General features: G+C 42.1%; 2 protein-coding genes and 1 long non-coding RNA gene across 3 annotated transcripts; 1 reads left to right on the top strand and 2 right to left on the bottom strand.

Annotated features, from left to right (window-relative positions):
• Positions 1-50,757: 50,757 nt before the first annotated feature.
• NID2 (nidogen 2) lies at positions 50,758-126,220 on the top strand. Its single transcript, XM_047767331.1, has 21 exons — positions 50,758-51,064; positions 51,699-52,007; positions 60,713-60,945; positions 67,257-67,972; positions 80,827-80,976; positions 81,395-81,640; positions 82,890-83,090; positions 84,634-84,864; positions 102,545-102,688; positions 103,796-103,924; positions 104,642-104,785; positions 112,099-112,218; positions 113,071-113,301; positions 117,128-117,349; positions 118,278-118,447; positions 120,997-121,126; positions 121,623-121,794; positions 122,670-122,827; positions 124,089-124,212; positions 125,124-125,236; positions 125,517-126,220. Exons 1-21 carry the CDS (start codon positions 50,843-50,845, stop codon positions 125,525-125,527), a joined length of 4,176 nt encoding a protein of 1,391 aa, XP_047623287.1. The 5' UTR covers positions 50,758-50,842; the 3' UTR covers positions 125,528-126,220.
• Positions 60,808-67,329, bottom strand: LOC125119825 (uncharacterized). Its single transcript, XR_007133185.1, has 4 exons — positions 67,197-67,329; positions 62,780-62,882; positions 61,426-61,667; positions 60,808-60,880 (listed from the first exon to the last, which is right to left on the bottom strand). It is a non-coding gene; the product is annotated as an uncharacterized LOC125119825 (long non-coding RNA).
• Positions 126,221-126,338: 118 nt separating the features above from the next.
• On the bottom strand, positions 126,339-143,644 carry RTRAF (RNA transcription, translation and transport factor). The gene is given in 10 exon segments (XM_047767332.1): positions 126,339-126,661; positions 126,771-126,819; positions 129,318-129,386; positions 132,600-132,688; positions 133,564-133,650; positions 138,272-138,292; positions 138,295-138,343; positions 138,345-138,371; positions 141,203-141,327; positions 143,469-143,644. Coding segments are annotated over 10 exon segments (732 nt in total). The 5' UTR covers positions 143,530-143,644; the 3' UTR covers positions 126,339-126,506.
• Between the last annotated feature and the right edge of the window lie 535 nt (positions 143,645-144,179).

The raw sequence follows: 144,179 nt of genomic DNA, 5'->3' as shown, positions 1-144,179 counted from the left end.
CATCTCTTGTTCTTTCCTTAACCATTCTAACTATCCAAGCACTGAATTCTGCACTTTCAATCTTTTTTTTTTTTGTCTTTTTGTCTGTTTTTTTAGGGCCACACCTGATGCACATGGAGCTTCCCAGGGTAGGGGTCGAATTGGAGCTGTAACCACTGGTCTATTCCACAGTCACAGAACACAGGATCCAAGCCGTGTCTGTGGCCTACACCATAGCTCACGGCAATGCCAGATCCTTTACCCACTGAACGAGGCCAGGGATTGAACCTGCGTCCTAATGGATACTAGTCAGATTTGTTTCCTCTGTGCCATGATGGGAACTCCTCAGTCTTTTTTTCTTAAATGGAAGTATAGTTGATATACAATGTTGTGTTTATTTCTGCTGCACAGCAAGGTGATTCAGTTATAATTTATACATTCTTATTCATATTCTTTTCCTTTATGGTTTATTACAGGATATTGAATATAGTTCCCTGTGCTATACAGTAGGACCTTGTTGTTTATCCAATCATCCTAGTTTGCATCTGCTAATCCTAAATTCCCAAATTCTTCTCTTCCCCATTGTCCCCTCCTTGGCAACCACAAGTGTGTTTTCTGTCTGTAAGTCTGTTTCTGTTTTGTAGATAGGTTCATTTGTATCATATTTTCAATTCAATATGGACTTTCAACCTTCTCTGGGGAGTTCCCTGGCTGCCTAATGGGTTAAGGATATGGAATTGTCACAACAGCCATTCAGGTCACTTCTATGGCGAGGGTTTGACCCTTGGCCCAGGAAGTTCTGCATGCTGTGGATGCAGCCAAAAAAATTTAAAAATTAGAAAAATAAAACAAACCTTCTCTGTAGGAACCCTCATCCTCAGATAGGCATTCGAAACTTTCATAATTATTTCCACCTGATCTGTCCAAGATTCTGTCCATGTAGAATCACTTCCTCTTGCCTCTATACATACAATTTCATCTCCTGTCCAAATCTTTCTTTGCAGTTTCATTCCCACTTAGGATGCCACACTCCTTTCTCTTCACCTGTCTATGACCTATCCAGTCTCCAAGTCCATATGGAAACCCTCTCCCTTCAGAAGGGATTTATGGATGAAATGATTGGACTGCTTCAAAGTAATCCAGTGGGCAGTGAAAAAGTGTATATACAGCATAAATGAGACAACGTGGCCAGTTGTTGATGTGTTAGGTACACAGGGTTTTGTTATCCCATTCTCTCTGCTTTTGCGTATGTTTGAAATCTTCCATGGTAAAATGTTTAAAAAGAAAAATGAAATAGAAACTAGAAGGATAATTATAAAACATGGTGTCCTAAACCAAAAGACTCATGAGTAGTCAGGGAAGATTCCAGCAAGATGCCATGTTGGTCTTGGGGAGGTCTGGTGGGGAAGAGGAGGCTGGTGGCCGTGTGATATTCCCATAACATCAAACTTCACAAGGCTATGGATTTGTGTTGTTCTGCTTATTGCTGTATCTAGCATATAGAATATTCCTGGTCCTCCCAAGTGTTCACTGCATGATTTTATTGAATGAATAGATGATTTAGGAATCATAATGAGTCTGAGAACAGCCTCCAAATCCATTCTGTAAAAGAAGAAGAAAGTGGCCATGCTTCTCTTGGGCTCTAATTTGTTCACAGTGTGAAATTGCATAACTCAGATGTGGGGCTTGAATCTAGCCAAAATTCAAACTGGGACTTGAACTCACAAGCTGGAACTTGAACCCACTGTTTTTTTAATTAAAATGGTCAGGACTTACTGAAGCTCAGATTCTTTATGTCTCAGCACAGAAAGAATTCAGTGAGAGGCAAAGTGACAGGCAAGAAGTAGATTTATTAATATAGGACACTCGTGAGGGATACAAGTTGATCAGGCAAGGGGGCTCTACCCTGAGAATTAAGCAGGCTTAGCAGGTTTATTTAGGGAGATACACATTCCATAGGCAGAGTGTGAACCATTTGAAAAGTCCTGAGAGCTCCCCTGAGGGGTGGGGGTGGTTAGTTTTTATAGGTTGAGTAATTTCATAGGCTAGTGAGTGGGAGGATTTTATAACTACTTGGGGGAGAGATGGGGATTTCCAGGAACTGGGCCTCTGCCTACTTTTTGACCTTTTACCATTGGCCCCGGAACTGTCATGGTGCCTGTGGGTGTGTCATTCAGCTAACGTGTTACAATGAGTGTATAATAAAGTTCAAGATCCACTGGAAGTTGAATATTCCACCATCTTGGTAGGTTGTGCCCTACCCCCTTCTCTTCTGTCTCAAGTGCACCACATAAGCACAGATATAGGTATCAAACAGCATCAAACATCAGCTATTCAAAAAGTTGTGATTGTGTGCGTCCCATGCTTCATGTGTGGATAAAACATAAGAGAAGAAGTCTCTACCCCATAGTTTTGTGTGGTGGAGGAAGTACAGACAAGAAAGCCCACAGTTCAGAGAGAGAAATGCAGAGTAAGGCACATCATGCTGTGGGAGTACAGGAGAGGGACCACTGACTCTGGGGCTCCAGGAAGCCCTCCCACAACTAAACCCAGGATAAATAAAAGTTGGCTTTGTGAAAAGGGAAGGGAAAGCTATTTCTAGCACAGGAAACAGCCTGTAGAAGAGAGGAACAAATGAAAGAAGTTTGCTCTGGGTGGGTCATTGAGCAAAGGGGATCAGGGGGAGTGGTTGTGAAGGGTCAAGAGATAAGACTGGACCAAAAGCAGGAGCCAGATTCTACAGGGTCTTGGAGGACATTTTAAGGAATGTGAATTTGAGACAAAGAGCCAACGTTTGGTGTTGATAGATGCAAACGATTACATTTAGCAATGAGGTCCTGCTGTAGAGCACAAGGAACTATATTCCATCACTTGTGATAGAACACGATGGAAGATAATGTGAGAAGAGGAGTGTGTATAAATGTATAACTGGGTCACTTTGCTGTACAGTGGACATTGACAGAACACTGGAAATCAACTATAATAAATAATTTTAAAAAGAAAAAATGATAAAAAAAATGAAAGACATTGAAAAGTTTTGGAGCAGTCAGAAGGATTGTAATCAGATTTTGCCTTTTAGAAAGTTCAGTCTAGCTGAAATGCAGAGAATGGACAAAAGGTGAGGCTGGAGACAGCAGGTAGCATTAAAAACCTGTTGCAATCATTTTAGAGAGAAATGATGGGGACCTCACCTATGGATGGAGTAGAGATTCAGACATTCTGGGTGGCTGGTGAGACACCTTCAAAATAGGAAGTGAGGAAATGAATAGGTATCTGTGTGTGTGGACATTTCCTCATTTGAATGAAATTGTTTCCTCCAAATAGCTTTTATTTGAGAGAATAAAGAAATGTCTTTAAAATGCTCCTCCTATATAGGTGTGCCCGCTTTTGGAATGGATTGCAATTTTGTGGCTTGAGAAGGAGGAACCTGGGCTCTAGTCTGTAAGTGCAGGTTTGATTATTCCATTAACCTTGTTTCATCACATATAAGTTTTTCCATTGTTTTAGTTCATTGTCACCATGCATGGAGGTTGATTTTCTGGTTCCTTCATTGTGGGTTTAGCTTTGTGGTTGAGATTCCCTGTTAGATTCTCTGCCATATCTGTTGGCATGGTCTGCAAGAGAGACATCAATGATTTAATGATAAGGGAAACTTACACGTCTGAAGCAAGGTCCTGGAGTGACATTCCACCTTGTGCAGTGGAAGGTGGGCAGGACATGGTCGTCAGTCTTCATTTCCCTGGGGAGGGGAGGGAGATTGCCAGTTATGGGGGGAATTGACAGTAGGTTGGCTCATGGGTTACCAGGAAAACCAGCAGAGAGAGGGTCAGGCCCCTTACCACTCCTTTGATGAGAACAGACAACTAGCTGGGGCCTGGGGCAGGTATATAGGAAGGTCAGTCCTGTGAGTAGGTGCAGGCGAAGCAGCCGCTGGTGGAGCAGGGGATGGACAGAGAGCAAGAGGACAGCCACCTTGAGTGGCGTGGCCACACAGGAAAGACAGGGTGTGTCATCTGGCAGGGCACCTTAGTGATTGATCTGTTAGATGTTGGTACTCATCACTTCCTCCTAAGATTGTCAGCTGCCTGCTGCCCTATCTCTGACCTGATGGAGCCTGGAGGCAGACACTCCATCATTGCTACCTAGCTGCTGTTTCTGTGGTAGCTACACCTTGTCTGTTGCCTTGGCTACTTTCTGCTGCAAGTTTGTGTAGCCTCCAAGTGTACACCCTCCGTAGTCTGCACCTGCCTTTCTTAGTGGTCTCAGATGAGTCTGGTCTGCAGATTTCCTTTTCAATACAATTCTCTCAACATTTATTCTTTGAATTATTATGACCAAATTCTTAATGTAATTTTTAAACACAATTATTTCAGTTTGGGCTAACCTAGCCAGGCATCTCCAAAGCCATCCCTCTGTTTATGCAGGCATCCCTGCCAAAAGTGAGATAAGAAGAGGGCATGACTGGTTAGGAAGCAGGAACAATTAATTTTCTTAAAGCTGATTTCTTATGAATATCAGAGTGGGAAGTTAGAAGTCTGCATCCACAAGAATATTTTTAAGTCTTTGTGGAATGGGCCAAAGTCAGAAACACAGAAAAACATCTCCACGTATTTGCCTGTTGGAGTTTGAAATTGTGTAATCCCCAAAGGAGTGAATTTCAGGCCCCTACATCTGGCAGGGCTCCTCCTCTAGGCAGAGCAGCAGTTTGGGTCCAGGCAGCCGGAGAATTTATGGACACCTGTGTCCAATCCAGCTGAGCAGGGGAGAGGCTTGTGCGGGAGCTGCCAGGTGCAGGACGTGCTTAGGGCTATAGCTGGGGAGAGGGGAGTCCACGTGGGTGAGGGTCAGCCCAAGGGCTGAGTCATCAGAGCAGAGAGGATTTGGAAGGCTCTGGAATTCTCGTTAGGCCTTGGTGGTGAGATGAAACTGGGGCTTTGATCCTCTGGGCAGGGTCAGACCCTGGTGAGAGAGAGATTCCAGAGGCTGTTCTCTGTTTCATGGAGAAGGGGGAAAAATTGCAAAGGCCTGAGCAAGTAAAGAAACCTTTCAAAGCTCTTTTTTTTTTTTTTTAAATTAAAGGGGAAGTGTGTCGGTTTATTCAGGTACAAGGTAAACAGGATTTAATAACTTAGTTAAGAAATCCTGGCTTTTTTTCTCTTCAAGAAGCTGTATGAAAAGATTCAGGTCCACTTGGCCACTTCCTAAAATTTAAATGTGTGTGGCCTACACAGGAGTCGCTGTGGGGTAGTGGGTTAGGTGATTGGGCATGAAAGGATAGTCTAGGGCTCTAATGATGTGTTCACTTGGTCACATGGTTTTGTAAAATTTGCAAGAGTAAAATCAATGTCTCTTTCCATGCTGACTTCCCTCCATCACCACCCCTTCATATCACATGGCAGCTGAGGGTGTTCTGGGATCCGGCATTTAAAAGGATGTTAAATTAAAGACATACATTGCCTTTGGGTTCAGTGTGATAGCTGTATGCAGTTTGCAAGCACTCTGGATACAGTTATTTCTGGCTGTTTGAATGTGGGCCTGGCTTTCAGCAATGCTGTTTTCAAGTTTTTAAAATTGAGGTGTAACTCATATACCGTCACACTGACCCTTTAAAAGGATACAATTCGGTGATTTTAATATCTTCATAAGGTTGTACAACTATCACAACTATCTAATCCCAGAACATTTTCAGCACTCCCCCAAAGAAACCACATTAGTAGTCACTACCTATTCTCTCCCTCCCCATGACCAGCCAATTCCTAATCTCTAAATCCCTTCCTAATCTACTTTCTGTCTCTGAATTTGCTTGTTCTGGACATTTCATATAAATGGAATCATACAGTATGTGTGCCTTTTGTGTCTGGCTTTTTTCACTTAGCACAGTGTTTTCAGGGCTCATCCATACTGTAGCACGAATCAGTATGTTATTCCTTTTCATGTCTGAATAATACTCCATTTTGTCCATCCATTTGTTGGACATAGACATTTGGGTTGTTTCCAGGAATGCTCTTCCTAACCAGTGTGTTAACTCATCCAGCCTGATGGTCCAGGGTCAGTGGTGGTATCATACTATGAACATGGCCCAGGATGCCTGAGGCCAGAAGTGTGAGGGTTGTAGAGGGAAAAATGTTTGAAATAGAGTCAGTACTTTCATGCTAGAAAAAATGACTAAATCTCTGTTCTCTCAACAGAAGTGATTTTACAAAATTCTTGTCAGAGACTATCAAAATAATTGCAGCCAAAAGATCTAGGCAAACCTCTTCTAGATGTATGTCAGGTAGTTAGTTAAAATATTTTTCTGGATTGGGGAATATTTTTGGTAATGACCATTTTCTTTGAAAAATGTGTCATTTGTGGTTTGTTTTCTAATTTTAAATAAAAACTTTAGAATTAATTTTATATTTGTAATTATATATTTCTTTTCTTAACAAAGCCCCCCTCCCCAAGTCATATATACAAGCTGCAACCCCCTCAAAATCAGGATCTATGGTGCATGAGGGCAACATTTTCGACCTACCTTTTCTCATCCTGCACCTAGAGGTGGTCTGGAGCTTGTGTGAGGGATTTCCTCCCAGGGAATTCTACAGAAAGCTGCTCGTTTTGTGATTGTTCCAGAGTTTTATTGGCTACCCTTTTCTTCCACAGCTCTGGAGCACTTTCAGGAGAAACTCCCTCATGCAACACCTTCATTAAATGTGCAGTGCCTTCAAGAGTTGCTGTAATTGATTGGATATTGTTCAGCAAATATTTCCCTCCCAGCCCCCCTTCCCAGTGGGTAGAGTCTACTTTTGCATGGAAAGTAGGCTTGGCCACGTGACTTGCTTTGACCAATGGGATGTGGACAGAGAAGCCCACGAGGCAGTTCCAAGCACCAGCTTCAGAGGCTTTGCGAATTACCCATTAGATGAAGTGTTAGTAGCTTATGGTTGTTCAGCATATGTCCTGGAAGAAGGACATACCTGCATCCTAAAATCTGTATTCTGCCTAAAGAGGAGCAGCTATTGCTGACCTGCAAGACTGTGAGTAAGAAACATTCATTATTCTAAGCTATTCAGAGGGGACATTTCTGAAACATAGCAGAAGTGCAGCGGAAGCTGACTCATACATTTACACATTCCCAATCTGAACAGCAGAGCTAATATCATTTATCTCTTGGGAGGCAGCTAAGCTTAATCCCAGAGCTCAGACTTCCAAAATCTTAGCAGCAGATCCCAATACCCTACCTTTCAGGTTCCCACTTTAGCGTGTTTCCACCTTTCAAGAAAATTCATTTCTGAGTTAAGGTCACGTCTCCACCCTTAAGGTATAATTTTACGTATGAATTATTTTACGGTTTACACTTTCTGTAATAGTATTTTTGTCACTTAAACTTTCAGATACAGCCCACTGCACTTCCCCAATGCTCTAATCAATAGCTTCACTTTGGCAAGCCAACAAGAAGTCTAAAAAAATACTGGGACTCTCTGATCAAGCAGTTACACTTTCAGAAATTTAGTCAAGAGTATTTATACAAATATATAAAAATGGGAGTTCCTATTGTGGCTCAGCAGTTTACCAACCCAACTGGTATCCATGAGGATACGGGGTGGGGGGGTGGGGTAGGGGGAGTTCCATCCCTGGCCTCGCTTCTTAGATCCAGCATTGCTGTGAGCTGTGGTGTAGGTCGCAGCCACAGCTGGGATCTGGCATTGCTGTGGCTGTGGCTGGCAGGCCGGCAACTGTAGCTTGGACTTGACCCCTAGCCTGGTAACTTCCTTAGGACACAAGTGCGGCCCTGAAAAGCAAAAAAAAAAAAAAAAAGCATTACAAAGATTAAAAATATAAGAAGCAACTTTTTTTTTCTTTTTTCTTTTTTTGGTATAGCTAAGTAGTATTCTATTGTGTGTGTACACACACCACATCTTCTTTATCCATTAATCTATTGATGGACCCTTAGGTTTCTCCCACATCTTGGCAATTGTAAATAATGCTGCTATAAACATTGGGGTGCATGTATCTTTTCAAATTAGTGTTTTGGGGTTTTTTGGATATATACCTAGGAGTGAAATTGCTGGGTCATATGGTAGTTCTATTTTTAGGTTTTTGAGAAACTTCTATACTATTTTCCATAGTGGCTGCACCAGTTTACATTCCCCCAACAGTGTACATGGGTTCCATTTTCTCCACCAACATTTGCGATTTGTGCTCTTTTTGATGATAACCATTCTGACAGATATAAGATGATATCTAATTATGGTTTTAATTTGCATTTCCCTGATGATTAACAATGTTGAGCATCTTTTTATGTGCCTGTTGGTCATTTGCATTTCCTCTTTGGAAAAATATCTACTCATTTCTTCTGCCTATTTTTTTTTTTTGTCTTTCTGTCTTTTCTAGGGCTGCGCCTGCGGCATGTGGAGGTTCCCAGGATAGGGGTCTAATCAGAGCTGTAGCCACCGGCCTATGCCAGAGCCACAGCAATGCCAGATCCGAGCCGCGTCTGCGACCTACACCACAGCTCAGGACAATGCTAGATCGTTAACCCATTGAGCAAGGCCAGGGATCAAACCTGCAACTTCATGGTTCCTGGTTGGATTTGTTAACCACTGAGCCATGATGGAAATTCCTGCCCATTTTTTAATTTTTAAAAAAATTTTTTTTGGTGTTGAGTTGTATGAGCTATTTATATATATTGAATATTAACCCCTCATTTGTCATATAAGTTGTAAATATCTTCTGTTCAATAGGCTTTATTTTTTTCCATTTTGTCATTGGTTTCCCTAGCTGTGCAAGAGCTTTTATGTTTAATTAGGTCCCAGGTCCTATTTTTTTATTTCTGCTTTTTATTTTTTATTTTTTTTTTTTACTTTAGGAGATGGATCTAAAAAATATGCTATAATTTATGTCAAAAGTGTTCTATGTTTTTCTCCTCTAGCAGTTTTATAGTATCTGGTATTACATTTAGATCTCTAATCCATTTTAAGCTTATTTTTGAATATAGTGTTAGAGAATGTTCTAATTTCATTCTTTTGTAAGTAACTCTCCAGTTCTCCCAGCATGACTTATTGAAGAGACTATATTTTTTCCCATGGTATATTCTTGCCTCCTTTGTGTGTGGGTTTATTTATGGCCTGTCTATCCTGTTCCATTGATCTATGTGTTTTGTTTTGTGCCAGTGCCATATTGTTTTGATGAGTGTAGCTTTGTAGTATAGTCTTAAGTCAGGGAGCATGATTCCTCCAGTTATGTTCTTCTTTATCAAGATTGTTTTGACTATTCAAGGTCTTTTGTATTTCCTTATAAATTTAAAAATTTTTTTGTTTTAGTTCTGTGAAAAATGCCATTGGTATTTTGATAGAGATTGCATTGAATTTGTAGATTGCCTTGAGTTGTACTGTCATTTTAGCATTATTTATTCTTCCAATCCAACAATGAAATTTTGCCATTTGCAGCAACATAGATGGACTTGGAGAGCATTATGCTAAGTGGAATAAGTTGGACAGAGAAAGACAAATACTGTAAGATATCACTTATATGTGAAATCTAGAAAGATACAACAAGGAGTTCCCACTGTGGCTCAGTGGGTTAAGAACCCAACATAGTGTCCGTGAGAATGCAGGTTCGATTTCTGGCTTCACTCAGTGGGTGAAGGATCTGTGACCTATGCAAGCTGTGGCATAGGTCACAGATGCAGTTTGGATCTGGTGTTGCTGTGGCTATGGTGTAGGCTGGCAGTTGCAGCTCCCATTCAACCTCTAGACTGGGAACTTCCATATGCCTCAGGTGTAGCCATAAAAAGAAAAACAACAACAACAAACTAGTGAATATAACAAAAAAGAAGCAGATTCACAGGTATAGAGAACAACCTAGGGATTACCAGTGGGGAGAGGGAAGGGGGAGGGGCAGCCTAAGAATTGGGGATTAAAAAGTACAAACTATTAGGTATAGAATAAGCTATAAGGATATATTGTACAACACAAGGCATATAGCCAATATTTTATAATAACTAAGTGGAGTATAGCCTTGAAAAATTGTGAATCACTATACTCTACACCTGTAATGTATATAATACTGTACACCAAATATGTCAATAAAAAATTTTAAAATTAAATAAAAACAAAACAAAAAAGAAACAACTTAATTGCCAACTATAAGAGATCGGTTAAGTAAGGTATATTAATAGAATGGAGAACTCACACTAAAAGTGACACAGTAAAAATCTGCTTATTCAGATAGAAAGGAGAGGGTTACAAAACAGAATGAACAGTATAAACTCACTTTGTGAGCACAAAATATACGTACATGCCTAGAAAGATATATGCTAGTTATTTATGGTAGTTATACCTGGTTATTAGAATTATGGGTGATTTTTACCTATTTTATTTTACTTATATTTTTTGTCATTTGCTAACCATATTTCTTAATGTTCTGCAAAAAACATGTTTTACTTTCATAGTAAAAGTTAAATGAATGTATTGTTATTTTGACCCTTACAACTGTTTTAGATGGATTAAGAGGGCCTCTTTTCTTTTTAATTTTTAAATTTCATTTCATATATACTCAGGGGTTTGGAATAAATGATGGAGTTTCACACAAAGAAACCCTGGGCAAGAATGATGATGGAGGTCGTTCTGTTCACAAGGAAGACAGCAAAGGCCCAGGCGTGCACATTTATGGGAAGGGCATGAAATACAAGGTTAGCAAGATAATGTAGGCATCACAGGTAAGATGGATTTCCTTCTGTGCCCTTCCTATAAAAACTGAGCAGATACTGGAGTTCCCTGATGGCTCAGTGGGTCAAGGATCTGGTGTCATCATTGCAGCGGCTTGGGTCACTGGTGTGGTGTGGGTTCAATTCCTCACCTTGGAACTTCTGTGTGCTTTGGGCACAGCACCACCTACCCCCTACCCCTCAAAATTTAGCAGATACTGATGAGCTTGGGATTTGCATTTCCTGATGGAGTCAAATCAAAACAATACAACACAAGGTGATCCCTTCCCACCCCTAAAGGCCTGTAGGTTCTTTCACTATAGAGTGGCCGGGGAGGAGGGGACAGGATCACCTGAGAGAGAATTTTCAATTCATTCTATTTTCCCCATGAGTCAGAAATGAGCAGCCTTCTGTTGCTTGAGGATCAATTTAGAAAAAACAAAATTCCTGAGGGGCTTAAGTGACATGTAGCAGGTCACACAGGAAGCTAATGGTGAAGTTAGACTGACTTTCAGCCCCATACATATTCCACCCATGTCATCTCAGCAATTTCTGGGAAAACATGATGGCCGCAGTGGTGACAAATTCAGACTTAGAGAAACAACCTATCTCCAGCCTAAGCATCTGTCTGAGTCATCTGGCACCACCATATAGATAGTCTGTAGAAAAAATATGGGACACTTCACGAATTGTGTGTCATCCCTGTGCAATAGCTGTGCTAATTGCCATATCTGCTAATCTCTGTTCCAATACACGCCCTGCCAAAGTGAGTATAAGAGAACCGCTTATTCTTGACCATGACCTGAACTCTCTGCCTTTTTCAGAGAGGAGACAATTCCAGATTCAGTGTTCCCCTTCTGAGATAAACAAGGGCACAGAAATAAAATCAATAAAATGCAAAAGATAACATTCAGGAAGAGAGAAATAACAGTAACTCGTATTGAGATAAAATTGTTAAGCCATCTGATCAGCTAAAAAAAGATCACAGAGTAGGACCATGTCTAAACAAAGGAAGTTAAAGTAGCAGCAGAAGAGAGAGCTGGTCTTCTTCATGGCAGGCACTTCTTTCTGGCTAAGCATCCCTATGGAAAAACCATAGATGCTTTGCCTTGATGATGATGGAGCCAAAGAGACAAACTACTGGTGAGCCGGAGGGGCCCACAGTGTGCCTTTCTTCCTGGCTCTGCATTCAGTGAATTCAACTACAGTGGTGGTAGCATTCACACCACAAAAAGCAGCAAAAGCTATAAATCTGGGCTCTTTTCTTCAGAGTCATTAGAACATTTACCATCCTTGCAACAAACCGTAATAACCTTTCAGAGGAAATTCAGGGACTATCTCGCAGTCCTGGCAGAAGTTCAAAAGCATGCAGACCTTTCCCCAAGCACTTCATCTCACTACCTGCTGCCCACTGCAGGGCCCTAGACTCCCCGAAAACCCACCTCCCCAAAGGCCTTCTTGTTTTGCCCAGCAGGAAGCTTCCCAGGGGGTCTTAGAGCAGACCTGAAAACAGTGCATTCTCAAGGAAAAGTAAAAGAATGAACGAAAATAATGACTCCTGCCACGCACCAGGCATGCCACCTTTGAGCACAAAGTGAAACTTAACTATCCCTTTGAACTTATGTGGAACATATAAAGGAAATGAAAAGGACCCTTAATGGCACTTGAATTTGTAGAAGAGCAAATCTAACTTCCTTTATACTTTTTCTCCAACATCTGCAGCTCTGTCTTGAGTCGAATTACAGATGGTTTTTCATTACCTTTTTTTAAATGTCTGGAGAAACAGCTCAACTTTCCAAGTGGAATTATTGAAACAATTCAGGGTAAGAAGTAAAATCTTCCACTTTTTCCAAGCCATCAATTCTTCATGCATTACTATAAGTTCTCATAAGTTAAGTTATTGCTCTCCTGTTCCCTCCCTTCCTGGCCTGAATTTTTTTTTTCCTTTTTTAGCCTCACTGGCAGCATATAGAAGTCCCTGGGCCAGGGATTGAATCTGAGTCGTGCTAGGCCACAGCTGGGGCAATGCCAGATTCTTAACCCACTGCCCTGAGCCAGAGGAGATCGAACCTGTGCCTTCACAGACAGGACCCAGATCATTAACCCACAGTGGGAACTCTTGCACTTTTGTGATTAAGAAGGCTCAAGAGACACCATTCCTTCCTCTGATTGGGTCGTGGTAGGCCAAAGGCAAGGGGGTGGGGAAAGGAGAGAGGACTAGGCAGTCGCGTTGAAATGACATCTGATTTTACTGTCCGCTTTACATAGTTGTCATTTTTCATGCTGGTGTCTTTAATTCCTATATCTAACTCTGATGGTGCTTTCTGTAATATCGCTCTAAGAAACACGAAATCTTAATTTTTTTTTTTTTCTTTTTAGGGCCATACCTGTGGCATATGGAAGTTCCCAGGCTAGGGGTTGAATTCGAACCGCAGCTGCTGGCCTACACCACAGCCACAGCAACGCAGGATCCAAGCCAAGTCTGTGAGCTATACCACAGCTCACAGCAACCCTAGATCCTTAATCCACTGAGCAGGGCTGGGATAGAACCTGCATCCTCATGGATACTAGTTGGGTTCATTACCACTGAGCCACAATGGGAACTCCATGAAAAATTTAATTTAAGATTTCTAGAGAAATATTACAAAAAAAAAAACCTCTTTACTTTTGTGAAAAATTAATGTTTAATGCTTTAATGTTTTCATTATAAAAGCACCCATGCAAATTAAAGAAAACTTAGAAAAGATGGAAGCAGGAGTTCCCATCGTGGCGCAGTGGTTAACGAATCCGACTAGGAACCAAGAGGTTGCAGGTTCGGTCCCTGCCCTTGCTTAGTGGGTTGACGATCCGGCGTTGCCGTGAGCTGTGGTGTAGGATGCAGACTCGGCTCGGATCTCACGTTGCTGTAGCTCTGGCGTAGGCCGGAGGCTACAGCTCCGATCTGACCCCTAATCTGGGAATCTCCATATGCCGCGGGAGCGGCCCAAGAAATAGCAAAAAGACAAAAAAAAAAAAAAAAGAAAAGATGGAAGCAAATCCCAAAATAGCTAAATCCACAGGATATAGATTTGTTATTTTCTACCATGTAGTGTTTTCAGGTCTATTTTTGTTGTATTGTTACTAATGTCTATTTATATGTGCACATTTGTATTTATTCAAATGTAGAGCAGAGGATGCAGATGGGCAGCTTTGGGGCCAAATAAGTATCTGGCATTTTTTATTTGGGCCATGCAATATATTTATAATTTGAATTCAGTTTTGACATGAAGAGAGTTCACATTAAATCCAATTTAGGATTTTTGTTGAAAAGTTGAAATGCATTCCTAAATATCAGGAGCTGAGAAGAGGCAGTCACCCTCAGAAGGTGCTTGCCAGTGTGAAAACTGTCCCAGTGCAGCTTCTGTTATTTTTTTATGCTGCCTGTTTGGATCCTGTAGGTATTTAAGTTTGATGCTCTTGATGCAGAGGTGGGTTTTTTGGTTTCTTTAACAATGCACTCATTTTTCCTGTGCAATTTTACATTCAGCTCCTTTCTTGAAGCAATATCTCACTAGCATTTCCTTATTTTTTTTTCTGATTGTACTAGTGTATGTGCAGGAGTACAGTCAAGTGCATAATAGTACGAAGAGCAAGGTAATTTTGTTTGTAACATTTTCTTCCTGTGTTTCCTATGCAAATGTCTTTTTTAATAGTGGATATCATACTGCATATATAATTCCATATCCAACTTTTTTCATTTCTCCTTATAAATACACTACTCATCAACTACATGCAGCTTAGTTAATTTAGTCTTCCCCCCTTGGTTACCTATTTAGGGTTTTCTTTTTCTGTCATAATTATGTTATAATAAATATCTTTGTGCTTGAAAACCTTTTTTCTATATTGAGGATTCTTCTGCTAGGCTATATTCCTAGAAATGGGCTTCAAAAAAGGAAGGTTTAGGTGACACTTTATGATCCCGATGTCAAAGCCAAAGCCCAAAATAGCTATGTCCACAGGATACAAGTTTTTCTTTTTCTAGCATGTAGTATTTTCAGGTCCAAAGTCCTAATGAGGCCAGGATCCTGGGAAGCCACTCTAAATTTTCTGCCACAGGTAATTTCTCATTTCTTTATCCTTCTCCCCAGTTCATTTTCCACCTTGAAATGCCTCTTGAAAAAGATTTGTCCAGAGCCTACTGTCCTAAATCTGAAACATTTATTTAACTCACAAAAGCCTGTAACCAAACTAGAAGCCAGGTACCACGAACCTGAACTGTGGGGCTGAATTAAAATCACCCAAGACAGGAAGGAGAAGCGACGTGGCCACTCAGACTGCCAAGCCAAGGGCAACATGGGGAGGTGCCAGTGCTCACTGCCTGGAGCTATTTACTAGTAATGTGGAGTCAAACATCTTTTCACGTGTTTCTTTCTGTGAACACTTAATGAAGCCAAAGTTTGAAGGAGAAGGGAAAGCTAAAAATCTGAAACCCCATTTGAAGAATATACTTAGCTAGAGCTATCTGTTTTTTGTTTGTTTGTTTGTTTGTTTCCCTTTGGCTGCACCCACACCATGTAGAAGTTCCAGGGTCAGGGATCAAACCCATGCCACAGCTGCGACTAGAGCCATAGAAGTGATAATGCCAGATTCTTATTCCACTGCACCTCCAAATGAGAGCTGTCTGTAATGAAACTCAAACGGAGCAGGGTTTCTAGCTTGTATCTTAAATTTATTCATTAAATGTATTTGTATTGGTTTCTACCTGTGGGCTTTAGCAATTTGATTTTAGTGACTTTACTACCCCAGAAACAGATGGGGATCCTGAAAGTTATAGTTGTCCCCAGCTCACAGTGTCTTAATGTCAGTATTGATTTTTGCATCAGGGCTAGCAAACCTTGCCAAATCCTAGCCTGCTTTAGTACAGAGCAAAGAAAATGTCTTAGTTTGTTTGCTTAATTTTTTTAAAATTTTTATTTATTTTTTAAAAAATAGATGAGCAGAACTTTTAATTAAAAGGAATGAAAAGAAATACTAACATTTGGATTTAAATGCATCTAAACCATTCAAGCTTAACCAATTTAATAAGTTTCTTCCACCAAAGTGTTAACTCCTTAAGGGTAGTGAACGCATCTTTCTTTTTCATGTGTTTTTCACCTGAGTTCACAGCAAGCACTTAGCAAATACTTCTTTAATAAGAGATGACTATATATGTAATATTTATCAGTGTAGAAATAATACTGTTTAGAGTAGGCTCAATTACCATGGGCATCTAAAATTTATAAAATATTGTTATTTAGTTATATTTTAATGGATTTTCATCAGAATATATCATCTAGAACACATACCTGTGTGTAAAATTAATAGAGTATACGAGGAAGATAGTTGATTTTTTCTTTTTTTCTTTTCCCAGTTTTATTGAAATATGGCAGAGTTCCCATTGTGGCTCAGTGGGTTAAGGACACAGTGTTGTCTATGGGAGGATGCAGGTTTGATCCCTGGCCTTGCTCAGTGGGTTAAGTATCCAGCTTTGCTGCAAGCTGTGGTGTAGGTTGTAGATGCAGCTCAGATCCGGTATGGCTGTGGCTGTGTCTGTGGCGTAGGCTGGCAGCTGAAGCTCCAATTCAACCCCTAGCTTGGGAACTTTCATATGCCAAGGGTATAGCCAAGTATGATTGGCATATAACACTGTATTAGTTTTAGGTATATGACATGATGATTTGATGTATGTACATATCGCAAAATGATCTCCATAATAAGTTTAGTTAACATCCTCACATGGTTACACATTTTTTTTGTTGTGATGAGAACTTTTAAGATCTATTCTCTTAGCACTTTTCAAATATGATTCTATATTGTTAACTTTAGTCACCATGCTGTACTTTATATCTCAGAATTTATTTACCTTTTATCTGAAAGTTTGTATCTTTTGACCACCTTCACCCATTTCCCCCAACCCCCACCCTATCCCCAGCCTCTGGCAACCACCAATCTATTCTCTGTTTCTATGAGTTGGCTTTTTCAGATTCCATATGTAAGTGAGATCATAAAATATTTGTCTTTTTCTGTATAAATTGTTTCACTTAGCATAATGGCCTCAAGTTCCCTCCATGTTGTTGCAAATGACAGAATTTCCTTCTTTTTCATGACTAAGTAATATTCTATTGTATATGTGTGTGTGTGTGTGTGTGTGTGTGTGTGTGTGTAAATATACCATATTTTCCTTATCCATTAATTTTTCTCTTTTTCTTTTTAATGCTGCACTTGCGGCATATGGAGGCTCCCAGGCTAGGGGTCAAATTGCAGCTGCAGCTGCTGGCTTATGCCATAGCCACAGCAACGCAGAATCCAAGCCATGTCTTTGACCTACACAACAGCTCACGGCAATGTTGGATCCTTAACCCACTGAGCAAGGCCAGGGATTGAACCCATATTCTCATGGATACAAGTTGGGTTCCTTACCACTGAGCCACAACGGGAACTCCCTAATTTTTCAATAGACACTTATTTTTTTCCATGTCTTGGCTGTTGTAAATAATGCTGTGGTGACCATAGGGGTGCGGATATCTGTTAGACATGGTGATTTCATTACCATCAGATAAATACCCAGAAGTTGAATTGCTAGTTCATATGGTAGTTTCTTCCTTCCTTCCTTCCTTCCTTCCTTCCTTCCTTCCTTTTTTTCTAGGGCCACACATGTGGCATGTGGAAGTTCCCAGGCTAGGGGTCAAATTGGAGGTACAACTACTGGCTTACACCACAGCCACAGCAACACAGGATCTGAGCCACGTCTGTGACCTACACCACAGCTCACAGCAACACTGGATCCTTAACCCACTGAGCAAGGCCAGAGATCAAACCTGCAACCTCATGGTTCTTAGTTGGATTTGTTAACCACTGAGCCACAATGGGAGCTCCCTAATTTTTAAGTTTTTTGAGGAACCTCCATATTGTTTTCCACAGTGGCCATACCAATTTACATTCCCATCAACAGAGCACAAGGGTTCCCTTTTCTCCACATCCTTGACAACACTTACTATCACTTTTTTATTTATTTATTTATTTATTTATTTATTTATTTATTTATTTATTTGTCTTTCTGACTTTTCTAGGGCCGCTCTCTCAGCATATGGAGGTTCCCAGGCTAGGGGTCTAATCAGAGGTGTTGCTACAGCCCTTCACCACAGCCACGGCAATGTGGGATCCAAGCCACGTCTGCGACCCACACCACAGCTCACGGCAATGCCAGATCCTTAACCCACTGAGCAAGGCCAGGGATCGAACCTGCAACCTCATGGTTCTTAGACGGATTTGTTAACCACTGAGCCACGATGGAAACTCCTACCACTTGTTCTTTTGACGATAGCCATTCTACTGGTGTAAAGGTGATAACTCAATGTGGTTTTGGTTTGCATTTCTCTGATGATTAGCTGTGTTGTGCACCTTTTTGTGTGCCTGTTGGCTATCTGTTTTAAAAAAATGTCTGTTTGGTTTCTCTGCCCATTTTTTTTTTTTTTTTTGGCTTTTTGCCGTTTCTTGGGCCGCTCCTGCGGCATATGGAGGTTCCCAGGCTAGGAGTCGAAACGGAGCTGTAGCCGCCGTCCTACGCCAGAGCCACAGCAACGCGGGATCCGAGCCGCGTCTGCAACCTACACCACCGCTCACGGCAATGCTGGATCCTTAAACCACTGAGCAAGGCCAGGGATCAAACCCGCAACTTCATGGTCCCTAGTCAGATTCGTTAACCACTGCACCATGACAGGAACTCCTCTCTGCCCATTTTTTAAATGGATTGTTTTTGCTATAAATTGCATGAGTTTTTTTAAATATATATTGGATCTTAACCCCTTATCAGATATATAGCTAGCTCACAATATGTTAATATAAGTATAGATATCTATATCAGGGCTAGCAAACCTCAACAAGTCTGAGCCTGCTTTTGTACAGTATGTGAGCTAAGAATAGTTCTTACATGTTTAAATTTTCAGAAAAAAATCAAAAGGAAGGTATTTTGTGATGTGGAAATTATATGAAATTCAGACCTAGTGTCCATAAATCAAGCTGTACTGGGACGTAGCACGCCTCTTTGCTTATATATTTTATTGTCAGTGGCTACTTTTGTGCTATGATGGCAGAATTGAATCCTTGTGACAGAGACCACATGGCCTGCAAGACCTAAATCATTTACTCTCTGGCCCTTTACAGAAAAATTTGCTGTCATAGAGACATAGCCTGACAAACTTAGTGCTTTACTGGGGGGTTCTGTCAACAAATAGAAGGTATAAGAAATATGTCCTATGTGACTTGAAATCAAGTATGGAACCCAAGTTGGCTAAATTTGTAGATGCCTCTAAATCAGATAGGATGAGAAGAAAGTTGTTCGTCAAATGTCAGAAAAGGAATTAAAAATGAATGCAATGAAGGATTACATTGAAGTGGGCATTTCGAATCTACAATGAAATGCTACAGGTACAAAATGAGCAAAGCCTTGAGGGATAACATTCTGATGAATGACGTCAAATCAAATCATAGTGTTAAATAGTAGCTCACATTCTCCACAGAAACAAACACAGACAAGCTTTAGTAACAATGACACTCCTATCAGCTTGAAAACAATGTGACACTCAAGCTCAGGGGCTGCGTTTTTGGTTCTTTGGATCCCCTCACCGTGGGTGGGTTTCGTAGAGGCTGTTGACTCATGAGCTGATATATGTGATGGTGTCTGGATTTTGAAGCTCTCAGGTTTTGAAAAGACAAGGAATGGAGGGTTCTACAAAGATAATTGTAAATGAGGGGAAATATATGGATAAAAAATGGCACCCAAATCTGGTATGTTTAAACTGGGGAAATAAAGCAGGAGCAGCTTTGATGATGTAGAGCATGGACTTGATGTGAAACGGAAGGCTTGGTCTTTAATGCCTGGCGTTGTCACCTGTTAGTCAAGTACTCAACCTATATCAGCTTCTTTATCTATGTTTCCCTATCTATGAAGTAGAAATATCTCCTTAAGGGATTCTTGAAGGAATTAAATGAGATAATGTCAAAAGAGCTTTGTAAATTCAAACAGATGAGGGACACTGTTATTGATAGAAAGCAGGGCTGGACAATGATTTGATTATCTTAGAGTACTGAGGAATTATTCCATACAGTTGTTAGATTTGTGCACTGCACAAAGGGTTGCAGCCAAAAAGGTCAGTGGAGGCTCACCAAGTTGCTTTGGCTCAGACTGAATTCATCAGGAAGATGAGAACCTTTTTCTCAAACCAAGTCATCTTCTGCTTGCCAGAATGCACACCCACCCTGAAGAAGCGTCTTTCTCCATTCATTCTTGTGAAGATACTATGCAGATTTTGCATGTTTCTATGCAAATATATAGCAGCATCGCACATTTAATCAGTCCCCACAAGCAACCAGCACTGCATAGTCAAGGGGATAATATTGAAAGGTTTTTTTCCATCTCCTCATTGGAGATGGGATATTTGCTGAACCTGAAGCAAAGGAACTCAGGCAAAGAGAAGCACTCTGTTGATCTAAGAGAGCTCAAACATTAGACCACTTGAGTAAGAATAGAATATCCATCTTTACAAAAAGTTTTAAGACAAAATAGAAAACCTGCTAAGTGTCTGCCACCTAAACATCTACCTGACACTCCTTCTGGTTTTCCGATTCTGGCATTATCTTGAGATTAAAAGACATGAAGTGGAATTCCCATTGTAGCTCAGTGGTAAGGAACCCAGCTAGTATCCATGAGGATGCAGGTTTGATCCTTGGCCTTTCTTGGTGGGTTAAGGATCACATGTTGCCATGAGCTGTGGTGTAGGTCACAGATGTGGCTTGGATCCCATGTTGCTGTGGCTGTGGTGAAGTCCTGTAGCAACACCTCCGATTCAACCCCTAGGCTGGGAGCTTCCATATGCCGTGTGTGTGGCCCTAAAAAGACAAAAAAAAAAAAAAAAAAAAAGACATGAAGCCTGTCATGTGGCTTCTCTTGCTTCATTTACCAGGAAAAAAATTTATTTCTTTTTCTTAGTTAGATTAGTGCTTATCAAATACCGAACTATAGTAATAACAAATAAAAAACAGAGGAAATATTTGAAACTTTGGGACATCTTTATAAATGTCTTAAAAGGCCCTGTGCATAGAACTTCTTTACAAATTTTTTTCTGACATTTATTACTTAATCCATTCAACTTTTTGACCTAGTCTGTAAAAATTGCTTCCCATATGGTGATGCTTCCTCTGCATTAGCAAGTAGCTGAGGTTAGCTGTGAGCAATATAGCCTATAGGCATCAACAGGGAAACTGCTGCCTGCTCTGAGCCAGGAGCTAAAATAGAAGTGAAGAGGTAAGCTGTTGGCCTGAGCGAGATGTACCTGCCAATGATCCCAGCATGCTAATTGCCCTTCCGCTTTTGGAAATCCTGCAGAAGTTGTAGCTGAACATTTCTGGGCTAAAATCATAGTTTCACTCTCAGGACTACTTTATGCAGAGGACTCTTTGCTTTCAATATATTTTTGCAAAGCAGTGACCTTTTTACCTGTCTAACTCTGCCCTATAGAGGACCACGTGTCCTTTCCAGGGATAACAAATGGCCCACAACGTGAAAATTGTTTAAAATGCATCCAGTGCCTGAAGGAGTGCTCAAACACTTCTATTTCAGAATAGTTTACATTATAAATGCCTTTCTATGTTTTATAATTTTTAATCACAACTTTGGGAGACACCAGTAAATATGATCCTTGTTTAATAGATGAGGAAATATAGTTGGAAAGAAGTTAAATGTCAGAATCAGAATCACACAGCCGTCGGTAGCTAAATTAAGTTCATTTCATTACTCTGGGCCAGATTCTGTCTGGGCAACTCTCTTTGAATAACAAGCAGTAAAAAGAAGCTCATTTTTGACTATTCTGAAAGGTAAATAAGGAGACACCACCACCTGATCATATTGGATATATAATCATATTAATTCAGTTCACCATCTTATCGCTGAATTTTCTAATATCACATGGTTTAAAAAACTATTTTCATGGACCTTATGGGTAGAGCATAGGATATGAGAGGAAGATCTTGATCTACTTTTAATTTTTCTTCATTTCTCTAGATTTAAACCTCTAGGGGTTATTTTTCTTTCCATCATCAACCAATAAAACTCCCCATTCATAATGAATACTTGCCCTGGTACGGTAAGGGCAAGAAGGCTGTTTCATTGGTCAAGAATAGATTCAAGAAAAGCCACTGAGGAGTTCCTGTTGTGGCTCGGTGAGATAAGAACCTGACATGGTATCTGTGAGGATGTGGGTTCGATCCCTGGTCTTGCTCAGTGGGTTAAGAACCTTGGCTATGGTGTAGGCTGGCAGCTGCAGCTCTGTTTCCCTAGCCTGGGAACTTTCATGTGCCACAGTTGTGGCCTTTAAAAAAAAAAAAAAAAAAGCCGTTGAGGTTCTGTTTAATGGAAATAGGTACTAATAACAATTTGATCTTAGTTGGTCTAATTGTGAAGGATGAAAATATCCGGGAGAGTTTAAAAAAACATGCAATGATTCTGCATAGTTTTTCAGGAAAATAATTGGACCAGTTTGCATAATTAGTCGCATGTTTCCTTGTTCTCTGATATAGTTGGATCCCTTTAAGTTTCTGAAAAATATCAATAACAGCAGCTAATTGGTAGGGACCTAGAATCCCATTAAAGAATGTAGATGTGTCAAAGTTAAAAATAGGTATATTTTTAGTGAGTTTGCATATCAACATTAACATTTAGAAAGTTTGGTGGTCACTGCAATTCTTCGAGGAAGGGAAATTTAGTTCAGAGAGTTTCACAGGAAAGGAAGAAGTTAAGAGAGCAGATGAGATGAACACAAAAGGATAGGAAGGAAACAATAAATTTTAGGTTCAATGATAAGGCCTTTGACCCAACTATAAATGTTTATCCAAAGGTATTAAAAGGAAACTATCTACACTTAATGTCACATTTGCCACCCATTAAGGGTTGGAAGGGAACCTGATAACTTACAGCAACTGCCTGCTTCTGGAGGCCTTTTAGTGAACCTTGGGTCAGATATACAGTGGTTTGGATTGGAGGATTCAGATGGAGATCCTAAGTATATTACTGGCAGATGTCTATAACGTATGTCTTGGAACTTAAGAACAAAATGGTATTTGTGGTCAAGATCATCTGAAATGGCCCTAAATCTGTGTAGTTTTTAGGCTGGCTTTCATTGTAGTCTGTTTGAATGGATTTGGTCTCCTGAATCTGTGACATGTGGTAACGCATTCAGCCAAGTACCCTTTAGAATTGCAGCTCACATCTGTTGACCTATGACTATATGTCACTCTGATCATATCTGACAAGACCAAATGGAATTTTTCAGAGGAAGAGTCAAGTTAGGTCTCAGAGGGCTTTCTGTAATAATTTCATACAGTGAGAATTTATGGGGATTTTGACAGATCCTATTAGAATGGAAAACTGGGACCGTTTTCATTATAAAATACCATAACTCATTTTATGTTTCAGGAATGATGTGTCAGTAACATTCTTCCTTAAATATTATAACTGTAGAGTGAGTTTTTTTTAAAAATCATCCAGTTTTTCCTGGATTATGATCATTATGGATAGGGAAAAATGTGATCACCTGTTCATTCTCTCAGGTAAATTTTTTACCACCCATGGTTTTGTGAAGTCTGAACCAATTTGACTCTGTATTGTCACTTGGGTTACTTTTTGGGTGCTTAAGTACAAAGACTTGGAGATGTGGTTTGGAAAGACATCAAGGGATGTGGGGAAATTTTGAAATCGTCAATATCTTTCTTTTTTCTAGTTGAGTAAATGGTTATATTTGAGTTAGTCCATTTTTTTTCAGAAGTCAGATTTGAACAACTCTCTTTTCCCATAGGGCTGCTTGTTTTTGTATAATAGGTGTGTTTTCTTTTAGGATAGACTTCAGAATGAATAACTGAGATTTTCTCTGGATGTGAGATTGTTTGAAATAAGTAAATATGAGTTTCTTTTTAAATTTTTTGATGGGCGAGTCCAAAGAAGTTAGAAAAGCCTTTTTGAAAAAAAATGCCAAATGTACACTGTTAACTTTGACCTGTCTTAATTGTGGCATACTCATGTCAGGGCTCTCTGGGGAGAATAACCTATTGGTAACAGAAAATTGAGACTCTGTTATTCACATGGCACTAAGTGTACACTGGTTATTCTTAAGATGCAGCAACCACCGAATAATAGCATGTTAGTATTGTCATCAGGGTCAAACACCAGTCAAATCAGAACAGGCCAGGCTTAGAGTAGCTCTTAGCTGTCATGAGATTCCCATATATTGGGAAGGGAAGGTAGGGTTTAGATCAGAGCAACATTTAACCACTGTGTAGGAAGCAGACAACACAAGAATTTTATAGGTGATAATCAAATGGCTTAAAGAGCTGGTTGTTGTTTAATTGCCTGTAGTAAGTAAACAGGTGGATAAGCCTTCGATGAGGGGTGGAGAAAAACATAAGCAACAGGCTCATGATAAACTCCTAGTTTTGAATAAGTACCCTTAAAATATAACCTTGTCCTTTTGCACAGTGCGTGAGAAGGGGTTGGCGTAAGTTGAAATGGACAAAGTAGGGGGTTAGTCTAGTTCTTTGTTTGTTTGCTTTGCCTTTTTAGGGCCGTATCTGTGGCATGTGGAAGCTCCCAGGTTAGGGCTTGAATCAGAGCTGCAGCTGCCAGCCTACACCACAGCCACAGCAACAGAGGATCTGAGCCTTGTCTGTGACATACACTGCAGCTCAAGCCAACACCGGATCCTTAACCCACTGAGTGAGGCCAGGGATCCAACCCTCATCCTCATGGATACTAGCTGGGTTCATAACCTGCTGAGCCGCAATAGGAACTCCCTAGTTTTTGCTTAAGAAAGGAAAAAGCTCACTGGATATCTGGATTCAGAAAGGGATCATTGACACAACAGTTCCAGTCACTTGTGTAGCTGACAGAGATAATCAAAATATGAAGAGCATGAAACATACCTTATTATTTTAGTATTGCTCCTTTTATAAGGTGAAAGGACAAATCTTTGTGGTTACCCAGAGGCAATCTGGAAAACCTCAAGAGAGTTTAGATGTAAAAGAATCTTAACTGTTGTTTTTTTTAATAAATTTTGAATTTGGGGTTTAAATTTAGGAAAGACACACAAAGGAGTGTATATGCATCTGGTGGTGCATTTAGGAATAAAGACGCAGCAACTGTAGGATGGTTTGGAGAGAAGAGGGTTTGCGGCAGAAGTGAGTTATGAAAATACCACAGTGGGCTAGTCATGAAGTGATGAGGGCCCAAGCGAGAATCTGTCATGGAGACTGAAAAAGAAGGAATAGACATGCAGCAGCAAATGCAGTGAGTAGCAGCAGAACTTACTGTCTGCCAGGGGAGGCACAGGAGAAGGCCAAGGTGATGTCTAACTTTTGATCCTGGGTCACTGGGAAAGAGAAGGGAACCTAGGACAGAAACAGCGTTGTAATACAGTGGAGCCCAGATTAAAAGGCAAGGGATTTTTTTTTCCCATATCTTTTATTTTGTACCTAGGTGAGATGATGGGTGTTTACTAAACTTATTGTGATAATCATTTCATTATATGTGTCAGTCAAATCATTATGCTCTGTTTCTTAAATGTATACAGTTCTATCAGTTATATCTCAATAAAGCTGGAAGAAAAAAAAAAACCTTAAAATTTCCTAGGTGAAAAAAAATTAAATAAAATATCAGATTTTCAAATTAGAAAAAAATAGGCAAGGGAAAAGGCAACTATAACTTTTTTTTTTTTTTAAGTAGACTGTATTGTGGGAGTTCCCATCGTGGCTCAGTGCTAACGAATATGACTAGTATCCATGACAATGTGGATTTGATCCCTGGCCTTGCTCAGTGGGTTAAGGATCTTGCATTGCCTAGAGCTGTGGTGTAGGTCATAGACAAAGCTCAGATTTTGTGTTGCTGTGGTTGTAGTGTAGGCTGGCAGGTACAGCTCTGATTTGACTCCTAGCCTGGGAACCTCCATATGGTGTTGCCCTGAAAAGACACACACAAGATAAATAAATAAATAAAGTAAACTGTATTTTTTTCATTACAGTATGATTTTCTTTTTTTTAACTCAATGAATTTTATTACATTTATAGTTGTACAACGATCATCACATCTTCCTTTTAAAGGAAGAAATAGGAGAGATATATGCAGTCCCATTCATTGATTCATTCATTACATCACTTCTTTCCATAGTAGATCTGAAACAATTTATAGAATTACATGGAGTAGGAGGTCCATTGTGGTGCCTCAGGTTAAAGATCCATTTCTACTACTGCAGTGGTTCAGGTTGCAGCTCTGGTTCAGGTTTGATTCCTGGCCTGGGAATTTCCATATGACACAAGCACAGCCCCCCCAAATTACATCGAATATAAATAGATGAGGGAATTGGTAGGTGAGAGAATAACCATAGGTGCCGTCAAGCCCAGATGTGATAGTAGCTTCTAAGTTCACATACTATAGACACAGCACTGCATGTTACTAGGGTTATAGTATAAAGTTAGCTCTAGACTTAATAATTTCTCAGGTACAGAAGCACCACCAGCAGAGGAATCCCAGTGTCCATGAAAGTGAATCTAGTGTTGAGCAGGAATAAAGCTTTTCATGACATTGACCCGTGAATGTTTTCCTGTTGTTCACAGAAAGAGGACACAATGATGTAACAGATGGTGTGTTGTCCTGCCTGACCCCTGTGAGGGTTTGTGATGGAGCAAATGCATTGATATGTGAATGCTGCCGGACTTTCCTTCTGCCTTGCTCCTTAAGGAGTATTTTGGCTTTGCTCACCCGGTTCCCCTTCCTCATCCACCATGGAAAGACAATTCTGCTTTTGTAGACTTCCGCCCACCCAACCCTGGATTTTGTGGTTGACTAATTGAGAGGAAAGGGAGAGGGATGGGAGGCCAAGATAAAAGTGTGACAAAGTTTGGGGGAGGGACCCTTTAAGGGGCTTTTGGAGGAGAGGTTGGCTTGGAGGAGCCATGAGACATGAAAGAAGCACAAAGAAAAAAACATGATTTTAAGAAATGTTGCTGTTGATGATGTATCCCCTTCCTAATGTTTGAGAGATACTAATCAGGGGTTGTTTTGTTTTGAAATCTTAGTTGGTTGTTGGAGTTTTATCCATGGGTGCTGGCACCACTCTGGGACTGGAGGACATGGGTCCTTGTTTCATCATGGAGGTGTGGGGGCCTGCCTGGGCGGGATGGTGAACCTGCACTGTGCTCCAGCTGTGTGCCAGACTGACACTGTCACTGCAGATCCAAGCTGAGGGCTCAGCTTCTCTCTGGTGCTTAGACCACGAGCACAGGTGGCCTTGAAACATTAGAACAGGGGCCACACTTAAGACTCGATCCACTTGGAGTTGCACACTCAGGAGTGAGGTACTGGTGTATGTTCACTAAATAGAGGTTGCCTCATCAGAAACAAAACAAAACCAGAAGGCTCAGGAAATGGAATCTTGTTGGTTTCCCAGTTAATATAGATGAATGCCAATTTTTAAAATTTATTTTATTTTATTTTGCTTTTTAGGGCCACTCCCACGGCCTATGGAGGTTCCCAGACTAGGAGTCTAATCTGAGCTACAGATGCAGGCCTCTGCCACAGCCACAGCAACACAGGATCCGAGCCACATTTATGACCTACACCACAGCTCACAACAACTCCAGATCTTTAACCTGCTGAGTGAGGCCAGGGATGGAACCCACAACCTCATGGTTCCTAGTCAGATTCCTTTCTGCTGCGCCACGAAGGGAACTCATATATATATATATATATATATTTTTTTTTTTTTTTTGGCTGCACCAGCAGCATGAGGAAGTTCCTAGACCAGGGATAGAACGTGCTCCACAGCAGTAACAATGCCACATCTTTAACCCACTGAGCCACAAGGGAACTCTAATGTCTACTTTCTCAAGGCAACTCCAAGAAGTTGCCAAGGTTTAGGCCAGATCCGCGCTCTGCATGGTTGGGATTGTCCCAGTAGTACATTTGGCTATAGGACATTTCTCTGTAAGGGCTGAAAAAATGAGTATTCCTGGCCTCTCCTTACCCTAATTCCACCCCTTCCCAAAGAAGATTCTGGCTTTGGCTGATTTACTTTTTCTTCCTCCCCTGTTTTTGAAGCAAGGTCCCGCCTCTGGGAGACCAGTTCTTCTGAGGTGAGAATTGATAGGGAGGGGAGTAGGATGGTGAAGGACTAGGGGTAGGCTGGGCAGGACAAGTCAGGAATTTTCTAGGGGGTTAGGATTTGAGAGACTTTGTAGGAACTGTGGATATGATAGTTGAACACAGGTGGCATTTTTTTCTGGTAGCTTTACTTATTACTTGTTACAACTTTATTGAGGTAGAGCTGACCTATAGTAAACCACACATCATTAAACTATATTATTTGATGCTTTGATATATGTAGATGCCCACGAAATTATCACCACAATCAAGATAGTGAACTTGGGAGTTCCCTTCGTGGCTGAGGTGTGGCCTTAAAAAGCAAAAAAAGAAAAAAAATTTTTTTTAATTAAAAAAATTTAAAAAGATAGTGAACGTACAGATGAGTTTTAAAGAAATATTCTATGAATTGTATATTGCCTTTGCTCTGTTTAAGAAACACATGTTAAGAGTTTGCATTATTTTGAAGTTACTTTTTGGTTACCAGACTTTTTTTTTTTTTCCTTCTAAAAAAATTTTTTTTTTTTTTGTCTTTTTAGGGCCACATCTGCGGCATATGGAAGTTCCCAGGCTAGGGGTTGAATCGGAGCTACAGCTTCTGGCCTACACTACAGCTCATAGCAATGCTGGATCTTTAACCCACTGAGCAAGGCCAGAGATCAAACCTGCATCCTCATGGATACTAGTCAGGTTTGTTACTTCTGAGCTGCAGTGGGAACTCCCCAGACTATGTTTCTTTTACTAGGACTCCACTCAGATTCTGGGCCATTGCTTCAGTAGGGTTATGTATAATACAGAAGCTAGATGGCTGTTTCTTTAACATTCTTCAGTTGAAAATATAGCTTCAAAAAGTAATGTGATGGTTGATGGGTGATCTGGGAGAAATACAGCCATGGTTACTGGACAGTCTGTTTGAGCCAAGGGCAAAAATTCTAATCTCTGGTAGAATGATAGATTATGTACTTTTTGCCAAGCTCTATTCTTGTAGCTGAGCTTTGGATAAGTCCTGGTCCACAGAGAGTTTAAAGTTGGAATATTTAGCAAAACCTTAGAGTAGTGATATTCTAGATTGCTAATTAAAACCAAATCCAAATGCCTTGGCAATCAGTAGAGCCGAGGGTCAAATTATGATCTTCTTATTGAAATTAGGAAGCCTGACCAGGATAGTTGTCTGAACAGAACCATGGCAGAACCAAAATCATCCCCAGGAAACAAGTTTGGGCAACTCTGACTTAAAGATGAATAATAAAGATTCTAGGAATGCTTAGTTTTACAGGATGGAACAAATCATTGTAGATTAGAAAAATTTTAAAGAAGTTAATATTAACTTCCTACAAAAGTCATATAAAAATTTAAATAAAGTCTTCGTAGAACTTCTGATTTTAAACTGTATACCTTTCTGATTTGCCCTTCAGTATAAATTAATTATATGCTGAATCCCCAGCTAAACCATTTAATTTGACTTACTGCATCAGGATGTCAGGGTTCTTCCTTTTTTCCTTCTTTCTTTCTTTCTTTCTTTCTTTCTTTCTTCTTTCTTTCTTTCTTTCTTTCTTTCTTTCTTTCCTTCTTTCTTTCTTTCTTTCTGGTCTCATCCACAGCATATGGAAGTTCTCAGGCTAGAACTGGAGCTTTTCTTTCTTTTCTTTTCTTTTCTTTCTTTTCTTTTCTTTCTTTCTTTCTTTCTTTCTTTCTTTCTTTCTTTCTTTCTTTCTTTCTTTCTTTCTTTCTCCTTTCTTTCTTTCTTTCTTTCTTTCTTTCTTTCTTTCTTTCTTTCTTTCTTTCTTTCTTTCTTTCTTTCTTTCTTTCTTTCTTTCTGGTCTCATCCACAGCATATGGAAGTTCTCAGGCTAGAACTGGAGCTGCAGCTGCGCCTATGCCATAGCCACAGGAACGTGGGATCCAAGCTGCTTCTGTGACCTACACCACAGCTCATGTCAACACCAGATCCTTAACCCATTGATCGAAGCCAGGGATTGAACCCGAGTCTTCATGGATACTGGTCGGGTTCCTTACTGCTGAACCACAATGGGATACTTTCAAGTGCAAGTGAGAGAGACCCTGGCTCAATTGGAGCAAACAATAAAGGATTTATTATCCCATTTAAAAAATCCACCGGTTGAGCAGCTCCACTGTTGGTTAATTTAGTGACTAAAAGACACCATCAAAAATCTAGGGTCTTGGAGGTCCCCCCATTGTTCAGTGGAAACGAATCTGACGAGTATCCATGAGGATGCAAGTTCCAACCCTGGCCTTGCTCAGTGGGTTAAGGATCTGGCATTGCCGTGAGCTGTGGTGTAGGTCCAAAGATGTGGCTCAGATCCTGTGTTGCTGTGGCTGTGGCATTAGCTGGCAGCTACAGCTCCGACTCAACCCTTAGCCTGGGAACCTCCATATGCCGCAGGTGTGGCCCTAAAAAGACCAAAAAAAAAAAAAAAAAGAATCCAAGGTCTTTTTAGCTCTCCTCTCTGCCTCATCTTCAGGCTTTCCTCCTACCAAGAGATAGCTGCAGAAGCTCCAAGCATCCCATTCCTATTCAGTAACATTCAGTGGCAATAAAGTCATTCTTTGTCTTTGCTGGCTTTTTAAGATCATGTAGAATGTACCCCCAAAGCCCCTTAGCTACCTCCCCTTCATATTTCACTGGACCAAATGGTGGCATGTGTCCACACCCAGATGAATTACTGGAAAACTGAATGGGACCAGCTGGACAGATGTTGACCATTCAGAACCTAACACTGGGCTGCTAGGGGAGAGACAGCTACTGAAACAAAATCAGGGTTCTGCTATCAAGGAAGAAGGAGGAGCAACCACATCTCTCATTAGAATTATGGGTAGATTCCAAATAAAATTGGAAACAAATGCCAAAGTTAATTATTTTTATTGTTTCATTCTTAAGCATTATTTCTGGTACAAATTGACTAGCAAGATTAATAGTCTATAAAGACCACTCCTAATAGATTGTAGTAAAGCCATATCCTTTGCATAGAGAATGTGTTTTAATTCTTTTTCGATTTTTTTTTTTACACTAAAGTATAGTTGATTTACAATGTCATGCCAATTTCTGCTGTACGGCAATGTGACCCAGTCATACATACATACACTTTTTTTTTCTCTTGGCAGACATTTAATCATTAAAATTCAAGCTAAAAAGGAGACACAGAACATCTCTCTTTTGTGGTGCTACAAGTGGTTATCTGATCACTTAGAAGATTAGTCCTATCAACCCTGACCCTCAGAATCTATCAAGATAGGAGTTTGTGTGAGTATGGTTACCGGGAAGTTCAGTCCTGAGCTCGTTTGACCTAGCACTTTCAGGCTCATGACAGTGGAATCTTGGGCTAAAGAACAGTCAAAACAACTGCAAACAACTTTTGTCATTCCTGTCTTTGTACAGAAACAGAGAGCAAGATCAGTGCCAATATCGGTCGTGTCAAACATGTCTGTCAGGCTTTACGTGGTTTTGTTCAAGGCCCCCTGTGGGAGCCAGCACTGCTGGGGTCTCAGAAAGACTTGGTGCAATGCACCCTGACCAGGCACCCCTCATCTCCATGTTGTACTCCTGTGTCTCCAGCCCCATACCTTCCCTACCGATGCTGGCATGTGGGATAGACCCTGTTCGGTACTCACACAAGTGTACCTGGAAGTGCAGAAGGCTTTAATGCTCCATGAGGCAAACCTTTGACCAGTAGGAGAAGGGAACTGATGGGTAAATTCTTCCTTCTTTATCCCTTCTCCACATGCAGCTTATATCATGGCTTTTTAAAGGGCAATCTCTACAGTATCAAGGCACAAGTTGAATTTAATAGCACAAAACTCTATCAAGTATCCTTATGTTGGCTTGCCGTCCTTCCCTAGCTCACTCTCCTAGTCTCTGAGGCCTGTGACCTGAGCGTGCACTCCATAAAGAAGTAGGAACATAGAAAGCAGCTTTGGGTTCTGTTTTCTGGGAAACCCAGGTTAAGCCGATAGAGTAGCTAAACTTAAAATATATGTGCTCCTTATATAAAATATGGGGTTGAAAAGCCCAGGCTCATAATTAATAATTGATAAAATGGACACAGAGTTTAGAGGTTTTATTTAATAAATGTATTTAACACATTTTAATAAAAAATCGTAATTTGGGAGGATGAGAAAACATCCATATTGAAAATAGGTTAAGCTAACCTCTGGATTCTTCTACAAGGAGATACAGATTTAGGAAGATAGGCTGTGTTCCCCTAGCTTTTGCACCTCCTTTATGTTAACTCTATAGTAGATGCTCACTTGACACTTGCTGAATGGAAGGAGGAGGGAAAGCAACAGATATATTTTAAAGTGGTGAAGAGGAGGTCTAGTTAAAGGCAACTGGAAGGTGGGGAGTCAAGAGGAAGAGGGTGTTTCTCTAAAACCTGCCTGGCTGTCCCTACCATCTAAGGAAATCCCAATATATCTCTGAATCTAATGCCTCATCTCTACTGTGGATGTAGTGTTTTACCTACCTGTTAGGACTTGAGGTACTCATTAATTTCTTTTTTAAAAATTCTATTGAAGTATAGTTGATTTATAATGTTGTTTTGATTTCTGCTATACATCAAAATGATTCAGTTATACACATACACAAATCCATACCCAGGTAGGTTATTGCAGAAAATTGAGTAGATATCCCTGTGCTGTATATCAGGTCCCCATGGACCCTGCATTCCATGTACCACAGAGTGCTATACCATCCCAAGCTCCCAATCTTTTCCCCCGAGCCACCCTTCCCCTTTGGTAACCGTAAATTAGGTTCTCAAAGTCTGTGAGACTGTTTTGTAAATAAATTCATTTGTGTCATTTTTTAAGATTCCACATATAAGTTATAGCATGTGATATTTGTCTTTCTCTGACTTCACTTAGTATGACAATCTTTAGGTTTATCCATGTTGCTGCAAATGACATTTATTTTGTTCTTATTGATACCTGGGTAATATTCCATTGTATACACATACCACATCTTCTTTATCTGTTCCTCTGTTGATGGACACTTAGGTTGCCTCCATGTTTTGGCTATTGAAAATAGTGCTGCAGGAGTTCCTGCCATGGCTCAGAGGTAATGAACCGAACTAGTATCCACGAGGATGTGGGTTCGATCCCTGGCCTCGCTCAGTGGATGTAAGAATTTGGCATTGCTGTGAGCTGTGGTGTAGGTTGCAGACACAGCTTGGCTCCTGGGTTGCTGTGGTTGTGGTGTAGGCTGCTCTGATTCAGCCCCTAACCCAGGAACTTTCATATGCCATAGGTGCAGCCCTAAAAAGACAAAAAGAAAAGAAAATATTGCTGCAGTGAATATTGGGGTGCATGTATCTCTCTTTTTGCCTTCAAAGAAATAGACTTTATTTCTTCGAGCAGTTCTAGGTTCAGAGACAAGGAGAGCAGAAAATACAGAGAGTTTCCATATACTCCCTTCCCTAGTACATGCCTAACCTCTCCCATTACCAGCATCCCAGCATCCCAGCATACCAGAAGTCCACCAGAGTGGCACATACATTACATCAATGAACCCCTGTTGACACACCATTGTCATCCAAAGTCCATAGTTTATATGTTTTACATAGCATTTGTTTTTGGTGGTGGACTTCTGTGGGTTTGGACAAATGTATCATTATATGTCTACCATTATAATATCATACAAAATAGTTTTGCTGTCCTAAAAATCCTCTGTGCTCTGTCTATTCATCCCTTCCTTTCCCCAACTCCAGCAACCATGGATCTTTTTACAGTCTCCGTAGTTCTGTCTTTTCCGAAAATGTTACATAGTTGGAAACATACATATCATAGCTGGATCTTGTAGTTGGCTTTTCTTCCCACAGCATAATTCTCAGGAGACTCACCCAGGTTGTTGTATGTATGCATAGTTTCTTTTTTTATCGCTGGCAGTATCCCATGATTTACTTAACTATCTTTTTGAATTATGATTTGCTCTGGATATGTGTCCAGGAGTGGAATTGCTGGATTATATGGTAGTTCTATTTTTAGTTTTTTTAAGTAAGATCCATACTTCTTTCCATAGTGGTTGTACCAATTTATATTCCTACCAACACTGTAGGAGGGTTCCCTTTTCTTTACACCTCTCCAGCATTTGTTACTTTTAGACTTTTTGAGGATGGTTATTCTGACTGGTGTGAGCATCAATGATCTTGATTCCTTCTCTGTAGAATGAGAGCACTGAGCTAACCTTTAATGGGTCACTCACTCTTATTTTCTTTTTTTGGCCATGCCTGGGGCATGTGGAAATTCCCAGGCCATGGGACCTATGCCACAGCTTCAACACAAGCCAAGCCACTGAATTGACAATGTCAGATCCTTAACCTGCTGCACCACAAGGGAACTCCTGGATCTACTCATTCTGTGAGTCACCTCTCTAGGCTTTTCAGAGATGTGAGGGGCAGGCAGGAGGACTGGGCAGTGGGAAAAAGTTGTTGGTGGTGAATGTTGAAGTAAGCACACAAAAGATGAGCAGGAGAGTTTGAAGCAGCAATTAGGACCCAGCTGAGGTTGTATGAACCCAGTCAGGCTGGTGGCCTGCAATTGCGAATGGGGAAAGTCAAGGGTTGGAGAGACCCAGAGAAGGCCTGATTCCATTACAACACCTATGGAGCCAGACCCTGGGGTCCAGCCTCTGCCTAGGGAGACGTGAATCCAGAGGGAGGTTGGTGTTCCTAAAAAATGAGAAGGGAGGGGTGTTACCATGTGGGAATTTGGTTCGAGGTTATCCTGGAGGACAGAATTCTAAAAGTCAGTTCAGAGAAGGAGATTTGAGGTTTAAGATCTTGGAAAAATTGCAGAATGGGGAAACTGCACTTGGAAGGAAGTTTAAAAAAAATATATCAGTCAGTTAATGAATTATGCAACCAGAAAAAAAGAATTTCACCCCTTGGAGTCCTGTCCGTGGAACAAAGTGCAGTTGTAAGATTCTCTTTGTCTTTCAGCTTCCATGGTAATGGGGCAGTGGTGGTACAGCTCATAGTTCTGCTGTGCCAGGGAAATTATGTGTAAGAATGAAGGAGCAGCTGTCCATAGAAAATCTGGATTTTACCCTGCTATAGGGGACATCAGAGGCATTATATGTTCCTGATGGCCCCTCTAGCAGAAGCAGGAGGCAGATGGTGGCGATAGAGGGAAAGTGAGAACATTGGTGGACCTGCAGGACCTTCCTTTCTACATCCTTCCTTCCCCAGCTCACAGGGTGTGGCTTCCAGGGCTCCACCAATGCCTTTAAGTCATGTCTGAGCTCTCCTTTTCCCGCCCCACCTGTGTTGCCTGCCCTGGCAACAGAGAGAAATGAAAGACCCATCTCTCAACTGCCTGAAACCACAGCAACGGGCCTCCACCAAAGGCATCAATAGGAGGGTGACCAGCTACTCCCTTAATGAGGAGGGACCTGGGGGAAAGGCTTGGAAGTGGAAAGGGACTCCAGCCCTGTGGGTGTGTGGGCCCTTCCTGCAGTATGACAAAGGGGACCTCAGGGCCAGGCCTTGGATTGACATGCCTCTGAGCCACAGATTTTTCTAGTTTTAATATTCTTTCCTTTGGCCACTGCACTTTTGTATATTTTGAAGCCTGTTACATCCCAAGTTTTTGTTTTTTGGTGGGTTTGTTTGTTTTTTTTAGTTTTTAATTTTTTTCCTTTTTAGAAATTTCCCAAGCTAGGGGTTGAATCAGAGCTACAGCTGCCAGCCTACGCCACAGCCACAGCAACGCCAGATCCAAGCTGTGTCTGCGACCTGCACCGCAGCTCATGGCAATGCCAGATCCTTAACCCACTGATCGGGGCAAGGGATTGAGCCCACATCCTCATGGATACTATGTCGAGTTTTTCTTAACCCACTGAGCCACAGTGGGAACTCCTATTTTTTTTTTTTTTTAACAAAAAAAGGATGAAAGCCTTAAGATAGCCTAAGGAGGAAGATTCTTTTGGCGTTGTACCAAATTCTTTTCTCTGGGGAAGGCCTGCTGTTGAGGCAGGGTGGGGTGGGTTCAAAAAGGTTGTAACATGTCCTGGCTTTGGGCCCAACATTGTTGAAAATGCTCAGAGACTCAAAGCACTTAGATTTTTGGCTTTAAAAGTGTCTTTGTTTAGATGTTCAAATTTGTTTAAATATTTTCTCAGAGACGATAAAAGAATAGACATTTTTTTTTCCATGAAACCCATTCTTTCCTAACTGAAGTTCACAATTGACTCTAAAATCACCTTCGTGTTTTATGAAGTATCACGCAAAAGATGTGAAATAAATATAGGACTACAGTCTTTTTTACAACAGTAATAATGGTAATAACAACCATTCTTGTCTCCTGTTTCATGTTACTATTTGTTAGGTCTTGGGTCCTGTTCTAAGTGTTTTGTATACCTAATCTCATTTCATTTTTTCAGCAATCTTCTAATTTAGTACTATTATCCCCATCTTAAAGGTGAGGAACCAGAGACTTAGACGGGTCAGGTCTACGATATGCTAAGGCTTACTAGCAAGGGTCAGAGTTTAGGTTTGGATACAAACCCGGATTTGTTTGACTTCAAAGCCTGGTCTCTATCACTGGTGTGCTGGCCAGTGTCCAACAGCCCACCCTCTGGGAGCAGGAGGGGAGGGGAGGTCTGCTTTATAGTGTTTGCCAGTTTCCTGCAGTGTAAATACCCCCAACCGTGGCTGATTTCAAGCTACCAACTTGACCTCACTGAACACAGAGTTAGGAAGAAATGCACAGAATCAACTCTTGCTGGTGTCGTCTGCCTCCAACACACCGCAGCTTATCTTGTATGTTATATTATCATCAAATACATTTTGGAGCCTGGAGCAAACTTGTGTCACCCACCATTTAGTGACAAGGTCCCCAATTTTTATATTCCCTACCTTTATTCTTGGAGGGTGCCTTCTTGAGACTTTGGACTAAGTACTTATCAGGCACTGGCCTAAAGTCTTTTCTCACCCAATTTTCCCTATAGCCATTTTGAGGAGACTTCTGTTTTCCTGATTTCACAAAATGAGTAACCAGAGGCTCAGAGTGCTCAAGTTATTTGGTGAAGGTCACACAGCTCCTAAGTGAGTGAGGTATGACTAGACTAGCGCTAGGCTTGAATCTGTGAATGAACTTTTCAGGTGCAACTGGGAAATAAATAAGAGACTGGAATGCTTGCCAAGCAAGGTTGGACATAGATGAAATTTTATCTATATGACCCCCTCCCCAAAAAAAGCTATCATCAGAATGATTGGCTCTATTTTAATTTGTATAATCCAGATAATCTGGGGAAAGCACTTGTGGTCCAGCAAAAGTATGTGCAGGAATCGAAGGGTCTGGAATGAGTCCACCTTCAGCCAGATCAGCTACACGATCTTGGCTATGTCCCTTGACCTTGCCTCATTTCTAAAATGGTTGAACAACCATCAGTGTAAGTGACTGACATTTATAAGCCAAATATTTACATAATAATAAGTTTGGGGATTGAAAAGACATAGCTGGACAGAAGGAACTTTTATGCACAGCCTTCGCACTTTCTGGAGAAATATTAGAAGTGGAGATTTAGCCCAATTGTTGTGTCATTTAGGGTTTGGTGATAAAAAATGATATGTAATTATAAAAGATCTTCAAGGGCTTTAAATATATGTCCAGGAGTTCCCGTCGTGGTGGAGCAGAAACGAATCCGTCTAGGATCTATGAGGTTGCGGGTTCGATCCCTGGCCTTGCTCAGAGGGTTAAGGGTCTGGTGTTGTGGTGAGCTGTTGTGTAGGTGGCAGATGCGGCTTGGATGCAATGTTGCTGTGGCTCTGGCGTAGGCCAGCAGCTGTAGCTCTGATTAGACCCCTATCCTGGGAACTTCCATATGCTACGGGTGCGGCCCTAAAAAAGCAAAAAAATAAACATACGTAAATAAAAAAAAGTCCAAAAGAAGTGTATTTTTCATGGAATTAAAAAGTTGTGAACTTGTGGATGAATATCTGGAAGCAGTCTTTTCCAGGAGAACTTGGTCAAGTTGCTTTATTCTCTCTCAAACTTTTGGGGTTTTGTTGATTTTCAGATCAGGCTAGAAAACTACCTGAACTCCAGATGGACTGAACAGTTGCTCCTGGTCCCTTCTTAGAGCTGTCAGCCTCATTTCACTTTTCATGGAAATGGCAGGCAAATGTAGCCAAAGGCTTCTCAGAGTTTTCTCAGGCATTGATACATGAGGGTCACAAGCAATCTTGGGTTAAGACTTGATGCTTAAGGAATTAAATCCTGTACATTCTCCTTTGACCAGAAGGAATGTGGAGAGGGAAAAGTATGGCTCTGTTTCCCCAAGGATGTGATAAAGTTTGAGACTTGCAAAAGAGCTTAAGTAGTACAACTTGTGTAAGAAGAATTCTTTGGGTGCAGTTAGTATAAACAAAGGGTCCTTGGCACGAAGAGAGAACTAAGCAGCTGCAAGAGATTTGCTTAGAAAAACCAAAAGATTAAATACTTTTAGGGGAGAGAGAGAGGGAGAGGAAATACCCACTAAGGTCTCTGATATTTCCTTTTTCTTTCCTACTTCTCAGTAACCCTCTAAGATTAAACATGCCTTTCTGTGGCTACAAAAATCCCCTAAAACCAAAACCAAAAAACCTCTTCTGCTTAAGAATAACCATATTGGCAGCATTTTCCTTTTATTTCCTTAAACTTAAACAAGCATGGGGGTCTAAGATTAAGTCACAAGAAATAAATCATTTACATTCCCTTGTCTGCATATCTATTCTCTATAAAATGATTCATAAAAGTACAGGAATAGAATTTAACCCCCATAAGAATAGTAGGAGTTAATAAGAATGATTGATGCATAAAGGAATTGCCTTTAAATGAAATAATGAAAATTACATACCAAAATCCGTCTATTTATTACGGAAAATTTGGGGGAGCAATAATACAGTGTAATAAATTTCTTTGTAATCTTGCTATTTTTCATGATAGAGCAACTATCCATATGCCAAGTTTCTTAAGACACAAACCTGAAATTAACTGGTTGTTTTATATTTCCACATGGTCCAACTGGTTACATCCTTCCAAAGTAGTAGTTATTGCTGCAACATAATTTTCAGTTCACAGCTGGGAAATGTACAATGCATAATTTCATCAGGATATTTACACAGGAGTTCCCTTGTGGCATAGCATGTTAAAGATATTGCAGTTGTCACTGCGTTGTCTCAGGTTGCTGCTGTTGGCTCCAGTTCCATCCCTGGCCTGGGAACTTCCATGTGCCATGGGTGCAGCCAAGAAAATTAAATTAACTTTTTCTGGGGCGGGGGGGGGGGGGTGGCACGCCCATGGCATGCTAGTGTTCTTGGGCCAGGGATTGAACCTGTGCCACAGCAGCAACCTGAGCCACTGCAGTGAAAACACCAGATCTTTGACATAATGTGTCACCAAGGGAACTCCAAAAATAACTTTTGAAAAAGAAAAATGTTACTGAAAAAAAAATCTAATGTTTTATTAAAAAAAATTACATCTCTCTCTAGAAGTCTTTGTTTCCTGTACATTTTCTGAGTAGGGTTAAGAGAGATTGCCTTTACATCACTCAACAAAGGTGGTTGCCATGTGTAAATGAACTCTGATGTTCTTGGTACTTGAGATATTAAGAGTGCAGAGCCATGTCTTGCAAACTGTCTATATAAATGCAAACTGTGTGATGGTGTAGGTCAATGCCCAGAGGTAGAGGATAACAGATGGTGGGTGATGTATGGCTGTAACAGCTTTAACCCCCTTCACACCTGAGGGTTGCATTTTCCTACTCACCAATTAGATACAAAAGGTTGTTTGATCTTATTTACTATGCTTCTTCTTCATTGTATTAAAACCATGAGTCTAGAAGGCTCTTGAGAGCCACAGTAACCAAGATTCTCTCTACTCTTGACAGTTTTGCGAACCCTAACAGCATATCAGCCTGGGCTCCGCAATGTACAACAGAATGCTTTAGTGGGCGGTGTAAGAATAATCTCTTTAGTTAGCATGGTATTTGCCAAATAAAAGCAGTGTTTTCAGTTCTCTTTTTTTCCTTTAAGTTTATGTGTATTATGGAAGGACAATTTTTAAAAAAGAGAGAGAGAAGGAGAAAAAAGGTCTGCTGGCCCTGAGGTTGGAAAGCTGAATTTTTTTTGGTCGTGTTCATGTCCCAGCTCAGCCTAGAGAGAGGAGGCCTGTCCTATTTACGTGGCTTATTAATGAGTCAGGCTTGACAAATCTGGGTTGTAAATGGAAGAGGCCAAACGAGATTGTTCCGTGTAAATAAGTCTTTAAAATGGCACCCGAAGTAATGTTCTTGGTAAAGTGACCACTTCACAGGACAGCTTACCCAGGTGTCTAAGCTGAAGGAAGCGCCTTTCTCAGGACGCCTATCATTTTATTTCCCTTTTCCCTCCCGTCAGAAAATAACAAGCTGGAAGCCAGCTTGCTGCTTATGTGATTCTGTTTACTGTGGCTGCCAGATGCTTCAATTAAGGGCCAACGGGGGGTCTTTTCAACCCAAACTATCAAGTGAATGCTTCTACATTGAAGTCAAGTGAACAGGGGTCTATTAAGCCCTTCCTGTGTACTTTGTCTTTGAAGGGATGATAGCCAGCAAACTCAGCAAAGCGCACACAGGAGGTGCTTTGAACTGACCTGAGAGAGGGTGCTTTTCGCCATCATCTCTGTTTATTGCTGGCGTGGCATGGAGCAGAAAGGGCTGGAGCTTTGGCTCCGAGTTTGCTAGCCGGGGAACTTGGAGACTTGATTCTGTTCCTGCTGCGAAAAGTGAATGAGAGACCTTTAGTTTTGTCACACTAACACCAGGAAATTCGGGTATAGGATTTCTTGGGCCCCCTCCAGTTCTAAAAGGCTATATGAGTCCATGAAAGAAGAAGGGAAAAGCACATGAAACACAATGAGATCAAATCAGTAACAGAGTTCAAGGGTACGTAATGCTCAGGACTCTTCCCCGAATCATTAGCTTATCTGTTTATTAGGGTATTGCTCATTCAATATACAGAATAAGAATTAAAGAAGTGGCAAGGGGAGATAAGGGACACTATTAAAGGAGGACAATTGAGAAAGATGGAGATGTTTAAAGTTCTAGGGCACATGGCATAATGATATTAAATGCTCAGGTTTTTTGTGTCCACCTGCCCAGGTTCGAATTTCAGCCTCACTTCTTGGTAGCTGTCTATCCTTAGCCACATTGCTTTTCTGGGCTTCAGTTCATCAGGTGTGAAAAGAGATCATCATACTACTTTCCTCAAAGAGTTGCCATAGGAGTCAGTGAAATGTTGCATATGCTTGCCTGGATCACAAAGTATTTGAAGTAGATTGCCAGTATGACTTCTGCTGCTGCTACTGTGAGCATGTCACAGTACAGAGTGAATGAGAACTCTCCAGAACTACAGAGAGCCACAGCTGGTGGTGGCGAGAGGGGACAGCTCTGCTGGAGTGACTTAGGTCCCAGACTTGGCAGCCAATGTCTAGGGGTTTAGTTCAAGATAATACAGAGACAAAGAATGTAGTCACAGATAAACTCTACAGTGGAAATGACATCGGGCACATACTGCCATTTACTAGCTGGGTGACTCTTGGCTGTGTCACCCAACCTTTCCCAGCCATAGTCTCCCCATGAAGATACTAAAGCTTGTCTCTCTTGGGATGTGGGAATGAGCTGCAGGAGATAATGCCTGTGAAATCACTCACTGTAAACCATAAACTCCTCTGCTGATGTAAGGATCAATATGCCCTAGTAAAATTATGCATGAAAGCCTATGACAGAAGTCTTTCTAAAATGATACATTCATTTCTCTGACATGTCCTTGCATTTTTTTTTTGGGTGATGGCTCAGGTTTATCTTCAGAAATATATATTACTGACAGATAAAACACACCTGTCTGTGGCACTTTACCATTTTCATCTGCTTTTATATATATATATATATATATATATATATATATATATATATACATATATATATCCTCCTTTGATTCTCATAACCTTAAAGATGCATAAGCTGTCTGTCCCCACCTTGATCCTGGGCTTGGTTCTAACCAGTGTCTTCCTTTCCAGCTACATGAGCTGGCCTCTTCTCCCGCTCTTCTTCACTCCTACCACGTAGCTATTACTGGAAGCAGATGGAAGAATAATATCAAACGCTTATCTTGAATGCTAGGCCAAGGGGAGCCTTTGGAAAAAGAAAGCGCATAGCATATTTAGGTATTTTAGGAAGCTTACTTAACAGCAGCTGAACTCTGATAGACTGGAATTTGTGAGTTAAGATTGGATTGTGGGTAGGTTGGAGTGTTGTTGAAGGACAAGGAAGAGTGCTAAGTGCCTGGACTTGAGTGACGGCAGAGAGGGTTGGAAGGGGCAAAAGACTGAAGACCAGGAGGCAGGAGGTAAATTAATAGAACTTTATTCGATCAATAAATAATTGATTGAACATTCACTGTGTGTCAAGTAGTACATTAGGGGCGGGGAATATATCAGTGAGCAAAACAGACAAAATCTTGATCTCTGTGAGTTTGTGGTCTGTGGCATTTGTCAAGTAGTTAGATGTAACTGAAAAAGGAAAGTGAGAAGGCACACCGAGGGGACTGAGGTTTCCAGTTTGAGTGTCTGGAGCATGGTGGCGCAGCTGACAGCAGGGGAGGGCTGGGTTAGTGTGAAAGGTGACACATTCAGTATTCAACACAATGAACTTGGAGAATGGCGATCTAATTAAAATGCTTTCCTAGATGGAAATGAGCTCAGGATGAATCTGGGGTTTTGTGACTGGCGCCACGTGATCTATGTGGAGTTGTACAGTTTAATTAGTGTTTGAGTCAAGAGACACCCAGATTGGACTGGAGACACGTACTTATTCCTGGTCCCAACATTTAGGGAGCATTTTTCTTGGAAACCTTATATGAGAAAATTCATTGAAATACACAATAGCTTTACATATAGTTTTATAAAAAGATAATGAAATGTTTGTGAAGTTAACTTTTCTCATAAAGACCTTCCATAAAATTTGAAAGCACAAAATTAAATCTGAACTCAGTCAGGGTATTTTTTGGAAACAGTATAATAATACAACTCTGGAGCATTGTTTTCTGATGACATAGCTTAATATGGGGATAAAATATAGAGAATATATGTCCTGTAGGCTGTATTTCAAATATCACATGTTTCCAGGAAACTGGTGCTGAGGGAAGATTTTGGTTAATTTCCTATCCAGTTCTCTGCCCGGTATCTGACACATCAGTATTCTGTGTGGCAAATCAAAACAAGCTCTGAAGGCCACAGATATGCACTAACAGAGTTGGACTGCCTGGGTTTGAATTCTACATCTTTGATCAAGTTGCATCATCTGTCTCACCTCAGTTTATCTGCAAACTGGACATGGTCAGTAGATTCATGAAATAATGCATATCCAGCCCTTAACTAGAACCCAGTACATTATAAATGTTCAATTAAGCCTTGCTTTTGTTATTTTTGGCTTTATTAACATTGTTCTGACTCATGCGCTAACTTCTAGAGGAAGTGACAATGGCCAGCAGATCACATGCAGCAGAAACAAGGTGACTCAAGTTGGTAAGAAGCACAGGATGTCTAGGAAAGCAGCACAGATGAAGCCAAGGACAACAGCCTCTGGAAACTCAGCCACAGCCATGGCCCAATGGAGACGGCGCACACTGAGCTCACTCCTGGGCAGTCACTCAACTCTTTAGAGGTTGACCAGCCTTTATTTATTTAGCATTGTGTTAGATAGCCATGGGAGTCTTAAAGGAAGTGAAAAGTAGGACCTTTGAGGAACTTGCAGTCTGGGTAGGGAGGGAAGTCTTTGTGAAGGAGCTGGAGGCTGATGTTAGAGTCATTCAATGCTAACCTGGGCGATTCAGCCTGCGCTTATCGTTAGAAGATGCAGGAGGCGAGAGATCGGTACTAGGTTTTCTGTGCCAACCTTTCTATAGGCATCTAATGCTATTAACACCTTCAGATAGAATCAGCAGTGGGGATCTTGTCTACCAACATAAAAGCCATACCGTCTAATTCTTTTTTTTTTCTTTTTCCTCCCCCCCTCCCTTTTTCTTCCTCCCTCCCCTCTTCCTTCCTTCTCTCCTTCCTTTCTTTATTTCCTGCACCTGTGGCATGTGGGAGTTCTCAGGCTAGGGGGAGACTCAAAGCTGTAGCTGCCAGCCTACACCACAGCCAGAGCAACCGGGATCCAAGCCACATCTGCAACCTACCCTACAGCTCACATCAACACTGGATCCTTAACCCACTGAGCAAGGCCAGGGATCAAATCCTCATCCTCATGTCTAATTCCTGTTTTCCCCACAACAATCCAGAATATAACTCACATGAAGAATCAGGGAGTGGATTATTCAGGAGAAAGTTCAGGAGTTAAGAAAGCTTTTGTTATAGCAACTTTTCCCCATTCACATCAACAGCAGTTTACTAAACAGCTCAGAGGGTTGCAGCAGATACTGTGCTAGAGCCATGGGATTGAGAATCTGAGGAAGATGTGCTCCTGCCCTTGAGGGCTGGCTCACATTCTGGTGGCCATGCGGGAGTGTCAAGGCCTGCCTATTTTTCTTTGCTCCAGCTCATGGTACAAACAATCTGAAATAGACATACTGAGTAGATAAGAGTACTTAAGAGAAGAAGACGGAAGTGTGACATCAGAGGAGAACTACCCCCAGGGCCCTTTTGACCAGGTAAAGGAACAGATGTAAATAGGCCACTTCAGTATTTTCAATGAGGAGCTAAGACACAAGTGTGATACAAGTGTGCACAGGTGTCACAGCCTCAGGGAGGCTGCCAAGGTGATGCCTGAACTGCATCCTGAAGGGCAGGAGAGATCCTCAGCAGATGGGCAGGGTGTTTCAGGCAAGGATCAGCATAACCAGAAGAACACCGGAATCATGAATGGGGAACTATAAACAGTTGGGTGTTGCTAAAGGTATGAGAAGGAAAGGGCAAGAGATGACAGACAGGGGCCAAGCCCTGAGGGCCCTTCCAGCTTAAGATTTACTCCAAAGGTGAGGGAGATCCACCAAAGAGTCTTAGACAGGAATATGTGATGGTCAGATCTGTGTTTTAGACATATGTAGAAGAAGTATTTGGCAAAGGATCCATTAGGATTGGGTACTGCTGCATGGCTTAAGCCAACAGGTTTTTTTCCCTCCCATAAGAAGTCTGGAGGTAGGCAGTTCCTCACTGGCTAAGACACTCATATCCTTGCTGTCTTTTCGCTTTGCCATGCTCTTGTTCTCACAGTTGCCACCTCATTGTCAGAAGCTGGCTGTATGGGCTCAAAACAACATACCCATGTTTAAGAAAGCACAAATAAGGAGTTCCCATCGTGGCTCAGTGGTTAACGAATCCAACTAGGAACCACAAGTTTGTGGGTTCGATCCCTGGCCTCGCTCAGTGGGTTAAGGATCCGGCATTGCCGTGAGCTGTGGTGTAGGTTGCAGACTCGGCTCAGATCCCGCGTTGCTAGGGCTCTGGCTGTGGTGTAGGCCTGTGGCTACAGCTCTGATTAGACTCCTAGCCTGGGAACCTCCGTGTGCTGCGGAAGCGCCCCTAGAAAAGACAAAAAGACAAAACAAAAACAAAAACAAATAAAGAATGGTGCAACTCTTTAATTGCCAATGTACAAGCCTGCCTGGAAAACCACCAGGCTTTGAGCAAACTGCTGGCAGTCAGGTCAGGACCATACTAGCTGGCCACCTCTGGCTGCAAGAGAAGCAGAGAAAGCAATGAGCTTCTTACTTCTGTAGCAGATTTGGGCAAGGGAAGATGTTGGGAATAAGCAGTGGGTAGCTAACCTCTAATTTCTGCCACAGAAGCCAGCAGGGGGAGAGGTAATGAGGACCCGAAACAGGGCAATGGTGATAAAGGAGTGGATATTGTTGCCAATAACCAAAACTGAAAACTCAGAAATTCTGGGGAGTGGATCTTATTCTCTTAGATGTGGGTTTGAGGTGTCAGCCTGAGGTGATGTTCAGTAGGGAATTGGATATAAAGGAAAAACTCAAGTGCATTTAGTAGATCATTAGAATGTGGGCCATCCCACCTCCATTGTAATGACCTTCAAATATATCCCGAGCACTAGGAATTTCTAAGTAGCGAATGGTTTTTCTTAGGCTTTATTTCAGTCAAGCCTGAGTCTGTGGAGACATGCTAATTTGCCCAACTCTATTTTCCCTACATGCTAGCACACCCACCCAGCCTGGGATTTAGTAGAAGAGTAAAGTTATGCAAGGAATCACTATGTGCAGCAAGTACCAGAACATTTTCCATCAAGGCCAGCTCCAGTACAAACATGTACACACACTAGTTGATGCCATACATAGAATTTGCTCCTGAATACTAAAATCTGTTTGCCACCCTGTGGAGCAAATGTGTTTTCATTCTCTTGATTAAAGTAACAGGAAGTGGCATCATTCTTGAAGTCCTGGTATTTATAACAGAAATATAACCACTGTGTGTGTGTGTGTGTGTGTGTGTGTGTGTGTGTGTATGTACATGTGTAGCTGTGGAGACTTGCCCAGGTTTCTTGGCAAGGCATCTGGTACCATCCCTGGGTTGGGATAAAACCTCTTGCCTGACAATCTTACCTGAACACCCATCCCAAGGAGACTAAAAATGTCTAGAGAAGAAGTCCTCTATAACTTCCAGCCTGAAAGGGGCCTCTGCCTCTTTAGCTAGTCTGGCAGATCACGGAAATTCTATGCTGGAGCTGAGGCTACAAGAGAAATATTTCTTCAGTATTTACTTTAACCAGTGAAATAGCTATGACAGATTTTTTTTTTTCCCCTCAAGACACACAGTGACATTTTAAAGGAGAAACCACTCTTTTGGTGCCATAGAGTCTTTAAAAAATAATATTAGAATAAGAGCTCAAAGGAATGTCTGCTCAAGCACAGCTGTCCAAAGCCTCATATTTAAAAAAAAAATTTGACCACTTTAATGCAGACGGGAATCAGGACTGCTCATTTCAGCCTCTTTCCTGTTGGATCTATTTCTTTGTTCTCAGATAACATCAGATTCAAAACTAGTAACATCCTTTCAGTTTGAGGGTGTTTTTTGCCCATTTTGCTGCTAAGTACATGCTGCATTTGAAGAATTGCTCCTTTTTTTTTCATATTTATGTTTTCCCAACTGATTGTGAGATCCTTAAGGTCAAGAGTCACATCTTGCACTCCGTTATTTCTTATAGCATTGTTTGTCATGGTACCCTCCCAGGAAATAGTTGTTGAGTGGATGAATGAATGAAAGAACAACAAAAACTGGAGAGCAGGGGTCGATGAGTCACTAGGCAGACTGGTAAAGAGGATTACAAAACTCAAGTCAGGTTAACAGGAAAGGTGGTGTAGGGACAAGAATGTTTCGTTGGAGCCGCAGACATGGATCCTAGCCCCAGGTTGCCTTGCTTGGCTTCACTCATTCAACAAACATTTCTTTAAGCATCCCCGAATGAGCCAGGCAAGCCTTGCTGCAGGCCCTGAATGAGGCAAAGTCCCTGCCCTCCAACTGTGGTGGTGGTGGTGACATGCAGAGACCAGAGATGAGAGGAGATTTGATAATGACAAACACTGGGCATGTGGAACAGAGAGGGGGCTTCCATGTTAGGCCAGCTTCCAGGAACACTTCCTGAAGAGAAGGGTTTTGATTCAAGTCTTGAAGAATGAGTCAGTTTTGGCTAGATGAGATTGATTCTGAAAAGCATTATAGGCGGAAGGACTGCTAGCATGTGAGGATGTTCCAAACTATAAAATAGGAGGTTGCATTTGAGAATTAAAGTCTCAGCTAAAAGGATAGCAGTTGCCAGAACTGAAATTAGAAAAGGACGCTTGAGCTATCTTGCAGAGGGCCTTGTGTTTTTTGTGGAAGTTCCTGGGGCAGGGATTGAACTCACGCCATAGCAGCAACCTGGGCTGCTGCAGTGACAATGCTGGATCCTTACTCTACTGAGCCATGCAGGAACTCTATCTAAGTAGAGGTTTACAACTCAAACAGAACTGAGTTCAAATCACAGCTCTTGTACTTCCTAGCCATGTAGCAGTAAACTTCTTCTTACCCAAGTCTTAATTTCTTTTTTAAGGTATTTTATTTTATTGAAGTGTTGATTTATAGTGTTATGTTAATTTCTGTGACACAGCAAAGTGACTCAGTTACACACACTCATATTCTTTTTTGCATTCTTTTCCATTATGGTTTATCACTGGATATTGAATATACTTCCCTATGCTACACAGTAGGACGTTGTTGTTTCTCCATCCTGTATGTAATAGTTTGCATCTGCTAAGCACAAATGATAAATCCATCCCCCTCACCCCTCTTAGCAACTTGGTGTCTTTGAGTCTTTCTCTATCATAGGTAAGTTCATTTTTGTCATATTTTAGATTGCAAATATAAGCAATATCATATGATATTTGTCTTTGTAGGACAAAGACATATACTTCACTTAGTATGATAATCTCTAGGTCCATCCATGTTGCTATGAAGGCATTATTTCATTCTTTTTATGGCTGAGTAGTATACACAGGTTTAATTTCTTTAGCCCAGTGTCTAACTGTATCACTTACCTACTGCTGCATAAAAAATTATCCTAGAGAGTTGCCATTGTGGCTCAGCAGGTTAAGAACTCCACTGGTATCTAAGGATGCAGGTTTGATCCCTGGCCCCACTCAGTGGGTTAAGGATCTGGCATTGCCATGAGATGTGGTGTAGGCCCCAGAAGCATCTCAGATCCCACATTGCTGTGGCTGTGGCTGTGGCGGCAGCTGCAACTCCAATTAGACCCCTAGCCTGGGAATCTCCATATGCAGTGTGTGCAGCCCTAGGGGGAAAAAAAAAAATTCTAAGCCATAACAGCTTAAAACAACACAGCTTTATTAAATTCTCACAGTATCCATGGGTCCAGAATCTGAGCCCTGCTTAGTGGGGCTCCTCTGCTTCAGGTCTCCCACAAGGCTGCCATCAAAGTGTCAGCCAGAGCTAAGATGTCATCTCATGACATGTCTGGGGAAGGATCCACTTCCAAGCTCACATACATGGTTGTTGGCAGAATTCAGTGCCTTGCTGGATATTGGCCAAAGGCTGCCCTCAGCTCCTTGCCACTTGGACCTTCCCAATATAATGGCTTTCTTCATCAAACCCAGTGAGAGAGTCTGCTAGCAAGACGATTTAGCCTAATCATTGAAATATTTCTTACTGTTATTGCCACATTCTATGGTTTGGAAGTCACTAGGCCAGCCTACACTCCAGGGTTGGGGATTACAAGGGAATGAACAAGAGGAAATGGATGATCCCACAGGAGGGGATCTAAGGGTCTGCCTGACCCACTAACCTATGGCTCATTACCACTACATACATGTTAGCAATTATTATTCTCAGTTGAGAGGTTTACAAAAGCTACAGAAAGTCGGTGAATGATTTCATAGCAAGGAGTAACTCTAGGTGATCTTGGGCAAATCAAGCCACTTAATGATTTTGAGCTTCCATTTCCTCCTCATTACAATGAAAATATCTCTAAATGAGAACATATATGCAAAAACAAATACATTTTTGGAACACCAAATGTGCAGGTCTCCACAGCCCGAGGAAGCAAACTGCTTTGGGCCAGTTTTCCGTTTTTTGTTGATTTCATGAATCTCACAGTCTGATCTTTACAAGATTTTAGAGGTTGGCCCTGTGGGCTGGTAAGGATTTGTATAACTAGAATAAACACCCACAAAAAAAAAAATCTGTCTTTTGAGAGTCCCTTAAGGCATTTCCAAGGGTTTGCCTTTCCCTTCTTTTAAATACATTTGCTTCCTAGGACCCTATGTGGGGCCTGAGTGAGAAAACAGACTATCTGGGAAATTTCAATCTCTTGATAATAAAATTGGTAATAAAATCTAGTCGGGCTTCTGGCTCTTGGCAATGAGGATGTTTATGGTGCATGGGGTTCCCCCACACCGTGGCATCTGGTTTGGAGGTTGTGTGGTTTCCAGTCCCGCAGAGAGCTCGGATTACCACCTCTGTGGCTGCGGTCACGGGCCGCTCAGATGTCCACAGACAGTGGGCTAGAGACCCAGCGTCCCTCCACCGTGGCGCCACGGCCCATTTCTGCTTGGTGTCCAAACCGGATGCCTCATTCCACGCCCCAAACAGCCCATCACATAGTCGTGTTTCATTGCTTCTCCGGGCGCGGTTTTCCCCGGGGAAGGTAAATAACTCTCTTGACTGGGACTGGCAGGCATTTTGGCCCAGTGGCCCAGTCCTCCTTGGAGGCGGCCTTCGGGAGGGGTATAGAATTTCGGAGTCAGCTACCCTCCCCCCACCCACCCCACTCCCCGACTCCCCACTCCCGGCTCCATACAAACGTGCTTCTCCGCATGGCGTCTCTGAGTGGAGCGGGCGAGGAAGCTGAGGCTGCGACATTGACTTTTGCTTCTCGGCCAGGGACCCCAGGGCAGGGCTCAAACCGTAAAGCTCGCCAGCTTCGCCCTGTTCGCCTGCGCGGGACACATCGTGCCAGCTAGCAGCTGTACACACTGCCGCGAGGTGCCCCTTCACACTGAGGTCATCTGCAGCGCTGCTGCCTTCGGACAGTGCGGGCCACTTGGTCCGGGGAAGGGTCTCGGCGGGACCCCTGGGCGGCTTCCACTGGTGGGGTGAAGGTGACCCCTTGAGCTTTTGGGGAGCGGAAGCGGAGGAGAAGGCGTAGTTCCAAGCACGGGCCAGGGGCTTTCACCTCTGCAGTCCAGCCACTCGGTTGACCGCTGCCTTAGAAAACTTTTAACGAGAACCAGATGTGGCGGCTGCTGTCGAACTTTCTCAGAGCCGGCAATTGGTCCCAGGCTCAGGGACGAGGCCAATCAGGCTAGGGCGGGCTTAAAGTCCCGCCCCGCCCTGGCGCCCGCGGGGATCCAGGTTGGAGGCCGGCGCGGCTCAACTAGTGGGCTGGCAGGCCAGGCAGGGAAGCGCTGTGCCGCCGGGCAGCCCAGGGCCGAACGAGCATGCGGGGGTACCGGGGGGCCAGGCGGCCAGCTCTGCGGGCGCCGCCGCTGCTGCTGCTACTGCTGCTGTCCCGGGCCGTGGCGCTGCAGCCGGACGAACTCTTCCCTTACGGGCAGTCGCTGGGGGACCAACTCCTGCAGGAAGGCGACGACGAAAGCTCAGCCGCCGTGAAGCTGGCTCTTCCCTTGCGCTTCTACGATGCCCAATTTAGCGACCTCTATGTAAGTTTAGCTTCATCCTGGTAAGGGACGCGGCATATTTCTTGCAGCTTCTGCTCAGGGGTCAGTGTAGCGTGGATCTCACCGAACCCCTGCCTTCTGAAGGGAGGAAATAGTCCGCAAGGCCGTCGGTCTTGGAGCGTCCTTAGGGTGGGACCTGGCTTTGCATCGATGCTTTTCAGGATCCGCTGTTTCTTGCCTCAAGAGGAGAGGAAGAATTGTTCGCAGCGGCATTAGCGTCCCAGGTGGAGCTGCTAAAGAGGCCAGTAGGGTTTCCAATTAGGGCAGCAAGAAAGCTGTGCACATCTGCCGAGCTGGGTGTTCCCTCCTCGGACCTGGAGCTTTTTTCCAGGGTTGTGCGGGAAGAGAGAAGATAGGTGATCCGGTTTTAGGGCTCCTGGACCTATTGCCATGCGCTTATGGGGTAGGGGTGGTGGGTGGGACGATGGCTGAAGTTGCGCTGGTCGCTCTGAACCAGGAGAAGAGTTTCCAGCCGATGGGGAAGAGGGCGCTTCATGCCCGGGGCGGTTCCCTTCCCTCCTTGCGGAGGCCGGGTGTACCGACCTGTGGTGGCCGCCTTTGGGCTTCCTACAACATACGCGACCGTCACCTTTTTGTCCCCCTCATCATCCCCTAGGTGGGCACCAACGGCATCATCTCCACCCAGGACTTCCCTAGGGAGACCCAGTATGTGGACGACGATTTCCCCACAGACTTCCCAGCCATCGCCCCCTTCCTGGCCGACATCGACACAAGTCACGGCAGGGGCCGGGTGCTGTACCGCGAGGACACCTCTCCAGAGGTGCTGAGCCTGGCTGCTCGCTACGTGCGCACTGGCTTCCCGCGTTCGGCAGCGCACTTCGTCCCCACCCACGCCTTTCTGGCCACCTGGGAGCGGGTGGGCGCCTATGAGGAGCCCAAGCGCGGGGCCCCGCCCTCGGGAGAGGTAAGTGACCAGAGATGTTTGAGCTCCAAGCCAGCTGAAGGATGGGTTTGAATTTTGTACTGGAAACCAGGGACTGGCTTGAAGTTTTTCCTGAGTCTGCTCGCCCGCTGAACCTGATGTATGCTTTGGTGGCACCAGGGCTAAGTAGCTTGGAGGCGAAGAAGACTCTTTTCTCCAGGCTTTTTCTGAGGTTCTGAGTGGTGGTCACTCTTGCGAGAAATGCTTAGGGGGTATGAGTGCCTCAATGCACATGCAGAAGGCCCTTAGAACACAAGGGGGTTTACTGTTAGATTGTTTATTTTTTGAATCACCTCAGAATACCAGAACTATTTCTAATTATATGTTCGTTGAAGGAAAAAAAATCAGAAAATACAGGCAATTTAAAAAAGAACAACCTCTTATTTTCCTACCACTCAAAGATAACCATTGTTAAAGTCTCATGCACATCTGCCAGAGCTTTTTTCTGTCCACATCTGCATTTATCACTGTCTGTTAATGATGGGTTCACACTGCACATACTGTCTTGTAACTTTTTTTCACTCAATAGTAAATTGTGAATATGTTTATAAATATATCTATAACATCAATAAATGTAAATATATTCCTACAACGTTTTTAGCATATGCAAACTCCATCCAGTGGTCAGCAAGGTTATTTCCAATTTTTCATTATTATAAGTTTGGGAAGGATTTTTTAAAGCTAAATCTTTTTACCATGTCACTAGTTGACATTCCAGGAAGTGGAATTGGTGGACCAGAGAGATGCATTTTTTTATACGGTGTTTTGATAGCTTTTACCAAATTGCCCTACAGGTATGGGTTAACATGCTTCCTACTTTGCAGGAAACTGTCCTTGATTCCTTGTATAGTCACTATCTGAGACTATACCAGTCTTTAGGCTTGGCAGCAACATTTGAGGTACTCTAAATGGACATCAGGCTGGGCCAGGGTGGCTTGGCAAAAGGTGACTGCCTCACTCCTGGACAAATAAAGGCTTCCTCCTTTGAAGTTAGATCTGAATCTAAAATATCATACTCCAGGGACTGAAACTTTTTGAATTTATCTCTGTTTTAATTCATCAAAATGATTCTTAGCTTCGGAAAGATGGCATCTACGTTCCCTGAGGTTCAGAGAGATTAAATAGCTTGCCCACTCCCACTGAGTCATTCAAGATGGTAACCATTCTTGTTCAGTGTGCTGTAAAAGGACCATTTCCTAAAGGCACTACTAAGCAAAGAAGATCTAGAAATAAAAACCATTGGAACTGATTTTTTTTTTTTTTTTTTGTCTTTTTAGGGTCGCACCACATGAATATGGAAGTTTCCAGGCTAGGGACCAAATTGGAGCTATAGCTGCCGGCCTACACCACAGCCACAGCAATGCCAGATCCGAGCCTTGTCTGTGACCTACACCACAGTTCATGTGATAGCTGGATCCTTAATCCACTCAGCGAGGCCAGGGGTCAAACCTGCATCCTCATGGATACTAGTCAGATTCATTACCGCTGAGCCACAAGGGGAATTCCATTTGAACCGATTTTTGCCATCCTTTTTTTTCCTGGTCAGGCAATACGTGATTTAGTTTACTGAATTTTTGTTAATGCATAGATTTGACATTTCAGTTATTAAGTTCAACAGAATACATTCAGTTCAAACAAATATATTGGGCACCCTGTTTGTATAGGGCATTGGGCTAGGTGGGGGTTTGGAGCAAGATGAATAAGGTAAGTATGTTGCATTCATTCATTTTTTGTTTTTAAGTTTGAAAAACATTTAAAATTGAGTTTAACATGCCTATAATACAAAGTTTAGAAGATAGACATTATTTATAATTCTACTAACCAGCAGTCACCACTGCTAATGCTTTATTATGTTTCTTCTAGTCTTCTTTTCTAAACATTTATCTTATTTGTGGCATATTCATATTTGTGTGTATAAGTAATTTATACTTAAATTATAAATTTAAAGTAATTTGTAGTTGAGATGTATTTATCCAGCAAACCTTTTTTGCACACTTAGAGTAGTTCAGGACTGGTATACACATTCTGAAAGGAAACATTCTCTACTCCCAAGGATCTCATCATTTAATATGGACATTGACTATTTTTCAATGTAAGTGTAGTAACATATTGACTTAAAGAGACTAACTCTACCCATCCCTGGTTAAAGGACCATATCTGGGAAGGTTTCAGTGTGAATTGTCTTCAAATTTGTATTAAGCAGAATGGAACATTCCCAATAGAGAGGAGAACACATGACATGTCACCCATTTACTACAATGTGTACTGTGTTTAGGGCATCACATGTGGTTCTTATTACTGAAGAGGAAGGGTGGTGGGACATGAGCCTGGGAAGGCTGTGGGGTGGGGGCAGATTGTGCTCTAATAGGAGTTTGGACTTGATTCTTTGGTGTCTGGCAGCTTTTGAAGGAAGTTGGTTGGTGTTTGAGAGCTCTTTTTGATTGTATTGAGAAGGTAAGGGCTTAAAGGACAGACAGACTACCTAGACAATTATTACATATATATATTTTTTTCAGCTTATCTTGTTAATTCTTCCAATAACATTTTATCATGCTGTCTCCCCACAACAATGCTGCCTTCCCACAACAATGCTGCCAGATAAGTATGGCAAGACTTATTGTTTGCTGTTAGGGTGATTGTCCAGAATTCTGCACTGAGTAAGGCAAAGTTGGGTTGAGGATACAATTTTCTTGATTCTTAGGTTTTTGTTGTTGTTGCTTTTAACCAGACTTTTCATGCAAGACCCATTTCCTTGGCACAAGTGATGTAGATAGACACAATGATAGTTGTGCCTTTCCCAAGACTTCCAATAAATGAGGCTTGAGTTTTATTGTCATGATGTGATGTTAGTACCAGAAGAGTACTTGGAGCCATATTTCATTCAAAGGAAGAATGAACTTGAAACAAAATCTGCCAAGACCCTATTGATGCCTTCTTTCTTCCAAATGTGTATTCCAGTGCTCTGAAAGGAATTCAGGTGCATCTGTCTTACTTTTTCAGCAGAGAAAAGAAAGACAGTGTTAAGCTGAGTGAGATGAATGGGAGAGATGAGCAGTTGTACACAATCTCTGGGTGATGAGATCACACTAGAGCTTTAGGATTCCAACTTTATCAGGACTTATTTGAAATTGAAAATTATAAAAAAAAAAAAAAAAGGAGTTCCCGTCGTGGTGCAGTGGTTAACGAATCCGACTAGGAACCATGAGGTTGCGGGTTCGGTCCCTGCCCTTGCTCAGTGGGTTAAGGATCCGGCGTTGCCGTGAGCTGTGGTGTAGGTTGCAGACACGGCTCGGCGGCTCGGATCCTGCGTTGCTGTGGCTCTGGCGTAGGCCGGTGGCTACAGCTCCGATTTGACCCCTAGCCTGGGAACCTCCATATGCCGCAGGAACGGCCCAAGAAATAGCTAAAAAGACAAAAAAAAAAAATTGAAAATTATCATACAGACTAGGTGACTTTGTTACTTTTCTCAATTTCATCTGTAGCGTGGGAATAATGTTTCTCTTGGGCAACCTTTAGGGCAGATGTGAAGATAATGACAATCAAATACACTTTGAAAGAAATGGTTCACGAAGGTTGTCCAGTGATTTTGGAAGCAATGCTCTAGCCTCAGTCTTAGTTTGCTAACCTGTAAAATGAGGGAGCTATACCTACCTCACAAGACTGTTGTGAGAATTCACTAAGGTGACATTTTCAAGTAGCCATTGTGGTCTCTTAGCCCTAGTGGTAAAGATGCTCAGCCTATCTGTTTTCCTCCATATTGGCCTGATGGGACCAGATTCTGGTTCTTTTATTTCTCTATCTTGTAAGCGAACTGTGATGTACATGCTTTACATAAGGACTCTTTAAATACAAGGTTTTCTAAATTGCAACTTCTGTCTGGGCTTTGTTTTTTTGAGGGGGCGGCGAAGAAGGGGGAGAGTTGTAGAATCCACCTCTTTTACTTTTCTAATTAAAATCAGTCTTCAGACATGGCCAAGTGCTGAGTTGGTTTCAGAATTTCATTTAGAAAAGAGATAAAGATTGTGTTTGGAGAGAGGATGTTTCTTTAATTACCCACATCGAAGGTTCTTCTGCATACTTTGAAGAGCCCTGGGGACACGAGTTCTTGTTTTCATAGTTCTTTGGAGATAGATTTTAGCCAACAGTAATATACTTCGCATGAAGGACTGTGTGAGTTCTACAAGGCCCTTCTTAAACTGTGGCCTACTAACCTCATGTTGCAGAGTTCCTGGAAACCTGAAGATATCAGAGGAATGGCATCTTTACCACCTAACACTATTTCAGTTGTTGCCTTTTCTCACCATGAATATTCATGGTGGGTGTGACAGGATGTGTGGTACCTGATATTGCAGGAATGTCAAGGTGTAACTGCCTCTAAAAACATATGAACAAATGTGTATATCAGTTCTCTCAATCTAAGACTCCTTGAACTGTCATAGGTATTCCAGAGAGCAAAGAAGTCATGGTGTTGACATTCAAAGAACTTTTAACAGGAAACATAAAGAGGACTAAAAGTGTTTACTTTAGCTGTGTTTTTTGGGGGGTGGGGGAGTAGGGCACATATTATGTTGTTGTTTGAGGAATGAGGGGGATGGAGAACTGGGCTACACAGATCTGTGTGGTACAGGGAGTTGTCTGGATTTAAGTTGGGCTGAAAGAATGGATATTGAGAATGAGTCAGCAGGAGAGATTGTTCTGGCCTGTGGTGTATCCTGGGAGAAGGCTAATAGAGCTGCAGCTGGAGAAATGGAAGGCAGGTGTGGGGCAGTAACATAAAATGAGCAGGAGGAGAGTTCCCATTGTGGCTCAGTGGGTTAAGGACCTAACTAGTATCCATGAAGACTCAGGTTCAATCCCTGGCCTTGATCAGTGGATTATAGGTCTGGTGTTGCCATGAGCTGTGGTGTAGGTTGCAGATGCGGCTCGGATCCCACATTGCTGTGGCTGTGGCCTAGGCCAGCAGCTGCAGCTATCTAGCCTAGGAACTTCCATATGCTGCAGTTATGGCCCTAAAAAGGCCAAAAAGTAAAATAAAATGATTGCAAAATCTAGGAACTCGTTGAAGAGCATGCTTGTATCCACCAGCCTGGCTCTGCAGAGCATCGAGGCAACAATGATTAGCGGTGTCCTTCACCTGGGAGGGAGAGCCTGGCCCTGCCCGGCTTCTGCCGAGGGCTCTGGCTTTTCTCGCTGATAACAGGATGGCAGATGTTGAAGCTCTCAGCACTGGCCCTGCGCATGTCTTCCCATGGTGGCCCCGGGATCCTGGGGGAGTTGGGAACTGGTGACCCTTTTGTGGGGCTTGGCAGCTCATCTGAGGCTTTCCCTTCAGGGCTGGAGCATGTGGGGTTTCTCGTGAAGGCTTTTCTCTAGGAAGGCGAAGACCTTTCCGGTCTGGAAGCCAGTCAAGGAGTGTGCTGGGGGGAGGAGGCCTGCAGGACATCATGCAATGGGCTTTTTAGAGGTTAGATGTAGAAAGTTGTGGAACCAAGAGAGAGCTTTAAAAGTGGTCACTGAGCGGGCAGGTGGTTTGTAAACAGACAAACTTTTTTTGGCCCCCATCTGGGATCTATTTAAAATTCTTCTATTTGCCTATTTCAGCGGAGACAAGTAGATTCAATAACCGCTTGCCACCTGTAATAAGGGCTTATCTCAGGGATGGCATATGAAAGACACTGAATAAATTTTCATTGAAATGAATTTATTGACTGGCCGAAAGAATGAATAAAATAAAGTGCTAAATACCCAGACCCCCAGTAAAAAGCCAGCCTCTCCCCTTCGCAGCTGTTTACTCCCTGCCCAATCCCTTTCAATTCCTTCACCATCTATGGGACTTCCTTATCTTATAGAATTTCTCTAGACTTAGAACCAGGATTCCTCCTATCTGTCGTTTATTGTGGGCAATCAATACCAGGAGCTTTAAGAGCTTAGTGTTTAAAACAGTCTTTCTCCTTCCTTGGGTACCTTTCTTTCCTTAATTGAACTTTATTCCAACTGAAGTAAAACTCTGAAGCTATTGAGTCACCACTCATTGATGGTGTAGTATGTATTCTGTACAGACATGATACAGAACAGCCTTTGTTAACATTTGGCAGAAGTTATAGCTTCCGAGCTTTCAGAAATTCTAGAAAACATCCCTTGCCTTTTGTTTTTGGAAAAGTCAAGCTTTCAGGATGAAACAATCAACAACGACAACAATAGCAAATATACTAGGCCCCCTGTCTTTAAGTTTCTGAGCTCAAAAAAAAAGAAGGAAACACAAAAAGCCAAGCCAAGCAAAGTGACCTTTTCTCTGTTGGAGAACTAAGAGAGGATGGATAGCATTTTGGTTTTTTTGTGGAAATGCATTTTTTTTTTTTTGGCTTTTTGTCTTTTCCAGGGCTGCACCTGAGGGCCACACCAGGCTAGGGGTTTAATCAGAGCTACAGCCGCCGGCCCATGCCACAGCCATAGCAACGCAGGACCCGAGCCTTGTCTTCGACCTACACCACAGCTCACAGCAACGCCAGATCCTTACCCACTGAGTGAGGCCAGGGATCAAACCTGCAACCTTATGGTTCCTAGTCGGATTCATTTCCGCTGCGCCGTGACGGGAACTCCTGGAAAAGCATTTTAACACCTGAGTTTCTTTGTCCTGTAAGCAAATCCTCCAAGCTACACTTTGAAATGAAACATGGAAAAGTAGAATTAACTTTAGAAAGAGCTTGAGTACCATGTAGGAAGGACCCAGGACAGACTAGAATGCAGGTTCAGGCCTCTTGTTTGCTGTTTTATTTAGTAAAATGTGATGTGCTTCTCTCTGCCTAATTTTGTCTGTCTAGAAAAATGGGGAAACAATACTACTTAGCAGTAAATAAGGTTTTAAGCCACATTATTTAGGAAGTAGTGGTATTTATAAATACCTCCCCTGTTCCCTGCTGAATTGTAAAAAGAGTGGGCTTTAGTAGGGAGGTATTTCCAGAGGCCTTCTTTTTAAGGGTGGGAATAGCATGTAGGCATTTACTGTATAATTTACTGTATGAAATCAGTGATTAACAAGAATCTACTGTGTATCACAGGAAAATCTACTCAATAGTATGTAATAATCTATATGGGAAAAAAGGGATTTATTTATACGTATCACTAGCCACTTTGCTGTACACCTGAAACTAATACAACATTGTTAAGTCACCTATACTCCGAGAAAAATCAAATAAAAAAAAAAATTTCCCTCTAACAACCAAAGAAGAAAAAAATAAAAAGATAAAGATAATCAAGCACCATTAACTGACCCTTTGGGTTGGGGGAGGTAGCTGGATGCAGGAAAAGGCAAAAAAAAAAGTATCTTGTTGAAAATTGGGGAGTAGATTGAACTTTAAGGAGTGATTCTATAAGGACATGGGTGTTGAGTTTGTGGCTATTTCAGGCTCCTGGCTGCTCTGTCTGGTCTTCGTTGGCTCCTACAGTGTTTATCAACATTCACGGCAGCCTCTGCGACGCCTCCCACCCCAACCCTGAGGTCTCAGGCCCACACCCTCCTCTCTGGCCTCTGCTACCTTCTCCAGCAACTCTCCTAGAATTCCAGCCGTGGCTGTTTTCCTCTCCTAAGCTGTGAGACTATCCTGGGCAGAGCCTCCCATCCTTTGCTCCTTTGCACCAGACTTAATGTCCAGTGTTTAGTAGGGCTCTGGCTGCTGGAATTAATGTATAAATGAATTAATGAATGGAGTTTACAAACACATAAGCAGAGACCAGGCAATCCAAGATGCACGCTCTCTAGAAACACTCTCAAAGATGTTAGGAAAGGTCAGAGAACAGGGATAAATCTACCGGGTATTGTAAAACCCCTCAGAGGGGCTGCCTTAGAAGGTCAGGAGGGTTTCTAGGCACAGGGAAGCATAAGCAGTTGTGCAGAGGCGTCCAAGTACATGGGGCAGATGGGCAATCTCAAATAATCTGATGAAGATGCGGTGGATCTGAGCCTGGGAAGAGAGTTTGAGGCAGCTTACAAATCCTCTGTGATACCAGGTGGAGGAGTGGTTAGGATGGCCCAGTGGTGCAGGGGTGCAGGGCAGGGACTCTGGAGCTGGCCAGCCTGCCATTGCATACTAGCTACTTGACCTTATCCTCTGTCTGTTAGCCTCTATGTCTTTGTTTCCTCATCTGAGAAATGAGGGTGGGGTAACTCTGGTGCTGGTGTGAAAAGGTAGATGGAAGAGAATAAAAAGTGAGACTGTGAGAATAATAAGGAGGCCTTTTGATGGGCCAGTGCTTCACACCATCCCTGCCCATGATGGTCATTCAATAAATAAGTGTATGAAGGAAGGAAGGAATGATCTAGATGAATGTCCAGGGCAGTGGCTGTGGGAATGTACAAGTTAATTTTGCTGCTTGCTCTCAGCTCTGAAAAAAGTTTGGATGAAAGAAGTTTGTAACCTTAAAAAAATTTCTTTAACCTTTTTTTACCTATGCAGATTTCAGCTATTAATCTACATCCATAAAACATGATTATAATCATATAGCTTATAAAATGTCATTTAGTACTTGGAGAGGAAATTTAAAAGAATATTATGTATAAAAACAATTTAGAGAAATCCAGGCAGGGGGACAGCCCTTTGCATTTCATGATGCTTTGCTTGCATCATTTTGGATTTGTTTGTTAGATTAAGAATATTTCCTTCTTCTTCTTCTTTTTTTTTTTCCCGCAGCTGAATACTTTCCAGGCAGTTCTGGCATCTGATGAGTCTGATACCTACGCCCTCTTTCTTTATCCTGCCAATGGCCTTCAGTTCTTTGGAACCCGCCCCAAAGAATCTTACAATGTCCAGCTCGAACTTCCAGCCCGGGTGGGCTTCAGCCGAGGGGAGGTCGATGACCTGAAGAGAGAGGGACAGTATTTCAGCTTGACTAGCACTGAACAGTCTGTGAAAAATCTCTACCAGTAAGTAACACAGGGCTTAAGCCCTTTGCTGTGGGAATGTGAGGACCCTTAGGAGCTGACCAAACTTGAGTGGCCAAAGACCATTAAATAATATCTTGCTGGTTTCTAAGCAAGACATCAGGTCAAAACCAGGAACTAGACTCGACCCTGGGAGGAACGTGTTGACCAAAATATGAAAGGTCTTTTATTTTTCCTACCTTATTGGCTAAAGATAGCAGAAATGCAGCACTCTGTGTGTGTGTGTGTGTGTGTGTGTGTGTGTGTTTCTGTAGTGTTGGCCCAGCCACTGAGGCTTGCTATGGAAAACATTGCTCTTGGAACCACATAAAAATAGCCAGTAATATAACTGCCCAGGTTGAGGTTTTTCCAGGTTAATCATTTCAGGAGGAGACGTTGTGAGTTAGTCTTTTAGACAGAGATGTGTTAAAAGTTAAATTAAGAATAGTAAAATTTGGAAGGAAAAAAAAAAAAAGACCAAACCGATTGGGCGATTGGTGGAGTTTTAGAAGTCTCAGGATTTTTCAACGGCTTCATTATCGGAAATTGTCCTGATGGGTTTTCCATGCGATGCCTGGGAGCGAGCACATTCCTTAGTTCCATCACATGAGCTCGCTCTGCTTGTCCACATCACACCCCGTATCTGGGCTGGCACCCGCTGATAATGATTAATTCTCCAGCTTAAAAAAAATAGCACTGCTTTTATCCCTTCTCTGAATACCAGCCTAGAAGCCAGAGAGAACACATTGGTTACATGGCCTCCCTTGACCCTCTCAGTTTCATTATATGATTCCTGGGTATTGGAACACCTTACACGCTGCATGCCATCCACTCTACTCAGAGACCGGAGAGCCGGCCCTACAGCCAAATAGGGTTATTCAGAGCTGACATTTATTGAGAGCTTATGATTTGTCAACATTGTGCTAAACAACTTCCAGAAGTTTTCTTAATTAAAACTTCACAAGAATCTCAGGAGGTTAAGTCCTATTCTTTTCTCAATGTGACAAATGAGCTTAGGGAAATTAAGTTGCCTATAATCTCAAAGTTATGAAGTGGCAAAGCCAAAATTCAAACACGAGCCTGGAGCTCTGAGCTATTTATTTTAGGCTGAATGCTGGCCAGCTTTCCCATTCTAGGCACCCACATTGTGCATCTCTAGGGTTCCACTGAGGCTACTTTTAGTCCTGACTCTGGAGAAAACTTAGATCCTTGTTTTCTCTCCCCTGGTTGCTTCCTTCTCTTGTGCTCTGGAGCCCACAGGTTCTCTGCTTCTTAGACATCATTAAGAGCTCACTGTGGGCCAAATGCTGGAAGGACAAAGATGTGTAAGGCTCAAGCCCTGTGCATTAGCAATCTGCACTCTCGTAGGTGGACAAACAACTCAACACTTCCACGAGAGTGTGGGAAGACAGGCTGACACCTCAAGGTACAGGAGGCAGTGGGGGCCAAAAGCCTGTGGGAAAAAGCATGTATGCTCCTCCACCACAGCCGCATAGGCCCCAAGAACTCACAGAGACACACATACACATGCATACACCCACACATCGTTTCATTTACCTCCTTCCATGCCTACCTCATCTTTCTTTTTTGTTGTTGCCTTTTAAGGCCGCACATGCAGCATGTGGAAGTTCCCAGGCTAGGGGTCGAATCTGAACTGTAGCTGCCAGCCACAGCCACAGCCACAGCAGTGTGGGATCCGAGCCATGTCTGCGGCTTACACACTGCAGCTCATGGCAACACTGTATCCTTAACTCACTGAGTGAGGCCAGGGATTGAACCTGTCTTCTCATGCATACTAGTCGGTTCATTACTGCTGAGCCACAGTGGGAACTCCTACCTCATCTTTCATGCTTCCTTAAAAACCTCTGAGTTGCTTGACTGAAAGTGGAAAATAGGAGACCAAGATGACTGATAGAGTTTTTCTTTAGTATAATCTGTGCCTAAAAACAAAAAAGTACAGGTAAAGCTGATAAATATGAAATAAAAAGATTATCACTGTTTCAAGTGATAACCATTATTAATGGACATTCCAGAATTTTGGCCATATGCAAAACCTTTTAAAAACCAAAATGGTTCTTTAGTTATACATATGGCATGTTCCCATTTATCACTGTCTTATAGGCAGTAAAATATCTGTTTATATTATTATTTGAAGGCTGTACAACATGGCCTCATGTTATAGCCTATATTATTAAGACAATATCTTGTTAACATTTAGCTTATTTCTGATTTTTTCCTTTTATAATTATTGTGGCAGTAAACCAAATATTACTCATTGCTCAGATTCTCAGCTGTCTGAAAAGTAAATTCTTAGAATATTACTCAGCCATAAAAAAGAATGAAATGCCATTTGCAGCAACGTGGATGGACCTAGAGGTTCTCATACTAAAGTGAAGTAAGTCAAACAGAGAAAGACAAATACCATATGATATCACTTACATGTGGAATTTAAAATACAGCACAGATGAGCTTATCTACAAAACAGAAGCAGACTCACAGACATTGGGAGCAGACTTATGCTTGCCCAGGGGGTGGTGGTGGGGAAAGGGTTGGATTGGGAGTTTGGGATTAGCAGATGCAAACTATTATAGATAGTCTGGATAAATAATAAGGTTCTACTATATAGCACAGGGAACTATATTCAAATCCTGTGATAATCCATAACAGAAAAGAACATGAAAATAATATTATGTATATAAAACTGAGTCACTTTGCTGTACAGCAGAAATTAACACAGCATTATACATCAACCATACTTCAATAAAATTTTTAAAAAATGAAAAAATTCTTAAAAGTAGAATTATTGAGAAAGAATATATGCAGTTTAACTTTTTTTTTTGTCTTTTTGCCTTTTCAGGGCTGCAGCTGCAGCAAATGGAGGTTCCCAGGCTAGGGGTCCAATCAGAGCCATAGCCACTGGCCTATGCCACAGCCACAGCAACACCAGATCTGAGCCGTGTCTGTGACCTACACCACAGCTCACGGCAACACTGGATCCGTAACCCACTGAGTGAGGCCAGGGATCAAACCTGCAACCTCATGGTTCCTAGTCGGATTTGTTTCTGCTGCGCTATGATGGCAACTCCCACAGTTTAACATTTTAATGTATGTTAACCAATCACCCTTCAGAAATGTTGCACCAGTTTACATTTCTTATCAGTAATGGAGAGCTGTGACTAACAGTGCCTGTTTCCTACCAGTTTATATTCTTTTTTAACATTTGTGAATCTGATAGGTATAAAATGTTCATATTTTCACTCTAATTTCTTTGATTACTAGTAAAACTGAGCACCTTTTCATATGGTTAATTGCCATTTATCTTTTTTGTGACTTGTCTGTCTGTATCCTTTGCTGTTTTCTCTTGAGGCGTTTACAAAGACCTCTTACACATAAGAACAATATAGTTAAGATGTTTCTTCTCAAATGCTGTGCATATTTTTATCCAGGTGTTCATCTTTAAAGTTAGTTATGATCTAGAAGATGTACGTTTAGGGTTGTCCAGGGTATGGGCCTTTTCCTTGATGATTTCAGCTCTTGGGATTATTCTTAGGAAGGCCTTCTCTTACCTTCAAATCATAGAAACATTCCTCAATTTAATCTTCTGTGTTACTTTTCATTATTTCCATTTTCAAAAATACACAGGAAAGTGGAAGGAAATATCTAGATTTACAAGCTGTGGACATTTTGCCATCTTCATCATTTTTTTCTTTTTTGCTCAAATTAAAATAAGTGACCCAGCATGCCATTCACTCCTCAGTGCTTCAGTATGCATCTCTAGAAAACAGGTATTCTCGGAGTTCCCATTGTGGCTCAGTAGGTTAAGAACCTGACTAGTATCCATGAGGATGTGAGTTCAATACCTGGCCTTACTCAGTGGGTTTAGGATCTGGTGTTGTTGGGAGCTATGGTTGAGGTTGCAGAAGAGGCTTGGATCCCATGTGGCTGTGGTGTAGGCTGGCAGCTGTACCTCCAATTTGACCCTAGCCTAGGAACTTCCCAGTCAATGGAATCCTTGTCTTCCCCAAACTTGTCCTACAATTATAAGCATAGAGGTCATAAATTATATAATTCATAGTGTGTTTGTCATAACTCTTCTTTGACATATTTAAATGTGAATGCACACATTTGCGTTGAGTTTATACTTTTCCATCTCCTGGAAAACAGTGGTTTTCAAGTCTTTACTATGTGCAGAGCCCTGTGTTGAGCATGTGATTTCCTTTCCTTTTTTTAAAAAAAAAAAATTTATTATAGTTCATTTACAATGTTCTGTCAATTTCTGCTACATAGCAAAGTGACCTAGTCACACATACATATATATATTCTTTTTTTCACATTATCCTCCATCCTGTTCCATCACTAGTGACTAGATACAGTTCCCTGTGCTATACAGCAGAATCTCATTGCTTATCTACTCCAAATGGTGATTTTCTTTCTTTCTTTTTTTTTTTTTTCATGTATCAAATAGTGATGTTCTAACTTAATCCTTCTAACAGCCCAGGGAGAAAGGCATTGTCATCTCATTTTGCAGCCTTGTTTTCCTTTCTAGAAAATAAATTAAGTTCTTTCTGTTGTGACTGAGCTTTCCAAATGACCTTGGATTTTTGCATAAACTCAAACTGGCTACGCTCCCATTATGCACAATGACGAAAGCCAGGGTAGTGATTTGTATTTAATTAGAAGGCTATTTTATTTAGCTTTTATCTGCCATAATTTGTATTCTCCTACTCTTTGAAGCTTTTATAGTTTTCTAAGGTTGAGAAGGAATTTCACAGCTGCAGCACCTCTGATGTGATAATAAACTCAGAATCCTCAGATCTTCAGGATTCTCATAACCTTAGTGTTCCTTGTTTGCTTGACAAAAAGCACCCGCATTAATTCTTAGAACTTTCCAAGTCTGTGGAGCATATTGCACAAAGGATTACAGCTTTGCTTTCTATGCTCCTATTTGCCTAAACTAATGACAACAGCAGCAGTGGCAACATCAACAACACACCAGGGGGTAGGGATTGATTGACTGATTCTCAGAGTTGTGTTAAAAAATATTACTGCTCTAGAAATTCACTTGGATATGATAAGTACCAACCCAAACGAGCAAAGGTCTCTTGTCCCTATATGAGTCAGTGCACTTCCTACTATCTTATTAGTCATTAACTCTGATTTTCTCATGGGTTAACTTTTGGGGAAATCCCATCGCAGGACAGATTTAGAGCCTGGTGTTTGGTTCACACACCAGAGACTAGGGAATCTGGGTGTAGTCAAGCCAGCCAGACCCTTTGTTCCTTCAGGCTTTTCCTGATTTTTTGAAATTGTATTTGGGATTGTTCTCTTCAGAATCTATCACTGACTAAACTAACGCAGCATTGGGCTATTTGGAAGACTGAATGGAGCCCATTTTCTTTTCGATGGAAGGAAACAAGCGACCTCTCTGGCTCCAGATATTTCTGAACACCTCTCATCCGTGACCTGTGGCAGTTTGATTAAACTTTTCTCTTAACATTCCCCTTAACTTTATTCTGCATTTGCTCAACATTTTTGAAACTCAGGCATTTCTGTTTCATTGAACTTTTGGACATGGATTCACCAGTCCAAAATTAGTTAATTAATCCACATGACTTAACAGTGAGATGCCTCTGACATTCTGTAGTGTAATGATAATTCGAACATGGATTGACTATAGTATATTTATTAGCTTCTGAGTTAACATGGATATTCAGAGCACAGGCTTTGGCACTAGTGCTGAATTCAAGTCTACGCTCTGCCAGTTATTAGTTGTTCAACCTTAAGATGAGTTACACCCTCTAAACCTGTTTTCTCCTCTCTAAAATCAGGCATGATCACTGCCCCTACCTTGCAAGTTGTGTTGAAGAATGTTAAGTGCTTGGCATGTAACTAACTCTCAAATAAAAGGAGTCATTATTAAGTGTGTGGCAAAAATTTTAAGCATATGTTTTCTTGAGTTTGTTAAGAAAGAAACAAAGAAAGTAGAGGAAAGTAGAGGAAAGCTAAAATAGTCCCACATTCCCTACTTGTTTTCAAATAGCCAGATTTTAGATTAAAAATTTAGGGATTGTAGAGAAGATTTCTGAGTTAAGGGTTTGGCATTCAGTGGCCTTTGAAACCTGCTGGTAATTTACAACAAAATTTCAGTATAATCCTTTTAGTTACCATGTGAGTCTAGTTTTATTTGGTTTCCTGCCAGTGAAAACCCTGAATCTGATCTTAATGGTCTTTCACTTTTAAAATAAATTGCTCACCTTTGTAGGCAGGTGGTGGCTGGACACTCTTGTTACAATGTCCTGTTCCGTTTTATTTAGACACAGCAACCTAGGGATTCCTGGAGTGTGGGCTTTTCACATCGGCAGCGCCTCCCCCTTGGACAACGTCAAGCCAGCAACAGCTGGAGGAGACCTTTCCAAAGCCCATCCTTCGGTTCCCCTGCGACATTCCTCCAGCCACGCTGTGGCCCCGGAGGGTGAGGACACTGAGGACAATTTGGATTATTATGATGAGAATGAGGAGGAAGTCGAATACCCTCCTGGTGAGACAGAGGAGGAATCCAACGGCCACAGCCCCGATGATGTTTCCTTCCACTCGAGAGCCGATTTGAAGCCCTCGGGAGGTGGGATTTCTCTCCCAGGTTCTGACCTGCCCTCCCCTTTGCCACGTCCAACATCTAGGGATGGGCTTGAAACAGAGTCTGCCACCTTGGACCCTCAAACCAAAGAGGGGAGACCTCAGGAGGAGATAGATGCCCCAGATTTGAAAGGCCGAGGTGAGACTTCTGAACAGCCAGGGGCCCGAGTCCCTGCCCCACCAAAGACAGAAAGAGACTCACCGGATCCTTCCTGGGCAGCTCTGCCTCCCCACCCAGATGGAGGGGCCCTGCCCGCAGAAAGGGATGTTCCCCCGGTGCCTTCTGGAGGAGAGGTGGTTCTTCCAAATTACCCCAGGCGGCCGGACCACGCTCCACCGCTGGGTCGCGGGAGGCAAGTGGTCGGGGTGGAGGACGACATCGGTTCCAACACCGAGGGTAAGTGGCTTTGAAAGCTGGGGGCTAAGAATTCACTGGGAAAATGCTGGTTTTGCAGAGTTGTGAATTTTCTCTCAAGGCGAGTGGATGAAGAGTTTAACCAAAAGAAGCTGGGGGCTGACTTTTAAACCCGTGTTGCAGGAGATAGAGTATCTTTCCTTGGCCAAATACATCTTGGCAGGCAAATTCTGTTTGGAATCTCTTGGCCATTAATAATGTTGAAAAAAAAAAGCGGGGTGGGGGGGGGCTCTCGCAGCACGTGGAGAACTGGGTCTCTCATGCCAGCTAAGCTCTCAAGTGGAATGAAGTATTTCAGTGTGAAAGTTCAGCAAAGGTAAAGCATTTTGAGGTTTCACACACGTTCCAGTGATGGAGGGTTTCAGGCTTTAGTTTTAAATGGCAAGTTGTGCTGGCTCTGGAGAACATTACAGATTCTTCCCCAGTGATGGGACAACCCCGGTTGGTTGGAGACGCAGGGGGTTGGGGGAGGGGACCCCCAGGGAGAGAACATTGCAAGCCCCCTGTGTCTTGTCATTTCTGATTCATGGATGTGCAGCTGCGGTGTTCCGCTCCCTGGAGCTGTGTCCTCATTTCATGACTCGCTGACCGGAGCCAGAGGCCAGGACAGAAATGCCCAGGGGAGGCTTCGGTTAATTAATAGAGACACGGAGCCCCTGTCTCCTGCTCTGCAAGGCGAGACTTGTCATGTCAGCTCTTTTCTTTCCAGTCAGGGATGTAAACACCTGAATGGGAGACTGGCCACAGATTCATCCCATTTGTTCCAGGGACCGAGCATCTGACCTCTTGACAGGAGGCAAGAGGTCAGAGGTGATGGCATTCTTCGGGACCTTTTTTATTTTTATTTTTTAACCTTTTCTGTTTCCCATACTTATGGGGTAAAAACAGGTTGACCTGGCAAGAGGTCTTCCAGGTGGTTCTGAAGGGGCACTAACTTGCAAGAATTTGCTTGAAGAAATGCTTCTTTCAGGAGAGACAAAAGTCTTTTGTGACTGAGGTGGTACTGTGTAATGATTACTGGGAGAACATTGGCGTCAGACTTTGAATCCTGGCTGTCACGCTGGCTGGGTGACACTTCATGTAGCTCCCAAGTCTCTGATTTCTCCTAAATTTGTTGAGAGGATTAAAAGAGATAATGACGTTCTAAGGTTAGCCTCTGCACTAGCTGGATCTTAATAAATGGCTGCTGTTACTAATTATAGAGGATTGAAAGCAGTGGGAATGGGGGTGGGGGGATAGGGAGGGAAGAAAGGGCTTGTTAAATACTTGTGCCTTCATTTACACCCGAGGGCAGCTTTTCTGTCAAATCAAAGATGTGGATTTTATTGGAAGGCTTCAGAACCTTCAGACATTTCTGATGGTCTTCTGAATTTTCAGCATAAGTTTTGAATATCTAAGGAAAATGTGAAGCCAGGTACCAAAGACAGGGGATTTTGAGGTTAAGATGTGTTCCTAAGTGGTCTTTTCATTTGTGGGCTGTGATTTCCTGCCCTGAGAAGAGCTTGTGATGTTAAAAAGCCGATCCCTGGAGTAATTGGTTAAAGGGTCAAGAAGAAGGGGCTGCACACCCTGCTTGGAGCTGTGAGAGGCTGAGATAAGCTGGAGTAACTGCAGAAAGTCTAGGGAACTGGCCATGGAGAAGAATAGAGGCGGCAGCCATAACCCTTGTGGGCCACGAACTATGATATTTATCAGCTGGGGGATGACGTCCACCATTGACATCTTAGAAATGACATAATGCATTTGAAACAGCTGGTTGTATATACAATGAGACATTTAGGGGGAAAAATCTAGAAGTTTTTGAACCTTGAACAAAAAAATCACAACCACCATTATTAGCAGAGTGGTAAAACTTGAAAACTTAAACGCAGAGAGGCAAAATAATTGAGCCTCTGGTTTTACCTCAGGCTTTAGGAAGACTCGGTATCCATGGGGGGCATTTGTTCCAGGATGCCCCCCACCCCCACTCCGCAGATGCCCAGATCTGCAGATGCTCAAGACCCTTGGTCAGCTCTCCATATCCTGGGTTCTGCACCCGAGGATCTGCAACCACAGGTTCCTTAGCTTCAGATCATTAACATAATACAGGATCTGCAGTTCCTTGAATCCACGGATGCAGATACTGAGGGCTGACTGTATAGAAGTATGCTGCTGTTACTTGTTTTTTCTTGGCAGTGAATTATGTTTTTTCTAAACAAAGCGTTGGCTTCCCAGAGGTCCATCAGACAAAAGTGACCTCCCTCCGGGAAACCTGGTGAACCTGCTAACTGCCTTGAAGCCATCCTGCCCTGCGCTTTCTAGTGATGGAGCGGAGGAGGGGGGATTTTGCTGTTCGGTGGACTAGAGCTTGATTCCCAGCTCTGGTGTGTGGTTTGGGATAAGACATTTGCTCTTCCTTCACTCTCATTTTCCTCAGCAATAAGATGGGGATAGAGCAGACCTCATTAAAGAATTTCCAGAATTAAAATTGGGCATAAAATCACCATGCCTAGTAAAGTTTAGTTTCCCCTTTGAACTTCATAGTAGTCACTAAAAAATTGATTTAATCCTCCCCGAAATATCTATCCCTTGTCTTTTTAATTTTTCCTCCCCTTAGGGACTCTTTTTTAAAAGACTTTTTTTGTTGAGAAATCTAGATTCTTTTTAGATCATGTCCACACCAGGCAAGAATGACCCAATTACATTCTAGTTCTGGCCTCAAGCATATTGTTTGCTTTGTTCTGTTTTCCTAGACCACAGAACCAGAGGTTAAATTGGATGCACAGGCTTTCTCTGTCTCAGGGGTCTTGTTTCTCGAAGCAGCTCCAGAAGCTTATTGTCAAACCAAGAAATTACCTGAGCATCTGCCATGTATCCTTCCCTGACCAGGGCACTGGTGGAAGTTTTCAGTGGTTATTTATCGAAGGTCCACTTGGACCCTGGATGGGAACTTTGTTTAGATTGTCTGAGCACAGTTAATCCTCAGAATTGCCCTGTGGGATAGATACTATTATTCTTCCCACAGTACAGAGCCTGGAAATGAAAGACTTGTCTGTGTCAGAGGCAGACCAGGACTGCAGCGAAGCCATGGAAGATTAGAGCAGGCTGTCAGGTAACACAGTGCAGAGCATATCTGAGTGTGGTGCTGTCCTGGAAGTCTTCCTGGAGGAGGAGGGATCGAGCCAGGCCTCAGGGTCGGGGTCTGAGTTTAGAGAAAATAAAGCATATTCTGGACAAAAGAGTGAATGCAGTGGCAGAAATGGAAAGAGAGTATGTGAGTGAGTTGTTGGAGGGAGGTGGCATGAGAGGCAGTTGCTGGCAAGGTTCCAGCTCTTTAGGAACAGGGACCACTGGTATTGTGGGTAGCAGGGATAAGCTTTATTCATAGGGTCATAGCCGGTCTCAATCCTGCCCAGGTGGTGCAATGAGGCACTTAATTCAACCTCAGTCTGCGTGATGAATTAGAAATAGGGAGGGATTCCCGGCTTTCAGAAACATCAAGTGTTCTTACTCCATTGTGGGATCCTGTTGATTCTACTTTCTGGTCCAGCTCTATTTCCAGCCTTGGGAAAGGCCTCAGGAATGTGTTGTTCAAGCAGCTTATACCCTGGGATGCATTCGAGCAGGCTCTGCTGCCAAACTCAGCTTTCCAGGCACAAAATCCCCTCTCCCAGATGCACCCCCAGGTTACTGAGGGACTGTGAACAGGAGGACCTCCCCATACCTGTGAAGACAGATGCATAGGAGAGCCTGCTAGTGTCATGATGTTGGATGTAACCCTGCCACCCCTCCCCCGCCCCCGCAATAAAACAAGGTCCTAATAACTGTTTACTCAGCCAGCATCACTGTTTTACCACTGACATCAAAAACATGAAAACTGGAGGGAAAAGCAGAGCACTGTTTTTCATTGTAAAGCTGGATGTGGTTTTTCTTACTCGACTGTCATTCTGCAAAGTGTGGAAACTTAGAAGCATCTGTCCTGCAGTGAAAATGTAGGTCCTTTTTCTTGAGGTAGCAGGAAAAGCTGTTAAAAGTCAATCCAGGGCTGGCCCCACGCGGAAGCCCTCCGTCCCTATTTGCGTTTGCAAGATGAACCCAGTCTGCGCCATGGAACCTGCTGGACTTGGCCTTCTGTGGGGCTTGGCCAGAGCTGAAGACAAGTGCTTAAGCGTTACTGGAGAAATGAAGATTGAAGGCTGGATCAGAACAAGTGCAAAGAAGGAGTTTTCCCCTCATGTGAAAAACTCCCAATTAGGGCAGATCTCAAGCACTCTGGCAGCGCCTTTGCTTCTTTGCCCTCATGCAGCCCCACCTCATTTTTCTTTCTGTTAAGGCTAGGAGAAGAGGGAAGAAGCATTACATGGAAAAAAGAAGTGAGACTTTAAAATCCTCACGCGAAGATTCCTCTAGCAATGGTCTCACCTCAGTTAATGAAGCCTTTGCAGACTGAGCTTCATTCCAGCTGGGCTGTGATCTCCACCCTCCTGCTGGGCCTGAGTTGCCAGCCGACTTCTCTCTGTGGTTTTGACTCTCTGTGACAGCAAGAGCCGGGCAGAGTGTGGGTCCCCAGAGGGTCTGGAAGACAGCTTGCCCCGGTGGGTGAAATGCAGAAGAGAGGAATCTGTGGAGTGAAAACGGTATTTCTCAAAGTGGCTCTAGTCTATGTGTGGCTTTTTCCCATGGCCCTGGTTCCAAAATGCTAATTTCCACACCCCTCCTCCACCTTCTGACCCAGAATCTGCCCTTTAAAACCAGGTGCCCTGGGAGTTCCCATTGCGGCTCAGATATTAGTAACAACTAATATCCATGAGGATGCAGGTTCGATCCCCGGCCTTGCTCAGTAGGTTAAGGATCCAGTGAGCTGTAGTGTAGGTCGCAGATGAGGTTCAGATCCAGCACAGCTGTGGCTGTGGTGCAGGCTGGTGGCCGCAGCTCTGATTCAGTCCCTAGCCTGGGAACCTCCACATGCCTCAGGTGTGGCCCTAAAAAACAAAACAAAACAAAAAAAAACACAACAACAACAAAATAAATAAAACCAGGTCCCTTGGTGAGTCTTAAGTATTGCTGGTGTAATGGAAGGAGCCTGGGATTTAGAGCCAGAAGGTCATGCAACCTTTGTGGCCTCGGCCGTATCGTCTGTGAATTACAGATACTATTTACTTACAGAACAGGAAGACATGTGAAAACACCTTCAAAACTGTGAGGTAAAGAGGCACAGAGGGGACTGCGGAAAAAGTGCCACTTTGCTTTTGGGTAGACTCACTGCACGTCTCATCCAGCCAGATCCAGACACTGATTCCCCACGTTCAAGGAGTTCTGTATCTTTGAATCTACCTGCAACTCCCATAGAACTTTGACATGTCTCACTGGCCAAAAGTTTGGTTTTTCTTGCCTGATTAGATAACTGCATGTGGGATCACATTTCTAGGTCCTGTTCTCCCCCTTCCTCAAGGAAGGGAACTGGCTCCTGGGCTCCTGGATCCTTCCACTAAAAGACCTTCACCTGCCATGCTTGGGGATTGGGCCTGAGTGGGCCACGGGCATGGAATTCTGTGGCTCAGCTGGGTTAGGAATAAATGCAGGAGCATTTCCTGAAATCCCACCCACCCCAGGAACTGCTAATTGGTCAGATGATATTCATTAACCCGTTAATGAGCATCCTCTAGCTCAGAAATGAGAGGTTTATAAATATCCTGGACATCTTCATCAGAGGGCTTAAGAGTCACTCCAGGAATGGCTAAGGCACAGACTCATGGGTTCTGCCCATCGGGAATTAAAACTGGTAGGTCTGAGCCGTGCTCTGAGTATTTGCATGTTTAACAGGCAGCCCAGGTATTCTGATGCAGTGGAATCCATGGGGAGAAATCCAGCCTTCCCCTGAATGGTTGGGCAGTGCCATGCTGAGGGTATAAGTCCTGCCAGAGCCAGGGTGGAGCTTCCCTGATGCCTTGAAGGTGTTGCTAGAATTGATCTCCCACAAACCTGCTCAGGAAACGGCAGCTCCACCCTGCTGGTTCCCACGCCAAGAAATGAGCATCCCTGTGGACTCCTCTCTTTCTCCCCCCTCCTCCCTACCCTCCTCTCTTTCTTTTTCCCCTCACCAATTCTTCCTCTCCTCTCCCTCCATTCAGTCCATCAGCAAACCCTGGCAGCTCCCCTTCAAAGTACTCCAGATCCAGTCCCTTTTCATCCTCTCCACCAGAACCTCCTGCTACCAAGGCGCGGGCTCATTCCTGAGGTTTCAAAAGTCAGATCATGTCATTCTTCTGCTCTGAGCCCTCCAGCAGCTTCCCACCTCACTCAGACCACAACCCAAATCCTTCCCTTAATGACAAAGCCCCACAAGTGGCCAGGGCTACATCTCCTCCTTCTCTCCTCTGGCTGCCCCTGTTCCTCCCTTGTGCACTGACCGCCTGACACCGGATCCCTGCCCCATTCATCCCCCTCCTCCAGGCCTCTACCCAAAGCTCATCTTCTCCCCAGGCCCTCCCTGACTGTGTCATTTAAAAGAACAAAATCACCTTCCTCCTCCAACCCTCATGTCCCTCCCTGATTTAAATTTCTGCGCAGTTCTTGACATTGTCCACCGTACTGAAGAATTTACCTGTCTGTTGCCTGTGGCCTTGGAGGGGAATGTAAACTTCAGGACAGGAATTACTGTCGCTTTTGTCCCCTGCTACATCCCTAATTCCTAGTCTAGGACTAGGCCTGTAGGGAGTGCTCAATAAATATCTGTTTGAATTGCTGAAGAATGGAAGAAAGGTGCAAGAAGCATTTACCTTTCACCTAAGCTGATATTGTAAGTGTTGTATGTGTGCATCTGTGTGTGAGCACAGGCATGGAAAAGGGAGCCCAGTGCCCCCTGCCTAAGGGCAAACTCATCTTCCCCCAGTATGGTTGGCATGGGCTGGAAGGCTGAGCTTGTGTTCTTGGTTCAGTAAGTTCCATTCTGAGCAAGCAACTTAACACACACACACTGTTTAAAAAGATCCCCAAGCCAGCTTACCAGTAACTGATTTAACCCATCATAATTATAGTTTGTCTTGTATAGCCTTTCATGGGGCTTTAGCCATTGCTTTTTTTATTAGAAATATGTAGTCTGCATGCCCATCAGCTGATAAACTTTGGCACAGTTGCATTTGTAAGTTGTTGGCTCCAGTGTTAAGCTTCTTTTTCTACCCATATAAGAGCTGTGGCTCCACCTAGTATTTTAGTGAAGTTAACCCAGTTCTCCATATCTGTATCCTCCTCCAGTCCATCACTCCATTTCATACTCCATTCTTAGAAGAGGAACAGAGCAGAAGAATAAGTCTTCACAAAACAATGGGGGCAAAACAGCGTCAGTGTTTGACTTCTGCTGAAATCCTAAAAATGAAAATGAACTACCCTTTAGTCCTGCATCGGATTGCCTTTTTAGTGTGGTGCTCAGAAGCAAGTTAAGAAACAACGTAATTTCTAGCAATGAGGCTTGAGGGTAGTGTCACCCTGATTTTGGAGACGTAGTGCATTTCCTGGTTCCTGCAGAGCCACCTGAGCCAGGCTGCTGTTGAATCTCAGGACTTGGGACCCTCTGTGGCACCCCATTCCCTGGTGTTCTGGAGGGAGAGCCCTGGTGGTAGACGATGCCATGAGCACACTCACAAGTGTGCCCGGCTCTCCAGGAGCTGCCTCCTAACAGTTGTGACTTTCTGAGCTGGAGAAACCCAAGACTTTGACAAGTTACATTCCTTTCTATTTATTCAGACCAGTTCCCCCTCTCCTCCACTGTGCCCTCCCTTCTTTCTTTTTTTTTTTGTTAATTTTTATTAGAGTTGATTTACAATGTTCTGTCAATTTCTGCTGTACAGTAAAGTGACCCCGTTATACATATTATATTCTTTTTCTCACATTATCCTCTGTTATGTTCCATCCCAAGTGATTAGATATAGTTTCCTGTGCTATACACAGCAGAATCTCATTGCTTATCCACTCCAGATACTACAGTTTGCATCTACTAACCCCAAACTCCCAATTCTCCCCATGCCCTCTCCCTCCCTCTTGGTAACCACAAGTCTGTTCTCCAAGTCCATGAGTTTGTTTCTTTTCTGTAGATAGGTTCATTTGTGCCATATATTAGATTCCAGATATAGGTGACATCATATGGTATTTGTCTTTCTTTCTTACTTACTTCACTTAGTATGAGAGTCTCTAGTTCCATCCATGTTGCTGCAAATGGTATTCCGTTATTTTTATGGCTGAGTAGTATTCCATTGTGTATATATACCACATCTTCTTAATCCATTCATCCTTTGATGGAAATTTAGGTTGTTTCCATGTCTTAGGTATTGCGAATAGTGCTGTGATGAAAAACGGGGGTGCATATATCTTTTTCAGTGAAAGTTTTGTCCAGATAGATGCCCACAGTGGGACTGCCGGATCATGTGGTAGTTCTGTACTTGGTTTTCTGAGGTACCTCATACTGTTTTCCATAGTGGTTGTACCACCAGCAATGAAGGAGGGTACCCTTTTCTCCATACCCTGTTCGGCACTTGTTATTTGTTGACTTATAAATGATGGCCATTCTGACAGGTGTGAGGTGGTACCTCATTGTAGTTTTTATTTGCATTTCTCTAGTAATTAGTGATGTTGAACATTTTTTCATGTTTCTGTTAGTATCTGTATGTCTTCTTTTTTATTTTTTTTTGTCTTTTTTGTCTTTTTTGTTGTTGTTGTTGTTGTCGTTGCTATTTCTTGGGCCGCTCCCGCGGCATATGGAGGTTCCCAGGCTAGGGGTTGAATTGGAGCTGTAGCCACCAGCCTATGCCAGAGCCACAGCAACGCGGGATCCGAGCCGCGTCTGCGACCTACACCACAGCTCATGGCAACGCCGGATCGTTAACCCATTGAGCAAGGGCAGGGACCAAACCCGCAACCTCATGGTTCCTAGTCGGATTTGTTAACCACTGTGCCACGACGGGAACTCCTGTATGTCTTCTTTGGAGAAATGTCTATGCAGGTGTTCTGCCCATTTTTCAATTGGGTTGTTGGTGTTTTTGCTGTTGAGTTCTATGAGTTGTTTGTATATTTTGGAGATTAAACCCTTGTTGATTGCATCATTTGAAACTATTTTCTCCCATTCTGTAGGTTGTCTTTTGCCGGGGCCAGCTCAGCAGGATGGGGCTGAAGAACGGGTGCTGTGGAACTTAAGGAAAAATAGTTAACACAAAACAAGACACAGAGACATTTATCTTAAGTAAAGGTGGGAGCCAGGGAACTCAAGGTCTCAGGGACCAAGAGCGCCCTGCCTCAAGAAACCACACTGCTTTTATTGTGAGATCAAGTGAGGAGTGGCTATGGGTGGATGATACAGGGTTTGTTTACTATATATAAGTTCTTTTACTATTTAGAAAGCCACTTAGGTGGTAAAGGGTTAAGCTCTTACTCTGACCTCTAGGCACATAACAGTTCTTAAGCTTAAGTCACTTATGCCTTTAGGTCTTTGTTCTTAAACTTAAGTCATTTACCAGCACTGTGACTGTTTTTCAAAGCAGGAAGATGGGATAAAGTAAGTCAAGAAGATGGGATAAAGTAAAGAAGGACAAGATGGAGTTTTCAAGGAAACATGTCTTGCAACAGTCTTTTCATTTTCTTTTTGGTTTCCTTTGCTGTGCAAAAGCTTGTCAATTTGATTAGGCCTCATTGGTTTATTTTTGTTTTTATTTCTATTGCTTTGGGAGATTGACCTAAGAAAACATTTATATGGTAGATGCCAGAGAATGTTTTGCCCATGTTTTCTTCCAGGAGTTTGATGGTGTCTTGTCTTATGTTTAAGTCTTTAAGCCATTTCGAGTTTATTTTTGTGCATGGTGTGATGGTGTGTTCTAGTTTCATTGATTTACATGCAGCTGTCCAGGTTTCCTAGCATTTGCTGAAGAGACTGTCTTTTTCCCATTTTATATTCTTGTCTCCTTTGTTGAAGATTAATTGACCGTAGGTGTCTGGGTTTATTTCTGGGTTCTCTATTCTACTCCATTGGTCTGTGTAACTGTTTTTGTGCCAGTGCCACACTGTCTTGATTACTATAGCTTTGCAATATTGTCTGAAGTCTGGGAGGGTTCTGCCTCCTGCTTGTTTTTTGTTCCTCAGGATTGCTTTGGCAATTCTGGATCTTTTATGGTTCCGTATAAATTTGTGGATTGTTTGTTCTAGTTCTGTAAAATTTGTTTATTTGTTTTTGTCTTTTTAGAGCTGCAGGTGTGACGTATGGAAGTTTCCAGGCTAGAGGTTGAAATGGAGCTGTACCTTCTGGCCTACACCACAGCAACATGGAGTCTAAGCTGTGTCTGTGACCTATACCACAGCTCACAGCAATGCTGGATCCTTAACCCACTGAGCAAGGCCAGGGATTGAATCCGAGTCCTCATGGATACTAGTCGGTTCATTACTGCTGAGCCATGACAGGAACCCTCCTTTCTTAAAACAGCAGTAGACAATGATATATAGCTTCTCTCACAGCAATGTCTTTTAATCTTTTTGATCATTATGCATTTGTTTTTTCTGCCTTGAATTTTATGTCACTTTTCTGCTTTAAGAAATGTTCAGGGTGCTGCCTAATTTTCTATTTTTATCAAAATGGAATTTCTCAGCTGTGTCATCAAGGCCCCATACCAATTCTTGAGTCACCAACTTCATTCTCACTCTGTTCCCAGTCAGATATTCCATTTGAGTCAAGACCATCTGTCCTGCCAGCCCTCAGCTTGCTCCTTTCTCAAGAATCTGTAAGCAGCAGTCAAGTCCTGTCCAAAACTTAATGCTACTGTTTCTGCCCTCAATTCTTCTGCCATCTTCTTCTGTCAGCTCTGACAGCCTTCTGGATAATCTCTGCTCTCTTCTTCCCTTAAACCTGATTTATAAAGTAGGACTCAAACCTTACTTGCCAAAGTCTGTATTAACTAACCCCAGTCCCTGAGCAGACCCTTTGCCTGGAGCTCAGGATAAATGCCCTTGGGCTTCACCAGAGGGTATCAAGTGTAGCTGTTGAGTTTGAAGCCAGTTAGATTCAAATCCCTACTCCACCGCCTACTTCCTGTGTGACTTCAAAAGGGTTCCTTTAATCTGTGCCTTATCTTGTTTATCTGTAAAACATGGATAAAAGTAGTCCCCCCTCTTGTGCACATTAAAAGAGGTAATAAAGTGTGTGGAATAGTCTCTGGCTTGTACTAAGCACCACTTCAGTGTTCACACTGTTGTATGCTCACTCGCTGATCGCAGTCTTTCTGCTGGCTCCATTTGTATAGGTGCTACATCTTCCCCTCGGTTTGTTTTCTGTTGTCCCTGGGAAATACTGGGTGAGCATTGATCTTTCCATTTCTTCCTCTCCCTGCCTCTTCTTCCTTTTCAGACCTAGATATGGAACACAGCTGCCACCCAGTTTTTCCTAAGAGCAGGTAACTGGTCTTCCTTGGGAGCCAGCACCTCCTGGTAGCATCAGAGGCAAGTAACCACAGCCACCAGAAGACAGCCTGCAAAGGCACAGATTGGAGTTTTGTGCCCTCTGCACTTGTCAGCATGCTCCTGGAGTCTCCACCCAACTCCTGCTGCAGGGACAGGAGGCAGAGGTGTGCATAGCCGCTTTGCCTCCTGGTGGCTATGTTTGGGATTAGCATGGTACCTGGTGTCCAGGAGAAAGCCTCCTTCTCTCAGGACCCCCCAGCCAATGACCTCCTTGGCCATTTCTTTTTCTGGGGGGTGGGGATGTCCATGGCATGTGGAAGGCCCCGGGCCATGGATCAAACCCATGCCACAGCAGTAACCTGAGCCGCTGCAGTAACAACACCAGATCCTTAACCCACTGCATCGCAAGGCATTTCCAATTCTTGCTCATTCCCTTTAGAGACAATGGCATGTGCTCTCTTGCTTCTTGTTAGCACAAATGAGCCTTTTTTTTTTTTTTTTTTGGTCTTTTGTCTTTTTAGGGCTGCACCTGTGGCATATGAAGGTTCCCAGGCAATGCTGGATTCTTAACCCACTGAGTGAGGCCAGGGATTGAACCCACATCCTCATAGATACTAGTTGGGCTCTGAACCCACTGAGTCACAATGGAAACTACCCATTTCTTTTTTAAATGAACAGAATAAAGATGGGACATGGACGTGCTCCTGCAGCATTGAGCCTATTGTGGTGACTGTGGCCAAGCTCTCCATTGCTGCCCAGACACCCAGCTCAGGCCACAGCTACCAAAAGACAGCCTGCAAAGGCACAGAGCATTTCAGGGCTGGGTTCCCTGTTTCCTTCTCCTCCTTCTCCGCCTCCCTCCTTGTAGACTTTCTTAGGGGATGTGTGTATGTGTGTTCATTTTTACTTGGGAAAATTTTTTCCCAAGTAATGAGACAAGCTGTAGGTTGTTCTTTTCAAGGTCACAGTTACCCAAAGAAAGAGAAGAACAGTTAGACCTTATTTTTTTAGATTCTCTTTTTGTCCTTTTTCTCAGGAGCTCGTTACTGTTAGTTTGAACTGAGTGAAAGTGCTGACCTTTGGCTGCATTTAACCCAGAATGTGGCAGTTTTGTACAGTTCAGCCTTGCACGTACTTATGGGTGGGCTTTGCTGTCACTGCACCGAGGGGCACAGCCTCACCCTAGCTCCCAGCTCTGCAGTGAGACCAGCTGCGAGGAGTCAACAGTCCTTCTTGCCAGAAGACAAAGCAAGTTAATTCCCCTGAGTTGAATGTTATTCATGTCTCTTAAACATCAAAACCCCATTTGTTTATTACAATCTAAATGGATTTTATGGAGCAGATGCTGTGTCCGTGAGGAAGCTTGGCAGCCACGATGCTAGAATCACTTAGTCCTTTTCATGAAAGTTTGTTTTACTTTCCAGTCTTCACGTACAATGCTGCCAACAGGGAGACCTGTGAACACAACCATGAGCGCTGCTCTCGGCATGCCTTCTGCACCGACTATGCCACTGGCTTCTGCTGTCACTGCCAGTCCAGGTTTTATGGGAACGGCAAGCATTGTCTGCCTGAAGGTGAGGGGTGCTGGCTGGATTCGGGTGGGGGCTGCTCTGTATCTGTTACAGCCTCATGCTGTTTCCAGCTGCTGCTGTGAGCTCTGCTTAAGGACCTTGTGTCTCAGTCCCTTGAATCCAAGCAACTTGCAGGTGCTCAATAAATGTGTGAGGAATGAACATACTTGAGCTGATTTCCCAATGCGAGGACTAACCAGAAATGTTTCCTCCTTTTTGGCTCACTTAGAGTCCAAGTGGCCAGGAGAGAGGGAGGATGGGGGAAAAGAGATCGAAGGCAGGTCTGTTTGGGACTTAGGTAGTGGGTTGGTTAGGGAGCTGCGGAAAGGGCTAAAGATGGAGTCTGGAGAGTTGTCGGGGAGACTGTTTCATTTGTGTGCCAGGATGATGTTCAAGTTTGACTGGGTTTGCTGTCTCTCAGGAGCACCTCATCGAGTCAATGGGAAAGTGAGTGGGCACCTCCTTGTGGGCCACACGCCTGTGCACTTCACTGACGTGGACCTGCATGCTTATGTCGTGGGCAATGACGGCAGAGCCTATACAGCCATCAGCCACATCCCGCAGCCTGCTGCCCAGGCCCTTCTCCCACTCATGCCAATCGGAGGCCTGTTCGGCTGGCTCTTTGCTTTGGAAAAACCAGGCTGGGAGAATGGCTTCAGCCTCACAGGTGAGGAGAGCCACTGGTCACCACTGCTTTGGTGGCCTGGCACCTTGGGTTTTCAGTCAGTGAAGGAGGACTCGCTTGTCCAATGTTCCAAAGCCCCAGGGGTATAGTTTTCTGTCCCGAGGTAGCTGGGGATGGTTGGACCTTGCAGGACTGTTTTTAAATTCAGTGATTCCTTCTAAATGTGTTCCAAGTTGTTTCCAAGAAATAGGATGATTCCATTTGGAGCTTTCGTTCCCTCTTAACCCAATTTGTTGAAGCTTACTTGTCAGACTTCCTATAATTGTGTTGCAATGTGCAGGTCTGTCAAATGGGGGTGTAGGTAGTAATTCCAGGGCACCTGGAGATGATTACTTCATGGGGGAGCCGGGCCTTTGCTCTTCTCCCCCGAGGGACTCTGATCTATAATAGTGTAGACAGTGCCTCTCAGACTTTAACTCACATGCACATCACCTGGGTCTTTGGGAAGTTCAGGTTCTGATTTAGTGGCCCTGGAGGGGAGGTGTGGTAGGGGTATCTGTGATCCTGTTTTCCTAGCAAGCTTCCAGGAGTTGATAGTGCTAGTTTAAGGACCACCTTTGATGGCAAGGGTGTAGGGGGTACTTGCTGCCTTCTCATCTCACCATGTCTTGTGTCCTAATGGATTCATTTTTATTGCATATAGAGTGTGAGAGAAAAGTTCTTTGCCCACTTCCAGCTGTGGAGCTCAATAGCTATTTGTAGGATCTTGCTTTTAATCAAAGTTGGATAAAACCTTGATTCAAAGGTAGATAAATAAAATACAGTTTACCCAGTTACATCTGAATCTCAGCTAAACAATGAATAATTTAGTATAAGTATGCCCCCAATATTGTATGGGACATACTTATACTAAAAAATATGTTTATTATTCATCTGAAATTCAAATGTAAATGGGTGTCCTGGGGTTTGTTGGGGTTTGTTTTTGCTAAGTCTAGCAGCCTTAGCAAGAGCAAGGTCAAGGATGTTCCTAAGGGTTTATTTTCACAAAAAAAAAAACAAGCTTCTCCAAAGAGAAGCAGTGTGAGGTGGGGTAGGATGGAACCACACTCTTAACAGAAAGTTTGGGGAACTGAAGAAACCAAGAGCTGGTAGTACTTAGCCTTGGATATGAGATCTCTGCAGATACCATCTCCAATAGTAGCAGAAACTGGGAAATAGAAGTATGCACTGGTAATTATTGCTGGAAGATGCAAGCCCTCTTTTATCTCATACTGGATCTTTTCCTCTCCAGGTGCTACCTTTATCCATGACATGGAAGTGACTTTCCATCCAGGAGGGGAGAGGGTTCGAATCACTCAAACTGCTGAGGGATTGGACCCAGAGAACTATCTGAGTATCAAGACCAACATTCAAGGTCAGGTGCCTTACATCCCAGCAAACTTCACGGTCCACATCACTCCCTACAAGGAGCTCTACCACTACTCGGGCTCAGGTATGTGCAGTCAGTTCACATCTGTAAAATGGGGATGGTACAGATCTCACAAGATCGCTGTGAGGGGTATATGAGTGACTACATGGAATGTCCTTAGAACTGTGTGTGGCACATAAAATGAGCTCAATTTTTTTTTTCTTTTCCTAGAGCCACACTCATGGCAAATGGAAGTTCCCAGGCTAGGGGTTGAATTGGAGCCATGCTGCCAGCCTGCGCCACAGCCACAGCAACACAGGATTCAAGCCATGTCTGCGACGTACACCACAGCTCACGGCAGCGCCAGATCCTTAACCCACTGAGTGAGGCCACGGATAGAATCTGCGTCCTCATGGGTCCTAGTCAGGTTCATTTCCACTGAGCCACAATGGGAACTCCCAATATTGTTTTATTATTCTTGTTATGTTAGTATGAGAAAAATATGGGCTGCTGTATATAAAAATAGCAATATTCCTACACAATACTTTCAAATAATAATGTCTATAACAATCTTATCTATGGGGTGAGGAAGGATGGTATAATTATATAGAGTTTTTAACCATCCTGATCTCTGGGCCATGGAAAAAATATTTATTATTAGAATTTATCCTTGTTCTGTAACCTTGCTTCAGCCTGCTTGAAAAATCAGATATGTAAAACTAATGCTAGATTTGGAGTCAAGAAGATTGGAATTCATATCATGGATGTGTTTAAAATATGTGGGGAACAAGGTCACTTACCACCTCAGGGCCTATTTTTCTCATCTTTAGAATAAAAATAATAACCCCTTTTCTGTCACTGTACTTGGTTGATAATGTGTAAAGTTAACTGTGTTCTGTAAAAACCACCTGCTTTTTGAGATGCTGCCGCAATCCCCATTGCTGTCCTGGATCACAGAGGTTTGTTTTGAGTTGTGCCTTTGTTTCTCCTATGGTGTGAGAGCTGGAAGCCAGGCCAGAGGGCTAGAGAAGAGGATGGGCAGCATCCACCTGGCACAGGGTAGCAATGGCTAGAAAACTGGCCTGGCCTCCGGACTCTGCACTCAGATGAAGAGAAAAGACCGACCCCATTTCCCTGGAAACCTTCAGGTTTAAGTGCACAGTGTAGGAAGGTGTCACCTCTGTAAACTGACGGATAGATTGGTGGAAATCTTGGGGGGTAGGGTCAGGCCGACTTGAATTCCAGTTCCAGCTCTGCTACTCTACCAACCTGGCATTTTAGGCTACTTAATTAGTCCTTAACCTCTGTAAGGCTCTCCACTGGTTGTTGTGGGGAGTAATGAGGCAGTGCATTGAGAGAGCTGGGCATAGCTGGCACATAGTAGCACTTATTCTTTGCAAATGTAGACAGCAGTGACCATGCCTCCTCCCTCTCTGTGCTTTGGTTTTACGTCCACTCAGGTCCTTGGGATTGCCTTGCAGGTTTCCCATATAAACCCAGGAACTTCCCAAGGGAACACTCTCCAGGAACTACATAAAAAACTCTGCAGAGAAGCTCACCCCACAAGAAAATCTCTATACTGATTGCTTATAAATTTCCCAGTTTGACGGAATAATGTCTGTTGCAGCTGTGACCTCCACAAGTTCCAGAGCCTACTCTCTCACATTTGGTGCCATCAACCAAACGCGATCCTACAGCATCCACCAGAACATCACTTACCAGACGTGCAGGCATGCCCCCAGACACTGGGCCATCCCCACCACCCAACAACTGAATGTGGACCGTGTCTTTGCCTTGTATACCGATGAAGAAAAAGTGCTCAGATTTGCTGTGACCAATCAAATTGGCCCTGTGGAAGGTATGGATTCCCTTTTTCGTTATAGCTGGGCAAAAAACGACATCGAACCTTCTTTCTTCATTCTTTTCAGTAGCCTCGGAATGATTCACATAAGTTACTAAGGGTTACTGAGTGCGAGGCTCTGTTAGGTGCTAGATAAAAGGATGAATAAAGCAGAGTCCTGTCCTGAAGGTGAAGACAGAGGTAGAAATAGAACTTTTAGAAGTGTTCCTGCTGAGATCAAGAATAGAAAGCATAGTACATGAGTCTGGTTTGTAGCAACACCCAATTATGTGGGCCAGTCTGTGTTGGGGATACACCTGTGAACAAGGTGGGGCCAAGTAGGAAAGAGAATGATGCTGACAGATATTTGTTATGATTGTGATAAGCACAGCTGCTATGAGCCTAGTTGGGAGGTTCAGAGATGTGATGTCCTTGAAGAAGTAACAGTTTAGCTAAGACTTAAAGGATGAGAAGAATATCATCAGATCAAGATGAGACAAAGAGCCAGTGCCTAGAACAACAGGAGGAAAATAGAATCACATATATGACAAAACTCAAATTAACATCATAGTTAATGAGGAAAGACTGTATGTTTTCCTTCTAAGACCAGTAATAAGATAAGGATGTCTGCTTTTGCTGCTTCTCTTCAACACTGTACTAGAAGTACTAGCCAGGGAAATTAGGCAAGAAAATAAAATAAAAGGCATCTAGATTGGAAAGGAAGAAGTAAAATTATCTCCACTGTACTATGACATGATTTTATTGGTCGAACAACTAAGGAATTCATTTTTAAAAACTATTAGAGGAGTTCCTGTCATGGCTCAGTGGTTAACAAACCCAACTAGTATCCATGAGGATAAGGCTTCGATCCCTGGCTTTGGTCAGTGGGCTAAGGATCCAACATTGCCATGAGCTGTGGTGTAGTTCGCAGACATGGCTTAGACCCCACATTGTTATAGCTTTTAGTATAGGCCAGCAGCTGTGGCTCTGATTCGACCCCTGGCCTGGGAACTTCCATATGCTACAGGTGTGGGCCTAAAGAGGCAAAAGACAAAAAAAAAAAAAGAAAGAAAGAAAAAAGAAAAAAACTATTAAAACTAATAAACAAGTTCAGTATGATTACAGATACAAGATCAATATACAGAAATTAATTGTATTTCTATATAGTAGCAATGAGCAATCTGAAAAGGAAATTAAAAGAATAATTGTATTTCAAAAAAATGTTTAGGGATATATTTTTAAGAAGTGTAATACTTCGATATTGAAACCTATAAATGTTTTTGAAAAAATATAAGGCCTGAGTCAATGGAAAAATATTTTATGTTCATGGATTGGAAGACTTAATATTGTTAAGATGGCAGTGTTTCCTAAAACTGATCTAAAGATTCAACATCATCTTAATTAGCTGTTTTTTTTTTAACAGAAATTGAAAAGTTAATCCTAAAATTTGTATGAAAATTTAAGCAACCTAGAATAGCCAAAACAGTATTTACAAAGAACAAACTTGGAGAACTCAGAATTCCTGACTTGAAAAAGTAAGAGTAATCAATACAGTGTGGTCCTTGAAGAAAGACAGACATACAGGTCAATGAGAATAGAAGTGAGAATCCAGAAATAAGCACTCACATTTACAGTCAATTGATTTTTGACAAGAGTGCCAGAACAATTCTATGAAGACAAAGGGTAGTCTTTTCAACAGTGGTTCTGGGACAGCTATGGATATCCGCATGCAAAAGAATGAAGGTGGTTACAGAATAAGAGATGTCCACATAGGAAGGGAAGAAGTAAAACTGTCACTTTTATCAGATGATGTGATCCTACATATAGAAAACCCTAAAGTCTGCATTAAAAAACTATTAGTACTAATGAATTCAGTAAAGTTGCAAGATACAAGATTAACATACATATATCTGTTGTTCTACACATAATAATGAGCTATCAGAGAAAGCAGGAAAAAAATCCCATTTAAAATCTCATTAAAAAGAATAAAATAGGGGAGTTCCCATCATGGTGCAGTGGAAACAAATCCAACTAGGAATCATGAGGTTGCAGGTTCGATCCCTGTCCTCCCTAAGTGTGTTAAGGATCTGGTGTTGCTGTGAGCTGTGGTGTAAGTTGCAGACGTGGCTTGGATCTGGCATTGCTGTGACTCTGGTGAAGGCCAGCAGCAACAGCTCTGATTAGACCCCTAGCCTGGGAACCTCCATTTGCTGTGGCCCTAAAAGGACAAAAGACAAAAATAAATAAATAAATCGGAGTTCCTGTCGTGGCTCAGCAGTTAACGAATCTGACTAGGAACAACGAGGTTGTGGGGTCAATCCCTGGCCTTGCTCAGTGGGTTAACGATCCGGCATTGCCATGAGCTGTGTTGTAGTTGGCAGATGTGACTTGGTTCCCGTATTGCTGTGGCTCTGGCGTAGGCTGGCGGCTACAGCTCCAATTCGATCCCTAGCCTGGGAACCTCCATATGCTGTGGGAGTGGCCCTAGAAAAGGCAAAAAGACAAAAATAAATAAATAAATAAATAAATAAGAATAAAATATGTTGGAATAAACTTAACCAAGGAGGTGAAAGACCTATGCTCTGTAAACTATATGACTTTTGTGGAAGAAATTGAAGATGATACAAAGAAATGGAAAGATATGTGTGTTATTGGATTGGAAGAATTAATATTGTTAAAATGTCCATACCAACCAAAACAGCACACAAATTTAATGCAGTCCCTATCAGAATACCCAGGACATTTTTTAGAGGACTAGAAAAAAAATAAGATTTATATGGAAGCACAAAAAAATCCAAATAGTCAAAGCAGTCCTGAGGGAAAAAAAAAAAAAACAAAGCTGGAAATATCACATGCCTGGACTTCAGACTATTCTACTAAATGAAAGTAATTAAGACAGTGTGGTACTGGCAAAAAACAGACAGATAGATCAATGGAATAGAATAGATAGCCCAGAAATAAAGTCACACACTTATGGTCAATTCATCTACAACAAAGAGGCAAGAATATACTTTGTTTTTTTTAATTATAGTTTATTTATAATATTCTGTCAATTTCTGCTGTACAGCAAAGTAACCCAGTCATATATACATACATATATATGTATCTATGTTCTTTTTCTTACATTATCATCCATCATCATGCTCAATGGCAAGTGATTATAGTTCTCTATGCTATACAGCAGGATCTCATTGCTTATCCATTCAAAATGCTATAGTTTACATCTACTAACCCCAAACTTCCAGTCTAGGCCACTCTTTCCCCATTAAAAACCACAAGTCTCTTCTCCATGTCCATGAGTTTGTTTCTTTTCTGTAGATAGGTACATTTGTGCCGTATATTTGATTCCAGATATAAGCAATATCATGTGGTATATTTCTTTCTCTCTCTGACTTACTTCACTTAGTATGAGAATCTCTAATTCCATCCATTTGCTGTTGCAAGTAATATTATTTTGTTCTTTTTATGGCTGAGTAGTATTCCATTGTGTATATATACCACATCTTCTTAATCCATTCATCTGTTGATGGACATTTCGGTTGTTGCCATGTTTTGGCTATTGTGAATAGTGCTCCAGTGAACACTGGGGTGCTTGTATCTTTTTCAATGAAAGTTTTATCCAAATATATGTCCAGGAGTGGGCTTGCTGGATCATATGGTAGTTCTATTTTTAGTTCTCTGAGGTACTTCTGTAGTATTTTCCACAGTGGTTGTACCAGTGTACATTCCTACCAGTAGTGAAAGAGGATACCCTTTTCTCCACACCCTCTCCAGCATTTATTATTTGTAGACTTACAAATTATGGCCATTTTGACCAGTGTGAGGTGGTACCTCATTGTAGTTTTTATTTGCATTTCTCTAATAATTAGTTATGTTGAGCATTTTTTTCATGTGCCTGTTGGTCATCTGTATGCCTTCTTTAGAGGAATGTCTATTTAGGTGTTCTGCCCATTTTTCAATTGGGTTGTTGGTGTTTTTGCTGTTGAGTTCTATGAGTTGTTTGTATATTTTGGAGATTAAACCCTTGTTGATTGCATCATTTGAAACTATTTTCTCCCATTCTGTAAGTTATCTTTTTGTTTTCTTTTTGGTTTCCTTTGCTGTGCAAAAGCTTGTCAATTTGATTAGGCCTCATTGGTTTATTTTTGTTTTTATTTCTATTGCTTTGGGAGATTGACCTAAGAAAACATTTATATGGTAGATGCCAGAGAATGTTTTGCCCATGTTTTCTTCCAGGAGTTTGATGGTGTCTTGTCTTATGTTTAAGTCTTTAAGCCATTTCGAGTTTATTTTTGTGCATGGTGTGATGGTGTGTTCTAGTTTCATTGATTTACATGCAGCTGTCCAGGTTTCCTAGCATTTGCTGAAGAGACTGTCTTTTTCCCATTTTATATTCTTGTCTCCTTTGTTGAAGATTAATTGACCGTAGGTGTCTGGGTTTATTTCTGGGTTCTCTATTCTATTCCATTGGTCTGTGTAACTGTTTTTGTGCCAGTGCCACACTGTCTTGATTACTATAGCTTTGCAATATTGTCTGAAGTCTGGGAGGGTTCTGCCTCCTGCTTGTTTTTTGTTCCTCAGGATTGCTTTGGCAATTCTGGATCTTCTATGGTTCCATATAAATTTTTGAATTATTTGCTGTAGTTCTGTGAAAAATGTCATGGGTAATTTGATAGGGACTGCATCAAATCTGTAGATTGCTTTGGATAGTATGGCCATTTTAACAACATTAATTCTTCCAATCCAGGATCATGGAATATCTTTCCATTTCTTTGAATCCTCTCTCATTTCCTTGATTTATGTTTCGTAGTTCTCAACATATAAGTCTTTCACCACCCCATTCAGTTTTATTCCTAAGTATTTAATTTTTTTGGGGGGGTGTGATTTTAAAAGGCACTGTATTTTTAAATTCCTTTTCTAAGATTTCATTGTTAGTATCAGAAATGCAACTAATTTCTTTTCTTTTCTTTTTCTTTTTTTTTTTTTTAAGAGCAGCACTTGCAGCATGTGAAAGTTCCCAGGCTAGGGGTTGAATCAGAGGTGCAGCTGCCAGCCTATGACACAGCCACAGCAGCACCAGATCTTTTTTTTTTTTTTAATTATTTTTTTTTTTTTGGTCTTTTTGCCATTTCTTGGGCCGCTTCCTTGGCATATGGAGGTTCCCAGGCTAGGGGTCGAATTGGAGCTACAGCCACCAGCCTATGCCAGAGCCACAGCAACTCTGGATCCGAGCCACGTCTGCAACCTACACCACAGCTCACGACAACGCCGGATCCTTAACCCACTGAGCAAGGGCAGGGACCGAACCCGCAACCTCATGGTTCCTAGTCGGATTCGTTAACCACTGCGCCACGACGGGAACTCCTTTTTTTTTTTTTTTTTTTTTTTTTCAGATCTGAGCTGCATATGAGAACTACACCACAGCTCACAGCAATGCCAGATCCTTAACCCACTGAGAAAGGCCAGGGATTGAAGCCACATCCTCATGGATACTAGTCAGGTTCATTTCCACTAATCCACAATGGGAACTCCATTTCTGAATGTTAATCTTGTATCCTGCTACTTTGATGAATTCATTGATCAGTTTGAATAGTGTGTGTGGAGCTCTTAGGGTTTTCTATATATAGTCATGTCATCTGCATATAGTGACAATTTTACCTCTTCTCTTCCAGTTTGGATACCTTTTATTTCTTTTGTTTGTCTGTTGTGGCTAGGACTTACAATACTATGTTGGATAAATGTGGCGAGAGTGGGCATCCTTGTCTTGTTCCAGATTTTAGTGGGAAGGCTTTCAGCCTTTCTCTGTTGAGTATTGTATTGACTGCGGTTTGTCATAAATGACTTTGATTATGTTAAGGTATGTTCCTTCTATACTCATGTCGGTAAGAGCTTTTATTATAACTGGATGTTGGATTTTGTCAAATGTTTTCTCTGCATCTATTGAGATGATCATGTGTTTTTTGTCTTTTCTTGTTTTAATGTGGTGTATGATATTGATTGATTTCCTCATTGACCAGTTGGTTTTTTCAGTAACATGTACTTTAGTCTCCATGTGGTCGGGTTTTTCTCATTTCTTTTTCTGTGGTTAATTTCTGATTTAATGCCAATGTGGTTAGAAAAGATATTTGAAATAATTTCTGTTACTCTTAAATTTGTTGAAGTTAGTTTTTTTCCCCAGTATGTGATCAATCCTTGAGAATGTTCCATGTGTACTTGAAAAGAATGTATATTCTGATTTTTTTGGATGTCATGACCTGAAAATATCAATTCAGTCTAAGTTTTCTGTTGTGTCATTTAGGATCTCTGTTGCCATATTGATGTTCTGTCTAGAGGATCTGTCCATTGATGTGAGTGGGGTGTTAAAATCTCCTTCTGTTACTGCATTCCCATCAATTTCTCCTTTTATTTCTGTTAGTGTTTGTTGTATGCATCTGGGTGCTCCTATATTAGGGACATATATATTGAGGATTTTAATATTCTGTTCTTGAATGGAGCCTTTTATCATTAGAGTCCTTCTTTGTCTTTCTTTATGGCCTTTGTTTTAAAGTCTATTTTGTCTGATATGAGTATTGCAACTCCTGCTTTCCTGTCTTTTCCATTCACATGAAATATCCTTTTCTATCTCCTGACTTTCAATTTATATGTATCCTTTGTCCTGAGGTACGTCTCTCATAGACAGCAGATTGTAGGCTCTTGCTTTTTTATCCAGTCTGCCACTCTGCACCTTTTTATTTTATTTTTTTTGTCCTTTTGTCTTTTCTAGGGCTGCACCCATGACATATGGAGGTTCCTAGGCTAGGAATCTAATTGGAGCTGTAGCCGCCGGTCTACCAGAGCCACAGCAATGCCAGATCCGAGCCACATCTGCGACCTACACCACAGCTCACAGCAATGCTGGATCCTCAACCCATTGAGCAAGGCCAGGGACCAAACCTGCAACCTCATTGTTCCTAGTTGGATTCATTAACCACTGCACTAGGACGGGGACTCCACTCTGTACCTTTTGATTGAAGCACTCAGTTCATTGATATTTAAGATAATTATTGATAAATATGTATTTATCGCTATTTTAAACCTTGTTTTCCAGATTATTCTATGTTTCTCCTTTGTTTCTTTCTTTTTTTGTTTGGATGATTTACTTTTATACTTACATCCTCTTCTTTTTAGTTTTCGTGAATGTAATATTTGGTTTTGATTTGTGGTTGCCCTGTTTTTCAAGTATGTTAATCTCTTCTTATATCTGCTTGCTTTAGCCTGATAGTCATATAGTCTCAAACTCATTCTAAAAAATGAGTCTAGATTTTTTTACTTTCCTTCCCCACATTTTATGGTTTTAAAGTTCTTTTAAAAATATTTGTGTTTGTCCTTCTGCTGTTCCTTGTGTTTATTGTTGTTTTTGCAATAGCTTTTGTTTTCTTTTAGATCTGTATATTGGCTTATTTAAGTAATTGCTTTCCAATTGTGATTTTCTCCATCATATTTCTTTTTCTTTTTTATTTAGAGGAGCACTTTCAGTATTTATTTTAGAATGGTTTTAGTATTGCTGTACTCTTTTAGTTTTTTCGTTTGTTGGAGAAATTCTTAATTTCTCCTTCTATTTTAAATGATATCCTTGTTGAGTAGAATATTCTAGGCTGCAAATTTTTCCCTTCTAGAACTTTGAATACGTCTTGCCACTCTCTTCTGGCACGTAGTGTTTCTGTAGAGAAATCAGCTGATAGCCTTATGGGGGTTCTCTTATAATTAAGCCTTTTTTTTCTCTTGCTGCCTTTAGAATCCTCTTTTTATCTTTAACTTTTGCCATTTTTATTATAATATGTCTTGGTGTGGACCTGTTTGGGTTCAACTTGCTTGGGGCCCTCTGTGATTCCTGTATCTTTTTTTTTTTTTTTTCCCCACTGTACAGCAAGGGGGTCAGGTTATCCTTACATGTATACATTACAATTAGATTCCTGTATCTTGATGTCTTTTTCCTTTAGAGTTGAAAAGTGTTCAGCCATAATTTCCTCAAATATATTTTCAATCTCCTTTTCTTTTTCTTCTCTCTCTGGAATCCCTATTATGCAGATTGGCCCACTTTATATTATCCCATAGACCTGATATATTGCTTTCATTTTTTTTATTTGCTTTTCTGTCTGCTGACATGATTGCGTGATTTCCATTATTTTGTCTTCCAAGTCAGTAATTCATTCCTCTGCATTATTCATTTTGATCTTCAGTGCCTTTAACTCAGCTTGCATCTCTGCAAATGAGTTTTTTCTACTTTTTCTTGGCTTCTTCTTATATTTTCTAGTTCCTTTCTAAAGTAATTTGCATTACTATTCACAGCCATTCTTAATTCCTTCGTATTTGCTCTTAATTCCTTCAGTATTTTCACTATCTTCTTTTTGAACTTGGTGTCTGTTTGACTGCAGGGGTCTTTTTCACTGTTTGCTCCTTCAGGTGAAATATGTCTTTTAACTGGGAATGACTCCTGAGCGTCTTCCTTTTACTTATATTTTTCTTATTCTGTGAGTTTAGGGACAGAAATTACTGTAGTCTTGGAGGGCTATTTATATGCCTAAGGGCCCCTGGGTATTTTGTAATGACTTACTTTTATTTTTAGGCTGCTCTGTGTGCTCCCAGGGAGAAGGAGGCAATGGGCAGGGCTAGTAGCCTGTGCCTGGTTGCTGACCCTTGACAGTGGCAAGGACCCATGAGAAAGTGGTACAGGCTGCTCCTAGTTTCAGGGCCCTGGGAAGTGACAGTGATCTTCAGGCAGATATAGGCAGTACCCAGAGCATTTGGCAGTGGCAGCAGCAGGGTGTGTATGTTCCTAGGGGAGTGAGAGCAACAATGGGTGGTGCTCAATTGCAGTGCCCTCCTCTGTGCCGACCTCTGTAGTGACTGGGACCATGGTCCTGTCCATGGACCCCTAGTGGGGCTGTGCCATGCCTGCCTCTGGTGTTTGAGATGACTGCTGTGGTTTGCCCCTGCCACCTGTGGACCATGCAAGAGGTGCCACTTTGTGCTTATCCCTTAGTGCACACCAGAGTTTCCCAGCCATGCATAGCCAGCACCAGAGGCGCTCTGTTGCCTGTAGACTGCACCAGTGGTGCCTCGCCACCCATAGCCTACGCCAGAGGTGCCCCGCCCTCTGAGAGTCTGTGAGTGCACAGGGAAAAATATTCCTATGGTGGTCTGCCCCTCCTCCTCTCACCCTCCCCAACAATGGCGTCTTGCCTCTCCTGTGGGCCCAGACTTCCTCCTGGGTTCCCTCAGCTGTGGTGCTCAGCCCATGGCACACTGCTCCTTAGCCCTTCAGGCTGCCTCCGCACAGCCAACCTGAGTCCTTTCCCTGGAACTGACCTCTGGAGCCTGAGTTTCAACATCCAGCCCCCACCCAAGTGTCTCAGGCTTTGTTGTCTAGGGGTGGTGGTACCAATGGTCTGTGTGGCTTTCACTCTGATTTGCCCTTCTCAGTCCAGATGCTGTGCTTTTCTTCAAGACTGAAGTCCCTCTGTCTCGGCTGATCTCCCGACCAGTTAGGTGGCTTCGCAGAGTGTGGATTCCTTTTCTCAATAGCTCCCTCTCAGCAGTGCTAGTTTGTCCTGGTTCCTTTTCTCTCTCTCTTGATCTCTTTGTTCCCCCTTTTGTTCTACCCAGTTATGTGGAGGATTTCTTGCCCTTTTTGGAGGCTTAAGGTCTTCTGCCAGCATTCAGTAAATGTTCTGTGCAAATCGTTCTACGTGTTAGATGGTTTTCTTGATGTGTTTGTGGGAGAAGGTGAGCTCCACATCTTACTCCTCCACCATCTTGATCTCTCTTCTAAAATGACAGTTTCTTCAATAAGTGGTGCTGGGAAAACTGAATAGCTATATGCAAAGAACAAAATTAGAATGTTTTCTCACACCATATACAAAAATAAACTTCAAAATGGATTGAAGACCTAAACATAACATGAGAAACCATAAAAATCCAAGAAAAAAATAGAATACTCTTCGACATAAATTATAGCAATATTTTTTGGATCTGTCTCCCAGGGCAAGGAAACAAAAGCAAAAATAAACAAATGGGACCTAATTAAACTTAAAAGCTTTTGTGCAGGAAAATATCCATAAAATGAAAATACAGCCTACTGAATGGGAGAAAATATTTGCAAATCATATGTCTGATGGGGGGTCAATATCCAAATATCCAAACAGCTCATACAATTTAATGTCTTAAAAAACCAAACAGCTCAACTTTAAAAAGAGGAAAAAAATACTCAACATTGCTAATTATCAGGGAAATGCAAATCAAATCCACAATGAGCTATCTGTCACCTCATACCTGTCAGAATGGCTGTCATCAAAGAGAACACAAATAACACACTTTGGCAATGAAGTAGAAAAAAGGGAACCTTAGTACATTATTGGTGGGAATGTAAGTTGGTACAGCCACTATGGAAAACAGTATGGAGGTTCCACAAAAAAAAAACTAAAAATAGAACTACTGTATGACCCAGCAATCCAACTCCTGGGTATATATCTAAAATAAATGAAAACACCAATTCAAGAAGATACAGGCATTGTATGTTAATAGCACCTATTATTTACCATAACCAAGATGTGGAAGCAAGCCAAGTGTCCATCGGCAAATGAATGGGTAAAGAAGATGTGGTGTGTACACACACACACACACACACACACACAGTGAAATACTATTCAGCCATAAAAAAGAATGAAATTTTGCAACAACGTGGACACACTTGGAGGGTATTATGCTTAGAGAAATAAATCAGACAAATACTGTATGCTGTTGCTTATATGTGGAATCTTAACAATAAACATGATTAAAGAAAATATAACAAAATAAATGGACTCACAGATATAGAGAATAACCTAGTGGTTACCAGTGAGAAGAGTGAAGGGGGAGAGGCAAAATAGGGGTAGAGGATTAAAAAGTAAAAACTACTATGTATAAAATAATCTACAAGGATGTATTATACAGGGCAGAGAATATAGCCAATATTTTATAATAACTTTAAATGGAGTATAATCTACAAAAATGTTGAATCACTATGTTGTACACCTGAAAGTTAAATAATATTGTAAATCAACTTTACTTCAACTTAACTGAAACTGCACATGCAAACATACATGAAAGCATTTTCCCTAATTGTAAAACAGTATAAAATGTTAAAGTATTATTAAAAATCTATCTCTCGACAAACAGGCATTTCAGTAAAATTGAATAATACTCGTAAAAAGAAAAGAGTGATGATGGATATCACACCATATACAGAAATTAACTGAAAATGGATCAAAGACTTTAATGTAGTTAAATTAAAATTTTAGAAAAAATATAGGATTGAACTTTTGTGACCCTGAATTTGGTAGCAGCTTCCTGGATATTATGCTAAAAGCACAAGTAACAAAAGAAAAAAATAGATAAATGGGGTGTCGTCAAAATGAATAACTTTTGTGCTTCAGAGAACATTATCAACAAAGTGAAATACAACCTACGGAACAGCAGAAAATATTTACAAATCATGTATTTAATAAGAGACTTTATTTAGAATATCTGAAGGATTCTTACAACTCAATAGTATAAATACTCTAATTAAAAATAGGCATGGGATTTCTCATTGTGGGGCAGCGGAAACGAACCATGAGGTTGTATGTTTGATTCCTGCCCTCACTCAGTGGGTTAAGGATTCCACATTGCGGTGAGCTGTGGTGTAGGCCAGTGGCTATCGCTCCAGTTCGACCCCTAGCCTGGGAACCTCCATATGCCGTGGGTGTGGCCTTAAAAAAGGACACACCCAAAAAATTGATCATGGTTGATGGTTATACAACTCTGTGACTGTTTTAAAAACCATTTAATTGTGCACTTTTTTCTATTTCCATTTGCATGGTGCCTGCACTTTAGAAGGGTAAATTGTGTGGTATGTGAATTATATCTCAGTTTGAAAAAGCAGCTGAGGGAAACAGACCAAAACTGTAAAGCAATGATTCTCTTACTCCAGTCATCTTTAACCCCACCTGTGAAGCTGGATTGACAGTGTGGATAAAAATGTTCTAGATCTATCAAGGCCCTATAGGACATGGGGAACCATGCATATTACTAAGTGGAAGGAACCAGTCTGAAAAATCTTCATGCTGTGTGATTTAAGATTTTCTAGCAGAGGTAAAACTGTTGAGAGAGTAAATACATGAGTGGTTGCCAGATACTCAGGAGAAGGGAGAAAGGGATGAACAGGCAGTGGAACTCTTCTGGATGGTACTGTTTTTAAGGCAGTGGAACTCTTCTGGATGAAACTGTTATGGTGGAAACATATCAGTATACATTTGTCAAAACCGATAGAACTGTACAACAGAGGGTATGCTGCAATTCGAACTATCGATTTTAGTAAATAATAATACATCAATATTGGCTTATCATTTATAACAAATGTACCACGCTTGTATAGGGTGTTACTAAAGAGAGGAAATGGTGCAAATTGATGGAAGTGGGGGCTATGGAAACTGTATTTTCTGCCTAGTTTTTTGGTAAACCTAAAACTGTTGTAAAAAAATAAAGTATATCCAGAGTTCCCTGGTGGCTCAGTGGGTTAAAGATCTGGCATTGTTACTCCTGTGGCTTGGGTTGCTGCTGTGCTGTGGTTTGATCCCTGGCCCAGGAACTTCTGCATGTCACAGGCATGGCCAAAAAAGTATGTTACATATAAAGTATATTAATTTTTTAAAAATGTTCTGGGCAAACCAGAGGATGAGCCTGGGAAATCAAGGAATTCTACAGATGGGGAATGACCTTGTCAGATCAAGGGGGCATTTTGATTTTGAAAACCAACAGGCAGTTTTCCCCTAGAAGGCAAGAGGCACATGAGGAGAAAGTGTGTTTCCCTGGTTCAGCTCTGTATTGATCATGCTGAGCCCAGAACCACACCCTGAGAGGAGATTCCATAACTGGCTGGAGATTCTGCGCTTTATCCCTGGAGCCGAGGGCTCCTTCAGCCTCCTCGGGCTCCCTGTGCAAGTGTCACTTCAGCAATAAGATAACACGAGATGAAGGTCAGAGGACGGGGCTCTGCTCTAGGATGTAGAAGTGACTTGAATGGAAACCCTGAGATTGCTACTGTGGTTGGTTGGTTGGTTGGTTTGGTTTTAGGAAACTTGGTTGGGCACAGGCATAGTATGAAGATGGGCTTGTAAGGTAGTGAATTAACAGTATGAAAACTTAACAGAAACATGCATGTCAAACGGAGGGAGGAGATTGTTCTTGCCTATTTCTCAAGAGAGATTTAAACAAAAACGGGTGGGGAAAGCGACCTTCACCTTTGAATGTCCAGTTCAGCCCTTTGCTGGGTGTAGGCATCCGATCTGTAAAAGGAGTAATTAACTAGTGGGAGAACCACCCAGGCCAGAGTCCCTTTCAGATTCTGGAATCATTTAATGAAAAGATAGACCTCTGGGTGTACTTTTCCTAGAGACATACCAAAAGGGATAGCAAAGGGTTAGAAAGCCAGCAAACTGGGAGGTACCAAGTTGCTAATTTGTATTTAGAATAGTGATTTTCCCTCACAGCCAGGACAAATAATTAATGACAATGATGATGATAATAGCAGCAGCAAAAGACAGTCTACTTGGTACCAAGCACTGTTCTAAGTACCTTGCATGAATTAACTCATTAAATCTTCACAACAACCTGTATCTGATAGAAGATGACTAGCCACGTTATTAGAGACTGAGGTGTAAACATGAAGTAATTTGCCTGGTCACAGCTAGTAGGTGTTGAGCTGGAACTCAAACCCAACACCAGCTCTAGAGCCCACTCTTACCCTCTAATGACACTGCTGCTCCACGTGGACTCCACGGGCCTTGGGACTGCCTCATGATGTGGACCAGTTTTAAAGAACGAATGGGGTGCTTCCCCTTTGTGTTTCACCCCTGCTCACTCATCCGTATGTAAAACAGCAGTACTGTTCATTCTCCCTGCATAGGAGAAAAGTGGGGAAGAAAATAACAAAAACACCGACAAAAGAAATTGTTTTTCATGAGTAGATTAAAATTTCTGGAATAAGTGTTCTATTAGTTGCAAGAGTTTCATTATAGAAAGGATACTTTTAGAATTTAACATCAGTTAACATCAGTTATATTTTGGGCCTAGAAACTTCTTTGAAAACTACTTTGGTAAGTGAAATGTATGTGAACTTGTATGCTCTTAATCATCAGCATGAAAAATACTCTCAAAATAAAGACGGTAATGATGGAGACATTTTGGTGAGAATGAATGTAAGCCTATAACTTGTTAATTGACCATCTATCTGCAGCTGTGATAGGATTATGGCTTAAATATTTTGAATATCTGTTGAAAATAAACTTTAAGTGCAGCTGAAAAAAAGAAAATAACAAAAGCAGAAATACAACCACTTTTCTTTCCCCTCTCAGTACGTAGCAGTATCTCAGAGCCTTTCCCTTCTTGAGAGGGGCACTTATCTGCTTGGAATGCGTGTGAGAGAACACAGCTGCCCCCCTCACCTGGGAGCTCCCAGTTTGGCTGCCCAGTTTAGGAGGCAGCCTTCCCAAGGAGCAATCAGGGCCTGCGCCCCTGCCCCACCCCAGCCACCAGTCCCTCGCCTTCCCCAAGGGTGTGAGCTTCCAGTGCGGGCTGGCTGGTGTTGGTGGGGTTGCAGGACAGCTGCAGGAATGCTCCCCTGCTCCTGCACCCACTTCAAGGCTCAACTCACCAGTTGAGGGGAGTTTGGGCAGAGCGCCATGCACTGAAGCTGAACGGACTGTTCCTTTAAGGAAAACCACTCTTCCCCTCTTGATTAAATGAGTAAATTAGTTCCAGATCCTCTGTCAGAGAGTCAAGCTGTTCAAGGGGATGAGACAGAAAATGTCTTAAGAAGGATATAGCTCTTTACTTACCATAATAGGAGAAAAGCTAACGAGGCATAGAGAATGAAGAGCCAAACACTTTTAGAAATGGATTTTTAAAATAGTGTTTCTGGAAACCAGATTCTGAGCACAGGACCGTAGGCTCTGAAGGGCTGACACTTGGTTTAAAGCTCTCCTGTCACCGACTTGAAACTTAATCATTTTTGAACAGTGAGTTCCACATTTTTTTTTGTTTTGTACTGGGCTCTGCAAATTAAGTGGCCATGTTTTCAGTGAAGTCTCTTTTAAATCAGTATGAGGTGATTATGCACATTTTCTCCTCAATTTCAGGTAAGCTTGTATCCTGTCTAAGTTTGCAGACTTTTGTGCTGTTTTTTTTTTTTTTTCCTTTCAACACCTCACGGGTTTGGTAAGCTCCTGACATTATGTACACTCACTAGTCTCTGATGGAATGTGTCACGGTGAACTTTTGATGCTGGAAAGTAATGAACAAAAAGGCGAGGCATTTGTATTTATAAACTGAAAGCATTCAAGGCTCACTTCTCCCTTTGGCTGGGAAGATCTGGCATTTGGTACAAAATCTTCGTCCTACGTGTGGAAGATAATAATGGAGGAAGATCAGGTTCCTGTCTCCCCGGGCCTTGGTGAGGACATGACCCTGTTGTTCTTAACTGCAGGACACTCCAGGGACCAACTCAGGACCTTGGCTGGTTCCATTAAGTTAACCCCCCAACCACAACCCTCCTGGCAAGAGATCTAGGGGGGAGGGATGGGAAACGTCCAAGGATGCAAGGATGGCTGAGTGGTTTGGGGAGCGAGGCCTGTGCTGAGGCACTTAAGTTCATCATGTTTAAACAGGCCAGAGCCACCACTGGTCCTGTTTTCTGGCAAAGGTTCTGTTATTCCAGCCAGTATCACTGAGGTGAACTGTGGATAAACCCACAGTCTTCCTTATTTCCACATCCTGATGCAGGGAATCAATATGAGAGTATTCCACTGCAGCACCACACATGGTGTTTCTTATAAAGTGATGATAGGAGTTTACCAGAAAGCAAAGGTGTCCCATCAGGCACTCAGCCAGGGTACCCCATTCACAGCATACTCAGAGGAACCTGGAAGGGTCCTAACGTGGGCAGGGCAGTGGCTCTGGGCAGTGGCCAGGCATCCTAAGGAAGTCTACTTATGAGGCAGGTGGCAGTAGCAAGCACTTGAGTTTGGACCAGAAGCTACTGGGGGAGGCCCACCCACATGAGGTGGGGGCGTGGGGAAATGTTAATGAGCCAGAGTGAGAGGAGAGGGAGTCCGGGGGGAGGTGGAACCAGGAAGTTAAAGCCAGTGGAACTGCCAAGGTCTGACTGTGGATGTCTGACTGTGGATGCCTGGCTGCTGGTTTCTGGGGCAGGAGAGAACCGTGGACAGCAAGGTAGGACTTGTGTACCAAGCTGGCTGTCAAGACAGAGACCCCAGCCCAGAAATTGCATGATCATAACTTAGATGGAGCCCCGTTAGAGCAGGGTGGCTTGATGAGAGCCTGGGAGTTTTGGGTGGGGCTCCTGGAATCTCTTGGATCTAAGATCGGAATGAATTCAAGGGAGAGAGATGAAGCTAAAACCTCTGCCCCGCTGAGGAGGAAGGAATGCAGTCAGTGGGACCTGGGTGGGCTTGCCTGTGGGGGAATCGCCTTTCACGTGCATGGCACTGGGTTTTCTTAATTTTCTTCAGCAGTGCTAGTGGCATTGTTTTTACTCTCATTTTACACCCGTGGAATCAAGTAAAACAAAGTGCCCAGAGTTCATAGATTCATCCAGTCTGGGCAACTGGGATTCTCTCCAATGCCACCTTCTCCATGCTCTGGGCATAGATTAATGACTTCATGGAGTTCCTGTGGTGGTGGATGTAACAAAATAGTGGAAAGCATGGATGGGCTCTAGAGCCAGACTGCCCAGCTCTTTTGACCCATCCACCTCTTCTGACTGTGTGACCTTGGGCAGGTAATGTGGCTTCTCTCTGCTGCAGTGAAATGAAGATGATGGTAATACCTTCCATACAAGTAAAGCCATGAAGATTTAATGGCATAGTACATGTAAAGGGATTAGAATAAGTGCTTAATATGCATTACTGTTACACTCTATCTAGGAGTAAAGTTCTTTAGGGAAGATTTCAGATGTCACCACTACCTAGTGGATGGATGGAGCCATGGCAGGGTTTATCCTAAAGAACAAACACTGCAAAAGTCATTCCTATTGATTTGGCTTCAAACATCTTAAAAAGGCAAGATTTTCTCATTAATTGAGTTTTGACCCATAGTCAAAATCAGGAAGCACTTAGTAAGAGACTGCCCAATTTAGAGGCAGCAGTTTTGAATGTGAGTCCTTGCTGTACTGCTTTCTGGCTTTGTGAGCTTGGGCAACTTTTCCAGTGCCTCTCACTTATTTTCCTTATCAGTGGAAATTACCAATAAAAGGAAGGACAGCCTGCCTCACAGAATTATCCTGAGAATCATAAAAGAACAAAATGACAAAAGAACTTTTAAATAAGAGGATGCCACCATGTTGGATATTTTTATTTCTTGGACATAGACCTACCATAAACAAGAAAAGATTAGTTGTCTATAGAGTAGGCAACGGGAAGCTGTTTGGGACTTTCAAACTGCAACACAGATAATCCACCCTCACTTTGGATGTTAATCCTTTAGTAAGGTCACCAGGTGGTTTCCAAACCGACAAGTGTACCGCCAGTTCCCAGAACTCACCCATCTTCTTCCGTCGGTGCCATTCTCTTTATGACAGCCAGATGGTGCTTTTGATTTTTTTATTTCCTCTCTTCTCATGCAGGGGACTCAGAGCCCGCCCCAGTGAATCCATGCTATGATGGGAGCCACACGTGTGCCACCACGGCTCAGTGTCATCCAGCAACAGGTGTAGACTACACCTGTGAGTGTGCATCCGGGTACCAGGGAGACGGCCGGCGCTGCGTGGGTAAGAGCCATACGCTCTCCTGTTCTTTTGTAGAGCCCTCTGCATTAGGTCTGCAGAAGACAAGTGTCTGTCTGCTTTGTCATCTCCATGGATCAAGGCGTTTAGCAGCTGCTCATCTAAACACAATTATTTAGGAACTAAGTATATTCTTAAGTTTAAGAGGATAGTTTGGAGGTGCGAGTATTTGGGGCTAGGACTCTGAAAACCTTTGTCTATGGCAATGCCTGGATAGTTTGCTTTTTTTTTTTTTTTTGGTCTTTTTGTCTTTAGGGCCACACCCACTGCATATGGAGGTTCCAGGCTAGGGGTCCAATCGGAGCTGAAGCTGCCAGCCTACGCCAGACCCACAGCAACTTGGGGTCTGAGTCACGTCTGCGACCTACACCACTGCTCATGGCAAAGCCAGATCCTTAAACCACTGAGCAAGGCCAAGGATTGAACCCATGTCCTCATGGATGCTAGTCAGGTTCGTTAACTGCTTAGCCACAATGGGAACTCCAGTTTGTGTTCTTTTTTTTTTTTTTTTGGCTTTATTATTTTTTTAATCGTTATTTCCCCAATACAATTTTTTTTTCTACTGTACAGCATAGTGACCCAGTTACACATATATGTATACATCCTTTTTTCTCCCATTTTTAAATGTTGTGATTTTAAGGCTGTATCAAGTATTTTTTACATTTATTTTAAAAAGTACCTTTTTCTGGCTACCTTCAGATTTCAGACATTCACTTGTTTCTTTCACCTCTTGCATCCTAAGAAGCAGTAGTGGAAATTTCTTTATATTTTAAAAGAAAAATGGTTTTGCTGTATTTTTCTTCTAAATATTCAGAATGTTTTAAATGTTTAAAAAATTCTCAGCATATTTGTTCAAAAACTGTCTCCCTGGGGCCCAGACTTGAACGGCTTGAAATAAATGTTTATTTTGATGACGACCTGCAACATGCATCTACATCTGGTGCTTAGACAGCCTGCACTTTGACTCCTGTTTAGTCTACAACCACTAGTCCCACTGAAACCTCTTAGAGGTGAGAGAACATGGAGTTGCCAGACCCTCCACTTGTGGGACCCTTGATTTAAGTGGCCCTTTCTGTTCTTATTCTTTCTTAGATGTAAATGAATGTGCGACTGGCTTCCATCGCTGTGGCCCCAACTCTGTGTGTGTCAACTTGCCAGGAAGCTACAGGTGTCAGTGCCGGAGTGGTTACGAGTTTGTAGACGACCGGCACACCTGTGTCTGTGAGTGTCCACACCACGCTCTTGGTGGCCAGAGTCACACTGAACCTTATTCTTTGACCTGTTACTGTTCCCTCTTCTGTACAGAAGCTCTGTTGTATGGTTTTCTAGAAAATAGACAATTGAGATCAAAATAACCAAAATCTATGGCTCAGTTCAACCCTGTTTAGTGGGTTCTTGGTTTTGTTTGTTTTGTGTGTGTGTGTGTGTGTGTGTGGTTGTTGTGTTGTTTTTATCTAAATAGATATTTTTCTTTAGGATGCTATTAAGTATATTTTCATAAACAGGTTTTTATGAAGGATACTTAAAGCTAATTCTCACAAGTAAGGGGTAGAGCAAGTATTTTCTTTTTGTCTTTTTAGGGCTGCATCTGCAGCATATGGTAGTTCCCAGGGTAGGGGTCAAATCAGAGCTGCAGCTGCCAGCCTATGCAACAGTCATGATAACACTGGATCCTAGTGTTGTAACCACAAGCCAAGATTAGCACCTCACAAATTTTAATATACTTACAAACCATCTATGGGTCTTGTTAAAATTCCAATTCGGATTCACTGGCCCGGGTCTGGGGCCTGAAAACCTGCATTCTGTGTATCTCCCCCCACCGCCGCCCCACACCTCCATGGACCCATGATGTCAGTGTACAGATCACACCGTGAAGAGCAGGGCTCACCCATTCGCAGGCCTAGACTCTGAGGCCTCCTCACCTTCTTCTCTTTTTAGTGATCGCCCCACCTCCCAACCCCTGTGAGGATGGCAGTCATAACTGTGCTCCCACCAGCCAGGCCCGCTGCATTCACCACGGAGGCCACTCGTTCAGCTGCGCCTGCCTGCCTGGTTATGCTGGTGACGGGCACCAGTGCTCGGGTGAGTACCTGTGAGTGGCTCAGCCATGCTGAAAGTCGCTTTGGATACACATCCCCACATAGCCAGGGCCTCTCAGAAACCTCTCCCTTTCTTTGACTCACACAGACCTGGGAACTGCCAATAGACAGAGAGGTGTCTTGGGTCAGAAAGAGGGGCCAAGGGTGACTGCCCTTGGACCAGATTGTTGAGCATGTATGATTGTCCTTGACGGACATGGCATGTCAGCTCATAGCCTTCTGTCCCTGGAGCTTAGTGTGGGCAGGAGGGACATGGATAAAGTCATACGTTATCCTGGGAGGAAGTCTCCAACTTCCAGTCTCCTTGGTTAACAGCTTAACTCATCTCTTCCAGTTGTGCCTGATTTTCAGTTGCTATTCCCCTCCTTGAAGTGGTGTGTACAGCCATCTCTAGAAACATTTTTTTTTCATTTTTTTATTTTATTTTTTATTTATTATTATTATTATTTTTTTTTTTTTTTGTCTTTTTGCTATTTCTTGGGCCGTTCCGGCGGCATATGGAGGTTCCTGGGCTAGGGGTCAAATCGGAGCTGTAGCCACCGGCCTGCGCCAGAGCCACAGCAACGTGGGATCCGAGCCGCGTCTGCAACCTACACCACAGCTCACGGCAACGCCGGATCGTTAACCCACTGAGCAAGGGCAGGGATCGAACCTGCAACCTCATGGTTCCTAGTCGGATTCGTTAACCACTGCACCACGACGGGAACTCCTGTACAGCCATCTCTAAACATACATGCAATTCTTTCTTGGTAATTTATTTCCTCTCTCTCTGGAAGGGGAGAGGGAAAGAGAGAGACAGAAGAAAGAAAGAAATCCACAGATATAAAAAGGTATTGATGCATACCTCAGTAATCATAACCTTTCTCCCAGAAATCTAACTACCTTTAAGATTTCATTTGCATTTTATAAAATCACTAAACCAGAATACAGGACTAACTGTTCAAATTTAACTTAGAAATTTGTGAGGCTGTTACTGAAAAACTAGTTGTAACAGTCTTAAGTGCTCATGAAGGGGGATCAGTACGACTGTAGAGAACATTCTGTTACTGTATATCAGTACTGATATAGAGAACGGTTGGTAAATTTACATCATCCACAGTCTTCAGAATGCACCCAGTGACACGTGATTGAACTGGAACTCCATTGCATGTTGTCTGTCATACACACCAGTTATGGTAAAACGAGACACTGAGAATCAGAGGATGGTGGGAAAAGGATCGGTTTGAGGAATGTAAACCTAAAACTCAGGGAGTTCCCATCATGGCACATTGGAAACAATCTGACTAGGAACCATGAGGTCGCGGGTTTGGGATCCCTGGCCTTGCTCAGTGGGTTGAAGATTCAGCATTGCCATGAGCTGCAGTGTATGTTACAGACAGGGCTCGGATCTGGTGTTGCTATGGCTGTGGCATAGGGCAGCTACAACTCTGATTGGACCCCTGGCCTGGGAACCTCCATATGTGGCCCTGAAAAGACAAAAAACAAACAAACAACAACAACAAAAACTAAAAACACCTAAAACTCAGGCTTTCCCTCTCTCCTCAAATTGCTGCTTGCATCTGCCCCGTACACCTGGCCCCACTGAGCTGATTTTCTAAAAACTGCCTTGTAACAGATCCAACAGCCCGGCCACTCGTTCCTTCCTTGCTGGATGTTTGATTCTCTTCCTCTACCCCTTCCTTTCCCCTCTGGTTTCAGCAGGACAGGCCGAGTGGACCCCCAGCCTTCAGCCATAGTTACAGACAGAACAGACCTGTCAGGGCAGCACAGCCCTCTGCTCCTTTCCAGATGTGGGGGCTTTTTAGGATTGTCTGAATCTGGCTCTTTAGTCAGTGTTTCCACTTGTGCTTACAGAAGCTCTGCTGTGTGATTTTCTTGAAAACACTGTTTACATTGAAATGACCCAGAGCTATAACTCGGTTCAACCCTGAGTGTTCCCCCCGCCCCAAAAAAATACCCCCAGCATTAGACAGAGCTCGAGTGTTTCTCAAATTCAAATGAGGTAGATTTCTGACTCACCAATGCTTGTCCCACTGGACCAGCCAGAAAGCTCCATCCCGCTTGGTCGATACTCTTTGCAGACGGAGGTCCCCCTAGGCCTGGGGGTCTGGGTGAGGCACACAGACTCCTCAGGTTCCTGCTAAGCGTCCCCCCACAGTGGGAATACTGCTTTTTCCACCCTTGTGGAACTCATTGTTCAGCATGATTTAACACACTAATGGCTCTCAGAAATGAGAACGCACGGAGAAAAAAACTTGTCAGTAGAATTTCCTATTTAAATATCTGGCTGCTCAGCTCAGCAGAGGTGGCATTTAGAAATTATTTCATCCCTTAGGTCTTTGGTTTAAAACAAAGAAGTTGAAATCAATTGTAGCTTAGATGTGGTAAGTGTTAAAATCAGAATGTTAATGTAGGTGAGATGCTTCTTGGCCTAGTCCCTTCTAGAATCATTCTGTCTTTCTTCTTTTAACCGTTTTTGGTCCTGTACGGCTTGAGTTACCTTTTGAGGTCATATTAGGACCCTGAAATTAGCTATTTTCCATGCTGGGAATTTAGGAATATAGGCTTGTCGTTCTTTGTTTTTGCTGTCCTTTTGCTGATTTCTGCCATTTTCAAGTGTCCCTTTTTTTTTTTCTTTCTTTCTTTTTTTCTTTTTTTTTTTTTTGTCATTTCTTGGGCTGCTTTCACGGCATATGGAGGTTCCCAGGCTAGGGGTTGAATCGGAGCCGTAGCCGCCGGCCTACATCAGAGCCACAGCAACATCGGATCCGAGCCACGTCTGCAACCTACACCACAGCTCACGGCAACACTGGATCCTTAACCCACTGAGCAAGGCCAGGGATCGAACCTGCAACCCCATGGTTCCTAGTCGGATTCGTTAACCACTGAGCCACAACGGGAAGTTCAAGTGTCCCTGTTTTATCTCTGGCTCTCCACTTTTGGAAATCCCTCTGGAATCCGCAAGCTCAAAAACAGGCCAGGCCCTTCCATTGCTCCCCCAGTGTATTATTAACCTACTACAGCATAACTAACAGCCCCAAAACATAGCCTCTTAAAACAGTACACATTAGTATTATCTATGTGGCTTAGCTCACTTCTCTGCTTTAGGATCCTCACAAGGCTGTGGTCGGGGGTCTGCCAGTCCTGGGGCCTCATCTAAAGGCCCAGCTGGGGAAAGAGCCTCACAAGATTATTGGCAGGATTCAGTTCCTGAGGACTCTTGGACCGAGAACCTTGGGTCCCTACTGGCTGTTGCCTGGAAGTGACCTTCAGCTTTTGGACCTGTCCTACAAGGTAGCTTACTTCATCAAAGTCGGCAGCAGGTCTGCTGGAAGATTGACAGGTTTCACAAAAGTGACATCCCCTCCATATTACTTTAGTGTCCTGGTTAGAAGCAAGTTCCTCAAGGAAGGAGATTACCTAAGACCCCACGTACCAGGAGGAAGGGATCTTGGGGACCATCGGAGAGGCTGCCTCCCATTGTCAGTAACCCAGTGGTTGCCATCCAAGCTTCCAGACTATGTGGGAGTAGAGAATGAGTAGTCATTTTCTTAGAAGCCTATGCTGTGCTTAAATCAGGCTGGGCAAGTCATAAAGGGGACTTGCAGGATAAGTGTATAAATGTGTGTGTATTTGTGTGCCTGCATTTTTAAAGGCATGTCACAGTGTGCAAGGGTCCCAGTAACCATACAGAGAGAAAAGGGAAAAATAGAGGCAAAGTGTGCATTCTTGCAGCACACATTTGTTTTCACTCCATCAGACTAGGAATAAAAGGGTGGGTAGGGTTTTTCTCCAGCCAGTTTGTTAAAAAAACAGGTTCCCTGGGGAGGCTGCAGTTGGCTTTGGTTCTCCATCTAGTCTGAGTCACTAGCAGGAATTACTTTTATGCAAGTAGAATTAAATCTTTTCCAGCTCCCCTTAGTAGGAATGGATTTCAACCCCTGGATTGGTATGAGCTGGGTATTTCTCAGGCATGTTTGTCCCTGCAGATCTTGGTGACTCTGCAGGTGGAAAAGCAGATTGTTTTAAGCTGGGACCTTTCCAGGGAGGAGCAAGTGGGGTGACAGGTGGCCCATTACCCAAAGGAGGGCCTTGAGGAGAAGTACTTACACTCCTCTCTCATGGTTTCTGTCTGAAGAATGTGGATACTGGGTGAGGTATAGTAATGTTGGCGCGGCCATGGGCGGAGCAGAATATAAGGCGTGGGGGGAAGAAGCTGATTATACTTACAGGTCCCTGAGAGCAGCTCACTGCACACCCCAGAGGACCACAGGGGCACAGCCAGTGGGGTCTTTGACCCGGTAAATTGGGGTGAGAACTCATGGGCCGGAGCCTTTGCTGGGGTCTGGAGCATGGTTGAGGTGAATTTGCGTCAGGAAATTTCACTGGGTGGTTTGAAAGAAAACCAGGCAGGTGGAAGACAAGGGGGGTGGGGCTGGAGTCCAAGCATGGGATTTGTTTGGAAGGGATTTCAGCTGAGTTTGACTGTGGGCTCAGAATTAAGGCAGGTAAAGAAACGTTGAAGCACCAAAGGATGAACTCAAAATAGAGGATTTTTATCACATTTTCCAAATAGGTTTTTAGCAGCTTAGTAGAGGATAGAATGGAGAGTTACACTGGGATTAAGCCATCTTGTTATCTGACTGGTCAAAGGGCTTACTGTAACTTGAACACTGCTGCCTTGACTTCAGTATTCTACCAGCCCCAACAGTGATGGTTAAGCATAAATGGCAGCCTCTTGCCCCCAGTGGCAGAACAGGAAGCTCCTCCCTGACCAGGGAGTTGAACATTTCTGCACTTTCTCCTGACACCTGCCATCCTGTGAAATTGGGAACAGTTCTCCTTTATACAGAAGCTCCACTCCCCGCCTCTGCCCGAGTCCTCAGGTGGCCCTCCTGAGGCAGGGTTGTTGCCTGCTCTGCATTCAGCTTGAGAGTGGCTGGCTGGCGGCACTCCAGTTTTCTGTCGTGGTGCAGGCTCCTCCAAGGAGGTGTTGGGGCCTGCGCTTTGGGGAGCCCTAATTTCTCCAGTTCTTGGGGGCAGAGGTTGATGACTTGGATGCTTTGTCTCTTCAGAGACTTTCTCCCTGTTGGCTGTTGATTTAGTTACTGACTTTGGCATCTGCTGCGAAGATGGCTACTCCTTAGATCTGGTCAGAATTCCCAGGCCACAGGCTTTAAGAACAACGTAATACAGTACTTCTGGGGAGTCCTCTTTCTCTTAGTTCAAAAGTTATCACAAGCAACTGATCCTTCGATTCTAGAAATAGGCCCAGTGTCTTGAGAGTTCCTGCTTCCTACAGTTGCCTGGGGTTCCTGTTACCAGGAGAAGTGCTTTTAGCATATGTATGATGAATAGCTTTAATTTCCTGCATTCGGCTAGATGTTAATTTTTACAGTTTTGGTTTTCTGGAATTTTCCAGGGCCAAGGAACTGGATGGGCACCAGCTTTATCCAACTGGGCTTTTGAGTTTTCCTCCTGAAGAGTTAGTGGGCCAACCTCAGAGATAATTAAATATGACAACATAGAACCCAAATCGATTAGATTAGAGATGAGGTATTTGTTGTTGTGATTATTTTTATTTGGTTTATTTGGGGTTAACTGCTAACCACTTGTTTCTAACCTTGCAGTTGAATATGTAACCACTTCCCTGCCTTTGTTGGTGAAAGGAAGGTGACCCAGCAGGCCAGCCGCTCATCTGGGAAAAGCCTCTCTGGGTGGCATTAAATTGGGCTGTTTTGAGCAGTCAGGGTGTTTTGGGCTTCAGAGAGCTAATTTATGTGGACAGAACTCCCCTGAGACTGAGGATAAGCTGTGTAAGCAATTACATTGCTAATTATGGCGTAAGGGTCCTCTGCCGAGAACAGAATGTCTGTGCTAAGTGTCCAGCACTGGGAACAGTCCTTAGTCACAGGAGGGTGGCTCTGTGACAGTATGGTCATAGCAAGAATCACACTGATCACCCTGGAAGAGATTCACCTAGGTTCTGGGTGGCTGGGTAAGGAGCCACTTCTGTCCCCAGCTGATCGACATCAAATTCACAGCTCTATATCTCCAGCTTCTAGGACCCAATGTGTCTCTGTGATGAGCTGTGTGGAATTGATGCGATTCACATCGCCTGGAACTCCTGTTCTCTGGGCTTCATCCTCCCATCCCACATTTTTCACTCTTCACATATTTTAAAACCATTTTTTGGATATGATCTTGGATATGATGACTTGTTTTATTTTCAGTTGAGCCTTGATCACATCCATACCCTTTATCTTCCTTTTACTCAGGAAAACTTCCTATCTCTGAAGATGGCTCATCTCAACCACTGGCCATTGGTTTCAGCAGTTAAGATTCTCAGACTTTTGGAAGGTCCCTTGTGATACAGCAGGTTAAGGATCCGGTGTTGCTGCAGCAGTGGTGTGTGTTCGATCCCTAGCCCAGGAACTTGCACAAGATGCAACTGTGGCAAAAAAAAAAAAAAAAAAAAAACAACTCAGACTTTTTTTTTGGCAGAAGGTGAGGGGTCTTGCTATTGTCAGCATGTGCTGAGTTCAATAAATAAAACCAATGTAAGTCAGCCTTTGTTTGAAGTTTTAGGATGTTGCAGTTTTAAGAAATAGGAAAATTTATCCTCATGGTGCCTCGTGGAGAATGTTGGGACCTGAATTGTTTATGCTGATGAACCAGACAAATTGAGATTTTCTTAGTTGTTGTTTCAAAACCTCCAATACTATTTTCTCATACTTTTCTAGTCCTTCTCAAAGTGGAAAGTCAAGGAAGTTTCTGATGACTTGGGCATCCTAGGTAGTAGGACCCTGGGTGTGCAAAACTGAATGTGCTTTTGGTTGAAAAAGTATTTGGAGCCTCCCTGGGTTCCTTGAGTCTGTAAATCAGAGCTATAGGGAGATGGTGCCAACAACTAATGGAAAAAAAGCTATTGCTACATGTATTTCTTGTAGTGTTACTGAAAGGAAATGAATGGTTTATAGGCTACAGATTAGCTCAAATACAATAACTTCCTGGAAGTAACTGAAGGTGAAAGATACTCTAAAAGTACAGCCAGGGTTTGTTTCTCTGTGAGTGACCATGTGTTTGATTTCTACACTGAACGTAACCATCAAGCTTGCCTTTAAGGTGCCGGCGTGTTTCTGCTCCTGTTCAAGGGTCTTCGGAAGTGGACCCCTCGTGGTTGATCCATGAGCACTAAGGTCAGACAGTGGCATGTGGTGTGCAATGAAGTCATGTGTTCCTTCCTTCCCTCCCTCCCTCCTTCCCCCTCCCCCGCCTCTTTCCCTGATGCTGCAGACGTTGACGAATGCTCCGAAAACAGATGTCACCCCTCAGCTACCTGCTCCAATACCCCTGGCTCCTTCTCCTGCCATTGCCAACCTGGATACCACGGGGATGGATTTCAATGCACACCTGGTAAGGTTTGGGAGGCCAGATTAGACACAGAAAACTCCCAGCTCCTTCGATGCCTTTTTTCTACAGCTCGTAGCCGACACTTGATTTATCCGGGTCTGAGGGCTTAGTTGGTGGATTTTCCAGGCTCTGGATTTTTTTCTTGCATTATTTATGCCTGCCGACTTTAGTGATAGTTCATTGGTTATTAGCATGCCAGGAGGCCCCAGAGTCTGATCCATCCATCATCCTACTTAGTAGAAGCGCCAGTTGACTGCCTTAGTGTCCTGCCTTGCCTTAGTGTCCTGCCTTAGTGTCCTGCCTTGCCTTCATCTACAATGTAGATGAAGTCCTGAGACAAGCTTACTGACCAAGAGTCACATGCACTAGTGATCTTGGAGCTCCCACAGTGACTGCTCTAGGAGAACTTGGCCAGCATGGTGCAATCTACTGACTGCCCTTGACCCAGAGCTTCTCAGACTTAAACTCTGGAACTCTGGGGATGAACAGAGTTTTGATTGCTTTCTTTGGAGTCTCTTAGGATTTTTGGAAAGAAGCCATGGATTTGCTGTTCATTTTACCCAGCTGGCAACAGGATCCTGAGGACTGAGGGAAGAGCTGTTTTACTGTATAACCAGCCAGGACTTACAGGGTAAACTGCAAGAATTATAAATTAGGTAGAATGGCAGGGCTAAAATAAGAATCCAGGACTCCAAAATTCTAGCACCTTGCTATTTTCCCCATGCTATCTTGTCTTCCAATTATAGGAAAATTAAAAAAAAAAAAAATTCAGGAGATTGAGGCCAGCTGGTAAAAGTTGATGAGATGTTTTATTCTTTTATTCCTTTGTATCTCCTCTGCTCTGGTCCCCGGAAGACCCCGCCTTGGGACTGAAACCCTGTGAGCACCAGCAGCGCGAGGCCCAGGCTCAGCGCACCCATCCCGGTGCCCGGCTCCACATCCCGCAGTGTGATGAGCAGGGCCACTTCCTGCCACTGCAGTGTCATGGCAGCACCGGTTTCTGCTGGTGCGTGGACCCCAATGGTCAGGAAGTCCCTGGCACGCGGACTCCACCCGGCTCCCTCCCTCCACACTGTGGACCACCAGGTAGGCCCACTGAGAAGATCCTGGTCCCAGCATTGGCCCAGGGCAGAGAAGTAGAGTGGTGCCAACCATGGTCGGGTAGACTGTAAGCCCTGTCCAGATCACACAGACTCAGGGCCCGTTCCCATCCTTGCATAGCCTTCTGCCTCCTAGGAGCACTTGAGTGGTACGTGTACATTCGTGTTACAGGGACATAGAGGCCCATGCATGACTGTTACAGGGCAGACTCCAGCCTCTTAGACCTGTCGAGTATAAAACCAGAAGATGAGACTGAGTGTGTAGGTCAGGCTTAGGCCACTACCCAAATCAGTTACGACAGCCTAGGGAGATCTTGGAGCTCCACCATCTTGCCCTACCAGCCAGCCTTTTGTCCAAAAGGAAAACTGCTTTCTCATGTAACATTCACTTTACTCTGACTTCTCCAGTGCAGGAAACAGTCTGAAGGCGGTTTTAATCTCAGTAGGAGGAATACACAGGACACTTGTGGGTGGATCCAGCTAGTTTGCTCTAAGCTGGTACTGCCAGACCACCACGTCAAAGGGGAGTCACTCTTGCGCCTGCCACCTTCAGAAGAGGAGCGGCAACCTGTTTTGTTAGCCTGCCACCCAAGATGCTGATGATGGGCATGCTGATGAGGGGCGTGTCTGTTACTGCCCAAGCACTCCTGTCTGCGTGGGGTGTGGTTACCAGGCGCTCACAGTTCATGCCAGATGCAGGTTGCCAAGGCAGTTTTCTGCTCCTTGTTGAGTTGTTCAGAGATTGGAAGAACTTTTTTTTTTTTTTTTTTCCAATACAGAAGAACTTGATTCTGAAGAACATAGGGTTGGTTTGATATCCGTTTAGCCAAAATAATTCCTATACATATCCATGAGCTTGCTCTTCAGAGATGCATTTCTACTATTGAAAAGGGTTCTGTAATTACTACTCTATGCTTTTTTTTTTTTTCCCTGCACCCACAGCATATGGAAGTTCCAGGGCCAGGGATCAAATCCAAGCCTCAGCTATGACCTACACCACAGCTGAGACAGTGCTGGATCCTTAACCTGCTGCACCACAGAGGGAACTCCATCTTGGCTTTTAATGTATGAGAGTAAGAACCAGAAAAATACCACCAGTGTTGATCCTTTTAATAATAAGAATTTATGTTATGGCCAGGACATGAGTGGTTCTAAGATTCATATAAGTAAAAACAGGTAGTGCTTGATCCAGAGGTATAGGTACCCTTGTTTTCACAGTGAAACTCATAGTTCTTCTCTGTCCCTATTTTTAGGACAAGATTTTATAGGTCAAAAAAAAAAAAAAAGGAATACATAAAAATTCTGTTTCACTCATGCCTAGTCTTTAAAGTCTTGGTTCTAACCCCAGCTGGGATTTGAAAAAATCAGACGGCTGGGAGCTGTCTTAAGGGAAGGGTTCAGAATTCCATAAGATTTATTAAGACGGGCATGTGTTAAGGACAGTGATCCAGAAGGGAGCCAAGAGAAGAAGTTAATTACAGAATGAGACACACGTTCCTTTGTGCAGACTTTCCCATAGCCAGCCTTCTCTTTTGGTGCTGGCTTGGCCTTGGCTATTATTTCTGACTAGTCTCATCTGCATAATGGGGTCAGCTTTGAAAGGAGCGAGAACGCTCTGTGCCCCAAATTTAAAAGTATTAAAAACCCTGCCAACCAGAAAGAGAAATAAATCCATGGTTGGATTGAGAAGTAGCTTCAGACAGTAAGAAATGAGAGGATGCCCATGGGTAAGTGACACAAGGTACCCATTTCCCAGAAGCTGACTGTGCCATGTCACCTTCCGGACAGAGATGTACCTCACTGGGTGGTCCCCAAAAACCGAGCATCCCTCCTCTAAGTTTGAACTGTGGACATGGGTGGTGCTGGGTGTTTCTGTAGGGAGTCCCACCTTGGGATGACGAGTGCTTAAGGAAGTGACATTTCCTTCTCTGGGTCCTTTGAGTCACAGCTGGGTGAGGAAGTCAGTCTTTCCTTCTCCACAGTGTTTTAAAAAGAACTTTGCTTCCAGTGGGTCATGAGCTATAGAGACAACCTGAAGGGCGTCAGCTTCCCCTAAACCTGGTGAGTCTTAGAGTTGTGCTCCTTGGGTTTGAGCTCTGAGGGCCCTGTTCACCACCTTCCTGCCTTCCTAGAGGAACTGTAGGTGCTGGGGCCCAACTGCAGTGCTTCCAACTGTTCTTTTTTCTTTTTCTTTTTTTGTTTTTAGAGCTGCTCCTGCAGCATATGGAAGTTTCCAGGCTTAGGGGTCAAATCGGAGCTGTAGCTGCCGGCATAGCCACACAGGATCCAATCCTCATCTGCGACCTACACCACAGCTCATGGCAATGCCAGATCCTCAACTCACTAAGTGAAGCCAGGGATCGAACCCGTATCCTCATGGATACTAAGCAGGTTCGTTACCACTGAGCTGAGATGGGAACTCCATTTCCAACTGTTATTTGAAGCTATTGGAGGTTATGACCAAAGGAGTGACATGAAATGACTTTTTTTTAAGGGCCTCTTTCTGACTGCGGATTGAGCTTATGCAGTGGAGTGGGGGTGGGGGTGGGAGGTGGGCAGGAGATCCAATGGAAGCCACTAGGAGGGCCGCTGTAGGAATCCTGGCATCAGATGACAGGGGTGGAATGTGGTGAGATGGGATGATATTCTGAATGTACTTTGAAGGTACAGTGGACATTTTTTGACATATTAGACATAGAAAGTGAGAAAAAGAAGGCAGTCAGGGATGACTGACGGGGCCTGACGGGGAAGAGGGAGGTGCTATTTACTGATAGGGAAAAGTCTAGGGGAGCAGCTTTGATAGGGGAAAGCAGGGCCTGGGTTTTGTTAGCTCTCCTCTGAGATCTATGACACGTCCACCTGGTGGTACAAGTAGGTACTTGGCTGTATGATTCTACAGACCACAGGCATTGAGGAACACCTTCTATTTAAGTCCCTTTAGGTAATCCTGTTTAGAATGGGGCACAAGTTAACTTCATCAGCCTGCAGCAGGGTCCTCTCAGACAGAGAACTGCTGTGTTTGGGATAGAGCCTCTGGGGGAAAAAAACTACAGGTAGAGAAACTGCTGTGCAAAGGAAGCTAACAGGCATTTAAGCTGGGAGGGGCGGGCAGGATGGGGAGGGATCCTGGGAGAGGAGCAGCCAGAGCAGCAAAATGGGCAGCTGGAGCCACAGAAGGTGCCACTTGAGAGAAGCCTGGCGCAGGGTAGCCATGTAGGAGCTGGAGTCTCACAGTCAGCATCAAGTTGTTTCTCACCACCTCTGCTCTGTAACACACTAATCACAGTAAGTTTTACTTTTACTCAGTATAGTTCCCGGATGGACAGATACTCAGGGCCATGTAAGTAGGGCATTCGGTAATCCTTCCTAAGACACACTGGCCAGTCTCAGGATGCCCTCTCAGATGCAGGTCCTGCAGTTTGAAGCAGGTGGGAAAGAGTAAATATTGGCCTTAAACATCATGTAGGTCACTAAGTCCCCAAGGAGAGTCCCTGCCAGTGCTGTTAGCAGAGGCCCCTCCCCAGGTAGGGTGAGCCCTGCACCCCGGATTTTACCTCCTCTGTCCTTTGCTGATGTGGCTGGACCTCGAGGGCAGCCCTCCTGGCCCAGGGAGACAGGAGCCTCAGGTCACTCCTTCTAACTCCCTGGAACTTCTTAGAACACTTTGCTGTATGAGTCCAGGATCTTGGCTAAGGCTTTGTTAATGGACACCAGGAGGAAGGAGGCCAGGAGGCCAGGCGTGGGGACTCGAGCTACATGCTACATTCTGTCCTTGGCTCACCATCAAAGGCTTTTTGTCCCCATCTGCTCAGAGCCCACCCAGAGGCCCCGGACCGTCTGCGAGCGCTGGAGGGAGAGCCTGCTGGAGCACTACGGCGGCACACCCAGGGACGACCAGTACGTGCCCCAGTGCGATGACCTGGGCCACTTCACACCCCTGCAGTGCCACGGAAAGAGTGATTTCTGCTGGTGTGTGGACCAAGATGGCAGAGAGGTGCAGGGCACCCGCTCGCAGCCAGGCACCACCCCTGCATGTAAGCATGAGGGACAGCCTCCCTCCCCTTTGCCAGGACACTGCCAGCTGTGGGTAAATGTGGGGAAGTCGGCGGTGAATAGGTCCGATGGAGGGAGCCGCTCCCATGTCACGAGGATTTATAATCTGGTCCACCCCAGATCCCAACGTGGATTTATCTTTTTCTTTCTTTCTTTTTTTTCTTTTTTTTCTTTTTTTTTTTTTGCCTTTTTGCCTTTTTGCCATTTCTTGGGCTGCTCCCACAGTATAGGGAGGTTCCGAGGCTAGGGGTCCAACCAGAGGTGTAGTCACCGGCCTACGCCAGAGCCACAGCAACGCGAGATCCGAGCCGCGTCTGCAACCTATACCACAGCTCACGGCAACGCCGGATCCCTAACCCACTGGGCAAGGCCAGGGATTGAACCCGCAACCTCATGGTTTCTAGTCAGATTTGTTAACCACTGAGCCATGACAGGAACTCTGCCAACATGGATTTAATGTTTGGTTTTGTCATTAGCAGTTTCTGTAATTAGAACATCTGGAACTTGGTTCAATATGCAGTTCCTCCCCTTCTCCAGTCCAGGGTGAAAGGGGACACATGTCACCCTGGGGCCCCAAAGAGAAGCTGACACAGTACCGGCTGGTTTGTTCCCCTTTAAAAAAAAAAAAGAAAGAAAGAAAAGAAAATGCTCTGCTTTGTTCTGAGGAAAATGTTTTGTTATCTTCCTCCCAAGTAATTGGCAGCGATTTACATAATTGATCCTTGGGAAAAAACCCTGGAAATTAGAATTTCTTTTAAGGAACATCTGGAGCACATCTGTCCAGGGTAAAGAAATTTTGGTGTTTCTGGAGGCTCTGGTACGTGGGAAAGTAACTTTTTTTCTCCTCTCCCCACCCACCTTTTTCCCTCCTTCTCTGCTCCCCACACCCTCCTCCTTGTTCCCACACAGGTATACCTACGGTCGCTCCACCCACCGTGCGGCCTACACCCCGGCCTGACGTGACCCCTCCGCCCGTGGGCACCTTCCTGCTCTATGCCCAGGGCCAGCAGATCGGCCACTTGCCCCTCAATGGTACCAGGCTTCAGAAGGACATGGCCAAGACCTTGCTGTCGCTGCATGTAAAGTGGATTTCTTCCTGGGGGCTTTCATTTCTGGGCAAGCCCTGGGTGTGGGAGGTGGGGGTCCTTGGGGCCGCAGACCTCTTCTCGAGCCTGACACAGAAGCAGGAACTCTCTGTTGCAGGGAGTCACCTCTGACTGACGAAGGCTGCTTTTTCCAGTTGGTTCATGGGGTTTTGGATACGTAGAAAGGGAATTTCAGAGTTGTCAGGATATTGAGGCAGTGTGGGAAAAGGACAGGTTTGCCCCAGGCCCCAGGGTTCTCTCCAAGCCAGACATCTCTGCAGAGATCCTGGAAGTTAACCAATGATGGTCTCGTTGTAGCCTCCTGCCCTCTCATTTGGTTCTGCTGACCAGCCTCTTTTCTTATCTTCTCCAACACTGTCATAGATGAAAGTTTTGGGAGCGTGATCCTGGAAAGAAGTGGACAGGGCTTTGCCCAGGGGGTGCTGGCTGCTTCCTGGGCCAGTAGCCTTGCTATGGTCAAGGCACTCCATTTTGGAGAAGGGGATTTCTTCTCGAAAATACAGAAAACAGAAGGGGTTCACCAGAAATGCACTGACACTTAAAATAGAAAATCCCCTAATTCCATTTCTAACCTTTACACTCCAAGTACTTGATTTTTTTTGGGGGGGGGGGGTCTTTTTGTCTTTTTAGGGCTGCACTCAAGGCATATGGAGGTTTCCGGGCTAGGGGTCTGATCAGAGCAGTAGCTGCTGACCTATGCCACAGCCACAGCAACACCAGAGCCGAGCCATGTCTGCGACCTACACCACAGCTCACAGCAACGCCGGACCCTTGACCGGCTGAGCGAGACCAGGGATCGAACCTGCAACCTCACAGTACCTAGTCGGATTCGTTTCTGCTGTGCCACGATGGGAACTCCAGTACTTGATCATCTTTCAGGAAGAATAAGTGTCTGTGTTTACATTTATTTCTGATAATGAACAATACCTATCCGTCCAAGAAAGTTTAGAAGTAGTGTTCAGAAAAAGATCTGGGTTTTTTTGTTTGTTTGTTTTTCCTTTAAAGATTTGAATTTAGTGTGTTTCCAAACACTAGGTGCTGTTTTGTAAAAGTTCCTCTAAAAGAGAAAATTGTTGCCACCTCAAGCTAGCCATCTATTTATTCTCACCAAGTCAGATGGCTTCACTGCATCTCTGAACTTGCCCCTGATGCGGGCAGTGTGGTGGTGGTAATAGTGGTGGACTTGCAAAGAAATGGAACATGGGTTAAAGCACATCTTGTGGAAATTTACTTAAACTTCTTTTTTTCCTCCACGAAACCTTGAAATCATTACATGGGTTAATGGAAGCCCATATGGATGTGCACCCTTGCCGGAGACAGATGACTTTTCAAGTAAAACTGTATTTGACCTTCTGATCCTCCTAAACTTCCCCCTTTTCCACAGGAGCCTAATCTTGCCTTGTAGTTTCTTGTACCAACTCCTTTTCAAGCAGCCTAGGCCAGGCTGGCCCCAGGAGACTGTTAGGCAAGCAGGGAGCTGGCGTGACCAGAGGGACAGCCAGATGGCCTCTTGATGTTAGCTTTGAACATCTGCTGGGCTTCTCAGAGCAGGAATCTGGGTTGGAAAGTGAATGAAGCAACCCCTGTTCAGAATTTTGGAAGGGAATATCACAGACTCAGCATTTTAAAAAGGCTGCCATTTATTTAGCAATAAGGAAGGAGGGGAGGCCTCCCTAGCCAGAGGTGGGTGACACCATTCCCCAGTTCCGTAATCCATCAAATCATGGACTTTGTTTTACATAAGAGTACAACCAAAGAATTGCTTTGTAGTAGGAGACAGAGATGGGGTACAGGTGGCTGCCCCTCAGGTGGCGGAAAAACCTCATTCACACGTGAGAGGGTAGATGTTACTACATATCGGCAAATTTTAGAAAGGCTTTTTCAAAAAGTGTTGATAGCATTTGAGAAAGTCAGTTTTTGCCCAGTGAAATATTAGGAACTTACTTTGCTGAGACTAACATTCACTGTCACTGAAGGGACTGAATTGTTCATGAAATCACTTTTACCAACAGTAATAATGCTTATTGAAAGCTTACAGGATATTAATCACTGATTAGGACACATGATAGGCATTTATGCCATTAATTTTTGGGGGGGTGGCAGGGGGCATCACACACAGCATACAGAAGTTCCTGGGCCAGGGATCAAACCCATACCACAGGAGCGACCCGAGCCACAGCAGTGACGCCAGATCCTTAACCACTAGGCCACCAAGGAACTCCTATGGCATTAATTTTTATGTAGCCATGTGAAGTAGGTACTGTCATCTTCATTTTGCAAATAAGGATACAAAAACATATAGAAGTTAAGTAACAAAGTCACAGGGCTGGTAATGGCCAAGCCTGGCGCTGGCTCCAGGTCTGCCTCCATTACCCAGACACCTAACCCCTGTACTGAGCGGCCCATAAAACCACGATGCAAGGTTGTTGGCTGCAGCTATGCATGGGTAAGGCAGCTGAGCATGAACTCGGAGGAAATGCAAGGAGCCCTAATTCTTTCACTTTTGTTTTTCGGTCACAAAGGGCTCCATAGTTGTGGGAATTGACTATGACTGCCGGGAGAGGATGGTGTACTGGACGGACGTTGCTGGACGGACAATTAGCCGTGCCAGTCTGGAACCAGGAGCAGAGCCCGAGACCATCATTAACTCAGGTCAGCAGCTCCACCCAGAAGACACTTTCCATTTCATTTCATTCTTCCAAGTCCAAGCTGTTTGCCTGTTTTATGCCAAAGTCTCCCCTCTATTTTTATCCAACAGGTCAGGTTGCAAGTCACTTTACTGAGCTATGCAAAACCAGCCCCTCTGTGAATCAACACCTTCATATACAGGGAACAAGAAGGTGACCCTTCTTGAAAGGACTCTTAACAGAAAGGGCTTGCAGCAAAAATTCAGGGGGTGGTCCCCATTGATGCTGCCTGGTGCCATCAGGCTGTGGTGGTGGTGCAGGGGGGTCTTGTTAGGCTAGAGGGAACTAGAGGTGGCAGGAAGAGTAACAAAGGATCTGTTCCTCTGTTGACCTACTTTCTTTAATTTAGAAACTCTCAGGACATTTTTTTCCCCAACTGTTCAAACACTGCCCATCTCTCTACTTCAGGTACACCTTTCATAGCTGCAGATGTGCCAGTCCCACCTTTGTTTTATTTCCAGGTCTGATAAGCCCCGAAGGACTTGCCATTGACCACTTCCGCGGAACGATGTACTGGACAGACAGCGGCCTGGATAGGATAGAGAGGGCCAGGTTGGACGGCTCTGAGCGCAGGGCCCTCTTCCACACAGACCTGGTGAACCCCCGCGCCATTGCTGTGGATCCAATCCGAGGGTCAGCTGGGCTTCCCTAATTCTCCTCTGTACCTGTAGATCCTCATTTGAAACCCTTGGATTCTAAGTGCAATGTAGGGAGGGTCGGAACATGAGCGTGAAGGTTCAGATGTGTTAACAGTATTCCTTGAGGATCTACTAGGTGTCAGGCACTCTTTAGGCAAGGACAAGGTCTGTCCTTTCATGGGGTTTATATTCTTCTAGGAGGAAACAGGACAGTAAGCTAATGAGTCAACAAGGAAATCATTAAGCCTGTGATGTGACAGAAGAATGCAGGGAATGATAGAGTATGTGATGAAGAATGATAGAAGAATATGCTGAAAATGCCGAGTATGTGAGAGGGACTGGGGGTGGGGGGTACTTTGGATCAGATGATGGGGCTAGGCCTGAGATGACACATCAGCTGGGATGAAGTGGAAGCAATACTTTCGGAAATCCCAGAGTTACTCCTGCAGTAAGGTTACCAGTGTTAAAAGGCAAGAGTAAGCAAAACTCAGACACTAGATTTGTCATTTCTCTGGCCTTATTTCCACCGTGGCAGTAGTCGGGAGAACAGTGTTTCCTGTCTATGGTACCTACCAAGGTCAGCTGGGATATATAACTTGGTCATTGTTTCAGTATTTGTTAGAACCAGGAATGATTTCTATACCTTGAGAAACTCTTGTCAAATTTAATGGCGCTTTTTCCAAATGAAATTCCAGAGCAACCCTTCAAATCAGTAAAGATAACTTCAGCTTTCATTTTCAGCATTTCTGTCTCAGGAAGTGTTTTTGACTCAGAAATGCCTAATGAAAAGCCTCAAAGATGGTTCTGAAATTTGGGTTCTATAAGTTGAAGAAGGTTTATCTTTCTCTATTCTGTTTAATTTATCTACAGCAACTTGTACTGGACAGACTGGAATCGAGAAGCTCCTAAAATTGAAATGTCATCTTTAGATGGAGAGAACAGAAGAATTCTAGTGAATAAAGACATTGGACTACCCAATGGTTTAACCTTTGACCCCTTCTCCAAATTGCTCTGCTGGGCAGATGCAGGTAATACTACTGATGGAATGCAGATAGAGAACTCTGCACTATGCAGTGAGTGCAAGCACTCTAACAGATTTTATAATAAATAAAACCACATTCCACCATTTAGAACTTTTGGCTTAAATTTCTAATAGTACAGCACATGAGCTACTCTTTTGGTGTAACTTCTAAAAACACTTTATAATGATTCTTACAATGAACTTCCTGAGGTTTTGGGTGTATAGGTATGAATTAGATGGTAAGTCTCAGGGCTAGTAGTATGTCCAGCTCATTTCTGTACTGCTCGCCCTTCCTCCACATGAGCACTTGGCATACTTTTTAGGTTTAAAAGAAATGTTACCCACTACCCACTGTTGGAATTGATAGGATTGGATAAATGAACAGGGATTACTCTTTCTTTTTGGCCAATATTATAACATTTATAAATATGACCTTAACAGTCAGTATGCTATTATGCTGAGGACATTTCTTTGAAAAGTGAGGTGGCAGGATGGCTTCCTTCAGTAAAAAAATCTGAGTTTCCAATTCCCAGGTTATCTCTTTCTGTTGTGTGATTTCATTTCTAGCACAATTGAAAAGATGCTATATGTTTAGTGTCATACTAAAGAATAAAGCTATTCTTAAATACTTTATCTAATAAAAGGATCCATATTGCAGATGGGTCACTATTATAACCCAGCTGCCCAAAACAAGTTACATTTTTAACAAGTATTTGAAATTTAAATCAGGGTTCCATGAGAAATGTGAGACTTAGACATTCTTGCCTTGTTTAGCTATTTAAAAATCTACATTGAAAAAAAGAAGCCATGCTTCTATTTTACTTTTTTTCTCTGCCTAGAAGATAATATAGTCTTAAATTTTTTTAGTTAAAAGGCAGCCTTAGCCATTATTATACATTGCTTACAAAGAGCAATTATTTATCTTTTATGAGCTAACACAAACTTTGTTTTATCACTGATATAATTTCATTTCTAATATCCCACTTTGGGAGAAACTTAGAATAGCACTTACAGAAAACTGGTTTTCTTCCAAAAAAAAGGATCAAGAATTTAAATTCCACTAGAAACTAGAATGCTATTAAACAAACTGAAGACTGAGAATAGGAAATTTTTAGTTTTGAACTTGTATGATTCCAACGGGAATAAAACATTCTAGTCCTATTCTACCTTTGTTTCCTTTGAGAAGAACCTTCCACTATTTTTGGTAAAGGAACAATTTTTTACTCATGGTATGAAAGGATCTTTTTCCCTTTTCAATGTTTTAAAAGGAACTAAAAAACTGGAGTGTACACTACCAGACGGAACTGGACGGCATGTCATTCAGAACAGCCTCAACTATCCCTTCAGTATTGTGAGCTATGCAGATCACTTCTACCACACCGACTGGAGAAGGTGAGCCTGACAACACACTGGACAAGCCTGAAAACGCCAACTCTTCCGGAGGACAGACCCACTTGTTGTACCATATGTCACTAAGTGACTTTAGTAATTAAGCCCTCTGTTGGAATTTTCATTTCATTCTCTCTTCATTAGTAGATAACACCATTCAAGAATGACTGCTTTTAAAATCATACTTTCTTATCACCCAGAAATTTAATGGTATTGCTCACACGTAGCTTAAAATGGCAGTGCTATTAGGTTATAAACTGTCCAAAAAGGAAACGTACCTTTAGTCTAAAGCTGATCTTCAGAGAATAAAAGACTACTTTTAATGGTAGTACTGTGAGGTATCTTATATGATTTAAATTTGATTAAAAAACACAACATGGACATATTAGTTGTCCCCTGGGAGAATGAAAAATACTGTATCTTAGTTGTCCAAGGAAGAACTAGGAAACATTAAAAATAGCTAGCTATGTCGTTCTACCCCATCTCCAGCAATTTTGATTTACTTGATCTGGCATGAGGCCCAGGCACCAGCATTTTAATAGACCCTCAAGTGATTCTAGTATTTAGCTAGGGCTGAGAACCCCACTGATTTGGACAGTGGCTCTCATTTTAGCATGGCCTCAGAAATTATCTAGCGCTCTTATTAAAACATATTGGTCAGCATCATTCCAGAGTTTGAGTAGGTCTGAGGTGGAGCCCAAGCATGTGCATTGCTAATAAGTTCCCAGATGATGCAGGTCTGAGGACCACTTTGAAAACCACTGATGTAGACAAATTTCCTTACTCTGAGTCAGAAGTCGTTGGTTAAATCTACAAATATTTTCTGTATGTCTGGCAGAGATTTCTCTTTTATTGATTGACTTTTTCCATCCAACCTTAAATCCCATGAATTCTCTCTTTCTTTCTGTCCCCAGGGACGGTGTAATATCAGTAAATAGAGACAGTGGCCAATTCACTGATGAGTATCTCCCAGAGCAGCGATCTCATCTCTACGGGATAACTGCTGTCTACCCCTACTGCCCAACAGGTAAGCGAACATGCTCAGGCTGCTCCTTTGGATCAGCCAGTAGAGAAGGGTGGATCTGGTGACAGATCACCTTGGCCTGCTGCTGCTGCCACCAGTGAGAACCACTCTGAGCTAGAAAAGCTAATGGCCAACACATGGGGCTAACTAGTCTACTACCTTAAGCTAGCTTATTTAACCTTACGCAGAAAAGTCAATTAGTCAATATTTCTTTCCCCCTTTAAAAGACCTGCAGTAGCAACTCAGATATAAAACACTCACACACTGTCCTTTCCCCCAATAGGAAGAAAGTAAATATGGTATTACAAAGGACTTGAGTTTACAATCGGAATCTGGACCCTAAAGAACATTTACTGCGAACAAAGGTGAAGAAAGTGAAAAAGGAATTGGCCATTAGAAGTTTTTGGACATACAAGATGAATATTTTAAAGCAAAAAGACTAAGTATATTTTGTGAAAAGTTTATACCTCAATCTTTACTACTGTATTTTTAAAAACAAAAGTTATTTCAAGTTTAAAAAAGGTAAGAGAATTTTAATTGTTGCTGATTAAAGCAACTTTTTATAAACATTTGTATCATATTTAAAGGTCAAACCCATTCAACAAAGAACCAATTAGAGCATGTTAAGACCCTAAATCTGATTTTTGCTATGGATTCTTTCTGGCCAAGAAATTAAAGCACACGTGATCAATACTAAAGATCATAAACCTTGACGTAGTTGGAGAAGGCTATGCAGAACTGATGGGGAAGAACCAACTTATTTAAAGTTTCCCACAAAAGTTCTAAGATTTTTTTTTTTACCTCTGCATCAGTGCATTTCTATTTATATTAAAAGGTGCTAGAATGTTTCAATTTGTATTTTCTGATCCTGTTAAGTCCCTCTATAGAATTACCCACGAAAATTACATTTATATATAAATATCAAAGATGTAACAGTTCTCAAATTTTCTAGATTACTCCAATAAAATATTTTAAGTTTTCCTATGACTTATGGATCTGTATTGTCTAGATCAATAACAAAGTTGGGGAGTGGCATGTACCTAAACCACAAGGGAGGAAGGAGATCAATTATACACACACATAAACACAACAATAAAAAAAAAAATCACTTTCCCAACTTTATTAAAGAAAAAGCAATGATGGTAAATCTATAGAATGTAGTCAATTTTCTGAGATTCTTCCCTCAAAAACATGACATTTCCAAACACATGCCAGAGTGTATACATGGTTCCCAATTGTACTAAGTAGGTGAGAAGCTGAAATCCTAAAACGTTCATCTTCCAACTTTCCCCAGTCTATGGTCTGTCTTTGGATCAGCAATAATGGCCTGAACAGCTACTATGGCTTCATTAATTTTTGTCTGTAGCTCTCTGAGCTCTTCTATATGCAGCAATCGCAGAATTTGAGCAGCTTCGTTAAGAACCGCATCTGTTTCATAAGAAACACTGCATGAATAACTTTTGTATTTATTCACTCATTTCCTCCAAATATTCACTAAATCTCTAAAAACAGTTTGAATTAAAGCAAAATCTCTTACCTCCTGTGTCAAAACCAAGAATATGCTTGTCTAAAGCAACAGGCAAGCCCTTAAGAAAAAAAGGGACAAAATCAAACTATATAGTTAACAATCACATTTTCTCATTTCAAATTGAAAAGCAGCTAGCTCTTCTGTTATTTTAATCCTTTTAGCTACAGTGGCAAGGTGCCTGACAATTTTCTCTTGAAATCTGACTTTTGATAGTTTTTCCCTACTACAGCCAGCTAGGAAAGAATGGCCTTTACATGTAATGAGAAGCTAATTCCATAACACAGCCAATCCTTTGAGACCAGGTATATAAAATAGCTTCTTTTTTGCAGCAGTGCTGTCACTACTGCTATGGTAAGAAAGGTGAGCAGGGCTGCTAATGTCCCATTTTAGTCACAGTAAGCAGCAGTATACAGGGCAAATAGGACTTTCCTTTCTTCTTTTTTTTTAAATGCAGCAGCACCCATGGTATATGGAAGTTCTCAAGCCAGGGATCAAACCTATGCCTCTGCAGCAAACTGACAAACACTTAACTGTGCCATCGTGAAAACTATTTTTAATATGACCTTCCTCAAGCAAGTTTATTTCCTTTTTTTTTTTTAAGACCAGATGCTATAAACTTTTTTATTTTTTTTTCATTTTTAGTACTCAGATGAATTTATCACATCTGTAGCAAGTTTATTTCTGAGCACATTAGTTTGCCTTTATAAATTGCACCAATTTATCCAATATACATTTTTTTCTGCTGGCATGATGTTTTCCACGTTATCTATATATAATTTTACTTTCAACAGTTTGCTTTTTTCTTTTTTGACCATGCCCATGGCATGCAAAAGTTCCTAGGCTAGAACTGAACCAGCACCACAGCAGTAGTTAACAGTGCTACTGCTGAGCCACCAGTGAATCCCAACAGTTCATTTGAAAGTTACTTTGACATAGTCTAGGAAAATGAACAGAACCTAAACCATTTAGCTAACCACTCAGCACCTACATACAGATATACCAAAGATGGTGACTGTGATGATACCAAACTGTATGGAGTTCACAATAACTATCAAGTAAAAATGAGGAAAAGTGTCTAGACCTTCTACTGATAATGCTATATAAAATTTATTTACAAAAAAAGTCACCATACCGTCAATGTTTCAAATGTTAAGCTGTCACTACTCATTTCTTGCCTAATTAATGTGAAATCTATCAGATTCCAAACACTTTAAAACTGCTAATAAGCATATTCTGTATAAAGAAACAAGGGTATGAAAATTCGGTGACCAAAAAAACTCAAGAGTAAAAAAGTTCTGGGTAGCCTTCTGTGTCAGTTTGGAATGAGAAGTTCTGTTTTCCTCTTGTCTGGCAACAGACTGCCTAGGAACAGCTACTCCTGAAGATGATCACATGACCCAAATGCTAGTTATTACAAACAACATTCAACTATAGAACTTTTCCACTATATTATTATTAGCATAGTAGCTTTTAAGATGACACTAAAATTAAGATTTATTAGAGCACTGAAACTAAACTGAATTTTACTTTGCAAAGAGCAAAGAGATTTGGCATGGTCCTACTTGCACTTCCTTCCAAACCAAAGGCATAGTTCTACTGAATTATGAATGAATGATTTTATTTTGCCAGAACAATTTACAGTCTGTTCTATAATGTGGATGAAACAAGCTTTAACCCAATTTCCAGTGGGCAGATCCATACATAATTAATAAGCCAGTAAGATCCTTTAAAAGAAACAGTGTCTTTCAGAGACTACACTGCCCTGGCATTCATAACCTTTTGACATCGGGCTGGGCCTCGGTAAAGGTGGGGTCAGAGGACAAAAGATACTGGGAAATTGGAGGGTAGGGGAGGAACCATAGAAGGTCCAGGGTCTAGAACAGTGACTGTACCCAAGACATTCACCTATGTAGCAGGAGGGGGCATTATCAGACACCTGCAGCTGCTAAGCCCTGAGGACATTCTCTGCACTGATCCACAATCAATGAAACTTCAGCAACATTTGGATTTCTGGTGAAGTTCTCTTAAAGATATCCCAGAATTACTAACAAGTTACTTTCTCATGGTTTATGCTAGGAAATAGAAAGAATAAAATGAGAAGAGATTTCTCTAAAAAAACAAAAGGGTGAAGATACAGATAGAAAAGTTAATTAGTAACAAAGTAGAGGTATAGCCTGTTTTCCAGCAGTTAGTCAAAATAATCTAGCAGAATTCACAGTAAGTAACTTCTTTTTAATGAACTTTCACTGGGAACCTGCAGTACTTTGTAGCAGACTAGAGATGTGCTATTTGGAGCATCTACAAGTTAATGAGTGAGATGAACATGAAGTTTATTTTTCACTCAAAAAATGAGGATACAATTAATTTGCTTAAGAATCAAATTCAATCCCACTGAAGTCAGCTATTCTTTCGCTGGGCAGTTCTAACACAGAATAGATAGATATCTTAAGCATTCATATGCCAAGTTTTTTTTTTTTTTTTATATGCCAAGTTTAAAACCGCTGACAACCAAAAGAAACGTTCAGTGATAGAGTTTATAACAAAAAAAATACATACCTCTTTTGTTTGATTTGCTTTAGCAACTGCATCCTGTGTCAGGCGCTCCTGGACCAAAATGCGAATTGCCTACGGAAACCCAAAATACCATTTTTGCTTTTTATTGTCTGTCATCTATCCTTCTGAGTTTAGAGAATAAGGATGACCAATTTGATGAAATAAGAAAACATCTAGTTCATTAAACTCCCCAATAAGTTAAAAATAAAATAACAAAGTTATCGCTTTTAATATTTAATAATGCAGAATGATATTCCTAACAATTACATTTTTTTGAATAGATAATTTGTGTGGTAAAAAAATTTTAAATAAAGGATACATGGTGAAAAGATGGTCTCCTTTCTATCCAAGCATCAGCCATCCTTTCAGAAAACAATTACTGCTACCAGATCCTTGTGTAGATTCACAAGAACTCTATCAAATTACAAGCATGCTCAGGGATATGCACACACATGCAATACACACAAACACAATCTCTGACACAAAATGTAGCATATTATGTGTAGTGTTTCAAAGCAATTTCTCTAATTGCCCAAGTAAGGTAACAAGCCTTTGAAAGAGCTAAATTTCACTGAAAACCACTTTTGTCTCTTGGCATCCAATTTGAGTTGAAAAAATCTGAGTTAACATTCACATCCAGCATAGAGAATTATAATAATCTAGGAACAGAATAGTCTTGCCCTTGTTACAACTGTCATTTAATACATGGAATTCTAAAAAGGAAAATAAATTGGCTTAATCTCTTGTGGGTAGAGTGAAATTATTCAATTTCTTGCAAAGTAGTTCAAAGTAATTTAAAGCTCTTTAATTTCTCATAAAATTAATAATAATTTCTAATAACTTCCAAGTCTAGTATCTTAAGTACCATTTCCCTGCCCTTCCCCTTCCTCCCACTAGATTATCACAATTAGTTGACAAAAATCTTCTGTAGTATATTTTTCCTCCAGAAATATATCTTATGATACCACTCATAGAAAATCCTAAAGATGCTACCAGAAAATTGTTAAAGCTCATCAATGGATTCAGTAAAGTTGCAGGATAAAAAATTAATATAGAAATCTCTTGCATTCCTATACACTAACAATGAAAGATCAGAAAGAAAAATTATGGAAACAATTTCATTTACCATCGCATCAAAAAGGTAAAATACGCTATCTAAAGAGGCAAAAGATCTGTACTCTGAAAACGAAAAAGCCTACCTAAAGAGACAAAGATCTGTACTCTGAAAACTGTGAGACGCTGATGAAAGAAATCAAAGATGACACAAACGGGTGGAAAGACATACCATGCTCTTGGATTGGAAGAATCGATATTGTCAAAATGACCATATTATGCAAGACAATCTATGGATTCAATATAATCCCTATCAAATTACAAATGGCATTTTTCACAGAACTAGAACAAAAGAATTTTATATTTGTATGAAAACACAGAAGACCCCAAATAGCCAAAGCAATTCTGATAAAGAAAAAAGGAGCTGGAGGAATTGGGCTCCCTAACTTCAGGCTACACTACAATACTACAGTCCAAGACAGTACAGTACTGGCACAAAAAACAGTAATATAGATCAGTGGAACAAGACAGAAAGCCCAGAGATAAACTTATGCACCTATGGTCAACTAATCTATGACAAAGGAGGCAAGAATATACAAAGAAAAAAAGACAGTCTCTACAATAAGTCATGCTGGGAAAGCTGGACAGCTATATGCAAAAGAATGAAATCAGAACATTCTCTCATGCTATACACAAAAATAAACTCAAAAATGAATTAAAGGACCTAAATGTAATGTTGGATGCTATAAATCTAGAGATTATAGGCAGAACACTCCCTGACATAAACCTCGGCAATATCTTTCTCAATCCCCTCCTAGAGTAATGAAAATGAAAACAAAAGCAAAAAAATCTTTGCAAATGAAGCAACCAACAAGGGATTAATCTCCAAAATAAACATCTCACCCACCTTTCTATCAGAAAAACAAAACACCCAATAAAAAAATGGCCAGAAAATCTAAATAGATATTTCTCCAAAGACAGATGGCCAAAAAGCACATAAGGTGCTAAACATCAATAATTACTAGAGAAATGCAAATTAAAACTACAATGAGGTACTACCTCATACTAGTCAGCAGAATGACCATCATTAGTTAAGTCTACAAATAACAAATGCTAGAAAGGGTATGGAGAAAAAGAAACCCTCCTACACTGTTGGTGGTAATGTAAATTGGTACAACCACTATGGAAAACAGTATGGAGGTTCCTCAGAAAACTAAATATGCTCCAGCAATTCCATTCCTTAGCATATACCCAAAAAACATAATTCAAAAAGATATACACACCCCAATGTTCACTGCAGCACTATTTACAATAGCTAAAACATGGAAGCAACCTCTATGTCCATGGACAGAAAGAGATGAAGAAGATGTGGTATAACACATACACACAATGCAATGCTACTCAGCCATAGAAAAGAACGAAATAATGCCATGTGCAGCAACATGGATGGACCTAAAGATTATATACTAAGTGAAGTCAGAGAGAGACAAATATCATATTATTTATATGTGGAATATAATAAAATGATACAAAAGAACTCATTTATAAAACAGAAACAAACTCAAAACAAACAACAGAAAAAACAAACAAACAAAAAAAAGAGACCTCTTTCAGACTTGGGTTCCCTGATGGAAGGTATACACTAAGTGGCCTATCTAGGAGGGGGCGCTTGGAGGGCAGAAATATTCATTCCTCAAAGAGATTTGGGACTATGTTTTTGACTAAGTTCACCATTGCTAATTTGGCATTTTATATGATATTGAATACAGACCATAAATCTCTAAAAGGACTGATTGAACAGAAGTAGGGTGATGTAGGACAAAGAATGGACTACAAGGTTGGGTGCCTAGATTAAAATCCTGACCATCATGTTCTGTGTTACCTTGAATATTATTTACCTATCATCTTTGAGTCTGTTTCTTCATATACACATTAAAAAAAAAAAAGATAACAGCATCTTCCCCTAGGATTGTTGGAAGGATTAAATGAGATCATCTTCGATAAAAATTAGGCACAGTGGCAGGCGCATAGTGAACACTCTTTGATACTAGTTGTTAGGTAATATTAGGTAATCTAAAATCAATGAATTCACGAAATCTGCTTATGTCCCACACTCCTTCACACTTTAGTCATTCAACTGTAGATTTAAATACCAAACATAGTTCTTTTTAGAAAATGAAGAGTTTATAAATATAGAGAGTTTTTATTAAGCATCAAGAATATGAAACTGACCTTAAGCATTACCAGGTAATCATCATGACGCTGAATCTGAAGAAGGTTAGCCAAAGCCATGACACCAGCTTTAAAATCAGGATTATTTACTAAAAAAAGATTAAAATGGAAACTTAGAGCTCTGCAAGCATGTAATTACAGAAACTTATGTAAACATTTAAACTTGCAAAAGACATTTTTATTTTCTAGTAACAATAAATCTCAATATCTAAAATCTCTGACAAAACAGTTTAGGTATCATCAGTTAGGTAAACGGGTAAGATCAGTAGTTTTCCTACCAATCAACCAAACTGAACAACTCAATAAATGATTAAATTAACTCATATGAGGTTTGTCCTGTTAACTTTTTTTGGCAAGGCCCATTTATATAGTACTTTTAATTAACCTTTCTTCCCAAGCTATTAATTTTAATACACAGATTCCCTTCAATGGATAGTTTTCCCAAAACCTTTTCTCTAAGCAGCAGTTCTTGAGCATCCAAGCAGCTTGTTAATTCATAAGGGTAACTCATAAATTACAGGTCAGTCAGTCAGTGAAAGAATATTTAACATATACAATCTTAGTAATTAGAATCTTAACAGTTTTAAAAGGAGTAAGCATTACTTAGACACCTGGGACTTAAAATAATAAAAAATTTTACCACTTATTATGTCATTAGATTAGAAAAAATATTTTCTGCACCCAGGAAGACAATCACCACCATGATTAAATACAAATCAAAACCCCTAAGTTACTATAAGCAGCTAAAAGAATAGCACTTTAACATTTAGATACTCAACTACAAGGGGAGGGAGAAAATGCATTTTAACTGACAATAAAAAAATCATAGAAAATAAAATATCAACACAAATGCTGTCTGCATGAAACATTCTTAATTTACTGAAACCAAGTAAACCTAGACTTCATTTTAGAAAGTGAAAAACCAAAACTGTTGATGATCATTTTTATGCATTTATAAACTTACCATCCAAGTTGATCAATGGCTCTGCATTTTTAGCTGCATTGTCAGCATTTTTTGTATTATCAGGTACCAAGTCCTTGTACTTTTCAGCTATAAAAATAGGCAAAAATACAATGTGTAGAACTTCAACTTCAGGTAAAACCAACATTGCTTATTTACTGAATTTAACTGAGCCAAATGGGTTTTAAGCATAAGACAACTCATCTAATCAAAATTGTTTTTTGCTATTAAAAAAATCTACTGAAGACAATATGACCATAGCTTTTTAATTAAGCTAAAATGATTATCTGACACAAATATCTTTTCACTAACATTTCTTGAAAGTAAAACATTTTAAACACTATCTAAATTTTAGGAAAGTCTGCTTTTCAGCTTTCTCTGAAACTTGGTAGGGGTAGAAGGATGAGAAGAGGGTAAGTAAAAATCACATGAGACTAAATACAAACCCTCTAAAAAGTAACTTTCTTCCCAACTTTTCTTTTGAATCCTGTCTACAGGATTTTCTAAAAAATCAGCACTTAAAGCACACCATCATATACAAAGCTAAATTTATTTTATGGAGACTTAAAATGTGGAATTCCAAAGTAGACTTTATTGCTTTTACCTGAAAAATAATAGTATTTCAGAAGACTTTACAAATAAAAATATTTAATAGTAACTCACTAAACTTAACGCCCAAAATACCATCTTTGGCTGTAGTGCTTATGTGGTTTGCTAATGAAACAAAAGGAAAAATAAAAGCATTAAAATTTAAGTCAGACAGAAGTTAGTTTAACAGAACTCCCATTGGCCAAATCAGGAACAGTGTAAACAACAAAATAAATGATGACAAAAAAGGATTAAGACCCACTGAGTAAAATAAGAATCCATTTATCTACACTGATTTGTATAAGCCAACAAACAATTTGGTAAAAGGGGAAAGCTCTTCCTTACAGTAGAAAGTCAAAAATAAATGTAGAGTAAGGACAGAATTAGAAAAAAGCCTTCTAGCCATCATAATAAACACAATAACTGACTCAGGCAAGAATCATAAAATGCATGTTAATGCTAAGGTTTGAGGAGCAGAGCACAGACATCATCTCAAAGTATTCCCCACAAGATATGCATTTATTACAAAGGGGAAAATAGTAACTTTACACTGAGGGAAGCTTAACCAGGTAATGAGAATAGCATGATCAATATTCAGGCATAACACTAGCCCATGCCTCCGATATGATGCACTTAAAAAGAAATAACATAACTTCTGTGTTACTCTTTTAACAGGACTACAAACCCTGAATCTAATCATGAGAAAAATATAACACACACCCAAACTGAGGAACATTCTAAAAAATAAATCTCAATGTCATGAAACAAAGACTAAGTAACCATTCCAGATTATAGATGACTAAAGAGATGAAGGAGAATGCCAACACATGGCCCAGGATGGCTTTGTAGCTTTTTGTTTGCTTGTTGTTTTTGCTATAAAAAACACTATGGAGACAAATGCTGAAATATGAATAACAATTATAGATAACACTAATGAATCAAAGTTAATTTCTGATTTTGATAAATGTACTGTAGTTATGCGAGAGGATGACATTTATTAGGAAATGCACACTAGAGTACTTAAAAGAATCATCTACAACTTAGTATGAAATTGTTTAGAAAAAGCTATGTATGTGCAAAGAGGGTAAGACAATTGACATAAAATGTTAATAACATCTGCAGAATCTGGGTACGTAAAAATCCTTTTAACTATTCTTGCAAACTTTCTGTAAATTTGAAATTGTCTATAAAAGAAAAATATTTAAGTCAGATTTTAACCACCTTAATTCACAAACCAACAAAAGTCTTTTAAAAATGTTAAGGCACAAACAATGTTCACAACAAACAAAAATTTTGTTTGTTCATCAACAAAAATTTAAAATAACTTAAAAGTCAAGAAAATGCAATATATTAATGTAAAACCACAAAAGAACAACAATGCCTCCTACCAATAAGGGGCAGAGGTACAAACTCAAGTCTTTTTTATATATTGAGGAAGACTATGCTAAGGGAGTTTCTTTGTGGCTTAGGAGGTTAAGGATCTGGCAGTCATTACTACTATGGCACCTGTTGGATCTCTGGCCCAGAAACTTCCAAATGCAGTGAGTGTAGCCAAAAAATTAAAAAGGCCATGTAATCACTGAGAAATAATTGTACTTAAAGAGATACAGTCCACTACAGGGATACATAATCATGTGGCACCGACTGTTCTTGGTATCTAGGCAACCTAAGCTGAGGTATTATAAAAATGGGACAAATGAACTAAATGAAGGTGAAGTACAAATTGAGATGAGACTATAATTTTATGAAGGAATAGATGAAAAATACTTGAGAAGTTGGAGAATACTTTGTTGCAAATTAATACAATGTTCTTATCAACTCAGACCAGCACAGATTTTGCTAAACACTCTACAGTGATTAGTAAAAAAAAATAAAAGTCTCAGAACTTTCCTTAAGATTTGTGCCATAAGGAAGTTCCTGATGCGGCTCAGTGGTAACAAACCAACTATTATCCATGAGGAGGCAGGTTCGATCCCTGGCCTCGCTCAGTGGGTTAACAATCCAGTGTTGCCATGAGCTATGGGAACTTCCATATGCTGCAAAAAAAAAAAGCAAATGAAAAAAGACCTGTGCCATAATATATCTGAAATTTAAGTCTGAGGAAACAGCAAAAAAGCTGGGTGATGCTCCACAGCAGTATATGTAAACATTCATATACTACATTTGCCAAACACTAAAGTTGAAAAGCATATCTGTACACAAGGAACTATGTCAGGTACTGTGGCAGAGAGAATCATTACTGCCCCCTCTAAAAAAAGATGTCCATATTCTAATCCCTGGAACTTATGAATGTTATTTCTTTTTGTGAATCTGATTAAAGACCTTGAAATGCAGGGGGATGGGGTGGGGGTGGAGGGGAGGTTTTGTTTATTCTGGATCATCAAGGTAGGGCCAGATCACAGAGCCAGATCAGTCACAGTAGACGTGACAGTGAAAGCAGGGTCATAGAGATTAGAAAATGCTATGCTACTAGATTTGAAGATAAACAGGCCAGAGTCAAGGAATGTAAGCCCCCTCTAGAAGGGGAAAAGACAAAGAAATCAATCTTCCCCTAGAGTCTCTAAAAGGAACCAGTCCTGTGGACAAACTGAATTCAGTCCTAACATACTGTGATTTAAGTCACCAAGTTTAGGGTAATTTGTAATCACAGCAACAAGAAACTAAAAGAGGTACCACATAGGAAACAAAGGTGAGTATCATCTTACAATTTAGCGAGGTAAGTAAGACCTAAGCAAGACGGAAAATGGCGAATGATTTAAAAAGCTATAAAAGTTCAAAAGGATTATTATTGCTGCTAAATGGCATTTGAGCTGGACCTTACAAAGATGGGTAGGACTCATATGTGTAGAGGCAGACTGAAACAGCATATCAGCCAAATGAAAAGTGTAAGCAAAGAGAAAAGGAGAAAAAAAGGAGATGTAAATAGGAAACACCACTGTCCTAGTTTGACTGGGATGGTAATTATGTGAGTACTGGCTGGATACCAGTTATCAAAAGCTCTGAATACCAAGCTAAGGAGCCTGGAGTTCTTTTATAGAAATCAATGGTGTTTCTGAATATAAAATATTCTTTGGAAACAAAGCATAGCATTCTAAAACATTTATGTTTCAAAAAATCAGCTTGGTGGGCCATGTGGATGAGAATAGGGGGTGACATTGATGGGAGACTAGAATGAAAGATATTACAATCATCACAGAAGAAAGTGACAAGAGCCTAAACTGGGGAAGGTGACAGCAGTGCGGACAGAGAAGAAAAGATACAACAGACATGGGAAAAGATAGCTGGGAACAGGATGGGAGGAAAAGGGAGAAGCCAAATATATTAAAAAGGCTTCAAAGCAGAGGATTAAGAGGAGTGGAACTGCCAGTCCCATAAAAGAAAACAACATAAAACACAAAGGACAGAGATAAGATAATTCAATCTTACATTGGATGTTGGCAGGCCTTTCAAAATGAAATGGCCTAGTGAGCAAAACCGTTTACTGGAAACACTATTTTACTATAGGCACTAATATTCAAAACCTCCTAACAATACAAGGATCTGTAATAAAATAACATTAAGCATAAATAACAAGTATACTTTGGCCTACAGTAATATCTGCATTTGATGAATATTTCAGTCTCTTGTGAAATTAGCTGCTGCAACCAACACCTGAAATACTATCAATTCTAGCACAGTAGCAACAAGTGGACTTCAAAAGCTAAGGGGGCAGACCATTAATCATAACAAATTCACCAAAGTAATGTAACTTTGTGAGTAGACATTCAATTAGCCTTCTCCAGAAGATATCATTTCTAATTCTAAAAGAAAAGTCTAAATATCAGTGAAAACTGTGCTTTTAATAGCTTATAATAAGGAAGTTCTCTAATTTTAGAAAAGGAATTCTTTTCTGAGCAATTTGAGAGTTGAGGGTGGGAGCTGGATATAAGAGAATGATTACAAACAACTGTAAATTTTATAAAAAAAGATGCTATAAAGGGAAATGAGGAGGTATAAAACTTAAAATGAATCAAGGTAAAACAACGAAGACAAAGAAACTGGCAAGTTCCCTACATTTTTACACTCCTCCTTTTCCACCTTTCCTCCCCCTCTTTAAAACACAACATTTCCCACAAAAACATACCATTATCTCCGTATTCAAGTATACAGCTAAACCAAGAAGCCAGTCAATTGCTTCTTGTCGATCCTGAATCTTTGAAAGGACAGTTAACATCTCTGAGATACTGTGAGGAGAAAAATGGTTTCATTATTACTATGAAGTCACAAATTCAAAAATTGGTAAGCTGAAAGAGACCTTATTTGGATCTCTAAGGATTTCTTACAACATTTATATTACTAACTCTCTATTTTTTTTCAGGGGGTGGGGAGACTGAGTCTACAGCATGTGACTGAGCCAGGGATCAACCCAGACCACAGCAGCAAACCATAGCTGCTTCAGTGACAATGCCAGATCTTTAACCCACTGCACCACAAAAGAACTCCGCTATATTATTAAGCTTCTGACACAATTATATAACCCAAAGGAAGGAAACATTTAAGTACAGCACTCAGGGAAAAGAAATGAAGTATCCCCATCACATTTTTTGAAATTTTTACTTTTGTAGATTCCAGGTAGGGCACCAATGGTTTAGAATAACTTCCTGATTTTGTAGATGAGAAAACTGAGGACTAGAGATTAAACTTGCTGACAGTTAACACAACTTAAACCAGGGATCTTGAACCTAAACGTTCTGACTCCAGGTCTCAATACACATAGAGCAATTTAAATAAAAAGGACTTTAAAAAGGATAACATACCAAACCAAAAACCCAATTACTTAAACAGTGGAAGTACCTCTGAAGAGAGTAAGCCATGCGACATAACGTATTTTGAATAAATGTCAGAAGCTGTATATCCAAATAAGTATTATCCCTACAATGAGTCTCTTAGGACTTAAAACCTGGTTCCATCAACAATGCTATTACTCAGGAGTTCCTGTCATGGCTCAGCAGGTTAAGAATGGACTAGTATCCATGAGGATGCAGGTTTGATCCCTGGCCTTGCTCAGTGGGTTAGGGATCTGGCACTGCTGGCAGAGGTAGCTCGAACCTGATGTTGCTATGGCCATGGCTGTGGCTGTGGCTGCCAGCTGCAGCTCTGATTCAACCCCTAGCCTGGGAACTTCCATATGCAGTGAGTGCAGCCCTAAAAGACAAAAAGAACAACACAACAAGAAACCCACCAATGTTATTACTCGAACTTCTGGAACTTCTCTTTGGAAATCCTTTAGGGATAATTAATGAATCAGCACTTTTCAGCCTAACTCATTTTCTGATCAAAAATTTTACCCCAGAGTTCCCACTGGAGCTCAGCGAGTTACAAACCCCGACTGGTATCCATGAGGATATGGGTTCAATCACTGGCCTCGCTCAGTGAGTTAAGGATCTGGCATTGCTATGGCTGTGGCATAGGCCAGCAGCCGCAGCTGATTCAAGCCCTAGCCTGGGAATTTCCATGTGCTGCATGTGCAACCCTAAAAAACAAAAAGAAAATTCATTACAAAAAAAATTTATCCCCCTGCTTATTAGTCATTATGCAAAAAGCAAATCCACCTTTTAAGTAAAAAAAAAAAAAAACCCACCCAAACCTGTCAGTATTAAAGATATTCAAAAAGGTCTCCTGATCTAAGTCATTCTAAAAGAAGTTCCAAATGTGCTTTAAATAATGACATCATCATTCCAAAGAGACCATCTTGAAAGATAACATCTGCATAAGTTCCAATACATTAATCTTTAATTGATACTACTTTACTGTCACTTATGGGTGTTTTTATCATAAAGTTTTTTTTATCTTAATGCCCTTCTGTATTGTCTTGTTCACGTGAATGAGCCATAAAATGTAACATAAGCAACTATAAAATCCTAACAATATATTTCAAGGTCTTAAGAAGCCTATTGAAATTTTCAAAAATACTTTTGAAGAGCAAAGGAAAAAAATCTGGTAGTAGCATTAATAAAAGTAGAGGCAGGGAAATTAATAAACCTTTACTATGAGGCAGGCACCTCAGTGAACAGGCACATAGGTATATATCATTCATTAACAATACATGCCACTCCTACAAGATAGGTACCACTGTTATCCCATTATTAATAAAGTTGCCCATTGTCGAGAACTAGTGTGAACCTACATAATCCCCTAATTCATAAAATCTCTAAGGAAAAGTTAGGTACCTAAACACTCTGCTTCAGCAAATGAAAAATCCAGTCACATTTCATATTCTTAAAGATCTTACTCATCAAAGTAAAAGAGCTGATGAAAATGATTAATGTAAATACTGATATTGTAAAATGCAATTTTTTTTCTAATTTGAGAACAACTCTTTTCTGCAAAAATGATACTAAAATTAAACTAAATCAATGGGAAAATTATTCCAGACACAAAAATAATTATTTTTTTAATCCAGATTTTTTTAGGATTATTTCCTTTGTACACATGGGACAACTCTGCATGTTAAATATAAGCATAAATAAGACATAATCTTAGTTTTCACACATGCCAATAACGTTTGTTTTGTTTTGTTCTTTTGGCTCCTACTGTGGCATATAAAAGTTCCTGGGCTAGGGAATGAATCCAAATCCAAGCCACAGCTGTGAGCTATGCTGCTGCAGAGACAATGCTGGATCCTTAACTTGCTGTACACAGCAGGAACTCCAACAATGCCTTGTTTTAATAAATATTCAAGTGTATTTCTACTACATTTTTAATGTAAAAATTCTGATTTTGGCCATTTTTACCACTTATAAAATATATATCTGTTTACTTAAGAAGCCTCAGTGTTTTGGAACAAAATTATTTCTAGCTAGTACTAAATACTTGATAGGAAGAGATAATATCATTTGCTTTAAAAACAGAAGAAATATGGAAAAGAAAAAAGTTAAATCCCTGAAATCTGGCTTTTCTAACACTGATCATTATTAAGTATTTTAGAAAAACAAGGAAATTTTAAGCTTGCTTGTCTTAGTACAATTTTTAGACAAGTTCTCTGTACTTTTAACTTTACTTTCTAATTCATTACCTTCTCAAAGAACTTGGGCCAGTCACTGCTGTGGATGTTTCTTAAATTACCTCTGTCTTCAATCTTGTAGTGTCTGATTTTCTGGTCTTCAAGCCAAACAATAAAGTTTCTAAATTCTGTTTCATCTGCAATAAAAACATGATATAAATCACTCAAAGCACTATAAGTAAAGCACTTCCTTTTCCAAAAATAAATAGTCTTATGGAATTTTTTAACTCCATAATAGTAAGTTACTTGAGCTGCTTGATGTAGGAGCTGAAAGTGCAGACTTTGGTTTTGGTTTTTTTTTTGTCTTTTTGCCATTTTTTTGGGCCGTTCCCGCGGCATATGGAGGTTCCCAGGCTAAGGGTCGAATCGGAGCTGTAGCCGCTGGCCTACGCCAGAGCCACAGCAACGCAGGATCCGAGCCGCATCTGCAACCTACACCACAGCTCACGGCAATGCCAGATCCTTAACCCACTGAGCAAGGGCAGGGACCGAACCCGCAACCTCATGGTTCCTAGTCAGATTCGTTAACCACAGCCCCACGACGGGAACTCCTGAAAGTGCAGACTTTGAATTAACAGATCTAAAAATGTTCTGTTCCTATCCTGGCCTGAATTCAAATTCTGACTATACACATTTTGTGATTATGCGAACTTAGGCTAATTACCTAAATTTCTTGTGCCTCAGACTCCTGAGTTACAAAACGGGGGGAGGGAGGCGGGGGGGGGGGGAATAACAGGACTTACCTCACAGGGCTGTTATGAAGATTAAGTAAATTATTTAAAGATTAAAAGTATCTGGTACATAGTTTTGCTATTAAATGTCAGTTATTTTCCAAGTTCCTTTGGGGAAGGGAGGAGGAAGAACTGGAAAACATTAAATTTACAGCAATAATAAAGTACAAGAATTAAAGGATGGCTTTCCCATGTGGCTCAACAGGTTAAGACCTGACGTTTTTGTGAAGATTCGATTCAATCCCTGGCCTTGCTCAGTGGATTAAGGATCCAGCATTGGCACAACCTGAGGTATAGGCTGCAGATGTGGCTCAGATCTGGTATTGCCGTGGCTGTGGTGTAGGCTGGTAGCTGCAGCTCTGATTCAACAGCTAGCCTGGGAACTTCCATATGCCACAGGTGCAGCAGTAAAAGAAGGGGGGGGGGGAATGTCAAATTAAATGATAAATACAAAGACGATACAGTCAACTACTACTGTTTACTATTACAGCATATTAAAAGCATTCATGAAAAAGTACATAGGTGTTCATGTACCTCACATTCTTTTGAGGTAGGAATATCCTTATCACACAAGTGTGAAAATTGAGGCTCAAAGATTCGAAATCCAGCTCTAAGCTCTATTGCCTTGAACCTTTTTTGTTAAATAAAAGGCAAGGTAGAAAAACAAGAGTCTATAAATTGACATGCTTCTACAGGAGATCAACAAAACACTGTTAGACTGCTTGGAAATTATTTTCAATTTCAAAATTAAAGCTGGAATTCAAATTCAGGTCTCTCTTATGAAGTCTTGAGAATTTCACCATCTTCTGAACATGCCAGGTTGTACTTGAACACTTTCAAACTTACTAGTCTACTACAGGCTAAGAATTCTGGAAAAAAAAAACGAGTAGTGGTGGGTAGCAGCTGTGTAACAGTGGGTAGCAATCTTAATACTTTTTTTTCTTTTACAATTTTAACACTGTGAAACCCCAAATACCTTCGTATTTACAATTCAACCGCCCCATTCAGCTGCTGCTAACTTTTTTTGCACGACCCACACACTGTAATTAGCCCGTTATTATACGCGTGTATCCCAACACTGCCAGCCCAGGACCTCATTAACATTTGAGCTCAAACTGATGGGTGGGTTCTCACTGCTCACCCCGACCCCTTAGTTCCTGGCAGGCAGTGAACTAACTGGTGTTCAAGTTACGCCGCATCTTCCTCGGATTCCACCACTGCGCTGGCCCCCAGCAGGTGCTCACGGCGTCACCCTGTGACCCGGCAACCAGCGCATTGAGGGCTAAGAGAAAAAAAGACTTTCCCTCTAGAGGGCTGAGGGTGCGGGCAGGAGGTGAGAGTGGTGTCCGGAGTTTAGCAAGGACACAAAGAACGAGTGACGGGGCTCTGAAGCCAAGGAAGCTTCAGGTGCCTGGCGGGTGGGAGAAGGTAAATCCCGGGGAGACAAGGCCGCGAACGGCCCGGGTAGCGAGCCCAGGTGCCGGCGCCGAGGGAGCAGCGGCCGGCGGGGTCACTGACATGCGGCCGGCCCAAGGCCGCCGCCTCACCTTTGCAGTTGAAGCCAGCAGGGTTGTGGTAGTCGAGGGCCGTCAGCTTGCGTCGGAACATGGTCCCGGTCTGCTCGCTCCGGTCCCCGGTCTTCAGCCGGGAGGGGAGAACCGAGGAAGAGCAAGCGGCGCAGGCACCGACGACGCGGCGAGAGGGCGTCGGGTGCCGGGACGCTCCGAAATGACGGCGGCCTTAGCCAATCCTGGCTTTAGGAACGGCAGCCGCCGGCCAATGCCCACCAATCGTAGCTCCGGTTGGGGAGGCGGGGCCACGTTGAGGCACGTCGACGCTCAAATAAACTTTATTGTCAGCTTACTAGTTGTGCAATAGGCAGAATGCAATTTAGGGGCCGGTTACCTGTTGTTTTCCTCGCGGTGTTGATACACCACGCAGAGCACGGTATACTTAGATTCTGCTATCGCCGTGCCTCTTATTGAATCGTACAATCTGTTTAGTATTTTCAGCGTATTCATTCATTCATTGAATTATTACATGCCTCCTTCTAACGCTGCTAATAAAAAAGACTTTATAGCAAGTTCCCTTTCTCACTCGTAGGGAGTGATCGACAGGTAAACAAACAAATATAATACTGTATAATAGTTCCAGACATCACTAGCAGCTATGGAATCTTGAAGCCAAAAACCTGGACTTATCCTTCACTCCCTATCAACTTCAATTACAACATCCAATACTTCATTAATTCGTGCTGT

This window comes from Phacochoerus africanus, chromosome 2 (assembly GCF_016906955.1).
Source record: "Phacochoerus africanus isolate WHEZ1 chromosome 2, ROS_Pafr_v1, whole genome shotgun sequence".
NCBI lineage: Eukaryota > Metazoa > Chordata > Mammalia > Artiodactyla > Suidae > Phacochoerus > Phacochoerus africanus.
Note: the sequence above shows the minus strand (reverse complement) of the source record. Positions and strands in the feature narration are given on the sequence as shown.

Bases quoted from the DNA above. Each gene is read 5' to 3' on its own strand.
- NID2 (XM_047767331.1), top strand. From the start codon at position 50,843: ATGCGGGGGTACCGGGGGGCCAGGCGGCCAGCTCTGCGGGCGCCGCCG. The intron at 104,786-112,098 runs GTGAGTACCTGT...CTGATGCTGCAG, and splicing joins TGACGGGCACCAGTGCTCGG to ACGTTGACGAATGCTCCGAA. The intron at 112,219-113,070 runs GTAAGGTTTGGG...GGTCCCCGGAAG, and splicing joins TGGATTTCAATGCACACCTG to ACCCCGCCTTGGGACTGAAA.